The 144,179-nt window shown below is 42.5% G+C and overlaps 4 protein-coding genes and 1 pseudogene across 8 annotated transcripts; 4 read left to right on the top strand and 1 right to left on the bottom strand.

The window, feature by feature from the left end:
• Nucleotides 1-17,307: 17,307 nt before the first annotated feature.
• Nucleotides 17,308-27,638, bottom strand: ppm1db (protein phosphatase, Mg2+/Mn2+ dependent, 1Db). Of its 2 annotated transcripts, none has more exons than XM_029670697.2 (6): nucleotides 26,948-27,638; nucleotides 26,134-26,359; nucleotides 24,704-24,828; nucleotides 24,344-24,525; nucleotides 24,008-24,244; nucleotides 17,308-20,878 (listed from the first exon to the last, which is right to left on the bottom strand). In XM_029670697.2, the coding sequence occupies exons 1-6, from the start codon at nucleotides 27,465-27,467 to the stop codon at nucleotides 20,390-20,392; spliced, it is 1,779 nt and encodes a 592-aa protein (XP_029526557.1). In that variant the 5' UTR covers nucleotides 27,468-27,638; the 3' UTR covers nucleotides 17,308-20,389. The 2 variants fall into 2 exon arrangements, with proteins under 2 accessions (XP_029526557.1, XP_029526558.1); XM_029670698.2 differs by having other exon boundaries at nucleotides 17,308-20,875.
• Nucleotides 27,639-36,261: 8,623 nt separating this feature from the next.
• Nucleotides 36,262-51,346, top strand: LOC115135708 (amyloid protein-binding protein 2). The gene is made up of 13 exons (XM_029670696.2): nucleotides 36,262-36,662; nucleotides 44,920-45,008; nucleotides 45,194-45,345; nucleotides 45,419-45,542; nucleotides 45,656-45,824; nucleotides 45,923-46,012; nucleotides 48,861-48,928; nucleotides 49,021-49,126; nucleotides 49,210-49,334; nucleotides 49,708-49,793; nucleotides 50,041-50,231; nucleotides 50,507-50,672; nucleotides 50,788-51,346. Exons 1-13 carry the CDS (start codon nucleotides 36,525-36,527, stop codon nucleotides 51,042-51,044), a joined length of 1,761 nt encoding a protein of 586 aa, XP_029526556.1. The 5' UTR covers nucleotides 36,262-36,524; the 3' UTR covers nucleotides 51,045-51,346.
• A 5,759-nt stretch (nucleotides 51,347-57,105) lies between these two features.
• LOC115135707 (ubiquitin carboxyl-terminal hydrolase 32-like) lies at nucleotides 57,106-82,032 on the top strand. Of its 2 annotated transcripts, none has more exons than XM_029670693.2 (34): nucleotides 57,106-57,488; nucleotides 61,372-61,499; nucleotides 63,173-63,278; nucleotides 63,537-63,655; nucleotides 64,015-64,174; nucleotides 64,287-64,418; nucleotides 64,507-64,614; nucleotides 69,342-69,457; nucleotides 69,594-69,656; nucleotides 69,751-69,834; nucleotides 69,932-69,993; nucleotides 70,090-70,192; nucleotides 70,303-70,495; nucleotides 70,655-70,818; nucleotides 70,935-71,075; nucleotides 71,183-71,303; nucleotides 71,964-72,118; nucleotides 72,277-72,358; nucleotides 72,430-72,504; nucleotides 73,963-74,101; nucleotides 74,254-74,359; nucleotides 74,513-74,686; nucleotides 74,867-75,041; nucleotides 75,305-75,456; nucleotides 75,561-75,684; nucleotides 76,007-76,212; nucleotides 76,316-76,500; nucleotides 76,619-76,705; nucleotides 76,797-76,917; nucleotides 78,620-78,811; nucleotides 79,041-79,260; nucleotides 79,364-79,749; nucleotides 79,875-79,967; nucleotides 80,108-82,032. In XM_029670693.2, the coding sequence occupies exons 1-34, from the start codon at nucleotides 57,431-57,433 to the stop codon at nucleotides 80,279-80,281; spliced, it is 4,704 nt and encodes a 1,567-aa protein (XP_029526553.2). In that variant the 5' UTR covers nucleotides 57,106-57,430; the 3' UTR covers nucleotides 80,282-82,032. The 2 variants fall into 2 exon arrangements, with proteins under 2 accessions (XP_029526553.2, XP_029526552.2); XM_029670692.2 differs by having other exon boundaries at nucleotides 57,111-57,488; nucleotides 79,017-79,260.
• Nucleotides 82,033-82,597: 565 nt separating this feature from the next.
• LOC115136431 (fibroblast growth factor receptor homolog 1-like) lies at nucleotides 82,598-91,213 on the top strand. Of its 3 annotated transcripts, none has more exons than XM_029672009.2 (13): nucleotides 82,598-82,733; nucleotides 82,871-83,003; nucleotides 83,101-83,197; nucleotides 85,059-85,317; nucleotides 85,418-85,556; nucleotides 85,677-85,775; nucleotides 88,173-88,333; nucleotides 88,451-88,588; nucleotides 88,687-88,798; nucleotides 88,890-88,989; nucleotides 89,107-89,206; nucleotides 89,350-89,448; nucleotides 89,727-91,213. In XM_029672009.2, exons 1-12 carry the CDS (start codon nucleotides 82,683-82,685, stop codon nucleotides 89,416-89,418), a joined length of 1,458 nt encoding a protein of 485 aa, XP_029527869.1. In that variant the 5' UTR covers nucleotides 82,598-82,682; the 3' UTR covers nucleotides 89,419-89,448; nucleotides 89,727-91,213. The 3 variants fall into 3 exon arrangements, with proteins under 3 accessions (XP_029527869.1, XP_029527868.1, XP_029527870.1); XM_029672008.2 differs by having other exon boundaries at nucleotides 89,724-91,213; XM_029672010.2 differs by having other exon boundaries at nucleotides 82,626-82,733; nucleotides 82,864-83,003; nucleotides 89,724-91,213.
• A 1,589-nt stretch (nucleotides 91,214-92,802) lies between these two features.
• LOC115135706 (amyloid beta precursor protein binding family B member 1-like) lies at nucleotides 92,803-111,006 on the top strand (annotated as a pseudogene).
• The last annotated feature ends 33,173 nt before the right edge of the window (nucleotides 111,007-144,179 follow it).

Genomic DNA, 144,179 nt, shown 5'->3' with positions numbered 1-144,179 from the left:
CAAGGGGAAATAGACAATGCTAAGGTCTTTGACAACTCACCATATATGCAGATTCCCTCTAGAAGTGAGCACTACAATTTCATGTTTCTCTGTAATATAAACATGCCCTAATAAGGATGACAGAGCCTGTTAATATCTGGGCTCGTAGCAACAAACCCATCCAACAGCAAACAACAATATAATCAACAGTATAGTATACAGTACAATAGATTCATTAATTGTGCAGTACATTTCTGTATGACGGATAATTGCACCATGAGTTCTGCTGTATGTTAAGCCTTTAGGCATCAATAGGTTGCCTTGCCAATGTTGCAGAACATAGCTTTATTTCCCTACTGCAGCAGCTGGACCAGGTTACCCCAGCCTCTTCTCTCCTCCTCTGTTCGTGACAACATTCCTACAAACACTCAGCCTCACACCTACAGAGGCCTGTCCACCATGTCAAGCAGCACTCGGCCATCTTCTCACCCTTTACCAATCAGATCACTGTCTCAGCCGTGCGTTTACAAGCACCATCTCTGTGTGTGTGTGTGTGTGTGTGTGTGTGTGTGTGTGTGTGTGTGTGTGTGTCTGTGTGTGTGTGTGTCTGTGTGTGTCTGTGTGCATCTACCGGAAGACCAGACTCATCAGAGCATGTGGGAGCCAGTGGAGAGGAGAGGGCCACAGTGTGGTGCGCTGGGGGAGAGAAAACCCTCCCCTGACAGGAGTGAGGAGCTGGCTCGGTCTGCTCCTAATGGACACCCGGTCTAAGGGCTAACGGCTCAGAGTAGACACCGCTCCACTTAAGAAGCCCAGGCTGATGTGTGGGAGAGGCATACTTACCCTTAAGTGCACCAAAGAGCTGCCTCTAAGACAGAAAGCCTGGGGAGGAGAGGTGTGGATGAAATGAAATGTCTGTAGTACTACAGTCGGTCTGTGGTTGGTACAGTGTGTTCTTGTAAAAGCTTTTGTTTTTCCATTTTAAATGAATTGACTCCCAGCTCTGGTGTTCTGATTTCAGGGGGATCTCAAAGTGTTCTCTGTTGAAGGGCTTTAAAGAGACAGGGTGCCATGCCCTATATGCAACTCTATAAGAGTGAGTAGCGTTGGCTCCTACAGTCTTTGTCTGTCAACTAGGCACTGTAGCCTGTGTATTTTTTATTTATTTTACCAGGCAAGTCAGTTAAGAACACATTCTTATTTTCAATGACGGCCTGGGAACAGTGGGTTAACTGCCTGTTCAGGGGCAGAATGACAGATTTGTACTTTGTCAGCTCGGGTGTTTGAACTCGCAACCTTCCGGTTACTAGTCCAACCACTAGGCTACGCTGCCGCTATGGTAAATCACACCACAACTTTTTAACAACAAAGGTCCAAGGTACACTTTGAAAAGTTGATCCAAAAGTAACTAAACTCAAACATCTACAATTTGAGTTGACCAGGTGATAAATCTGTGGCCACATTGCAATTATGGCCCAAACGTCTTATAACAGGATCCCCCGCAAAGAACAGCAAAAGCACCACCAAAACACTAAAACACAGACGCTTATTCCGGATGAAAACAGATCCCTTTATTACGGATGGTAGGACAATATTGTCCTGTCGGGTATCCTGTCGTTCTCTTTGAAAGAGAATTAGCAGCAGCCAACGTCTGTGAGGTAATCCTATTACACAGGAGACAGGGGGCTCACTGCACTCAATCAGAGGGTCAGTCCTCTCCTCTGAAGACGCCGCCTCTGTGGGGACAAAGGGCTGAGGAACGGCGCTAAGAGGCCTGGGAGAAGGCATTGCTGAGGTGACCTGAATGGCTGATTCTCTAGGCTCCCTCCAATCTCTCCTTTCACAGCAGCAGAAGGCATTTGGTCCTGACAGAACCCAGGCCTGCACCTTGACAGAGCTGAGAGCCAAGCCTTAGGAATGTGCTTCCAACAAGTCTGTGAGTGCTGGCACTGCTGCCAGCGCTGAGGCTGAGCTGAGTATTTGAATGGCAGTGGTCCACCATGAGGTAGACAGAGCCAACACAGACATCCTCGGACCCGGCCTCCAAATCTACAGGGAAGCCAACAAGACTATTCCTGCTCTAATCTCTAACAGGGGCAAATGGCCACACTCTCAAAAATATATGTTATAAAAGGGGGGTGAGGTCACTACCAGGACATAACTGTCCATGTTGAAATATAACATTCATGATTCTGGATTCAGTTTTATTTTCACAAAGCATACATCACAGTCCATTTATGAAAATGTTTAAAAGGGACTGGCAAAAGGTGTGTGGGGTCTGGTGGTGTTTGCGTAAGGGGTATAACTCAGTTCTCCCGAGCAAAAAAAACTAAACAAACAACTCAGCTCATACCAACTTTTTACAACCAGAGGTCTGCGTTCCTGGGGTTATGAAGCTCCACCACTGGAGGAGAGAGAAAGGCTCTTACTCAATCAGCCATGTGTGAGCACAGCAAACGGTTCAAAAGCAACTGCCTTTAAAAGGCAACGCATCCCTTTGAAAACGTCCTATGTGACATCAATATGCGTCAGAAACAGTTATTCTACTGTCAAAATTGACTACAAAGTGTAAATAGGATCATTCTGGTCATAAAGTCAGTCTCGTCTGAAATGGAGTTTGGAACATATGTTTACATAAGTTGACCCGTAGCACATTTTCTTTACTTGAGAAATACTGCACCACAGAGGTTGGTGGGACCTTAATTGTGGAGGACAGAACTTGTGGTAATGGATGGAGCGGAATGATATCAAATACATGGTTTCCATGTGTTCGATTCCATTCCATTCGCTCAGTGTCAGCCATTGTTATGAGCTGTCCTTCCCTCAGCTGCCTCTGCTGTACTGCACCAAACACCTTAGTTAGATGTCAAATTGCGCAACTAAAACATCCTTGGCAAAAAACGTCAAAATGGTATTACAGATTTCGAGATTCATTCTGGGGATTGTGAGAAAGTGAAATAGGCTTCTGCGTCTTCAGTGTCTCATGGGGGACTAAACATAATTAACCAAATGGGGAATCAGTCAGGAAACACACCTCCAAGACTGAAATTTCATTTTTTCTAATGAGCAACAAAAAAAACTCTTTAAACAGCAAACTGTCAAAAGAGCTCCATGTTAGAGGTCATTTTCTTCAGAGTGTGACGTAGGTGGAGGGTATATATGTTGAGATTTATGGCAAGAGATGAATTTTTTACAGTTTCCAGTCCTCAGACCAAACGGAAGGACGAACCTCTCTGAAAGGAACATATTTAAAATCTTCTGTTGACTCACTGCCTGCCTTCATTCGGCATAGTGAAAGCTGACATGCGTGACCACACCTGGAGGAGATTGGCAGCCTGTGCTGCCTGCTGAGATGACTAAAGAGCATTTACAGTACAGTGTGTGTTTATCTGGAGCACTGGCAGCGAGTGCGTCCTCATGACAAGGTGATGACAGCCCTCGCCACATGGAGAGATGTAATCTCCACTGAACAGGACAGACGCACAGTCTGATTTAATACAAGGTGCAAACTAAGTGGACCGAACATGGGAACGGGCTACAAATTGCCACAATATCCCCTGACTCACCACTATAGAAGTATATAAAAACAGACTGTTTTCAAGCAGAAAGTAAAGAGAGATGTCTAAACACCAAATACAAATTCAAACCAAAATAGCACTAAAGTAAGGATTAGATCAGACCAGTAGAGGCTGCTGAGGGGAGGACGGCTCATAATAATGGCTGGAACGGCACAAATGGAAATGGCATCAAACACATGTAAACCTTGTGTTTGAGTTTTCACCACTGCACTAATTCCACTCCAGCCTTTACCAGGAGCCCATCCTCCGCAATTAAGGTGCCACCAACCTCCTGTGGATTAGACAGTAAACTACAGTATGTACAGTGGGGCAAAAAAGTACTTAGTCAGCCACCAATTGTGCAAGTTCTCCCACTTAAAAAGATGAGAGAGGCCTGTAATTTTCATCATAGGTACACTTCAACTATGACAGACAAAATTAGAAAGACCTTAAACAGTCACACTCCAAACTCCATTATGGCCAAGACCAAAGAGCTGTCAAAGGACACCAGAAACAAAATTGTAGACCTGCACCAGGCTGGGAAGACTGAATCTGCAATAGGTAAGCAGCTTGGTTTGAAGAAATCAACTGTGGGAGCAATTATTAGGAAATGGAAGACATACAAGATCACTGATAATCTCCCTCAATCTGGGGCTCCACGCAAGATCTCACCCCGTGGGGTCAAAATGATCATAAGAATGGTGAGCAAAAATCCCAGAACCACACGGGGGGACCTAGTGAATGACCTGCAGAGAGCTGGGACCAAAGTAACAAAGCCTACCATCAGTAACACACTACGCCGCCAGGGACTCAAATCCTGCAGTGCCAGATGTGTCCCCCTGCTTAAGCCAGTACATGTCAAGGCCCGTCTGAAGTTTGCTAGAGAGCATTTGGATGATGTAGAAGAAGATTGAGAGAATGTCATATGGTCAGATGATACCAAAATATAACTTTTGGGAAAAAAATCTACTCGTCGTGTTTGGAGGACAAAGAATGCTGAGTTGCATCCAAAGAACACCATACCTACTGTGAAGCATGGGGGTAGAAACATCATGCTTTGCGGCTGTTTTTCTGCAAAGGGACCAGGACGACTGGAAAGAATGAATGGGGCCATGTATCGTGAGACTTCGAATGAAAACCTCCTTCCATCAGCAAGGGCATTGAAGATGAAACGTGGCTAGGTCTTTCAGCATGACAATGATCCCAAACACACCGCCTGGGCAACGAAGGAGTGGCTTCGTAAAAAGCATTTCAAGGTCTTGGAGTGGCCTAGCCAGTCTCCAGATCTCAACCCCATAGAAAATCTTTGGAGGGAGTTGAAAGTCAGTGTTGCCCAGCAACAGCCCCAAAACATCACTGCTCTAGAGGAGATCTGCATGGAGGAATGGGCCAAAATACCAGCAACAGTGTGTGAAAACTTTGTGAAGACTTACAGAAAACGTTTGACCTCTGTCATTGCCAACAAAGGGTATATAACAAAGTATTGAGATGAACTTTTGTTATTGGCCAAATACTTATTTTCCACCATAATTTGCAAATAAATTCATTAAAAATCCTACAGTGTGATTTTCTGGATTTTTTTTCTTCCATTTTGTCTTTCATAGTTGAAGTGTACCTATGATGAAAATTACAGGCCTCTCTCAAATTTTTAAGTGGGAGAACGTGCACAATTGGTGGCTGACTAAATCCTTTTTTGCCCCACTGTAACCTGACAATGTTATAACTGCATGCATCATTGCATGGAACATTGGCCAACACACCTTATCTTCAAATGTAACATTCCAATCACCTCTTTACACAGGACTGTATAATGTTGGCCACATTGACTCATAAGATGATCCAGGTAAAAGCACATCTTCTAATAGTGCGATGAGGTGGAGGCCTGACATAAGACAGTAAAGCAGTGAGTGACGTGCTGTCCGTCACCCAGGCCCCGACTGAGCACCAGCAGTGAGTCAGTGACATGATGGGAGTGATTGATGATGAGAGAGCCAGGCAGCTCTCCGCCTTAGTCTGGCTCCAGACTGCTCATCAATACTACTGACTACTCTGATTATCACTAAACACTCTTAGGTGCAGTGATTAGAAAACACACTACAGTTAATCAATCCAGAGGTTAATGCTTCTCTGAATAATTGATGAGGGACAATTTACAAACAGTCAATGTAGTTAGAGGCTTTACAGACAGAGAGCCCTGCCAAGATGGTTAAAGTGCTAATCTACAGTGGGGCAAAAAAGTATTTAGTCAGCCACCAATTGTGCACGTTCTCCCACTTAAAAAGATGAGAGAGGCCTGTAATTTTCATCATAGGTACACTTCAACTATGACAGACAAAATGAGAAACAAAAATCCAGAAAATCACATTGTAGGATTTTAAATGAAATTATTTGCAAATTATGGTGGAAAATAAGTATTTGGTCACCTACAAACAAGCAAGATTTCTGGCTCTCACAGACCTGTAACCTCTTCTTTAAGAGGCTCCTCTGTCCTCCACTCGTTACCTGTATTAATGGCACCTGTTTGAACTTGTTATCAGTATAAAAGACACCTGTCCACAACCTCAAACAGTCACACTCCAAACTCCATTATGGCCAAGACCAAAGAGCTGTCAAAGGACACCAGAAACAAAATTGTAGACCTGCACCAGGCTGGGAAGACTGAATCTGCAATAGGTAAGCAGCTTGGTTTGAAGAAATCAACTGTGGGAGCAATTATTAGGAAATGGAAGACATACAAGACCACTGATAATCTCCCTCGATCTGGGGCTCCACGCAAGATCTCACCCCGTGGGGTCAAAGTGATCACAAGAACGGTGAGCAAAAATCCCAGAACCCACTGTATATAGTATACAGTAAGTTACATTGGTTGAAGCTGAAATCGGCACAAGGTGAACCAGTGCCCCTGTTCACCCCAGTGCATTTGTTGTTGTTTTGGTTTTGTTGATAAAAAAAACGGAGGAGCATCCAGCAACAATAAAACAAATGGTAGTACATACTCTGCTGTTCTATCGCGCGTGCAATTATGTCCGACGGAATAACAGTGTTGGTTGTTTGAAGTAACTTGTTTGTTGTTGTAATATTGTGACCAGTCATGGCAGTTTCACCATGTACAAATTCCAGCTTTAAAAGCAGCCACTACATAAAAGTACAGATTTCAAATCACTCTGAGTTGTCCGGTTAGAGCCTTGCTTGTCGGGCTCTTACAGCTGTTCAGAGTGATTGGAGGGGTCGTTCTAGCTGGCTCCCGGGCTGTCCTGATCCATGGCTGGGCCCACAGACTCACAGGAGAGGAGATGCGAGCGAGAGCGAGAGAGAGAGTGGGGGGGGCTGAGGCTCGCCTCGAGGGCATCGTTACAAATTAAGGCGCTGTGCTGCAGACGGGCAGTCTGCACGCTTAGTCCCTCTAACTTAGTTTTCTCCGTTCACCTCCATCTCGGCACAGCCCCTTTGATCTGGCCCACCATTAAGGCTAATGGCCCTTGTCTCGCTCAAGCTGTTGGGAGCTCATTAGGGGGCTTTGGAGTGGCAGGGGGATACAGACGTAACCTTAATAAATCATTGATAATGCTTGAGAGGCTGAGAGAAGACTGGAACCATATGGGAAGCAGAGTGATGCTGATTCATCAACACAGAAGAATAACGTATTGTATGGTAAGATATGTTACGTTTCAGGACACTGCTGGTCCTGGCCCTCCTGAAGAGATGGGTATTAAAGGTCAGGTAGTATGACATTTTACCCACATGGGTTTCAAGTGTAGGTTAAAGGCCTGCTGTACTCTGATAAGTGGATATCAATATATTCGGGAGATCTGTTGAGAAGGAGAAAGGAACCACGTCTCCATGGTGAAAAAGCAAAGTTGTGACCCCTAATCTGCACCCACAGATTGCCCCACACCCCCCCAGGTGTTGGTGAGTCATGTCTGAAGTCAGAGGCTGGCATGTGGGGTGAGCCGTCACAGGACCGCTGACAGGTTGAGCTGCATCCAGGGATGGCCCATCATCACAGACCCCCACCACCACCATACAGGTGTCACTGGACTCAGGGAGAAAGAGTAAGGGTAGAGATAGCTACACATCACACAGAGACAGTGAGCCTCTTGGATCAACCAGGTTCGAGCAAGGGAGACAATGTATTGCGTCAAGGGGACAATTTGCAACAGCCATTAAAATAAATGTCTCCATCTAAACCTATTAGGCCTGCGCGTCTTAAGTGGCAGCCACGTTAGCCAGTGGCTGGAAGATGGCTCCTGTGCTGATTAACTGACAGACATATTGACCCCTCTGACCCCGCTAAGCCCTGAGGGGGGAAACCACTGTCATGAGCAATCAATTTGACCATCCCACTGCAACAACTGAGCGTGGAGTTCTGCTGAGCTAATGGATCAAAGAAAACACACACACACAGTGTTGGTTAAGTCTTGAGGTTCCTCGGGGGTCTCCACCGAATTAGGTAAACCCGCTTTAGTTTTAGTGCCCCCCACTGCTGGAACAATCTGCAGATCTCATAAAAATGGGATGTTCTGGTGCCACTCAGGCAGTTTGAAGTGTTGATTGAGGACTGAGTAGCTAAGAAATGCAACTGTTGTTTATGATTGTTTTTTTTTGCGTATTTTTGTATATTTTAACATGTACTTACGGATGTGTAGTTTTAAAAGTGCATATTGTATCATGTGTTGTGTGCACAGGGCTCACCTGGAAATTAGACCCTTGTCTCAGTGTTCACTCTCTGATAAAATAAAGGTTACATTCTTTTACAATACACTATAGGCCAGCGTTTCCCAAACTAGGTTCCCAAAACCTGGGAACATCATGGGTGCACGTTTGTTTCTGCCCAAGCACTACACAGCTGATTTAAATAATCAACTAATCATCAAGTTTTGATTACTTGAATAAGCTGTGTAGAACAACGGCAAAAATGAAAATGCGCACTCCTTGGTGGCCCCAGGACTGTTTGGGAAACGCTGCTGTAGGATATATATATATATATATATATATATATATATACACTGAACAAAAATATGAATGCAACATGCAAAAGTGTTGGTCCCATGTTTCATGAGCTGAAATAAAAGCCTCCAGTATTTACGTTACAGTAGTTTATGTGTCGGGGGACTAGGGTCAGTCTGTTATATCTGGAGTATTTCTCCTGTCTTATCCAGTGTCCTGTGTGAATTTAAGTATGCTCTCTCTAATTCTCTCTTTCTTTATTTCTCTCTCTTGGAGGACCTGAGCCCTAGGACCATGCTTCAGGACTACCTGGCATGATGACTCCTTGCTGTCCCCAGTCCACCTGGCCGTGCTGCTGCTCCAGTTTCAACTGTTCTGCCTGCGGCTATGGAACCCTGACCTGTTCACCGGATGTGCTACCTGTCCCAGACCTGCTGTTTTCAACTCTCTAGAGACAGCAGGAGCGGTAGAGATACTCTGAATGATCGGCTATGAAAAGCCAACTGACATTTACTCCTGAGGTGTTGACTTGTTGCACCCTTGACAACTACTCTGATTATTATTATTTGACCATGCTGGTCATTTATGAACATTTGAACATCTTGGCCATGTTCTGTTATAATCTCCACCCGGCACAGCCAGAAGAGGACTGGCCACCCCTCATAGCCTGGTTCCTCTCTAGGTTTCTTCCTAGCTTTTGGCCTCTCTAAGGAGTTTTTCCTAGCCACCGTGCTTCTACACCTGCATTGCTTGCTGTTTGGGGTTTTAGGCTGGGTTTCTGTACAGCACTTTGATATATCAGCTGATGTAAGAAGGGCTATATAAATCATTTTGATTTGATTTGATTTGAAATCAAAGATCCCAGAAATGTTCCATATGCACAAAAAATGTATTTCTCTCAAATGTTGTGCACAAGTTTGTTTATATCCCTGTTAGTGAGCATTTCTCCTTTGCCAAGACCTCCACATGACAGGTGTGACATATCAAGAAGCTGATTAAACAGCATGATCATTACACAAGTGCACATTGTGCTGGGGACAATAAAAGGCCACTCTAAAATGTGCCGTTTTGTCACACAACACAATGATACAGACGCTTCAAGTTTTGAGTGAGCGTGCAACTGACATGTTGACTGCGGCAATTTCCACCAGGGCTGTTGCCAGATAATTGAATGTTCATTTCTCAACCATACCTCAACCTCCAATGTCGTTTGAGAGAATTTAGCAGTACGTCCAACCAGCCTCACAACCGCAGACCACTTGTAACCACTCCAGACCAGGACCTCCACATCTGGCTTCTTCACCTGCGGGAACGTCTGAGAACAGCCACCCGGACAGCTGTTGAAACTGAGGAGTATTTCTGTCTGTAATAAAGCCTTTTTGTGGGGGAAAACTCATCCTGATTGGCTGGCTAGGCCTGGCTCCCAAGTGGGTGGGGCTATGCCCTCCCAGGCCCACCCATGGCTGTGCACCTTCCCAGTCATGTGAAATCCATAAATGCTGGACTAATGCATTTATTTCAATTGACTGATTTCCTTATATGAACTGTAACTCATTAAAACCATTGAAATTGTTGCATGTTGCATAAATATTTTTGCTCAATAGAGTTAAACAACTGTTGGCTGTATGGTGTGTGTAGGACTATTTCTAATATGGCTACTAGAACCACAACAGTGTGGTGATTGGTGAATAAAAAGTCCAGTGAGAAAAGCTAATAATTTGGAATGCGGGAACCATCAATAGGCCCTTGTTATTAAAACAAGTTGGACCAAAGTGCTATCCGAAATGTAGTGATAATGAAAAAGCATGAATAGCAATGCAAATGTGGGTGTCGTCGAATGTGTCATTACCTTAACAACAAAACTTATCGCAAATGGCCTATCTGCATTTTTTTTCCAAGGAGCAGTCCTGTCCTGTCCTGCTTTTTAAAGCCAACCTATTAAGAAAGGTGTTGCAGACCTCACGAAAATGGAGTAATTCCTCTATAACCAAAGCTGTAGGGCTAACATAATGCCTGGGAAAATACTTAATTCGGTGGTATAGCCTTCTGCAAAATCCCAATTCCCGCTGCCTAGTCTATTTCCAAGTAAGTCGGCTAAATTAATGCGCAGGCATTATTGCATTCGTAATTAAAGAACTCCTAATGTTCTTAGACATTGCATTATTATAGCTTCTCAAATAGCCCTACAACAGAGATCGAGGCCCCTTGAGAGATAGACAGGCAGAAGTAAATAAAATACATCTCACACCCATAACTATAGCAGGCCTATTTACGGTTCACCCAGAACTAAAGTCTCGCGTAATTGGTCAGATGTATGTTTACATAGCCCCCACACTACAGGTAAAATGTCTTAAGGGACAGTTGACAATTAGGAAGATGCCACTTGTATTTTGCACAAGGGCCTTGAATCACATTTTTATAGATTCCCCCTCTTCTGATGAACAATTTCCCTTTACTGATGTAGCCTAATGTAATTTCTACATACTGGAAAACAAAAGCACGGTTTTAGATTGCAGTGATTATTATGAATAATGTCTGAATGTCAGACCCTGAGCAGGGTCTTCCAATCCTGTCTAATATCTGGTGTGATTGCATTATATTAATGTATCAACTATGGTGAATCTGATTGTCCTTTAACTGGATATCCCAGAGGACCAGCAGGAGACAGATCATTGAATTAAACTGGGGTGATGGCTGCAACATACACAGAGCCATTATAATCAGTTTAGCTGTGAGAGCCTCACAAGAGCATTGCCTTTGATAGCAAAGATCAGCGTGGTCTATTGTAATAAGGTCATGTCTGATTTGAACATGGTTTGAGGTTTACTCAAAGGCACATGCTATATCTAAGCTGACAAACATCCATACCCTTCAAATACCAAGTTGGTACTACTTCAATTTAGAGTCGACCAGCACATCTCGGAAAACCCTTAATAATCAGTGAACCACAAAGCCTATGCCCAGAGATATGTATGGCTATCCACATTAAAGGATTCATTTAAACAGTGATGAGTATTCATAAGCATTGATGGCAATAGTGCAAGTCCTCCACTCAGTTAGGAAAGTATTTCCATTGTGAGTGCCTTTGGCACGAATTCTAGGTAAATGGAACATCACACATGCTTTTTTCCTTTTTGTAGTTTCCTACTTTTTTTGGTAGATCTTATAATCTTTGCCCAAAGCTGAACAAATCAACGTCTAAACCCAACAGAGCCACATTGGCCCACAGCAAAAATCTGTTTCCCATCCATGTGTGAAGAACAAGTCTGCATCTTTTTAGGTGGTCAACAAAAACCATACTTTTGAAATGATTATACAATACATTGTGTGAGGACATTTGCAAGTTTATGAGCTGGTTTATGGAAAGGATTATTCCCTCTGGAGGCTCACAAATAGCAGGTTATTTTCCGAACTCTTGTGTTGAGATGCCATGGTCTCTGGTTATTCCAAGGCCTGCTCTGAAGACAAGGCTATGCTTGAGAGGGATAAAGTATCAGATGTGGGTTCCTTCAAAACAGTCATTTCTTATGCGGTTGTTTGAGGAGACACATACAGTATGACAATGTCATGTTGCTTTGGCTATGATGAGGGCTGGAATGGGTTGGGACTTTGTAGGAACCCTGCAGCTGAGACATCTAGGACAGAGAAGTACAGTGGAGGGCCCCCAACTGTGAGGTCTGAATGATGGATGTAGCTCATGGCCCTGACAACTGTGAGGTCTGAACGATGGATGTAGCTCATGGCCCTGACAACTGTGAGGTCTGAATGATGGATGTAGCTCATGGCCCTGACAACTGTGAGGTCTGAACGATGGATGTAGCTCATGGCCCTGACAACTGTGAGGTCTGAATGATGGATGTAGCTCATGGCCCTGACAACTGTGAGGTCTGAATGATGGATGTAGCTCATGGCACTGACAATTGTGAGGTCTTAATGATGGATGTAGCTTATGGCCCTGATAGCTGTGAGGTCTGAGTGATGGATGTAGCTCATGGCCCTAACAACTGTGAGGTCTGAATGATGGATGTAGCTCATGGCCCTGACAACTGTGAGGTCTGAATGATGGATGTAGCTCATGGCCCTGACAACTGTGAGGTCTGAATGATGGATGTAGCTCATGGCCCTGACAACTGTGAGGTCTGAATGATGGATGTAGCTCATGGCTCTGATTTCTGTGAGGTCTGAATGATGGATGTAGCTCATGGCCCTGACAACTGTGAGGTCTGAATGATGGATGTAGCTCATGGCCCTGATAACTGTGAGGTCTGAATGATGGATGTAGCTCATGACCCTGACAACTGTGCTCTGTTTTATGTGTTTGTTTCATATTAAATGTTATGCGGATCAAAGAATAAATGACAGACCTGTGCTGAAATTGGGGCAGGACTGTGTATCGTCACTACTTACTTGAAGTGGTTTTGTCTAGAGGGTGGTCTTGTCATTGCCAAGCTGTCACCGGGTTCCAGAGGACCTGTGAAGTGCACAGGAAAATTCTAAAGTCTAAACAAAGCGGGTATTCTGCTTTAAAGGCCTTTTGAAGTCTCTTGTCTATAGTGTCCCCTACTGAATTACTACAGGCGGCAGGAAGTAGGACTCAGTCACCACAACAGTGGTTCTGTGATTAGATTAGGCTCTGAAAAGTCATGCAAAAATATGGTACAAATAAATCTGTACCATCTTTTCCCTTTCCTGACAACTTACTAACTTGTCTTTCCTGACCACAAAATTATGCAAGGTTTTGGAATGAGAAGGGCAACATGCAAACCCACTGAGAAGAGACAGGGAACAGGCACAACACTGTTGAACTGGAGCCCTTAGTTTCCAGAGGATGGTGAGGAGAGGGAGACAGTAAAGAATGAGAAGAAGAAAATCCCCAATAGTTCCCAAATTGTTTGCAAAGAAAAAAAAGGCAGAACCCTATTTAGATGTAGTACACCATAAACATGCTGGCTAATCCTGGTCATTTAGACTGTCACTATTGCACAAATTGTGCTTTCAGTCATTCACAAACCAACACTGTAGATTTGACTCCTTTTGTGTTTCAGCCAACCAGCCTTGAAACATGCAGAAATATTAAGAAAAACATTAAGCTCACAGAGTTTCTGATCTGTTATATAAACTATGAGAATTGATGACATAGGCTATGGCTACTCTTCCTTTTGTGTGTGCTTGCACTGGCCTCCTTTAGGCGTTTGGAATAACACCATTACTGACACCTCACCTCTGTCTGAACATGTCATTCCCAGCAACACCTCCTCATCCCAACACGTTCTCAATTAGCCCAGCAAATCCTCCCACGTATTTCCCAGTGGAGACATACACCTCGCCAGTCAGAGATCCCTCGTAGTGAAGATGTTAATGTGCACACACACTCAGGGTAAATAGAGGCACACGCTGCAGCAGAGACGTGGGGGAGAAGTGTTTCCTTGCCATTAACGAGGGTGTCTGCTTAGTGGCTGTCATGAACATTTCACAATCACTCATGCCCTTAGATTGTGCAGCTTTCAACACTTTCCCAACGGGAAAAACATAAGCATGAAAAACATTTGGTTCAAAACCAGAGGAGGCTGGTGGGAGCAGCTATAGGAGGGCATGATCATTATAATGGCTGGAATGGAATAAACGGAAGGAAGTCAAATTCATTCCATTTATTCATATTCAATTCATATTCCATTACAAGCACCTTAACTTGTTTTTTCATGTCAAATGGTTCAAACCATTTTCAGCTCTGTGCTGGGTTTGCCCAAAGCATCGTAGCACTAAGATCATCATAATTCCTCTGACACTCCATGGATGAAAGATCATCATAATTCCTCTGACACTCCATGGAGGAAAGATCATCATAATTCCTCTGACACTCCATGGATGAAAGATCATCATAATTCCTCTGACACTCCATGGAGGAAAGATCATCATAATTCCTCTGACACTCCATGGATTAAAGATCATCATAAATCCTCTGACACTCCATGGATGAAAGATCATCATAATTCCTCTGACACTCTATGGATGAAAGATCATCATAATTCCTCTGACACTCCATGGATGAAAGATCATCATAATTCCTCTGACACTCCATGGAGGAAAGATCATCATAATTCCTCTGACACTCCATGGATGAAAGATCATCATAATTCCTCTGACACTCCATGGATGAAAGATCATCATAATTCCTCTGACACTCCATGGATGAAAGATAATCATAATTCCTCTGACACTCCATGGAGTGTATCAATGCATACACACAAACTATCTAGGTCAAATAGGGGAGAGGCGCTGTGCTGCGAGGTGTTGCTATATCTGTTTTTTTTAAACCAGGTTTGCTGTATATTTGAGCAATATGAGATGGAAAGAAGTTCCATACTATATGTTTTCTTGAATTTGTTCTGGATTTGGAGACCCCTGGTGGCATGTCTGATGGGATAAGTGTGTGTGTCAGAGCTGTGTGTAAGTTGACTATGCAAACCATTTGGGATTTTCAACACATTAATGTTTCTTATAAAAAGAAGAAGTGATGCAGTCAGTCTCTCCTCAACTCTCAGCTAAGAGAGACTGACATGCATAGTATTAATATTAGCCCTCTGATTACAATTAAGAGCAAAACGTGCCGCTCTGTTCTGGGCCAGCTGCAGCTTAACTAGGTCTTTCCTTGCAGCACTGGACCACACGACTGGACAATAATCAAGATTAGACAAAACTAGAGCCCGCAGAACTTGCTTTTTGGAGTGTGGTGTCAAAAAAGCAGAGCATCCCTTTATTACGGATAGACCTCTCCCCATCTTTGAAACCACTGAATCAATATGTTTTGACCATGACAGTTTACAATCTAAGGTAACACCAAGTAATTTAGTCTCCTCAGTTTGTTCAACAGCCACACCATTCATTACCATATTTAGCTGAGGTCTAGCACTTAAGGGATGATTTGTACCAAATACAATGCTCCTAGTTTAAGAGATGTTCAGGACCAGTTTATTACTGGCCACCGATTCCAGAACAGACTGCAACTCTTTGTTAAGGGTTTCAGTGACATCATTAGCTGTGGTTGCTGATGCGTATATCATCAGCATACATGGACACATATGCTTTGTTTAATGCCATTGGCAGTTCATTGGTAAAAATAGAAAATAGCAAAGGGCCTAGAGAGCTGCCCTGCGGTACACCACACTTTACATTAGAGCTGCTTCCATTAAATAAAACCCTTTGAGTTCTATTAGATAGATAGCTCTGAATCCACAATATGGCAGAGGTTGAAAAGCCATAGCATTTAAGTTTTTTCAACAACAGGTTATGGTCAATAATATCAAAGGCTGCACAGAAATCTAACAGTACAGCTCCCACAATCTTCTTATTATCAATTTCTTTCAACCAATCATCAGTCATTTGTGTCAGTGCAGTACATGTTGAGTGCCCTTCTCTATAAGCATGCTTAAAGTCTGTTAATTTGTTTTCAGTGAAATAGCATTGTATTTGGTCAAACACAATTTTTTCCAACAGTTTGCTAAGAGTTGGCAGCAAGCTTATAGGTTTGCTGTTAAAACCAGTAAAGGCCGCTTTACCACTCTTGGGTAGAGGAATTACTATGGCTTCCTTCTAGGCCTGAGGACAAATACTTGTTAGGAGTGGCTATGGAGTCAGCTACCATCCTCAGTAGCTTTCCATCTTAAGTTGTCAATTGCAGGAGGTTTGTCATTACTGATCGTTAACAATCATTTTTCCACCTCTCTCACACTAACTTTACATTGCTTTCTTTTCATTATTTTTTATTTTTTTATACATGAATACGATGGCTCACTGTGTGTCGTGGGCATTTCCTGCCTAAGTTTGCCCACTTTGCCAATGAAATAATCATTAAAATAATCGGCAACATCAAATGGTTTTGTGATGAATAAGCCAAACTGATTTGATGAAAGATGGAATTGAATTTAAAGTACTAGAAATACTTTTTCCATCATTCTTTTTATCATATATCTTGGCTCCATAATTAAGTTTCTTCTTCTTTTTGTTGAGTTTAGTCACATCATTTCTCAATTTGCAGTAAGTAAACCAGTCAGATGTACAGCCAGACTCCTTTTGCACCATCTCTTTTAACCATACAGTTGTTCAATTCCTCATCAATCCATGGAGCCCTAACAGTTCTGACAGTCATTTTCTTAACAGGTGCATGTTTATCAATAACTGGAAGAAGCAATTTCACAAATGCATCAAGCGCAGCGTCTGGATGCTCCTCATTAATCACATAAGACCAACAAATATTTTTAACATCATCCACATAAGAGTCACAGCAAAATATGTTGTATGATCTCTCATGCACCAGCTGATGGAACTTTGGTTTTCCTGGATATAGGCACTATATTGTGATCACTGCATCCAATGGGTACGGATATCGCTTTAGAACAAAGTCCCACAGTATTTGTAAAAATGTAATCGATACATGTGGATGTGACACTAGTGTGCAGTGCACCTCCCCTCGAACCTCAGCCATCCCTCTCCTAACCAGCCAATGAAGCAAATTCAGTCTTTGTTGGCATCTAGTGGAGAGATTATGACTGTGCAACACCCAAGAGCAAATCCACTTAACATGGTGGGGGTGATAGCTATTTTGAGGGCCCTGGCACTCTTCATGGATATCTGTATGTGTTTGATTGTTTTATAAGATGCTGATGGTTGTGGATTAGTAACATGTACTCATTCTAATGCCCGACTTGACTTACCTTGACGAATATACTTCATCTCACTCATTTTGGTTTTTCCAGGTTACACCAGTTGAGGGTGCTGTCTGTCATCTCTGACTGCTCTTTCTTTTAGCAACAAGAAAACACATCAATTCATTTGAAATGACAACGTATTTATTCAACACACTTATTTAGTCACATTCAAGGCAGGTATTGCAGTTTGACATCAAGACATACATTGATTATCACTGTAATGGATGTAAAGTGGAAATGTCTATGTAATCTATCTAGCAAATAATCATTTCTATTAATAAAGCCATCCCTTAATACACTTCACCACAAACAGAGCTGATCATGCCACATTCATGTAAAACCCAATGCCTGGTTTTGCATAATATACTGTACAAATAAAATCATATTTACAAAAGCACTTCAATGCTATGGAAGATATTTTTCTGTTTTCAAAATAACACATAATTGTATTAATCTATGCCTGTACAAGATCGACATTATTCTGCAGTGTCAATGGTACCACAATGGTTGGTGTAAGAACAATTATCTGTGCTGCAAATGTGCAATTATCCGATTTGTAAATCCAGTGAGCCATGGGTGCACTAAATATGGCATCATACACCATATATATACAAAAGTATGTGGACAGCCTTTCATAGTAGTGGATTCTGCTATTTCAGCCACACCCGTTGCAAACAGGTGTATAGAATCAAGTACACAGCCTTGCAATCTCTATAGACAAACATTGGCAGTAGAATGGCCTTACTGACGAGCTTCAACGTGGCACTGTCATAGGATGCCACCTTTCCAACAAGTCAGTTCATCACATTTCTGCCCTGCTAGAGCTGCCCCGTTCAACTGTAAGTAGCTGTTATTTTGAAGTGGAAACATAGAGGACAACAACAGCTCAGTCACAAAGTGATGGCCACACAAGCTCACAAAACGAGACCCCAGAGTACTGAAGCACGTAAAAATCATCTGTCCTCGGTTGCAACACTCACTACCGAGTTCCAAACTGCCTCTGGAAGCAACGTCAGCACAAGAACTGTTCGTCGGGTGATTCATGAAATGGGTTTCTATGGTCGAGCAGCCGCACACAAGGCTAAGATCACCATGCAAAATGCCAAGCGTCGGCTGGAGTGGTGTAAAGCTTGCTGCCGATGGACTCTGGAGCAGTGGAAATGCGTTTTCTGGAGTGATGAATCAAGCTTCACCATCTGGCAGATGAATCTAGGTTTGCGGATGCCAGGAGAATGCTACCTGTCCCAATGCATACTGCCAACTGTCAATTTGGTGGAGGAGCAATAATGGTCTGGGGCTGTCTCTCATGGTTCGGGCTAGGGCCCTTAGTGCCAATGAAAGGAAATCTTATCGCTACAGCATACAATGACATTCTAGACGATTCTGTGCTTCCAACTTTGTGGCAAAAGTTTGGGGAAGGCTCCTTCCTGTTTCAGCATGACAATGCCCCCGTGCACAAAGCGAGGTCCATACATAAATGGTTTGTCGAGATCGGTGTGGAACAACTTGACTGGCCTGCACAGAGCCCTGACCTCAACTGCACACCTTTGGGATGAAATGGAACACCAACTGCAAGCCAGGCCTAATCGCCTAACATCAGTGCCTGACCTCACTAATGCTCTTGTGGCTGAATGGAAGCAAGTCCCTGCACCAATGTTTCAACATCTAGTAGAAAGCCTTCCCAGAAGAGTGGAGGCTGTTATAGCAGCAAAGGGGGGGGGGACCAACTTCATATTAATGCCCATGATTTTGTAATGTGATGCTTGACAAGCAGGTGTCCACATACTTTTGGCCATGTAGTGTATTTCAGAGGTGTATTCCACTTGTCTGGTTATGAGAACTCAGCTTTGTAAACATAGCACTATTTGACTGATTGAAGTTTAAGGTCATTGTCAACAAACACATTTTAGCTGAGTCAAATATTTTAACTCCAAATATCTCATCATACAAGCAAGGCCAACTTCCCAACGGGGTGACATAATGAGCTGTCATTTGTTCATCGTTTTAAGATTTAATTCACACTTTTATGGATTCAGAAATCCAAGAGGGCATTAAACTGACACAACAATCATAACTTTCATGAGATCAAATCCACTATACTTTATGAATATGGGGTATTTGAACACTTGCAAAGTAAATCCCACAGCACTGAAACTACTTGACACCAGATTTACACTTGCAGTGGGTGCCCTCCAGTGGACAGCTGAAAGCAATACATGAGAACAATGATGCAAGGCCAACTATTCATGGGGAACCAGGGAAAGATTCAACTATTTCAAACAATCAACTATGGGGATATATAAAGTATTCACAGCAGGTAGCACATTCTGGATATTCTACATTTAACACATGTAGTTCTGAAAACACCATGGATCCCCCTCTCCCGATTCAAAACGCCATGGATCCCCCGATTCAAAACGCCATGGATCCCCCGATTCAAAACGCCATGGACCCACTCTCCCAATTCAAAACACCATGGATCCCCCGATTCAAAACGCCATGGATCCCCCTCTCCCAATTCAAAACACCATGGATCTCCCTCTCCCGATTCAAAACACCATGGATCCCCCTCTCCCGATTCAAAACACCATGGATCTCCCTCTCCCGATTCAAAACACTTATTTGGCATTCCTGACTGCTCTTTGTCTGTCTAGTGATAGAAACTAAGCACCTTGATCTCCGCATGTAAGTTAAAACAGGGTGTGGTGTTTATCACCAAATTCATTCAGGCTCTGTGGTTTAGTTCAAGATAGTCAATTCATTATGATTTTCAAAAATACACATATTGCTAAGTATGAATAATGTAGTTTGGAAAGTATTTAGTATAATATTTTTCTATTGGTACAGAATATGGGATATTTTATTGATTTATTATTATTATTATTTTAAACATAAAAAGGGGGTGGAAATATGACCAGCAATATACACTAGATAAAATATGTTTTCCATTAAAACAGTTAATAAACAAAAGATCATAAAAACACTTAAGATGTAAAGTAAGCATATACACAAACATCACATTTTTACAAAAATGTTTAGATGGTACCAGACTCCACTATAAAAGTATACTTAACCTATGAATGGAACAGTGGCATATTGTTGATACATGAGCACACAATGTTCAGATGCCCTTATGCATCTCTTTGCAGAATGATAAAGGTCATCATCCTAGTCAATCTGTCGTCCGTGGTAAGATGAGGTTCAGCACACACACAAGGCAGCCTTGCGTTTCTGTGGTAGGATTACGGGAACATTGGGGGAGCGTCTCTGTCCCTTTCCACCTCGCCTCAGAGGGGTTCGGTCACAGAGTCTGCGGCGAGACGTTCTAGGGGACAAGGGACTGCGTGGAGAACGGGCCAGGCTGCGGCGAGGCATCCTGGGAGACAAGAGACTGTGAGGGGACCGACCAAGGCTGTGGTGTGCTATGCTGGGGGAGAGGGGAGTGTGTGGAGGCCTACGAAGCCTCCTCAGCAGAGGGGTGGATGGTGCTGAGAACCCTGGAGTCCCTGTGCCTTCAATTGAACAAACGTTCAAGGTTCTGTCGGTTGGGGTCACTCTCTGTGAGTCCACCTCTGCCAGGGGCTCTGAAGGGGGACAGAGACCAGCCTCACACAGGCTATTCCTCCACTCCAGAGCTGGGAGGGGGAGAGGCTCACCCACAGAGGACACAGTGTTAACCTCTGGGTTCTGCTGGAACAGGGCAGATAAACAAAACAACGGTTAACATTCTATAATCCATCAGTCATGATATGAAGCAAATCAAGCACACCGAGTAGAATCCAGAAAAGGGAGGGTTATAGCAACACTAATGTAGTGCTGAGCGATTAAACAAAATGTTGGTTACTTAAAACAACTAACTGACTGACATTGGTTCAATTATTTTAACTCAATTTTGCTCCGTTTTTTTTCTGTGAGCTTAAATGCGCACATTGTGCGCCCGAACAGGGCGATGTAGTAGGGCGATGTAGTAGGGCGATGTAGTAGGGCGTTGTAGAAGACAATATTCTACATAGTTCACCGCGGTAATTAACTACAAATTACCATAATTCATTGCACACCTACTTGTCAGGTGTTTCTTTTATGCCTGTTAGGTTAGTGTGGGGCAGACACAGAGAGCGAGAGAAGAGACAGAATAATGTGCGATCGAGAGGGATTGAGTGCAGTTGCTTCGTGAGGCATCTCTAACCTGAAATGACAAATTATTGGTAGTTGGTATTCAGCAGTCATAAAAGTATGTCTCATTCAATTTGAAGAACTACTAAAATAGTAATTTTGTCAGACAGCATCTCTATAGAGATGAGATGACATGGAACTAAATAAAGTCATCAAATAAAACAAATGTAATATACACAACTGAAATATTTTAGTAAAGTGAATAAATGATGGTTAATAAGTGATACTCATTAATGGGCAGTCACTCCCATCATGGGATTTTTATTAAAGGGCTTATTCTGTGTTACAGCATTCAGCCCATATAACGCATAGTGCATTTAATGTTTGTTTTTTAATGATCTTGACTGAAAACCAACCCGGAACGACCTCAGAAAGAACTAATCTCTCAGCACTAGATAAATGAGAAAACAAGGTGGCTGCCTTCATGTGGAACGTAACTGCCAATGACAGACATCCTCCAGCTCTCCCGGAGTTCTGGTCAACATCATTTTGTTAGTTTAAATCAGAACGATAAGAGAATGCAGATATGCAATTAACCAAGATCCATCACCTAACCCTGACTCAGAGGTCTGGACTGGATCAAGATGAAAAACCATAGCCAGACCACAAGCTACCTTTTTAGCGGCTCTATGTCTAATCGTTGTTTTTTTCCCTCTTCAATTCTGCATTATCAGCATCGCAAGTACACTGCAGGGAAAACGGGAGAAGATCAAACAAGTCCCACCCCCTCACCCTGAATAAGCCCACGCTCCACTTAAGAGGGCCGTGAAAAGGCTGTGGCAGCAGAAACCTCTTTCTCAAAGCTAAGGATCCAGATCACATTCTGCGCATGTGTTATTGAACACATGTTTTTCCCTACGTAGCTGCTGCTCACACTCCCGTTCCTTCAGCTTCTCTCTTTCCTCACCCTCTTTTGAACCACGTTCTAGCCAGTCTCTGCCTCATTTCTGAACAGCTGAAATCAAATAAAAACCCTGCAGCGATTCGAACCAACATTCCAAAAGAGACATGGCCTACTATGAAGGCTACAACCTTCCCAGTCTGTTGTAACGGATATTGCAGTTGCACAAGCAGGACGCAGTCCCTACAAAAATCTGTGTTGTGTGTGTGTGTGATGTAGGCTATAGTTGCTGCCATAACGTAGACGCAGTTCCTGGGAGAACAAAAAATAACACTCCTACTTAGAACGTCTCTCTGCCTTCTGCTTAGCCAGTGTTCTCAATGATGAAGCATTCGATCTCTAATTAGACGAACAGTACGCGTCGGTGTCTTGCTTGTGTTCTATATGCTGCCTAGACAGCTTCGTGTAAGTCCTCACTTCAGTTTTGCATTGGGGCTAAACACAATCGGAGTTTTTCTCGCTTCTTTCTCGATGATCCTGCAAGAACCGCACGAGTAGGCTACCTAGCTGTTCCATCTCTGGGCAGCCAAGCCGGTCACTAGAGTCTGACAAGGGGCGAGTTCGTTTTGCGTCGACCGGTGCGCCAACATGTAAATAGTTCTGTATTGTCGTCTTAACTCCCCCTCTGAAAAAAAGAACACAACACCGTGATCATGCTTGATGGCCTAATCTTTTGCAATAGTTTAGATAGGTCGACCATGTCTTTTGAGTACAACATGAACTTTTGAAGGCGACACCAGACAAAGGCGTCCGTCGCTGATTTAGGAGGGGCAAGCGGCAGCGGAGCAGGCAGCTGAGTGAGCTCAGCGATGTGAAATAAATCTGTAAGGACAGGAAAGCGGTATGGGAGTGTGCAGCGTCAACAGAAAAAGTTTCAACAATGCACATGTGCAGAAATATCTGTATTCTCATCCGCAGCAAACCGGGTTCAAGAAAATCCAGAACCGCAGCCACTCGGTTTACAGAAAACGTCTGCCTGCTCTCTAGTTTCCCTCTCTTACTAACACACTAGACGGCTGCTTCTTTGAATGGGACAACAGTACACAAGTTGCACAGGTCTGTTAAAGTCAGAGTCCCTCTTAATATGGGAATACAGAAATCGGGGCCCACTCATCGTTAGCAGCTTTGTCTCCCTGTGGAAAAACAGCATCCATGAGGGTAGCTACACTCCAACTGCTTGGTGTGAACACAAGCAATGTAGCCTAGCAGAACATTTAACAGTTGAGGGTAGTGACACTCCTAAATGTTTAATTATTTTTTACAGTTCCCTACATCTGTATATATCTGAAATGTGACACCTTCAAATCTTTAAAATGTTTTTTTTTTAAATTTTTTTACAACAAATGTCAATGACGTGGCCTTCATTTGAACAATTATCAATCACACGCTTGTACACGTTCATTTACAATTCACTGAGTGGACAGTCACCTCACTCCCATTCTAGGTGTCGCCAATGCCCATGTTCTTCATCAAAACAGACCTCCCCATCCTCCTCCTCTGTCTGTCCCAAAAAACAAAAAAGTCGTCTTGGTGAAGGAGCGGTCAGATTCTACGAAGCAGCCGTAAACGACTGGAAAGACCCACTGACACTGGGGTTCCAGGTCGCACTAGCAATTCTGCGTTTAATCAAGGCTTCAAATACAATGTTCAATGAAATGCAAATAAAAACAAACACGGGTTACATTTAAGCCTGGTGGAAGTATTCAAATGTGATGGCGCTGTTCTAAGTTACCCTTGGTACGTACCATAATGGGGCCGTCGTAACGGCAGGGAGAGTTTGCGGTTGTAACGGGGGGGATCTTATCAAGGCCCTCTGCCATATTGACATAGAGCTCCTGTAGGTGCATGGTCATGGGTGGCTCATCAGGGTGCTGCACGGTTATCACTATGACCGTTGTGTTGTCTGCACGGAGCATGCGCTGGCGCCAGAACAGCAAGGCCGTGCATCCTAACCGTTTGGCACAGGACCATCCCTTAGGGCCCTAAGAGCAGACATAGTGACACCATCAACCTGTTAGAAGGGAATCGGCAGACAGCCAAGACGGTTTGGTCTGAATGGGAAACAAGAAGCTCTGGCTTACCACCATCTGATCGTGGCACTCACACATAGCGACAGCATCCTTAGCTGGCATCATGTTCCACAAGCCATCACTACCCAGGATGATGTAGCGGTGCTTCTTAGGGTCAATGGTCATTACAGTGACATCAGGCTCTGGAGAGACCACAAACTCCCCACTGTAGAAGTCATAGCTCCACAGGTCCCCTTTCAACAACAAACCACACACACACGCTTCATCACTAGGCAAATATCAAATGAAATGATTGGATGACAAGCTTACTGGAAATCATACTGTTTGCTTAAAGGCAGCAGCTATGGAGCGGTAAGGTATCTAGTGGAGGGCAGAGGAAACTTGTGTTTAGGCCAACAGTGTAGTGCTTACCCAAAGCTCTGGCCACAGCGAGAAAGGGAATCTGGTCTATGACGGTGCTCCTCCTGACAGGGCCATTGTGGGTCAGTCTGGGCCTCTTCCACACCACACGGTTCACCCCGGACTTCTTCACTACACTGAAAAAGGACACAAGCACAACAGGCACGGAGGATTTATTATGTGATCATATCCTGAACAAAAATATAAAAACGCAACAATTACAGTTCATAAGTTCATACAAGGAAATCAGTCAATTGAAATGATTTCATTAGGCCCTAATCTATGGATTTCACATGATTGGTCAGGGGTGCAGCAATGGGTGGGCCTTGGAGAGCATAGGCCCACCCACTTGGCAGCCAGGTCAACCCACAGAATTAGTTTTTCCCTACAAAATGGCTTTATTACAGACAGAAATACTCATCAGCATCCCCCACGATCCCTCAGGTGAAGAAGCCGGATGTGTCGGTTCTGGGCGGGTGTTGTTACACTTGGTCTGCGGTAACAGACTCATTGGTCGGTCGGCCGGCTACTTTTTCTACTTCATAAATTTAACTTGGCTTCTTTACATTTAAAAGGTTCAATTCCCTCGTCAGAAAAGTCTGTATAGCCTTCTCCCTCTAGAATGAACGATACAGTACATCTTCTAGTAATCTATTGATAGAACAGGCACCTGTCAGTCACAAAGTGAGTGATGACAGGATAACTGCTGGTTAACTGCTGGTAACCCAATTGTGCACCGCCCCATGGGTCTCCCGGTCGCGGACAGCTGCGACAGAACCTGGACTCTAATCAGGATCTCTAGTGACACTTCTAGCACTGCAATGCAGTGCCTTAGACCACTGCACCAGTCCGGAGGATGGTGGTGAGTGTTGCAACCGAGGAAAGACGATTTTTACGCACTTCAGCACTCGGTGGTCCCGTTTTGTGAGCTCATGTGGCCTACCACTTCGCTGCTGAGCCGTTGTTGCACCTAGACATTTCCACTTCACAATAACAACACAGTTGACCGGGGCAGCTCTAGCAGAGCAGAAATTTGACAATCTATATTGTTACTCAACAGAGAATCTGTGTTTACATGACAGAACACCACATTTGTTATGTTTTTTCCACAATAAAAGAAATTGAAAGAGTACACTATATTTAGTTATTGCCAAAAATAAATTACAATAAGAGTAGACTACATTACCTTTTCTGACGAGATTATTAATCTACCGCCTTCCCTCAAAGTCCCACACAGTGATTGACAGGTCCAAAACCCTACCAACTCTGACAAACATCCTGCCCCCTCCCTTACAACTCCACCCACAGTGATTCATTGACAGGCCAAACCGATAAAGGGATAGTTAACCCAAATAACAATCAAATTTGTCTGGCTACTCCATGTAGTTACGGAACACACTGGGCACTGACAAACTGAGACTGTCGTGTCCTCTCCAACTCACCTGCCCCCAAGTCTCTCAATGCGCTCCTTCTCTTTGGGAAGTTCAGGTTTGTGGTCCTGTGTGACTTCCAAGGCCCTGATGTTCTTTTCACCAGGCTCTTTCACCCCAACAACCACTGCCGAGTCCCCCACATGGGCTACGTACATCAGATCCCCCCGGATCAGCACTATACTGGCCGTTGTTCCTGCAGTACTGGGCTGGCCGGTCAGAGTCTTGGGCCACTCAGCTGTAGGATTAAGATGGGGAAAGCATTGGAGAACATTATTATGAACAAACAACTTGCAGCAACACAGATGAGTGGATGTGACAATTGGCATTCGGCCATCATATGAAAGAAGTCTATTCAGATTAGAGGAAATCGGGAGACCTTTGGATGACACATGTCAGAGGTTGAGACAAGAACACGCTTGTCATGAGAGAAACTCATCATTGCTTTTGGAACATAAGGTTGACATGCTTACCTTTTATGCTCTACTTGCAGAGCTAGGTATTCACAAACCCCCAAAATTGTTTTGTCTTCCCAAACCCCCGAGCAATAACGTTACATAGAAAAGACCTGCTCATAAAATTGCCAGTTAATAGCTAATATTAAAAGGGATGGATATCAGAACTGTAGCAGAGGGAACGAGGCGATCATATTTGATAGTAGCAGCAGCAAAAAGGCATTAGTTAGCTACAGACTGTACAGTAGCTAGCTAAACCATTTATTGTGGCGCCATAATTTCGCAACAATAACTTGAGCGTTGTTGGCTAGCTAGCAGGTAGATCGCGTCAGTCAGCGAAGATACAACCACGAGCTAACTAGTTCACTTACGTAGCTCTTTCCACATATCATGGTGGCAGGCAATGAACCCCTTTCGAATTGCTTCACAGACTTCTCCTTGATCTTCTGACCAAAACCCCCTTTGCTTTTTCAGAATACCCCACAGATTGTCTCGGGCAAAATGAGCAGCTTCTCGCCCTCCGTGACCGTCAAATACACCAAAAAACGCCACAGACTTCCGAACGACCGTGTGCACTGCTGGAACTTCTGCCTGGGAAATGTCACCATGCTTCTCACATGTTATGTTTTCTGTCCACATTGCACTAACAGGCACCGATTCTTGAACGTTTTCGGGGGAATTGCTTATTATGGTCTGCTCAGTATGACCATTCTCCTGTTTCTCTACTTTTGACTCCCCTTGTTGTTCTACCGAATTCAGACCACCCTCTGCTGGCTCTGGTTCAGGCGGTTCGTACTCCACTTTAAACTCAATAACATCCTCCATGTATCTCCTTCCCCCTTGCTCGGAGAATGCACTAACTCGGAAAATTAATGCGTCGTTCATGGCCATGAAAAATCCAAGCAAAGCTATACAATAAATACTTGTCCACCGGTTATGCTAAGCCGTGTTTGAAGCCAAAATGTGCAATGATATCTGGATCGAAAAACCCTTTTCCCAGTTCCTTCTTTGCTTCTGTTTATTTTTCGACGATAGGTCGTAAGGTATTTGAACCGCCTGTGTGAAAATAGCCACAATAGCGGAATTTGCAGTTTGCCTTAAAAAAATAAAAGTCCCCAATTGAAACATCCAAACAGGATACACAGAGGAATAATGCCATATTGGGACTAGATCATGTTTAACCAGGTTGGAATGTTTTCATATAGCTTAAAAATAAACACAATAACGAATTAATTTCACAATTAATAGTAAAGTTCAAATCCCACTGTGGATTTATTAGACTGCATTAATTGCTTTGGGGGAATACATATATGCACTGTACAGCCTTCCCTATGGAGTGCGCACCCATGAAGTGGGTTATCAGTTTACTCAGTGAGTCCAATTCTAAAGAGTTTACACAAATATTAGCATCATAGCTCTTATTGCAGAACTTTGACTGCGGAGAATCCCCTCCACAGTTGGTCTATTGTGAGTGTTGAACATTCATATTATCTTGTAAAGCCTTATCTATAGTGTGCACCCATGAAATGGGGTATCAGTCTACTCAATACACCCACATATTACAATTCCAAAGAGTTTAAACAAATATTAGCTTAATAGCTTTTATCGCAGGAATTTGAAACCACTGTGAAGTGAGCCACATTAGCTAACCGGTCAGCCTATAATAAATATTTAACATTCATATTACATTATTGTACAGCCTTGCATATAAAGTGTGCTCCGGGGGAGAACAACTTCTCCCTCTCTTTGAAGCCACAGAAGTTCAAGGCCGACCACGTTGTTAGCAGAAAACAGTATTATAGTGCATGGGAAAATGTCAACTTTTTTTAAAGACAATCATGGTACCAATAATTGCTTCTAATAAACCAGATGTATGTCCTTGAACAAATTATTGTAAAATTGCACACAGAATAAATTATACGGATAATTTGGTTGCTAATGGTAGCCTGCAGTACCCCAGTCGGCCTTCAATAAAATTACTCAATGAGAGGCTGCAACACTGAGCTAGCCTGCAATGTCATTTCCTGGAGTATTTCGTATTTATATTGAACACAAATTTAAACGCAACATCAACCATTTCAAAGATTTTACTGAGTTACAGTTCATATAAGGAAATCAGTCAATTTAAATAAATAAATGTAGCCCTAATCTAAGGATTTCACATGACTGGGCAAGGGTGCAGCGATTTTAGGCGCTGCATCTCAGTGCAAGAGGTGTCACAACAGTCCCGTGTTCTAATCCAGGCTGTATCACATCCGGCCGTGATTGGGAGTCCCAGGGGGCCGAGCACAATTGCCCCAGAGTCGTCCGGGGTAGGCCGTCATTGTTAATAAGAATTTGTTCTTAACTAACTTGCCTAGTTAAATAAGGGTCAAATAAAAAATAAAGAAATAAAAAAAACAGCTCTGGTGGACATTCCTGCAGTCAGCATGCCAGTTGCATGCTCCCTCAACTTGAGTCATCTGTTGCATTGTGTTGCGTGACAAAACTGCACATTTTAAAGTATCCTTTTATTGTCCCCAGCACAAGGTGCACCTGTGTAATGATCATGCTGTTTAATCAGCTTCTTGATATGCCACACCTGTCAGGTGAATGGATTATCTTGGCTAAGGAGAAATGCTCACTAACGGGGATGTATACAAATGTGTGCACAACATTTTAAAGAAATAAGCTTTTTGTGTGTACAAAACATTTCTGGGATTTTTTATTTCAACTCATGAAACATGGGACCAACGCTTTACATGTTGCGTTTATATTTTTTTTCAGTGTAGTATTTATTTGGATTCCCAATTAGCTACTGCCGAGGCAGCGACTACTCTTCCTGGGGTCCAAACAGGAAATAACAATAAAATACACAATATACATAAACCTACATTTACATACACATATTTAGCAGATATTATTGTGGGTGTAGCGAAATGCTTGTGTTCCTAGCTCCAATAATGCAGTAATATCTAACAATACACAAAATACAAATCTAAAATTAAAAGAATGAATTAAAAAATATATAAATATTACGACAAGCAATGTCGGAGTTCAGAGTATCATTTTTTTTTTTTATAAAACAGTACATTCAGAAAGTATTCAGACCCCTTTACTTTAACATTTTGTTACGTTACAGCCTTATTCTAAATCTACACACAATACCCCATAATGACAAAGCAAAATCAGATTTTTTGTTATTTTTTTCAATTTATAAAATTAAACTGAAATATTACATTTACATAAGTATTCAGACCCTTTACTCAGTACTTTGTTGAAGCACCTTTGGCAATGATTACAGGGTCGAGTATTCTTATATATGAAGCTACAAGCTTGGCACACTTGTATTTGGGGAGTTTCTCCCATTCTTCTCTGCAGATCCTCTCAAGCTCTGTCAGGCAGGATGGGGAGCGTCGCTGCACAACTACTTTCAGGTTCCAGAGATTTTAGATCGGGGGCTCTGGCTGGGCCACTCAGGGATATTCAGAGACTTGTCCTGAATCCACTCCTGCATTTCCTTGGCTGTGTGCTTAGGGTTGTTGTGCTGTTGGAAGATGAACCTTCACCCCAGTCAGAGGTTCTGAGCACTCTGGAGCAGGTTTTCATCAAGGATCTCTCTGTACTTTTCTCTGTTCATCTTTCCCTGGATCCTGACTAGTCTCCCTGTCCCTGCCACTGAAAAACATCCACACAGCATGATGCTGCCACCACCATGCTTCACCGTATGGATGTTGCCAGGTTTTCTCCAGACGTGACACTTGCCATTCAGGCCAAGTAGAAGTTGGCTTACCATGGGGACGGGCCATCAGAAATAGATTGGCTGGTAATGGACAAATATATCCCACCGCCAAAAAGTGCCTTGCTGCCCAGAGCAACCCCCCATCAGTTGACACCCTGGTTGCTTAATTAGAAAATCACCAGTTTACGGTACAGATGTTGCGAATCAGTAGGCCAGAGCCCAGTAGACCTGAATTCAAGGCCGACCTAACGTATGGTAGAAAGGGAGACGCCTATTTGAACCCTGCTTCAAGACGGCCTCCTATTACTGAAGCCAGATCATCCCTGAGGCGGCGGCCGCTAGTTAGCGTGGACCAGAGAAGGTATTACACCTGTGGCCTGGAGCTACCTGGGAAATGACTAGTCCCTGCCTCAGAGAAGACCACCAGAAGGTGCGAGTACATCACAACCTGCTGGGCCCATGAAGCCACTGCAGGCCCACAGAACCCCATCAAAATAGGCAGTCAGGATACGGCCGCCTTGTTGGACACAGGTAGTATGGTCACTTTCATCAAGCCTCTACTTCAGTGGAAGTTCATTAGTATCACAGAAAACAATAATGGTCCAAGCCAGCTGCCTTGCAGTATGCCACACTAGAATTTGCATCAGAGAGGCTTCCATTAAAGAAAACCCTCTGTGTTCTATTGGATAGATAACGGTCCATCCATTAAAAGGCAGAGGATATTAATCCATAACACCTAAGTTTTCAGCAATATGTTATGATCAATGATATCAAAGGCTGCACTGAAGTCTAACAAAACAGCTCCCACAATCTTCTTATCAATTTCTTTCAGCCATTTGTGTCACCACTGAGCATGTTGCGTTCCTTTCCCTACAGGCATGTTGAAAGTCTGTTAATTTGTTAACTGTAAAATAACATTGTATTTGGTCAAACATAACGTTTTCCAAAGCTTTGCTAAGAACCGGTTTTAGGCTGACTGGTCTGCTGTTTGAACCATTGCTATAACCGTAGCTATTTTTTGGCCGAGGACTGACCTTTGCCTCCCTCCAGGCCTGTGGGCACACTCTGCGTTCTAGGCTTAGATTGAAGATGTGCCAAATAGGAGTCGCAATGTACTCCACTACCAACCTCAGTAATTTACCATCGAGGTGGTTTGTCCTTATTTACAGATAGCAATACTTTTTTCAACTCTTCCACACTTTGAAGAATTCAAAGCTGCAGTGCTTATCTTTCGTTATTTGGTCCGTTATGCGTGATTATGAAGGCTCTGCATTTGATTTTTGTATGTAGTGTCTAAATGTGCTAATCTTGTCAACAAATTAGTTATTAAAGTAGTTTGCAATATCAAAGGGTTTTGTTATGAATGAGCCATCAGCCTCAATGAAGGATGGAGCTGAGTTGGCTTTTCTGCCTAAAATGTAATTTTAGGGACTCCAGAGCGTTTTACTATTATTCTTTATATCATGTATCTTTGTTCCATAGTATAGTTAGTCACTTGATTTGTCAATTTACTGTATGTTTGCCAATCTGCTGTGTTCCCAGACTTATTTTCCATTCCCTAGCCTCATCCCTCTCAGCCATACAGTTTTAACAGTCAGTTTCTTTATGGCTGTCAGTAACCGGAAGAAGCAATGTCATAAATGCTTTAAAGATGTGAAAAATATTTGTTGGTCTGATGTGTGTAATGAGGAGCATCCTGACGCTGCACTTAACATAGGAATCATTGCAAAACCTATTGTATGACCGCTTATACACTATTTTAGGTGCAGTCTTAGTAACTTGGGTTTCCTAGACATGGCTATTATATTATGTTGGGGTGGCAGGGTAGACTAGTGGTTAGAGCGGTGGACTAGCAACCGCAAGGTTGCAAGTTCAAACCCCTGAGCTGACACGGTACACATCTGTCCTTCTGCCCCTGAACAGGCCTAGGCCGTCATTGAAAATAAGAATTTGTTCTTAACTGACTTGCTAGTCAGTTACTAGTCTAGTCTAACTGACTTAGTCAAATAAATAAATATGTTCACTACATCCGATGGGTGTGGATACTGCTTAAGAGTGGATTTCTGCAGCATTAATAAAGATGTGGTCAATACAAGTTGATGTTCTGTTTGTAAATACAGGTTGATTGATAACTTGAACCAGGTTACAGTTTGAAGCTTTTTCTTGAGTGGACAGCTTGATGGAAGCCAGTCAATATTTACGGCACTGAGAAATATAGCTCTCTGTTGATATCACATACATTATCAAGCATTTCACACATATTATCCAGATACTGACTGTTAGCACTTGGTGGTCTAAAGCAACTTCCCACATATTATCCAGATACTGACTGTTAGCACTTGGTGGTCTAAAGCAACTTCCCACAATAATAGGCTTTAGGTGAGGTAGGTGAACCTGTATCCATATTACTTCAACAGCATTTGACATAAGATCCTCTATATGCTTTACAGGAATATTACTCTGAATATAAACAGCGATACATCCTCCATTGGCATTTCTGTCTCTTCTGTAGATGTTATAACCATATATTGATACCACTGTATCATCAAAGGAATTATTTAAGTGAGTTTCAGAGAGTAGCTCAAACTGAGCATGTTATGCCTCCATGACACGCCATCTTAACCGACAGTCAGCATATTACACGTATTGAACATTCATATTACACTGTACAACCTTACCTATAGAGTGTGCACCCATGAACTGGGGTATCAGCCTACTCAGTGACACCCACAGACTAAAATTCTGAAGAGTTTACACAAATATTACCGTGGTAGGTCTTATTGCAGGTCTTTGACTGTGGCAAATCCATAGTTAGTCTGTTATGCGTAATTGAGCATTCATAACGAATTATTGTCAAATTAGATCATTATATTGTATTTATTTTTAAGTTTTGTAATAACATTCCAACCATGTTTAGAAATATCTAGTCCAAATATGGCATTATTCCACTATATGTATCCTTCTGCATGTTTCAATTGGGGACTTTTATTTTGAAGGCAAACTTCAAATTCCACTATTGTGGTTAATCGTTATTGTGGCTAGCTTCACAAAGGTCCAATGAACGTTCCGACGTCAGATTTCTACACCTATCAATCCAGCCGCTTTTACTGCCTGGTAACAATTTTGCAGTGGGTGCACTTGGTTTGAGCTTTGCGGCGCGCCGGTTGTTTCGCAATTTCTCCACATGCTATTTCGCTTTTACAAGGTTTGTGGATTTGGGGACATATTATGCACATTTGTCCAGTCTTGGCCACAAGAGCTTGTGGTGCTTTCAAAGTTGCTATTATTCAGCCTCTTAGTGGTCTCAGATCAGTTTCAACAATGCCTGCTTGTCAAGGGACAACAATATAAAAATGTATTTTGTGTGCTGCAGATCTGTTAAGTTTATGTTCCAGGGACACACATATTTTATTTTAAAAAATTAAAAAAGGAATGACGTCCATAGGACAACGATGAATACTGATGATTCATTTTTATTTATTTTTATATTATGCTGTGAGTATGTGATTGATTGGTGACTGATTAACAGAACAAGTATTTTGGATGCATTTAGAAAACACCACACACATTCCACTTCCATCTTCTCGCATCGCCAGATCAGAGTTTGCGATCTCTTTGGCAAGATAGCATACAGCTGACGTTCCAGTAGTCTACCTAGCAGCCTGACTGACCCACGTGACTACACAGCAATGCTGGTTTTATGCCGCCTTCACGCACTTGTCGGAAGCTCTGAAGTGTCCGATTGCTAACTGGTTGAACGCGGCACGTGTATAACTACAACAAGTTAGCAAATTGGACATTTCAGAGTTTTCAAGTTCCGACTAGAATAAGGTCTACCCGGGTCTATCGACAGAATCCTGTGACGGAATCATCATCTGCGCAGCAGTGAGGGGATTCGATTAATGCCCAGGGCGAACCGGGTTAGCGTTGACTGCATCCGGTTGGGATACTTGCTGCCTCCCTTGCGCGAGGCGATGTCGGCTCAAAACAAAAGTGAAGTAGGTTAAGCACGCATAATGAGTAACGAGTAGGATTCTGTTTTCACATGCAAAAGTGATTGCTTTTCATAAAATAAAATAAAAAGTATATCTGCCTTCCCAATGAAAACTAGTTTGAAAATAAGATAATATATTTTTTGGAAACGAGATGTTTGTTTCTGAATGATGCATCAGTTAGTTACTTTAAGGAGCAGTTCTCTCTGTGGGTCCAACCCCAAGATGTTCTGGAAAACAGTTAAAGACCTGGAGAATAAACCCTCCTCACAGCTGCCCATGTCCCTTAATGTTGATGATGTGGTTGTTACTGACAAGAAGCACATGGCTGAGCTCTTTAATCACCATCATGATGACAGGATTCCAACATTTCCTCATCTCCCACCCCTTCTAATGCGACTATCCCAGATGCGTCTTCCTCTTTTTCCCATGACCTGACCTAGTTTGCTAACTACCTCTCTCAAAGAGCGCAATGAATAAAGTCAGAACATCTGCTGTCTCAGCCACTGCCTGTCACCAAGGGAGTACCCCAAGGCTTGATCCTAGGCCCCACATTCTTCTAAATTTACATCACCAACATAGCTCAGGCAGTAGGAAGCTCTCTCATCCATTTATATGCAGATGATACAGTCTTATACTCAGCTGGCACCTCCCCAAATGCTGTGTTAAATATTCTACAACAAGGCTTTCTTAGTGTCCAACAAGCTTTCTCTACCCTTAACCTTGTTATGAACACATCCAAAACAAAGGTCATGTGGTTTGGTAAGAAGAATGCCCCTCTCTAAACAGGTGTGATTACTACCTTTGAGGGTTTAGAGCTTGAGGTAGTCACCTCAAACAAGTACTTGGGAGTATGGCAAGATGGTACACTGTCCTTCTCAGCACATATCAAACCTGCAGGCTAAAGTTAAATCTAGACTTGGTTTCCTCTATCGTAATCACTCCTCTTAACACTCCAGCTGCCAAACTAACCCTGATTCAAATGACCATCCTAACCGTTTTAGACATCATTTATAGATCGACAGGTAAGGGTGCTCTCGAGCGGCTAGATGTTCTTTACCATTCGGCCATCAGATTTGCCACCAATGCTCCTTATAGGACACATCACTGCACTCTATAATCCTATGTAAACTGGTCTGTATCTCTGTACACCCGTCACAAGACCCACTGGTTGATGCTTATTTATAAAACCCTCTTAGGTCTCAATCCCCCCTATCTGAGTTATCTACTGCAGCCCTCATCCTCCACATACAACACCTGTTCAGCCAGTCACATTCTGTTAAAGGTCCCCAAAGCACACACATCTCTGGGTCGCTCATCTTTTCAGTTCACTGCAGCTAGCTACTGGAACGAGCTGCAACAAACACTCAAACTGGACAGTTTTATCTCAATGTCTTCATTCAAAGACTCAATCATGGACACTCTTACTGACAGTTGTCCTGCTTTGCGTGATGTATTGTTGTCTCTACCTTCTTGCCCTTTGTGTTGTTGACTGTGCCCAATAATGTTTGTAACATGTTTTATGCTGCTACCATGTTGTGTTGCTACCATGTTGTTGTCATGTGTTGCTGCCTTGCTATGTTGTTGTCTTTTAGGTCTCTCTTTATGTAGTGTTGTGTTATCTCTCTTGTCGTGATGTGTGTTTTGTCCTATATTTATATTTTATTTATATTTTATTTTTAATCCCAGCCCTAGTCCCTGCAGGAGGCCTTTTGCCTTTTGGTAGGCTGTCATTGGGCGTAATTGTAAATAAGAATTTGTTCTTTACCTGACTTGCCTAGTTAAATAAAGGTGAAATAAAAAAATAAAAAAATGAAATCATGCTGCCTTTGAAAACGACCCAGCGGCGTTGACTTTCGCTCCTCCCGTTCACTTCAGGTATGAACGGGCGTCACGGGCCATGCTCCCTGTCTGTTTAGCCCGGTGCGGGTTCAATTAATCAAACTCCCTCAGGAACGAAGCGAAGTACATTTGACTCCGGCGAATCAGACCCCGAGTGTGAAAAACAGGGTGGGGGCAGAGATAGACCTTCGGGCAGACTGCACTGGTTCAGTGCGTATCCTAGGAACATGGCCGATGGTTAATGCTGCTGATTAACCAGATGAGACAGTCAAAACTGTTTTGTTACATGAGAAGGTACAAGAAAAGGAGTTTAAACTTGGCAAGGTGGTTAGCTAGCTACCGACCGTCGATCGAGCAGAGGGGGTGTTATTGGCTGGAGAAAAGGAAAACAACATGGCGGCCTTGGAGCTCGAATGGATCCCAGAGACACTGTACAACACTGCTATATCAGCAGTGGTGGACAATTACAGTCGATCGCGAAGAGATATTCGTTCCCTCCCTGAAAATATTCAATTTGATGTGTATTACAAGGTAAGTTCTTAGTCTAGTTTGCTCACTAACGTTATACAATGTGATGTTCCCGAGTTGATTCGTTTTAGCTAGCCAATTAACGTTACAGCTAACGTTGCAAACTCTTTGCAAAGCAAATCAGCTGATTAACTTGCTTGCTAGCTATCCTGCTTAAAAGGTTAACAACAATATATTCCGTTTAGCAGACACTTTTTATCCAGAGCGACTTGCAGTCATGCGTGTATACATTTTTACATGTGGGTGGTCCCAGGAATCGAACCCACTATTCTGGTGTTGCAAACACCAAAGCTGGGGAACGATGGTATCTTAAGGGGGAGGAGAAAAAAACATTTTTTTTTAAAATTAAGGCTTCGTCATAATGTAAGTGTTTATTATTCATTTATTTATTATGGTAAGCTGGGGGGGGGGGGGGTGAAAATGTATTTAAAAAAAAAAATTAAGTAAGGGGAAGAGAGGACTCGAAGGTCTCCAGGTCGAATCCTGCCTCAGCCAGAAATAACATTTCTAAACAACCACCAAAAGTGTTCATTTTTTACTCTCACATTGGTCAATATAGCAGTTAATGTTACGATTATGGTACCATAATTGTTATATGTGTTTTAATGAGGTTGGTTTATTATGTACTGTACTCCCGCAACCTTGTTTATGCAATTAGTATCTTAAATGATCAGTTATCTGTTGCAGTGTCTTGTGGACTGCATATTACCTGATGGGTTTATAAATACATCACATCTATGAACATTTACTCAGAGCCACGTATGTTAGTTATTTAAAGTGAATAATGATTGACCTACAATCAAAAGTCATTCAAATAATTGGTTGAAACATGTTTATTAATGTGAAATGTCACACACACACAGCCCCTAGGGATCCAAAGTAATGAGTGGGTATGGCACTGCCTGATTCTGAGTGAATGACACAATCGGAACCAAACATATGACAACATCCATGCAAACAGAGGGGGAAAAAACTCAAAGTTCTAGGGCTCGATTTAATCAGATTAGTGTTGGTCAACACCAGCATAGCGGTTGTTTTGGCGGTATCGGAGGTGAAACTGTGTTAGAGCTGTCAAATTCACAAGCAGAACCTTGTTACCTTATCACCTTGAATGCAACAAAACCACCCAACTTTATATTCAACAAATCCCATGCAGCCGCGTTAGAAACACTGAAATACATTATGTTCTATTGTAGGCTATAGGCCCTACTCCTGACTAGACTGATAGGCTTTAAGTCCCCCCATCCAAATTAACTTCAAAATGATGCAATGAAGCAGGCTATGGGTGAAGCAGGCCAGGTTCTGGTGGCAGCAGACTGGGCTGTGGGTGAAGCAGGCCAGGGTCTGGTGGCAGCAGACTGGGCTATGGGTGAAGCAGGCCAGGTACTGGTGGCAGCAGACTGGGCTATGGGTGAAGCAGGCCAGGTACTGGTGGCAGCAGACTGGGCTGTGGGTGAAGCAGGCCAGGTACTGGTGGCAGCAGACTGGGCTGTGGGTGAAGCAGGCCAGGTACTGGTGGCAGCAGACTGGGCTATGGGTGAAGCAGGCCAGGTTCTGGTGGCAGCAGACTGGGCTATGGGTGAAGCAGGCCAGGTACTGGTGGCAGCAGACTGGGCTGTGGGGTGGCAGCAGACTGGGCTGGGGTGAAGCAGGCCAGGTTCTGGTGGCAGCAGACTGGGCTGTGGGTGAAGCAGGCCAGGTTCTGGTGGCAGCAGACTGGGCTGTGGGTGAAGCAGGCCAGGTTCTGGTGGCAGCAGACTGGGCTGTGGGTGAAGCAGGCCAGGTTCTGGTGGCAGCAGACTGGGCTGTGGGTGAAGCAGGCCAGGTACTGGTGGCACCAGACTGGGCTGTGGGTGAAGCAGGCCAGGTACTGGTGGCAGCAGACGTGGCGCTGGAGGAAGCAGGTTGGACTGTAGTGGGAGCATCCTGGGTGGGGCTAGGAGCAGAGAAATCATCAGCAGTGGTGATGAAGTCATCCAGAAGACTACCAACTGTGGGGTACATTGCATAGTTCTCAAAATCAGTCTCCTCCAAGTCAGGGGGGTCCATGTCCTTCCCAGTCTGCCTGAGCAGGTAGTCTACACCAATCAGCTCTCCTGAAAATGAAATAAAAAAGCAAAACGAGACAGAAATGTAATATTACTCACAATATCTTCATCATATCAATACACTGACGCGCAGTTTTGTTTCTGCAATGTTTTAATGTATATCATGATATTGGTTAAGAAATTGCAGTTTGGTATGTATGTCTTAGAGGCTATACCAGAGGAGAGCACTTAAGGCGTCGGCATGCTTCAGTTTGGCTGGCGGCTAGCCTAACCGACCAAGTATTCTTGCATACTCCCTTAAAAGACCTTCGCTTGAAAAAGTGGTATGAGTCGTCTCTTGTTGAATGACAGACTACTGAAGAATCCCAAAAGTTGACCTCGGCTACCAACTTCGGCACGCCTCAAGACAAATAGTGTGCTCGACCAACCTTAAAAATGGAGAGATGTCACAATGTTGTCATAATATATGCACAATCTATTCAAAAGCATGAGGGCGCCTTTACAGAGGCTATAGCAGAGCGCTCAGTTCCCTGAGAGACAGCAGAGGCAGTGGTGGTCTTCACGCAGGCTGTAGCAGAGGGAGTCGGGGAGAAGGGCGAGGTGGTCTTCACAGAGGCCCATAACAGGGCTGGGGAGAAAGGCGAGATGGTCTTCAGAGGCCCGTAGCAGGGCTGGGGAGAAGGGGCGAGGTGGTCTTCACAGAGGTCCGTAAGCAGGGCTGGGGAGAAGGGCGAGGTGGTCTTCACAGAGGTCCGTAAGCAGGGCTGGGGAGAAGGGCGAGGTGGTCTTCACAGAGGTCCGTAAGCAGGGCTGGGGAGAAGGGCGAGGTGGTCTTCACAGAGGTCCGTAAGCAGGGCTGGGGAGAAGGGCGAGGTGGTCTTCACAGAGGCCCGTAGGGCTGGGGAGAAGGCTGGGGAGGCCCGTAAGGGGCTGGGGAGGTGGTCTTCACAGAGGTCCGTAAGCAGGGCTGGGGAGAAGGGCGAGATGGTCTTCAGAGGCCGTAAGCAGGGCTGGGGAGAAAGGCGAGGTGGTCTTCACAGAGCCCCGTAGCAGGGCTTGGTGAGAAAGAGGAAAATGTATAAGATTTATTATGAAAATGATTTGAACGTAAACCGTATTAAAAACAAATATGTAATCAAACAAGCTCTTGACAGGTTAAGCTATAGCTGGCACGCTACACTAAAAATGATCACCGACCATACCGATCACTTATCGCATGCATTTGGCTGATATCGTTCATTACGTTAGTTAGCGTATACTAGAGAAATGTAAAGTTTGAAATTATATAAGTTTGCCAATACCAATTTGGTATTGGGACATTTTGTCTTTATCGCCCAGCTCAAGAATAAGCTACACTGAGTGGACAAAACATTAAGAACACCTTCTTAATATTGAGTTGCACCACCTTTTGCCCTCAGAACAGCCTCAATTTATCAGGGCATGGACTACAAGGTGTTAAGTGTTCCACAGGGATGCTGGCCCGTGTTTCTCATGATCTTTTCAAATTGGCAGGATGTCAAGAATGGTGGGCCATTCTTGATACACACGGGACACTGTTGAGCGTGAAAACCCAGCAGCGTTTTAGTTCTTGACAAACTCAAACTGGTGCGCCTCACACCTACTTCCATACCCTGTTCAAAAGGTACTTCAATCTTTTGTCTGCTCATTCACCCTCTGAGTGGCACACATACACAATCCCTCTCAATGCTTAAAAATCCTTATGTAACCGGTCTCCTCCCCTTCATCTACACTGATTGAATTGGATTTAATAGGTGACATCAATAAGGGATCAGAGCTTTCACCTGGTCAGTTTGTCATGGAAACAGCAGGTGTTCTTAATGTTTTGTACACTCAAGTGTATATCATTTTTACACCAACAGACATCCTAGGCACGTCATGCTGAAATGATAAAGGAAGTAAAGAAGGAAAAAAATGTATATGAATACTGACAATACGGTCATGTGAGATTTAAAACATGACAATAGTTTTTCTCCATGTTTTGATGAATGTTAGTTCTAGGTGTTAGTTCTAAAAGGATCACGGTGCATGATGTAGTAAGTAAAAGGCCACTCGGAGACAGCGGTTTGGGGCACTTGCAGACGTTGTCTATGGGTGGGGACACTCAGAGGCTGTAGACAACTTGGCCAGGCTACAGACATCTAGTGTCAGTTAAAAAAATTAATATATATATATATATATATATATATTAGTTACAAACGTATTTAGCAGATGTTATTGCTAGTGTAGCAAAATGCTTGTACTTCTAGTTCTGACTGCAGCAATATCTAACAAGTAATATCTAACAATTTCACAACATATACCCAATACACACACATCTACGTAAAGGAATGGAATAAGAATATACAAATATATAGACCAGCAATGTCAGAGTAGCATAGACCTAAGATACAGTAGAATAGAATACAGTATATACATATGAGATGAGTAATGCAAAATATGTAAACATTATTTAAGTGGCATTATTAAAGTGGCCAATGATTTCAAGTCTGTATGTAGGCAGCAGTCTCTCTGTGCTAGTGATGGCTATTTAACAGACTGATGGCCTTGAGAGAGAAGCTGTTTTTCAGTCTTTGTCCCTGCTTTGATGCACCTGTACTGACCCCGCCTTCTGGATGATAGCAGGGTGAACAGGCAGTGGCTCGGGTGGTTGTTGTCCTTAATGATCTTTTGGGCTTTCCTGTGAAATTGGGTGCTTTTCTTTTCTTGAACTGCAAAAGAGCGAGAGAAACCGAATGGACACAATGATCAAAGAAGGAAACCAAGTCACCTGTCAAAAGGATTATCTGAATCAATGTTCTGTCATGGCAGCAGAGCCATAGTAATTGTGAAAAAATATGACAAAAAATTAAATATTTACCATTGACAACAAGTTCAATGCGGTCCTCAATGGAGGAGTCTGAACAGCAGATACAGACGCTGGGGGTGCTGTAGGTGTTGGCCCAGCAGGTTCATTGGAGAGACCTGCTTAAAATATAGACGGGACATTACTAGATAGAGTATGGTACCTCATTTGAATTAATCAGGAAAGTGAATACATGTTTTAGCCGGTAAGCTTTATTAATCCCCCCCCCCCTGGGCTGCTGTTGACTACAGCACTCTCAAGCAGCTCACCCCACAACCCATCCCCCACACAACGGAAACCGTGAGTCCAAGGGGTGATGAACTCTGGCTCTCTCTGAAACTTTGATTGACCTGTTGTGATTGGTTGATAAGATCACAGCTTGGTACTTTGACACTGTCCATACTCTCTTTGTTACAATATGCAATGACAATTTAATGTCCAAATATTAGAATAAAGTTGCTGTTCATTAGTATTAAAGGCTTACATTTAATGACCGGTATTTCTAGTACTGTATATACAAAAGTATGTCAACACCCCTTCAAATGAGTGGATTTGGCTATTTCAGCCATACCCATCACTGGCGGGTGTATAAAATCAAACACCCAGCCATGCAATCTCCATAGACAAACATTGACAGTAGAATGGCCTTACTGAAGACGTTGGAAAGGTGGCATCCTATGACGTTGCCACAAGTCAGTTCATCACATTTCTGCCCTGCTAGAGCTGCCCCGGTCAACTGTAAGTGCTGTTATTGTGAAATGGAAATGTCTAGCAGCATCAACGGCTCAGCAGGAAAGTGGTAGGCCACACAAGCTCACAGAACGGGACCGCTGAAGTGCGTAGCACATAAAAATAGTCTGTCCTCGTTTGCAGCACTCACTACCGAGTTCCAAACTGCCTCTGGATGCACCGTCAGCACAATAACTGTTTGTCGGGATCTGCATGAAATTGGTTTCTGTGGCCAAGAAGCCGCACACAAGCTTAAGATCACCATGCGCAATGCCAAGTGTCTGCTGGAGTGGTGTAAAGCTAGACGACATTGGATTCTGGAGCAGACGAAACACATTTTCTGGAGTGATGAATCACGCTTCACCATCCGGCAGTCTGACTGACTAATCTGGGTTTGGCAGATGCCAGGCGAACACTACCTGCCCCAATGCATAGTGCCAACTGTAAAGTTTGGTGAAGGAGGAATAATGGTCTGGGGTTGTTTTTCATGGTTTGGTCTAGGACCCTTAGTTCCAGTGAAGGGAAATCTTAACGCTACAGAATTCAGTGACATTCTAGACGAGTCTGTGCTTCCAACTTTGGCAACAGTTTGGGGAAGGCCCTTACAGGTTTCAGCATGCACCCGTGCACAAAGCGACGTCTTTACAGAAATGGTTTGTCGATCGGTGTGGAAGAACTTGACTGGCATGCGCAGAGCCCTGACCTCAACCCCATCAAGCACCTTTGGGAAGAATTGGAACTCCAATTGTGAGCCAGGCCTTATTGCCCAATATCAGCCGCCAGCCTCACTAATGCTCTTGTGGCTGATGGAATCAAGTCCCCAACATGTAGTGGAAAGCCTTCTCAGAAGAGTGGAGGCTGTTATAGCAGCAAAGAGGGGACCTGTTTGACGAGTAGGTGTCCACATACTTTTGGTCATGTAGTGTAAAACGGTATGTTTTCTAGATGAACACACAGTTCAAATGTCACAGGCCTATGCATGTTTTGCTATTTAACTCTTGTCATAATACATACCTTCTTAAAGAGGTCATACCACTTCTACCTCAGAGCTGGCCTGTTGCCTGCATCGGGAAGGCCAAACCCCGGTGGTGGCAAACGTCTGTAAGCAAGACATTCACTTATAGGGCTTATGGGTCTTTTTAGGCATCTGAAACCAACAGGATGAATGTATCACACTACCACAAGAACAATTAGCAAGACATAGCAAACCTAATGTGAACTATGCTAATGCAGTCAGCCTAAAATAATACACTGTGTTATTGGAAAACAAGTCCGTATTCAAGCAAGTAGGCTCATCATTGCAAATTTGTAAGCTAGGCTATATCATGGACTGACTGATTTTTAATTAATCAACCATTACATGTATGTGTAAGTTACATTCGCTAAAGCTGTTTATAACTAGAAGTTTGTCCCCTGGATATCAAAGCATAATCTAACTTAGCTGGCATAATACTGTAAGCTGTTTTTATAGATGGCTAGCTAGCCAACAAACGTAGCTAGCTGAAAATAATTCACCCAAATGGGCAATAACCTTGTTAACATTAGCAGATTGCCTGAGATTTTGGCTCTCACCAACTTTGACAGTTCTCTTACCCATGAAAACAAATGTTAGAGCTAATGTAATGTTACCGTACTGTTACCATGATAGCTAGCTAGCTTACCAGGCAGCTAAGCTAACCACTTTCCACAGGGTGATGAAAGTGCACCGTGATCTTGATGCTCCTTTGCGATAAATATTGAGGGTCTTATTCTGGTGACATGACGATACTTGACTGCTGTTTTGACAAATAAAAAATATTCTCGCTCTTATCCTAGTGCCTACCTGCACTGTACCCACACAGCCTACCTGCACTGTACCCACACAGCCTACCTGCACTGTACCCACACAGCCTACCTGCACTGTACCCACACAGCATACCTGCACTGTACCCACACAGCATACCTGCACTGTACCCACACAGCATACCTGCACTGTACCCACACAGCATACCTGCACTGTACCCACACAGTCTACCTGCACTGTACTCACACAGCCTACCTGCACTGTACTCACACAGCCTACCTGCACTGTACTCACACAGCATACCTGCACTGTACCCACACAGCCTACCTGCACTGTACTCACACAGCATACCTGCACTGTACCCACACAGCCTACCTGCACTGTACTCACACAGCCTACCTGCACTGTACTCACACAGCCTACCTTCGCTGTACTCACACAGCCTACCTGCACTGTACCCACACAGCCTACCTGCACTGTACCCACACAGCCTACCTGCACTGTACCCACACAGCCTACCTGCACTGTACCCACACAGTCTGTACCCACACGCACTGTATCTGCGAGTTGTTGGCTAGAGCACACGTGCCAAGACCAGAGTAGACACGTTTGCTATTTAACGCAACTTTATAAGACAACTATCGGTTGAGTTGAAAATGTAAGTGTACACAAAAATGTGTTTCCATATTTCGCAAAAGCCACTGGTGTGAAAATGCGCACATTTTCTTTATGCAGATTTTAGAATATTCGCATGAAAATCTGTGACCAGTTGGATGGAATCCTAGCTTCTGACACTCCTGTCCCTTTTTTGCTAACTTTGTCTTCATGTTTCTCCAGCTGTACCAGCAGGGTCGGCTCTGCCAGCTGGGAGGGGAGTTCTGTGAGCTGGAGGTGTTTGCCAAAGTTCTAAGGGCATCTGACAAAAGGTACTTTGTGTGTGTATATATATATTTCATATTCTGTATGGTAATCTGACTTCATGATCATGTGAAGCAAAAGGGACATGATGATCCTTGAGAGATCCTTGAATGTCATTGTCACGCATTTTGACCGGTTCTCATGTATGATTGTATCACGTCGTCATGCCCGGTCTTTGTGTATGTGCCTGCAGACACCTCCTGCACCATTGCTTCCAGGCCCTGATGGATCATGGGGTGAAAGTGGCTTCTGTCCTGGCCAACTCCTTCAGCCGCCGCTGCTCCTACATTGCAGAGTCTGATGCCCATGTGAAAGAGAAGGCCATTCAGTTTGGCTTTGTTTTAGGTAGGCGCCCGCACCCATCAACTTTCTTTACCATTTTGTGTCTGATTGTACTAATGTTGACCCTGTCCTGTAGGTGGCTTTCTGTCTGATGCAGGCTGGTATGGTGATGCAGAGAAGGTGTTTCTGTCGTGTCTGCAACTGTGCACACTGCATGACGAGGTGCTTCACTGGTACCGTGCTGTGGAGTGCTGTGTCAGGTCAGTGGGTCACAGAGCGTTAGTATATTCGGGTCCAATTCTAGTTCTATGGCTGGTTACTCTTAGTCTGTATTTTTCCACAAAAGCTTACCAAATTCACTAATTTCTCTTAGGTTGCTTCATGTCCGGAATGGCAACTGCAAGTACCATCTTGGTGAAGAGACTGTCAAGTTGGCCCAGTTGTATATGGACAAATTGGCCAAACATGGTCATCAGGCCAACAAAGCTGCGCTCTATGGAGAGCTGTGTGCGCTGCTCTTTGCTAAGAGCCACTATGATGAGGTATGTTGCCTGGTAAAGATATATCAATTGGTTCTGTTAGATTCTTTTGGTGTTCTGGTTTATCATGTTGATCTCATCACTGATATTGTCTTTTGCAGGCCTACAGGTGGTGCATAGAGGCAATGAAAGAAATCACAGTGGGTTTGCCTGTTAAAGTTGTGGTAGATGTCCTGAGACAGGCCTCCAAGGTACGAGTATTCCCTTTTCCTGTGTTATAGACATGTCTATGAATGTATTAATAAATACTTTTTGAGATGTCCCCATACTATTGTCACATGAGTCACTGCAGTACTCTGTTAGTCCTAGATACTGCTTCGGACTGTAGTTAGTAGGGATGTAACGATTCACCGATACACATTGGTCCCAGATACAAGTGCTTTGGTCTGAGGACCCCAAACCGAACCAAATGTAGCATACATTGGTCAGAAAATCGATTCAAACGTTACAAATCGCTTTCACATTTGTTTTTTATGTTGGTTCACTAACATTTATTACATGAATTCTACCTTCTGAAAATACAGTGCTTTCAGAAAGTATTCAGACCCCTTGACTTCTTCCAAATGTTGTTGTTACAGCCTGATTTAAAAATTGATTTAAGTTCACACACAAAAATTCACTGGTCTACACACACAATACCCCATAAAGTCAAAGTGGAATTATGTTTATTTATTTTACAAATTAATTAAAAATTAAAAGCTGAAATGTCTTTAGTAAATAAATATTCAATCCCTTGTTATGGTAACCTCATCTCTGTACCCCACACATACAATTATATGTAAGGCCCCTCATTCGACCTCGGAATTTCAACCACAAAGACCAGGGAGCTTTGCCTCGCAAAGAAGGGTACCTATAGGTAGAAATGTAAAAAAAATGTATAAAATAAAAATCAGACATTGAGTGTCCCTTTTGAGCATGGTCAAGTTTTTCATTATACTTTGGATGGTGTATCAATACACCCAGTCACTACAAAGATACAGGCATCCTTCTTAACTCAGTTGACGGAGAGGAAGGAAACACTCAGGGATTTCACCATGAGGCCAATGGTGACTTTTTTAATGGTTGTGATAGGAGAAATTGAGGATGAATCAACAACATTGTAGTTACTCCACAATACTAACCTAAATGAAAGCGTAAAAAGGAAGCCTGTACAGAATAAAAATATTCCAAAACATGCCTCCAGTTTGCAACAAGGTACTAAAGTAATACTGCAACTGTTGCAAATTTGTCCTTAATACAAAGTATGTTTGTGGCTAATACCACACATTGCTAATTACCACTCTCCATATTTTCAAGCATAGTGGTGGCTGCATCATGTTATGGGTATGTTTGTCATCGTTAAATACTCAGGAGTTTTTCAGGATAAATAAACGACTGGAGCTAAGCACAGGCAAAATCCTAGAGGAAATCCTGGTTCAATCTGCTTTCCACCAGACACAGGGAGGTTAAAACACCTTTCAGCAGGACAATGACCTTAAACACAAGGCCAAATCAACTCAAGTTACTTATCAAGAAGAAAGTGAATTTTGTGGCCATGTTATAGTTTTGATTTAAATCTACTTGAAAATGGTTGTCTAGCAATGATCAACAACAAATTTGATGGTGCTTGAGGAATTTTGAAGAAAATAATGGACAAATGTTGCACAATCCATGTGTGGAACGCTCTTAGAGACTTACCCAGAAAGACTCGCAGGTGTAATCACTGATAAAGGTGCTTCTACAAAGTATCAACTCGAGGGCATGAATACTTATGTAAATGAGATTTATGTGTTTCATTTCAAATTTGCAACAGTTTCTAAAAACTTTTCACTTTATCGAACACCTTCAGTATTCAAATGCTAAAATGGCATGCGTGATCTTAAGCTTTATTCGTTGAGTGCATTCTGAAAGTATTCGGACCCCTTCACTTTTTCCACATTTTGTTACATTACAGCCTTATTCTAAAATGGATAACATTCATTATTTTCCTCATCAATCTACACACAGTACCCCATAATGACAAGGCAAAAACAGGTTTTAAGTCTTTTTTTAAATTTTATTATAATTTTTTTTTTTAAACACCTCATTTACTTAAGTATTCCCCATAATAACAAAGCAAATACATCTTTCTAGAAATGTTAGCAGATTTATAAAATTAAAAAAATTTTTTTTTTTTTTTTTTTTAAGTATTTGCGTAGGTATTCAGACCCTTTGCTATGAGACTCGAAATTGAGCTCCGGTGCATCCTGTTTCCATGGATCATCCTTGAGATGTTTCTACAACTTGATTGGAGTCCACCTGTGGTAAATTAAATTGATTGGACATGATTTGGAAAGGCACACACCTGTCTATTGTCCGTAGGATTCCGAGACAGGATTGTGTCGAGGCACAGACCTGAGGAAGGATACCAAAACATTTATGCAGCATTGAAGGTCCCCAAGAACACAGTGGCCTCCATCCTTCTTAAATGGAAGAAGTTTAGAGCCACCAAGACTCTTCCTAGAGCTGGCCGCCCGGCCAAACTGAGCAACCGGGGGAGAAAGGGCCTTGGTCAGGAAGGTGACCAAGAACCCAATGGTCAAAGCTCCAGAGTTCCTCTGTGGAGATGGGAGATCCTTCCAGAAGGACAACCATCTCTGAAGCACTCCACCAATCAGGCCTTTATGGTAGTGGCCAGACGGAAGCCACTCCTCAGTAAAAAGGCATATGACAGCCCGCTTGGAGTTTGCCAAAATGCACCTAAAGGACTCTGACCATGAGAAACAAGATTCTCTGGTTTGAGGAAACCAAGATTGAACTCTTTGGCCTGAATGTCAAGCATCACCTCTGGAGGAAACCAGGCATGAATGTTTATGCAACAAATGTTAGTGTATCGCATCTATTCAGTTTCTAATTAAACCAAATCTTACCGAATCATTTCAAACTAAAAGGTATGGTTCCTGTATCGTATCAGAGCCCATGTACTGTATCTCGATACGTAGTGAATCATCTGGGAAAGATGCACATCCCTAGTGGTTTGATCTTGGTGTGGTTTCATGCCTTTTGTGTTTGGACCAACAGGCCTGTGTGGTAAAGAGGGAGTTCAGTAAGGCAGAGCAGCTGATAAAGCATGCTGTTTTCCTGGCACGGTAAGTTAGATTCACCACACTTTTTTGTTTGTGTGTTGTACTCCTTGTCTCTGTCTCCTTCAGTAATGTCTGTTTCCTTCTTGTTTCTGCAGTGAGCATTTTGGACACAAGCATCCCAAATATTCAGACACTCTCCTTGATTATGGGTTTTATTTGCTGAATGTGGATAACATCTGCCAATCAGTTGCAATATACCAGGTGGGTGAGTCCGTCTGAGATGTCGATTGACAGCAGAGAGGGTGTATCAGATGTGTGATATTGAAACTGTGTTAATATTCCAGACGGCTTTAGATATCCGGCAGTCGGTTTTCGGGGGAAAGAATATCCATGTGGCCACAGCACACGAGGACCTGGCATACTCCTCCTATGTCCATCTGTACAGCTCTGGCAAATTTGACAACGCGCTGTGAGTAATCAACCAGGGGTACTTGGCCTATCCACAGGGGGTATTTGAAGACTCATGAGACCATAGCTTTACTGGTAAAATGGACATGAGGGGTTACTTCTAGTGAACTCCAGGCAGAGCAAAATTCAGTTGGTACAGTAACTGAGAAAGGTTGGGAACCACTGCTGTAAGGTACTTGTTGTCCATTTGATGTTATGTATGTACTTTTAGTCTCTCTTGTATTTGGACGTTCATGCAGGCCAATTGCAGTGTCCCTCCCAAAAGTGATGTTCCTGCCTTTATTTTGTTTCCTAGGAAATGTTTGTGCTTTAGCTACTGTGTCACGGAGTTAAATCTGTTTCTCTGCTGTGCCCCCTGGGTATGTTGTGTACAGATTCCACGCAGAGAGGGCCATAGACATCATCACTCACATTCTCCCAGAGGATCATCTGCTGCTGGCCTCCTCCAAAAGAGTCAAAGGTAAAACGGCTTTCACAACCATCTGTTTACTCCTGTCCCACGTTGTCCGTGATGGGCACGATGATGTCTGTGATTCTCAACTGCTGCCGAGTCAATTACTGAAGAGGAGTTGTTTTATTTTGGAGGAGAGGTCCGTGTTAGTTGGATTAGATCAGTTGATCCGTTTTCATCTTTCATTTCCTGACTAACTTGAGGTGTACGTCTGACTCTCTGTACCTCTTCTGACTGTGCTGTGCTGCTCACTCAGCTCTGATCCTGGAGGAGATCGCTATTGACTGCCACAACAAGGAAACAGAGGAGAGGCTGCTCCAGGATGCCCATGACCTCCACCTCTCCTCCCTCCAGCTGGCCAAGAAAGCCTTCGGGGAGTTTAATGTTCAGACAGCGAAACACTATGGCAACCTGGGCCGCCTCTACCAATCCATGAGGAAGTTCAAGGTCAGAATTAGATCATCCCTCCCTTCCAACCCCTGAGACAAGTGTCTGTAGAAAGCATGCAGAAGGTGACCTGTGACACACTTTCATCATAAACTGCCATCCAAATGTTCTCCACGGTGTTTACGGACCCTGTGACACACTTTTGGAGCAGGAATCTGCTCTCCAAGTAGGTTAAAATGTCACAGAGGCTCTGGGATTTAATGATCGCTGAAAAGATGTATACAGACCCCAAGGCTATGATTGACTGAGAGGTCTCATCTGTTTTTGTTTTTCAGGAGGCAGAGGAGATGCACATCAAGGCCATCCAGATCAAGGAGCAGCTTCTGGGTCAGGAGGACTATGAGGTGGCTCTGTCTGTGGGCCACCTGGCCTCTCTCTACAACTACGACATGAACCAGTATGAAGATGCTGAGAGGCTCTACCTGCGCTCCATCGCTATCGGTCAGTCACTAGTTTAGATGGGGTCTATTTTACCTTTGTACTCTTCTTTTGTAATCTATTCTTCCTCATTGTCCTATTCGATATTCCTACCAGTATGTGTGCTTTTCCCCTGCAGGTAAGAAGCTGTTTGGCGAGGGCTACAGTGGACTGGAATACGACTACAGGGGCCTAATTAAACTGTACAACTCTTTGGGGAACTATGAGAAAGTCTTTGAGTACCACAATATTTTATCCAATTGGAATCGGCTGAGGGACCGGCAGTTTGCTGTAGCTGATGCCCTGGAGGATGTCAACACCAGCCCCCAGGCCACAGAGGAGGTGGTGCAGTCCTTCCTACTGTCACAGAACCATGGGGCCGGCCCACCTGCTTAGGCTTCCTACACAGACACATGCACACACATGCCCACACGCAGATAGAAACGCTAAGGTGTTCACAGCTCGCTTAAATCTATTGAACACACCCTCTCCACATCAAGTTACACGGTTGGCCTTGCAATGGGCCACCTGGCTTTAGGGAAATGCACTATGGCCTGTGGAATGCATCTGATCCAGTCTTTTTATCGTTCTCCTGTGATCAACCCTGCAAATAACATTTGATGGGAGGAATCACTTGCTATACACTTTGCATTACCTAACACCGCTTTCATCTCCGTCAGTCTTCTGTTTTGAGACCGGGGGGAAACAATGAGAACATAGTGTTTTATAGAATAGTACATGGGGTTTTTTCTGCTTCATTCTTGGTCAGAGCTTGCCCTTTATTGACCATTGATGTCCCCTGTAAGCATGGATTCAGCACCACTTGGCTTTTTGCTTTGGTCAATTATAAAAAGCCAGAGTGACTTTTTCTGGGTGCAATCCTTCTGTTATTGTGCTAATGTCATGAGGGAGTTTACAACCCATTTCATCCATGGACCAAATCTTCGATTCTATTTATTTTTGGAACATCTGTTTCTGCCTCACTCTAAAGATGTTGTTGGTGCAGTCCTTCATGCATGCGTTTTAAAGGTTGTCTGTGATTTGATGAATTTGAAATGCACCAGCATGTGTATTGAATTGGACCACAATTGTGCTCCACAATTGTTGGACCACTGACTTATGGAATATTTGAAAGTGTACGTTAGAGTACCTTTGTGGAATTAAAATGCCAAGTATTTATAAGGAATTTCATGAAGCTAAACCAAACACAAGTCAGCTAAAACTTGCTATTGAGAACTCCCTCCCTGTCGGACTAAGACCCTCAAAACACACCGTTAACAATAGAATGGGTCTCGTGTTTTCATTTTAGAATGAAGATAGTAAAGTTAGTAGTGCTAGTGAACGGTTACCTAGTGCAACATTAAGTAATGATGTACCCCATTTTGTATGGACTAGGTAAATAGAAATGATTGCCTTGCTTTTAAACATGCACGTCTGTCTCATGGCTGTTAATTTGACATGTGCTGTTATAGTCCAACTGAAGTCCAAGCCTTAGCCTTAAAGGACGATCAGCCCAAGGTGCTCTTGCTCTGGTTATTAGCATGCTTCCTTTCCATATGCCGACAGAGACGGGAAGGTCACATGTTTGACCTGACATGCACTACATGGCCAAAATTATGTGGACATCGCTTCAAATAAGTGGATTTGGCTATTTCAGCTACACCCATGCTGATAGGTGTATAAAAATCAAGGACACAGCCATGCAATCTCGAAGGCCAAACATTGGCAGTAGAATGGCCCATTTTGAAAAGCTCAGTGACTTTCAACGTGGCACCATCGTAGGATGCCACCTTTCCAACAAGTCAGTTTGTCAAATGTCTGCCCTGCTATAGCTGCTATGGTCAACTGTAAGTGCTGTTATTGTGAAGTGGAAACGTCTAGGGGCAACAACGGCTCAGCCGCGAAGTGGTTGGCCACACAAGCTCACAGAACAGGAGTGTAGGGTGTAGTGCATAAAAATCATCTCCTTGGTTGCAACGCTCTCTACCGAGTTCCAAACTGCCTCTGGAAGCAACGTCCGCACAAGAGCTGGTCGTCGGGAGATTCGTCAAATTAAGCTTCATGAAATGGGTTTCCAGCTGCATACAAGCCTAAGATCACCATGCGCAAATGCCAAGCGTTGGCTGGCGTGATGTAAAGCTCGCCGCCATTGGACTCTGGAGCAGTGGAAACGAGTTCTCTGGATTGATGAATCATGCTTCAGCATCTGGCAGTCCGACGGACTAATCTGTGTTTGGTGGATGCCAGGAGAACACTACCTGCCCCCAATGAATAGTGCCAACTGTAAAGTTTGGTGGAGGAGGAATAATGAACTGGGGCTCTTTTTTGTGGTTCGGGCCAGGCCCCTTAGTTCAAGTGAAGGGAAATCTTAACGCTACAGAATACAATGACATTCTAGATGATAATGTGCTTCCAACTTTGTGGCAACAGTTTGGGAAAGCCCTTTCCAGTTTCAGCATGCCCCCGTGCACAAAGCAAGGTATTTATCGGCGTGGAAGAACTTGACTGGCCTGCGCAGAGCCCTGACCTCAACCCCATCAAACACCTTTGGGATGAATTGGAACGCCAACTGCCAGCCAGGCCTAATCGCCCAACATCATTGCCCGACCTCACTAATGCTCTTGTGGCTCAATGGAAGAAAGTCCCCGCAGCAATATTCCAACATCTAGTGGAAAGCCTTCCCAGAAGAGTGGAGGCTGTGATAGCAGCAAAGGGGAGACCATATTAATGCCCATGAATTTGGAACGAGATGTCCGAACAGATGTCTACATACTTTTGGCCATGTATTGTCTCTTCAAGCTAAGACTGATCATGTTGTCCTCAAATCAAGGACACCCAGTCCTTCTGAGGGAAGACCGCCAGCACTGTTTGTCAGCCAGCTTGACTCAACAGCTTTGTTGTGAAAAGTATTGCACCATGGGTGATGAATTAGGATGAACCGAGTTCAAGCTTAGAGACGGAAGGTGACAGGGAAGGCCGTTCTGAGGCAGATCAAGGGACAAGACATCTTAAAATCTGAACAGGTGAAGCAAATGGACATTCTCACATTTCAACCCTTTTATCCCCAAGTGCTTTGCCTGTGTACATCTGAAAATAAAAACCATTTTAGATTTAAGAAATTGAATGTTCAAAAAAGTTTTCCACCTCCTTGTAAACTGGGGTGACTGGTATATGGTTGTGTTTATGTCCCTGGTTTTGTTTACAAGGCTTTAATTGTTTCTGGTGAATGTTACTGTTTGGGTCTGAATATCTGATGGTATTTGTGATTGCTGCACACATGAATTTGGGGCTGAGCCCCCCCTGTCCTTTACGTCTGTCAGTGTCAGCAAGACTGCTAAAAGATTCATTGAAGACGTCTCTCTGGAACAAGGCATAGCATCTCAATCAGGAGTTTCATCTTTGTATGTTATAGGTGGAACATCTATTGAGAGTTGAACACTTCTAGACACGTTTTCCACTGAAACTGGAGCAAATGCAGCCCATGTAGCTTTTTTTATTTAGTTTTTACTACGTGCTGTCTATATCCTCACATGCATTGCAAGGCGCCAGCCTTTTGTAAAGCACATTTATTTCCACACTAACATTTTAACTGTTGCTCACTCTGAAACTCCCATGTAAATAGAAAATGGTCTAATTCTAGAAGTATAACTATGGGCAAGTTTCACAGACCTACATTAAGCCCACTCTTGGACTAAATTGTACTTTTGACTATGACTACTGTTATGGCTAAACTTCATTTTAAAGGTTTTGCATCAGAAACTACCCCGTATTTCATCCATAGTTAGTTAAACAATGTTCTTGAAATTTTAAGGTCTTTATTATCGAAAGGTAATTTGGCCAAATCCTGGAGTCATTTAATCTTGGTCTGTGAAACTGGCCCTAAATGTGTGTTTTAAAAGAGGAGGTTACACACACACACATTTTGAGTTTAGGTATGACTCTGAGAGAAGTATTTGCAGAACTAGATTGCAGATATTCCATACATGCTGTATCAGAGTTTTTAAAGAACTGTGGTGTGCATTCATCTTTTGAGATATTGTATTTATTGTATACTGCGTGAAGTACTGCCTGCTGCATAGTTGTGGATACAGTCCTCTAGTAAGAGTGGCTTTAGTGGTTGTTCATCATGACATCCATGGCTACCCAGAAAGGTAAGAGGAAATTGGAGGAATGTGTGTACTGAGAACATGTAAATCATTTTCATTTCATGTACTGCCTTCTGCAGTACCCCTAAATTTGAACAGATGGCAACAGTGACAGGCAGATGGCAACAGGTCAGCCCATTATTCTGTCATAGGATGGGGTCTTTAAATGAAATTGCACAAACAATATGAAATGAAAGGACTTTTAGTAATCTCCTTTTGTTTCATATCAACACTACTGTGTTTTTGTACATTTTTTCATTAACATTTTACAAAGCTCTGAAAAGATGAAGGAATATTGAGATGTCTATGAATTGAAAAGATACAAGTAAACGTCGACATCATCATTAGTGACACAGTGCGCTTTTTTATGGATAGATGAACGTTATTTGGCTTGTGTAACGCAATGCACCACCATTAAATGATATTAAACTTGTTTGTACATTATGAATCTGTGTCGGTTATTCTTTTGCAATAACACAAACTTACTAAAGTCAGTAAGTCTTGATTATCTAAACTTGCTGAAATATTTCAAGGGCTTTGATGAACTGCATCCAGTTGCAGCCCCGTAGTAGCCTGTAACTAAACCAATACTATCGCCATCTACTGGCCGTGGTTAATCCTTACCACATACATGTGAACTCCTTTTTTTCGGTCCTTGCTGTCCGGGATCCTTGGGACGTCCCCACCCCATTTAAATTGAACGGTAAAATAGTAATTTCCCTTCATAATCATCCTTTCCTAGCTTAATTTCCTACTTTATTAGCATCCTTTCATCTTTTCCTAATTCAGGGAAGGAAAATATGTCCCTTTCCTTCTTACCTCGCTCCCTTCTTCCTTTCCTAACTACTAGCCGTGGCACAAATAAAATGAGCCAGATGTTAAATCGGATTTATAGATCTGAAGTATCCTGCTGGAGATTCCACTCACCGCCAAATATGGTGATGAGAGGAAGCCTAGTGGTCGGCAGTGAGAGAAGATGGAACTAGAAGGATTTTGTCCGACTTTCTGCTCATTTTCTCATCGATGAAACATTTGATTTCAAAACAGTTTTCTGTTCCCAAAACGAACATTTGTTGCCAACAGAGTTGACTACGTTTTGTACACCTTACAATATGCAAAAGTAAAATAATAATTTTATATATATAAACAAATAAAAAAGGATGTTGTTCAGAATCAGTGCAAGGGCGAATTGAGTTATTGCACATGCGCACTTCACAGAGTAGGCGCTCCCTTAATGGAAATATAAAAATACATGCTAGATTTGGAACTGCCCAGGCCTGTAAGAACGAGCCAATAGGCTCTCGCCAGCTGCTCGTCCTGCCAACTATGAAATAAGGAAAGGAAAGGGTTCTAGGAAATAAAATGAGGAAATTAAAGGAAAGAGAAAAGGAAGCAAGGAAAGGGAGCTAGGAAAGGAGGAAAGGAGCTAGGAAAATAAAGGAGATAAAGACAGGGAGATTGGGAAGGGAGCGAGGAAATGGGAGTAGGGGAGAATCGGAAGCCAGGAAAGAAGGAAAGGAAGCTAGGAAAAGAAAGGAGATAGGGAAGGAGGAGGGGAAAGGAGTTAGGGAAAGAAAGGAATCTAGGAAAGAAGCTAGGAAAGGGGGAAAAGAAGGGTGCTAGGAAAGGACAGGAGAGTGGAAAGGACAAAAAAAGGGAGCAAGGAAAAGGAATCTAGGAAAGAAAATGATGGAAGAAAGGGAAGAAGGAAAAGGAACAAGGAAAGGGAGCTAGGAAAGGTGGAAATGAGCTAGGAAATGAGATAAGGAAAGGGAACTAGGGATGGAGTTGAGGAAGCTAGGAAAGGAGGAAAGGAAGCTCGGAAAGAAAAGGATGCTAGGAAAGGAGGAAAAGAAAGAGAACCAGGAAAGGAAATGGAGCGAGAAAAGGAGAAAAGGAAAGGAAGTTAGGACAAGGGAGCTAGGAAAGGAAAAAATGAACTAGGAAAGGTAAGGAGATAAGGAAAGAGAGATTTGGAAGGAGGAGAGGAAGCTAGGATTGGAGAGGAAAGGAAAGGAATTTCAAGAAAGAAAAGGAGGCGTTTACATGTATGTGGTTGAGATTAACTATGACCAGTAGAGAGGAAAGGAAAGGAAGAAGAAAATGAAATTAGGAAAGGAATATAAGAAATTAGGAAATGCAAGGGAGCGAGGAAAGGAATCTAGGAAAGAAAAGTTCACATCTATGTGGTAGGGATTAACCACGGACAATAGATGGGTATTGGTTTAGTGACAAGCTAGTTTTATGGTGTTTTCAAGACAAATAGGAACTCGAAAATAACCGAGGTCAAATCATGAAGTCGGTGATCTTCAGGTTGGAAAGTCGAAGCTTTAGAAATATCGTTTTTTCCCCGAGTTTCTAGCGGTCTTGAAAGCACTGATTTAGTTATCCGAGGTCCCAGTTGTTTTGAACGCGGCAATAGTCACTGCCTTCTGCGGGGCTGCAGCTGGATACTATTGGCCTTGACAGGTGATCACGTGACTTTTAATCGAAGAGGCATCGGCAAAGCTTCGGTATACGCAAGGCTCCCTAGACATTAGATAGTTTTGACCGCAGTGTACAAGCTAGTTAAATGAACAAAGCAGTTGCTAGCTGCCTTTTATATTTGTAAGGCTGCTGCTATGAAATGAGGAAAACATGGGAGCCAAAGAGTCAAGGATAGGTTTCCTTTCGTATGACGAGGCTATCAACAGAGGTAAACATAATTGACCATTTGCTAACCTTGGCTAGCTAGCTGTCAACATTAGCCAGCTAGCTAATGAATCTAACGCTAACTTCGTTTATGCTAGCTCTGTTGGATGAGTAATACGTTTCTAACGTTACTAGGCAGGCAATTAACTAGCTAACGTTAGTGGACTAAGGTTTAATTCAAATGGGTAGCTAGTACTGCTAGCTTCAGGCTAGCATTAACGGTAATAAGACGCAGTACTGCGGTTAGTTTACATACTATTCTTTTTTTTACCCTAAAGATGTACGTTAAAGTACTGCCCTCGGGATCAGGATAGGCTGATGACATAGGTATTGGGGAGAGGCCAACGACCGGAAAATAAGGCCTAGAGCTACTGGTAGCTAGCTGTGTACAGTAACTGTCAGTGTCCTGTCATCTAGAAGTGCATGAATGACACCACCAAGTAGCAGCTGCACTGAGAGGCTAACGCTAGCTGTTTGTTGACATTGTCAATTTCACCCGTTTTCTCCCCAATTTCGTGGTATCCAATTGGTTACAGTCTTGTCCCATCCCTGCAACTCCCGTACGGACTCGAGAGGCGAAGGTCGAGAGCCCTGCGTCCTCCGAAACGCAACCCAGCTTAACCGTTGGTACTGGGCCAATTGGGTCTCCCGGTCGCGGCCGGTCACCGCAGAGCCTCGACTCGAACCCAGAATCTCTAGTGGCACAGCTAGCACTGCGATACATTGTCAATTTAATAACGTTTCTTTGCATACGTTTACTGGCAAGAGTCATATTCAACGGGTGTTGGGCGTTAATCATTAAGTCTGTTATTCTGCGCTCCGGCACACTCGGACAAAAGTGTTTTTAAATTGGAGTATTTGTATTTATTAGGGATCCCCGACTCTTCCTGGGGTCCAAGGCACTTACATTACATATAAAACAGTACATCATATAACATAGTTGCATTTTGTATTGTAGATATATAGTGGTGTATAATACCACCATGCAACAATATTACAATGTACGTGTGTGTAGAGTGCAAAGATAGCCAGAGTGAATTTATCAACAAAGCCTGTGTCTTTCTGGTGCTCTAAGTTTGCAATTTATCATATTCATGGTATGTTATGATATTCAGGCCTAGCCTAACGCTGGAACAGCAACTGTGCAATCAGGGAACAGCAACTGTGCAATCAGGGAACAGCAACTGTGCAATCAGGGACCTGTAAGGCCATCTTATAATTGTTTTTATTTGTATTTAACTAGTCAGTTAAGAAATAATAATTATTTACAATGATGGCCTACCCCTGCCAAATCCTACCCCGGACGACACTGGATCAATTGTGCGCCGCCCTATGGGACTTCCAATCAGTTTTAAGTAAGAATAGGCATTGGTCTGAAGATGAAAAAGAAAAAAAATTCACATGAGCACCACAATGTCTATTCCACCCATGCTCTACCAAGTTTTCCAGCACACCGCTTTGACCTACTACAATCGCTATGTTGGTATTGTGCTTCAAATTACGTATGAGTAGACAGGTTGCTTAGAATTCAAACCTTCTCAAACAGCCTAATTGGAACTCTTAGAGGAGGTGCTTCCACAATAATGTGACTTGTACCGCATACAAGGTACAGTATTGGATTCTTCACACACCACAGTATGACATTATCCCATTACGCTACTTTTTTATACTTTTAAAAATTAAATGAATGCAAGCTTTGCTTTTATACTTACAATACCATCAGGCTTGATTGAGCTGTTTTTTCTTGTAGTACTGTGGTGCCTGCCTTTTATTTCCTTAAACCTTTATTTTAGCAAAACATGTAATCATAATAATATCCTTTTTTTGGTCAGTAGTTGCCCATCATAACAGAAAGTGGTGGTGTGTTGGACACAGTAGCTCAGATAGAGCCTGTTTGCATTCCTGATTTCTGTAACTGCTGGCTTACCTGTGTAATATTGAATTAAGCTCAGAATCACTTGTGTTTCAAACATGGTTCTGTTTTATCAATTGCTGTGCCGATCAATGGAAAGTTCATTACCTCTGTCAAAATAATATGTAGCTTCAAGTTATGTACTTCTTTTTGCAATAAATAATTTGACGCATCAACCATACGCATTTATAATAGGCCTATATCTGCCTGTATGACCTCCCTACAACGCCTGGGCATGCTCCTGATGAGGTGGCGGATGGTCTCCTGAGGGATCTCCTCCCAGACCTGGACTAAAGCATCCACCATCTCCTGGACAGTCTGTGGTGCAACGTGGCGTTGGTGGATGAAGCAAGACATGATGTCCCAGATGTGCTCATTTGGATTCAGGTCTGGGGAACGGGCGGGCCAGTCCATAGCATCAATGCCTTCCTCTTGCAGGAACTGCTGACACACTTCAGCCACATGAGGTCTAGCATTGTCTTGCATTAGGAGGAACCCAGGGCCAACCGCACCAGCATATGGTCTCACAAGGGGTCTGAGGATCTCATCTCGGTACCTAATCAGGCAGTCAGGCTATCTCTAGCGAGCTCATGGATGGCTGTGCGGCCCCCCCCAAAGAAATGCCACCCCACACCATGACTGACTCACCGCCAAACCGGTCATGCTGGAGGATGTTGCAGGCAGCAGAACGTTCTCCACGGCGTCTCCATACTGTCACGTCTGTCACATGTGCTCAGTGTGAACCTGCTTTCATCTGTGAAGAGCACAGGGCGCCAGTGGCGAATTTGCCAATCATGGTGTTCTCTGGCAAATGCCAAACGTCCTGCACGGTGTTGGGCTGTAAGCACAACCCCCACCTGTGGACGTCGGGCCCTCATACCACCCTCATGGAGTCTGTTTCTGACCGTTTGAGCAGTCACATGCACATTTGTGGCCTGCTGGAGGTCATTTTGCAGGGCTCTGGCAGTGCTCCTCCTGCTCCTCCTTGCACAAAGGCGGAGGTAGCGATCCTGCTGCTGGCTTGTTACCCTCCTACGGCCTCCTCCACGTCTCCTGATGTACTGGCCTGTCTCCTGGTAGCGCCTCCATGCTCTGGACACTACGCTGACAGACACAGCAAATCTTCTTGCCACTGCTCGCATTGATGTGCCATCCTGGATGAGCTGCACTCCCTGAGCCACTTGTGTGGGTTGTAGACTCCGTCTCATGCTACCACTAGAGTGAAAGCACCGCCAGCATTCAAAAGTGACCAAAACATCAGCCAGGAAGCATAGGAACTGAGAAGTGGTCTGTGGTCACCACCTGCAGAACCACTCCTTTATTGGGGGTGTCTTGCTAATTGCCTATAATGTCCACCTGTTGTCTATTCCATTTGCACAACAGCATGTGAAAATTGTCAATCAGTGTTGCTTCCTAAGTGGACAGTTTGATTTCACAGAAGTGTGATTGACTTGGAGTTACATTGTGTTGTTTAAGTGTTCCCTTTATTCTTTTGAGCAGTGTATGATGAACAAAGAGTAGCAGAAGTGTAAAAAGTGGGGTTGGCGGGTGGTGGGACACAATGCAGATAGCCCGGTTAGCCAATGTGCATGAGCACTGATTGGTTGGGCCAATTTAGGTAGTATGTACATGAATGTATAGTTAAAGTGACTATGCATATAAGAAAAACAGAGATTAGCAGCAGCGTAAAAGAGGGGTTTGGGGGGTGGCACACAATGCAAATAGTCCGAACAACCATTTGTTTACCTGTTCAAAAGTCTTTGTTTTAGGCCCTGATATTAGTTATGATGGTAGCTATTGTAATACAATTTAACAGCCATGGTGGTTGTGGGTTTGAGGTAAAGGAGTTAAGCAGATAGCCTTTGCTTGTATTGGTGACCATGGTTTGATGCTCTGCCATAACCATAGTCCGTGTTTCATTTACAGAAAAGCGATTATATTTTCGAAACACTTACGGTTTCTCTATTCCTCCCAGTCACTGATGTGGAGCTCCAGCGTCTGAAGGATGCCTTCCGCAGGACCAGTGGCCTGTCCTGTTATATGAGCCAGCAGTGCTTCCTCAGGGAGGTGCTGGGAGATGTCGTACCACCCAGGGTTGCTGAGGTGAGCCTATTTCTACACCTGCATTGCTTGCTGTTTGGGATTTTAGGCTGGGTTTCTGTACAGCACTTTGATATATCAGCTGATGTAAGAAGGGCTATAGAAATACATTTGATTTGATATTTAAACCGATAGAGGGCCCCAGTCTGATGGGAGGGATTGTAGCCTATTGTGCCCTTCCGATGTTAGTTCACATTAGCAGCAAACGGGCTTGACTCTTCCTAACAGCTTTTGGAATGTGGTCCTGCAAGTCAGAGCATTCATAATTTCACTTATGCTTGACAGTGAAATTATGTCGAGCATAACTTTTGCCCTCAGAACAGCTTCCTTTCGTCGGGGCATGGACTCTACAAGGTGTCAAGCGTTCCACAGGGATGCTGGCCCATGTTGTCTCCAATGCTTCCCACAGGTGTCAAGTTGGCTGGATGTCCTTTGGGTGGTGGACCGTTCTTGATACACACGGGAAACTGTTGACCAGGAAAAACCCAGCATCGTTGCAGTTCTTGAAACAAACCGGTGCGCCTGGCACCTACTTACATACCCCCTTCAAAGGCACTTAAATCAGGCTCTGAATGGCACACCTACACAATCCATGTCTCAATTGTCTTAAGGCTTAAAAATCCTTTAACCTATATCCTCCCCTTCATCTGTACTGATTTAAGTGGATTTAATGTGACATCAATAAGGGATCATAGTTTTCACCTGGATTCACCTTGTCAGTCTGTTATGGAAAGAGCAGGTGTTCTTAATGTTTTGTACACTCAGTGTATATCTAATCAGTCGTCAAATGTTGGTTACCCAAGTGACTAACAGAGATTTTTTTTATGTAAATACAATATGTTATAGAAGGGTCCGGACATTTTTTGTTGTTGCAGTTTCCCTTGTTTTTGAAAAACTTACCCCAACCAGTAATTCAATTCCAAATCCTCATTGTGTAGTATGGGGGCTCAAAAAACATGAACAAATGCTCCAGACACACCTACATCCTTTTAAAAACTGAGACGCTCTCAGTATAGTGACACAGGTCTTTTAGATGTTGTATACATGGAAATGGTCATTCCGAACTTTATCCACATCGTTTTATTCCATTTTGTGCACATCGAGCTATTTCCCCTATCTAACATTATCCGTGGAGCCTACTGTTAGGATAGACGGTGAGGTATTGCTCGAGTCACAACAACATTGAATATAACATTGCGGATAAAGTTCTGAATGACTCTTTCACGTGTACAACATCTAAAGACCTGCATCACTATACTGAGAGCTTTCCCGTTTCTAAAAGGACATATTTGGGTGTTTTTGAAGCCTTTGTTCATGTTTTTTCTGAACCCCTGTACTGCACCACAAGGATGAGGACGTGAATCGCTGGTTGGAGTAAGTTTCTCAAACAAGGGAAGCCACAAAAAAAGTGTCTGTACCCTTCTATAACATGCCATTTACATTTAAAAAATTGCAATTTGGTTGTGAAAAAGCTACATTCTCCTTTTTGAAAGCTCTAATTAATCTTCACCTTTTGCATTTGCATGGGGATTTTTTTTTCTTCTTCTTTTTAAAGATTTCTACGACAGTGCTCACTCTACAAAAAACAAACTGTCAAAGAAAGTAGGTCAGGACTGGGCATGAATGAGTTGACATGTTTACCTGAACTCAACCCAGCTCCCTTCCCCTTTGTCTAGGTGATATACAGCTCATTCGGCGGGACCCCTAAAGGCCTGCACTTCAACAACCTCATTGTTGGGCTGGTTCTCTTGACTAGAGGACGTGATGAGGAAAAAGCTAAATGTGAGTATTGTAAGACAGACTTATGAAACCACTAGAGATGTTTGTGTTGACCATGTAATTTCAAGAATAATCAGAATAATATAAATAATTTAATAGGATCTCTGTTAGAATAATATTTAAACAAATGGACCATCTTCACACTTAGTGTGGTATGTCATTTATTTTCTTAAAAATATCTTCTGTGATTCATCCCCTTGTAAATATCACATGTGACTGAGTTGCATAACAAGCTAACCTTCTTTTGTGGCTCTCCTTCAGACATTTTTAGTCTGTTTGCCAGCGATTCGGGCAATCATGCAACGCGAGAGGACATGGAAAGCATGCTGCAGACCGTGGATGGAGAGATCCCACTTTCTCTCAGGAAGTGTTTCTCAGAGGTCCGCTCGTATGCCTTAGTTGATTGAATATGTATTTTACTGTTTTAAACACAACTTTTGACAGCCATGTTTTCACATATGACCTCCAGGGTGGGTGCAAATCTATTATTACCATTCAAGTGGCCCGTTATTTATTAGGCTACCTTTTTGTTCTATTACCAGGTCTATTTTTATCTGCAACATCTGTTCACTACAATAATGCCACATCCTAATCTACCCTCATGCCTTATCTAATTGTAAACTGCTGACAGGACTTAGCACACCTAGGCTTTCTTATCTGTTTAACCAAGTGCACAGGGCTGCTAATGCTACTTAACACAGAAAGATAATTTGCACCTTTTTGTTATTTTCTTTACCAGGGTGAGAAGGTAAATTATGAGAAATTTAAGAGCTGGCTCCTGCAGAACAAGGATGCTTTCACCTTCTCCCGCTGGCTCCTGTCCAGTGGGGTGTGTGTCACTCTGACAGACGATAGTGACACACCCACCTTCTACCAGACCTTGGCTGGAGTAACACACTGTGAGTGACGCTCATCCTGATCCTTTGGGAGATATACTAAACAATAGCCTAGGCTAAGGGTCCGATATGATCACTAGTCTTGTCATACCGCTTATTGATTTTTCTCTTGCAGTAGAGGAATCAGATATCATTGACCTGGAGAAGAGATACTGGCTGCTGAAAGCTCAATCTCGGACCGGCCGATTTGACCTGGAAACCTTTGTCCCGTTAGTTTCTCCCCCTATTCATGCATCCCTAAGTGAAGGTAAGAGAAAACAGGATTGATTTATTGGATACTTATTTTGAAGGCAATCGTTACTACTTCCATCTTCAACATTCCTCTTTGTGTCCAGGTTTGTTTCATGCCTTTGATGAAAACAGGGACAATCACATAGATTTCAAGGAAATCTCGTGTGGCCTATCTGCTTGCTGCAGAGGGCCTTTGGCAGAGAGACAGAAGTGTAAGTGGATACACAAGCATTAAGCCTTGCTGTCATTTCTTCATTACTTTAGCTATGTTTCTATTAACTATTCCAGTGTTTTTTTACAGTTAGAAAATAAATATGAGAATTGCTACAGTACGTTTCTATTAAATTATCTTGTGTCGATTCAAAACAGCTGGACGTAGTGACGTCACACCTAGGGCTGTTATGGTGATGTGACTGGGTACACCGGTAGTCACGAGTCATGACCGCAGTCAAATTCAATGTGACCGTTTGTCACGTAATTAGGCTTCTCCAGACTCTGATGCTGCCGATGGTCATTAGTAGCCTACTAAACTTGCTAACTGCCTGGTACTCAGCACTCTATTGTTCCTGTAATCACTCACGCAAATGTAATCGAAAATCTAATCAAATCCAATTTGATTTGTCACATACACATGGTTAGCAGATGTTAATGCAAGTGTAGCGAAATGCTTGTGCTTCTAGTTCCGACCATGCAGTAATATCTAACAAGTAATCTAACCTAACAATTTCACAACAACTACCTTATACACACACACAAGTGTAAAGGAATGAATAAGAATATGTACATAACAATATATGAATGAGTGATGGCCGAACGGCATTGGCAAGATGCAGTAGATGGTATAGAGTACAGTATATACATATGAGATGAGTAATGTAGGGTATGTAAACATTATATAAGCGGCATTGTTTAAAGTGGCTAGTGATAAATTTATTACAGCAATTTTTCCATTATTAAAGTGGCTAGAGTTGAGTCAGTATGTTGGCAGCAGCCACTCAATGTAAGTGATGGCTGTTTAATCAAACACTTCATGAGTGCCTATGAGCTCATGTTGGGCAACATTTCTATAGGCTATGCAATTGTGTGAGAAAACAGAGGATCCCATCAGATTTCCATTGGCTAGACCTACTATATTTATTTCTCAACTATTAAGCGCATTGCTTCGCTACGACAGGAGTAGAGCCTACCTACTGGCATGAAAATTAACCAATGAAAAAGCGTCCTCCATTCGCAACTTAAGTACATAATAATTTTTTACCCCCATGCCCCTATTCTGAGACAGGTGAATGATAATGGTCCATTCTAAATCATAATTATTATCACACATATGTAAAGACAACATTAAATAAAGAATAGTTTGATAGGCCAATATTAAATAAAGAATAGTTTGATAGGCCAATATCGTCACCCATCACTTGTGAATGATGCCCAGCTTGTGCAAGAAACAGTGCATACCTTTTTTTTGCGTCTTTTTCAAATCATAGTCACACACCTCATGTATGCTAACCTATAGGCCTATATGTTTTGACAAGGTTTGTATCACAAAGGCCAAATAACTTATTTTAAAATTAACCACATTAATCTGCCTTATAACTGGTGTTGAGCCTAACTGGCATACAGTGCATTCGGAATGTATTCCGACCCCCTGACATTTTCAACATTTTATTTCGTTACAGCCTTATTCTAAAATTGATTAAATTGTATTTTATTCTCATCAATCTACACACAATACTTCATAATGACAAAGCAAAAAATTGTTTTTTAGAAAATATGACATTTACATAAGTATTCAGACCCTTTGCTCAGTACTTTGTTGAAACACATTTGGGAGCGATTACAGCCTCTAGTCTCCTTGGATATTACGCTATATGCTTGGCACATGCATTTGGGGAGTTTCTCCCATTCTTCTCTGCAGATCCTCTCAAGCTCTGTCAGGTTGGCTGGGGAGTGTCGCTGCACAGCTATATTCAGGTCTTTCTAGAGATGTTCGATTGGATTCAAGTCCGGGCTCTGGCTGCAGAGATGGTTATCCATCTGGATGGTTCTCCCATCTCCACAGAGGAACTCTGGAGCTCTGTCAGAGTGACCATCGGGTTCTTGGTCCTGACCAAGGCCCTTCTCCCCCGATTGCTCAGTTTGGCTGAGCGGCCAGCTCTAGGCACACAAGTCTTGGTTCTTCCATTTAAGAATGATGGAGGCTACTGTGTTCTTGGGGGACCTTCAATGCTGAAAAAAAAAATATTGTACCATTCTCCAGATCTGTGCCTTGACACAATCCTGTCGCGGAGCTCTACTGACAATTCCATTGACCTCATGGAATGTTTTTTTTTTCTTAGAAATGCACTGTCAACTGTGGGACCTTATATAGACAGGTGTGTGCCTTTCCAAATCATGTCCAATCAATTGAATTTACCACAGGTGGACTCCAATCAAGTTGTAGAAACATCTCAAGGATGATCAATGGAAACAGAATGCACCGGAGCTCTATTTCGAGTCTCATAGCAAAGGGTCTGAATACTTATGTAAATAATGTATTTCTGTTTATTTTTAATACATTTGCAACAATTTCTAAAAACCTGTTTTCGCTTTGTCATTATGGAGTATTGTGTGTAGATTGCTGAGGAAAAATAATATTGAATCAGTTTTAGAATGAGGCTGTAGCGTAACAAAATGTAGAAAAAGTCAAGGGGTCTGAATACTTTCCAAATGCTTGTGAGATTGAAGTTTGGGCAAGATCATTTTCACCATAAAATGCCCCTTTATAATAAAGCATTACATGTATAATTTGCCATCACTTGTTTACTCGCTAATTGATTGCATATTCTTATAGTCTACTGCGGGTGTGCGGAGCGCCGTGCTTATGTGAAGGAATAGCCTAATAGTTGATCAACATTTTAAGCTAAACGGTCAGCCTCATTGCTTTTAAAAGGTTTTTTGATACTAGTAGTTGTATTTAATTTGGGCAGCTGTCTGATCCCACTACTGTCGCAGAGATATGTTTGGAATATGTATTTATTGAATGAAGGACAAGTTGACCAATATAATAGGTCAACTTTTGTACTTTGGGGGATAGTAGATTGACATAGGCTTGTGCTTTTGCTATCCGTTAGGGCTACTCATCTTATTGGCTGATGAAAAGTAGTGAACAGTTCTAACATCTTCAATATGCGACTTGGAATTTGAAGGATGCTCGCAGTTGCGTCCCAGATGTGCCTGTCTTCATTCATTTGTAGCCTACTTCTTAGGTAAAATGCCTGTCAGAAGGACTCGATCACGTGAATGGCATTGGCTACATCTGAGAGTACCATGTGACTGAGAGGTGCTTCGAAGCACGGCAGTCGGCAGAAGGGAATTATAATTAGCCTATTATATTCAGCCCAAGGGCACAATGGCTGTACAATGTTTGGAATTTTTTAGGGGGCATCACGGCCACACAAGGGAGACGCCGCCGGGACATTCGAGGCCTGGAGAGAATATTATCAAGTGCTTGTCAAATTGTGAACGAGAGACTGAAGTGTGTGCTGCGTACTTTTTTCAAATCATCATTAGTCCCATCATGAAGCCTTAGAATGTATTAAACATCAAAACATATAGCCCAACGTTTGTATCATAACTAAAGTTGCATAAAAAACTCTAAATTAAGCATGTAGGAGGACCAGTTTCTTAGTTAACTGCTCAACACAGAATAGCCACATGCACTTCCTATGAAATATCCTTTATTTTATTAAGCGATGTTCAATTGTATTCTTCATACTGTAAAATATATATATATTTTTAAATGATGCCATGGAATTCTAAGCAAATATTTTCTGCTAAATGAACTAGTGTTGCTTATTTCAAGAGAAATAAAGCGATTAAACATCACAACAAGAGCTTGAACCGATCTCCAGATATGATGCTCTATCAGAGTATAGGATACAAAGTTACTTTCTTTATGAAAGACAAAACAATTGTTCAAAATAATCATGTTTTTCAATTAGAATTTTTTTTAAATCACATTTGCAGATCAGGGCCTAACATAAGGACAACTCAAAGTATATGCTATTCTGTTCTTCTGAAATGGACTATGATGGTGGAGGCTATATTAAATGGATTTATTAGACTTTTTAAAATGTAGATGTGCATCAGTGTCTTGTTGGTTATGCTTGGAAGCCAGGACATGCTAAACGCGTATATGCTAATTAATGGTCAATTACCGTGAGACAGGCAGTTATCTGCTTGACAATCACCAGCTGACAAAATTTCATGACTGCCACAGCCCTAGTCACACCTAAAATAAAAACTTTGTTTCTCAAAAAACTACAGTGTTGAATAAAAATGAAGTGTTTCCATTACCCATTTAGGAAAATTGCGCATTAATAAATAGTTGTCTGCCTGCCTGTATGCCCTCCCACCTGTCCGTATGTCTCAGGTAGCCTGCGAAAGCGAGCATGGATGAATATTTGCCATATTGTAATAATTCTCACGTGACAACACATCGCCACGGTCCGTAACATGGTGAAACTTGCACTCCTGTAGATCTGAAATAATTCAGCCAACCAAAAAAGCAAGGCGAAGGAATTCAGGCATTATTGAAAGTCAGGACAATCCTTGTCCTGCAATGGAACATCATTCTTATAGATGTTGCAAGCAGTAGGCATTAGAATTAATTGTGGAGTGGCGTTTTATAGTTGTGTTATTAAATTATGTGCCCCGCATACCTTAAATTATTCAGCAATCGTAATTTATTCTAAAAACACAGTTTTCATCATTTGTCGCAAATAAAATGTTACAAAATCGAACTGCTAAAAATGTTGAAAATTTCTCATTGGTCAGTTCCATTACACATGGCGCAAGGATTTTGTTTACGACATTGCTTTTGTCGAATAAGCCTGGGTCAATGGAAACCTGCCTATTAACTGTTTCAATGTGGGACTTTCCCCTTGTTTCTTCTCCCCAGTCTGTTTCAAAGTGTTTGATGTTGACCATGATGGGCTTCTGTCTCGGGAGGAAATCACAGAAATGGTTGGGGCATTACTGGAGGTGTGGAAAGACAATCGCACAGACCCTCTACCTGTAAGTAACATTTGGCCATACTGGACATATGATGGACATAATGTAGAAAATGATAACTGTTGTAGTGTTTGTAGTTAGTTTGTTTGTTTTATCCTGTCCCTTAACGCTTAACCATACGCTGCCTCTGTCCCCTTAGGAAACGCACAGTAATGTCCATGCCATTGTGGAAGACATCCTGAAGGAGCATGATACCACTAAGGTATTACCTTATTGCCTGCATTGCTTTGAATTTTGACACATTTCTTCAATTTTGTCAGATGTTGAAACTGGAATTTTGTTGTTTTGTTCTTAAGAAAGGGCATTTGACCCTGGAGGATTACCAAATATGGAGTGTGATGAGTGCACTTGCCAATGAGTTCCTCAACCTGTTATTTCAGGTAAGAGCCAGCCACTGTTTCTACTTTGGTCATCATTATGTGCTGTGTGTGCTTTTCTGCTGGATCACCAGTCTTCTGCTCTCCTGTTGGTCCCTAGGTGTGCCATATTGTCCTGGGGCTGCGGCCTGCCTCGTGTGAAGAGGAGGGAAAGATAATCAGGTGTGTGTCTGTCACCATGTCATTGTCCTCTCCTGCTGTCATACACATGTCCCTCATCAATCTACCACTCACAAACTCATTGACTTGTGTCTGCAGGGGCTGGTTGGAGAGAGAGAGCAGACATGGCCTCCAGCCAGGAGACTACTGGTTCCTCATAGCAGTGCTGTGGTGGCAGCAGTGGAGAGACTACGTCAAATATGTAAGCAAGGCTTTTTAGCTGCTTGACACCATGATCATCTGTTTCTCATAATGTGCCCACTCTACAATATATCATTTCTTTGCTGTTGTGGTTGTTGGCGCCTCGTCCAGGACAACACGCACATCGTGGTGGAACAGCCGTCAGTGTTTGGCACAGGGAGGAGTGGTGTAGGGGCCCAGACGCAGGCCAGGGCAGAGCAGGGCCCAGAGGGGGGGAGCATTGCCAGCTCCCACAGCTCCCCAGAGGAAAAGTTCTCAGACAACATCTCCAGTGCATCAGAGGCCTCTGAGACAACCAGTGGCAGTGAGTGGCTAAGAATTCTCAGCATTGCATTTATCAAAACAGTTGGATACTTGTATAGCTTAAGGAAATATTCCACTTAGTTGTTAACTATTGCATACCTGAGAGTGAGTCTTCCATTGAATGTCACTGAAAACAATTAAAACAATTTGCTCTCTTTAGGCCTTCTACCCCTGGGCTCGACTGCTACGGATATTTGCTTTGCCCGGCAGCATGAGACCCCAGATGCAGACAACCAGTGCTTCCTGGGGGCTGATGTGAACATGGCGGTTCTAAGGCCTGGGGCCATCGACAACCAGCCTCTGGTTATGTCAGAGCCCTTAAAGGTAAAGGTAGACACCACCACCACAAACAACACTGTGGAAGTATGTTCATATTCCTCAAACTGACATTGCCATATTGTTTCAGTTTTAAACCTGCCCCTCTTGAACTGTTCCCCCAGGCTCCCACATTGACCATGGAGGGGGGCCTACTGAGGCGCTCCCCATCCCTGATTCTAAGCAGGGACTTTGAGGTTGTGCCAGAGCCAGTGTGGAGGGCGCTCTACCACTGGTACGGAGCCAACCTGAGTCTACCCAGGCCGGTATGTACAGTTTAACTTGTGGATTTTCCAGTTACCGTTATTAATCCTGATATTGTGTTAACCTCATATTCCCGTCCCCTCTCCTCTTCTCCTGTGGGCATTCCCAGGTGATCAGAAACACCAAGACAGACTGTGCTGAGCTAGAGCTGTTCCCCCGCCACCTGCTCTTCCTGAGGCAGCAGCAGCCCCCCGCCCGCACCCCCCAGAACAACGTCTGGGTCAATATGGGTAAGAGCTTCCCCTGCATGTGTCTCTAGCACCTCTCCAAAGGAGAGACAAGAGTAGCACAATGGCCTAGTGACTTTCTGCTCCAAGAGTGTGGCAGGGTCAGTGCCACACTGTGAGTCTATTTTTACATCCGTGTTGTAATCTGATTATCTGACAGTCAGACCTTTTTGTCTGAAGCGTGTCTGATTAGATCATACTCTACATTCAACTAATTTCAAAAAGTTGTACTATTTTTACACTTCTGTAATTCTAGAATAGTTTGTCTTGTTGAATAATAGTTCCCACGTGTGCAGCTTGTGAGATCAGCTATCTATTCTCTCTCCACACAACCAATAAATCTTCTTCTTTTTTACGTGGACGTCACAAGACTGGTGGCAGCACGGGGTCACATTAATCTCAGTCATGTGAGATCACTTCTGTGTGGGGAAGTGGGTGCTCACTATGCATACACCCTTTTTTTTCTGTGACACTCAGGGCAATATCCTAAGATGTGCACGATCCACTGACGTCAATTCATGATCTGCGCGGATCTCAAGTTGGGCCTCAATGATTGGCAGAGCCTTTGGCAACAGCAAAATATTCTGGAAATGAGCTACCACAAGCGTTTACAGTTTTCCATCTATGAACAGTAATCAATGGTGTCTCCCGGTCCATCCCCAGGTAATGTCCCCTCTCCTAGTGCCCCCTTAAAACGTGTGCTGGTCTACACGGGCTGTTTCAGTAGGATGGGCACCATCAAAGACATCCATGAGTACCTGGCCCAGAGACTCCGCATCAAGGAGGAAGACATGCGCCTGTGGCTCTTTAACAATGAGGTGGGTGGGGACTCAGAAGGTTGACCCATCATCATCAACATACACTACACACGCACAGTAAACACCTAAGCTCTGATACACACGCAAATGCACTCCACATTTTATTTGTATTTTTACAGTTCATTCTCAAATACCTTTCAAAACAATGTATTCCACAGAATTATCTGACCCTTCTTGATGATGAAGACCATTCCCTGGAGGGGTTGAAGATCCCAGATGAACAGTACATGGTTATAGAAGGTATGTATCTGTGTTAAATAGCTTCATCATGTATTGTCAGGATGAGTAGATGGTTTCTTTGTGTTCATTAGTAAGGAGCAAGGACATGAGCTGGCCTGAGGAGATGTCCTTCATTGCTAACAACAACAGGATGAACAGACACAATGGTAAGACCATTACTGCATACAGCTACACCAATAGTACTACTATTGTGTAATCCTTATTGGTTCAGTCCACCTCAAAAAGCACAAGAAAGATGATTTTGACCCCCACCATCTCAATTTCTGTAGTTGGAAAAGGATAAGATTAGCATTCCTGAAACATTATTTTGTTGAAATATAATTTGATCTCTGAGAAATTAAGCTAATTGATTGCACCCAACTTGGCCATTTTTTATTTATAGTATTCATATACCGAACATCTGATTTTGGACCATAATTCTTCCTAACGATGAGTAAGACATGAGGAATTCAATACAATGGTCAACAGCCACCCACAAGCAACATAGGGATAGCCCTCAGAGAACTGCCATTTGTTGGACTATTCAAAGAGAATTGGGTTGAAGCATTAGGTTGCTAAGAGAAGGACAAACTGAATTGCTTTCATGGAGGACTGGCTTAACGATTTATTTTCACCACGAGCAAAAGCTATTGATTTTCTACCCAAAATTGCAAAGAACATTTTGTGATCCATTTAATAAACACAAGAGAATAGAAAATTTGATAAAAGCGTGTGGCCATAGCAGGAACTGCAGCATCTAGTGGGAATAACCTGGTACTTTCACACTAATTTATGGTAAATAATGCAAGCAACTTCAATGGCTAATTTCTCTAAACTGGAGGGGACATCGCCAGATTCACAGGGAATACATTACGTAGGATGAAGAATCAATACTCCAAGCCTTAGCTCCATACTGATACTGTATATACTGGTTGTTGTGGTGGTGTGTGTGGGGGAGTCCGTGGGTGGCTTTTGTGCTTTTTGTCTTTCAATGGTCGGAAGAAGTTTGGTCCAAATTGGATGTTGGGTACTATATTAATTGAATATAATATGTATATCCTTTACATTTTAAAATGGCCAATTTAGGTGCAATCAATTTCTCAGAGATCAAATTATATGTCAACAAAATAATGTTGCAGGAATGCTTAGCTCCCGAGTGTTGCAGCGGGCTTAGGCACTGCATCTCAGTGCTAGAGGCGTCACTACAGACCCTGGTTCGATTCCAGGCTGTATCACAACCGGCCGTGATTTGGAGTCCTATAGGGCGGCGCACAATTGGACCAGCGTCGTCCGGGTTTGGCCGGGGTAGGCCGTCATAGTAAATATGAATTTGTTCTTAACTGACTTGCCTAGTTAAATAAAAATAAAAATCTGTTTCTAACTTTACAAACAATTTCAGAATAATCTGTGATGGTGGGTGTCATGGCTTGCTGAATTGACATGGAATGACTCTATTAAGAATTTAACACTAACTGAGCTGATAAGTACTTTGATATATTATAGATAAGCCTGTCAGACAATACTCGTTTTGCTTTCACGCAACATTAAAGGAGTCGTACTGACTGTTGTAGAAGCCTTTGATGGTTAAATAGCCGCCTCAGACTGTTGCCTCCTCCTGTTCACAGTCCTTACTGAGAAAGGTGCGACTGGACTGAGCAACCTTGGCAACACGTGCTTCATGAACTCCAGTATCCAGTGTGTGAGCAACACCAAGCCTCTCACAGACTACTTCACCTCAGGAAACCACCTCTATGAGCTCAACAGGTATACGTGTGCATTATCTTAGATTTACAAGAATGCATTCTTATTATAAAATAATGCTTGTTATATACTTTGAGCAAAACTTTGGTTAAATAAACCCACAGCAAGCAGAGATGAGTGTGCAAGATTATTTGTACTGTTTCTCTTCATAACAGGACCAATCCCATTGGGATGCGTGGTCACATGGCCAAATGCTATGGCGATCTGGTACAAGAGTTGTGGAGCGGAACACAAAAGAACTTGGCCCCTCTGAAACTCAGAGTACGTCCACAAACAAGCCTTCAACTGACACCCCCCCCCCAATAACGCTAGAGTCTACCAACCTAAAAAGTATAGTCTTTCAACCTAAAAAACAAGAGTCAAACGGTTGTCTTCTCCCTTCTGTCCTTGTCTCTCCCCTGTCTCTTCCGTCAGTGGACGATAGCGAAGTACGCCCCGCGGTTCAATGGCTTCCAGCAGCAGGACTCCCAGGAGCTGCTGGCCTTCCTGCTGGATGGCCTTCACGAGGACCTGAACCGCGTTCACGAGAAACCCTACGTAGAGCTGAAGGACAGCGACGGGCGGCCAGACTGGGAGGTGGCTTCTGAGGTCAGAGTTCAGACACTTTTCCTCTTTTCATAGTGGAGCAATCCAGAAACCAGACCCTGGGTGAATTACCTGTAACTGTTGAGTGTAAATGTTGATTTGTGGGTGTAATATTAGCTTTCTGTGCCATCTTGAACTGCTAGAAGTTGTCTGGTGTGAGGATGTGGTGTTGTGTTCCCCCAGGCGTGGGAGAATCACTTGAGGAGGAACCGCTCCATTGTGGTGGATCTGTTCCATGGACAGCTCAGGTCACAGGTCAAGTGCAAGACCTGTGGCCATGTCAGTGCACGCTTCGACCCCTTCAACTTCCTCTCTCTCCCCCTACCCATGGATAACTCCATGCACTTGGAGATCATAGGTGAGCCTTATAATGCAGTGTATACAGTACTACAGTTCAACATCCAGAAAATATTTCACGAAACATCAAAGATTACCATCATATTGGAGATATTTGTCTCAGGATGTCTGTCGCCTGTCCACCCTTTCCTGTGCTCGCCTCAGAGCTTTACAGTAACAGTGTGGTTTTGAATAGAAAGCTCCTTTGTTCCTGTTGTCTTGTGAGAGAAAGTATATTGGATCCTGTGCCTCTGCAACACTTTTGTCTTTGTTTCCTCTGTCCAGTCATTAAGCTGGATGGGTCATGCCCAGTGCGGTATGGGCTCCGGCTCAATGCGGATGAGAAGTACACAGGCCTGAAGAGACTCCTGAGTGAACTCTGCTGCCTTAACCCTGAGCAGATCCTCCTGGCTGAAGTCCATGCCTCTAACATCAAGGTAGAGCTATCACCAGCCATCATCTGTCCTCATCACTGTCCATCCAACCATCACTCTGTTCATATGCACATAGACTAGTGAAAGTCTGTCTACCCAATTTTTAGAATTTCCCACTGGACAACCAGAAAGTGCGTCGGGCGGTGAGCGGCTTTCTGTGTGCGTTTGAGATCCCGGTGTCAGGCGTATCCACATCTGTGGTGTCCTCCCCCACGCAAGCAGATGGTGATGGTATACTGATTTGTTCAGTTTGTTCTTCTCTTTTCAAAGGCACTTTTTTGAAAAGTTATTCAATCAAAGCCTTTGTCATATAAGGCTCTTTTTAAAAGCAATCAGTGCGAAGTGATGAAAATGCATAGTAGCAACCAAGAACATTTTAGAATTTCAAGAAATGCACAGGTTTTAGATAACTGATGAAAAGGTAGCTACTTTGAAACTGAACAATATAACAAAGCTAAATGACCATCACAGTAGCTGTCAACACTGCTGTTATGTCTTATTTAAGTCTTCACTGACAACTTGACAAGCTGTTTGTTCTTCATGTCATCTCCAGAAGCTCCAGCTCTAGCAAATGGGAATGCTGCCAAGGTAACTGAGATTAACTCTCTGAAACTAGGAATGATCCCCAAGGGCATGCCCAGCACTGTAGTGCCCTGTGTCACAGAGGGCAGCCATGCCAATGGTCTCCCCAACGGCCACGTGATGCCCCCTCTGGACAGCACCTTTGCTGGGTACATCATCGCCATCCATAGGAAGATGGTGAGAACTGCAGGATGGGCTAAAAATGGAGACAAGATTATTGCATCAAGATTAGTCAGTCTATATAATGCTTACTTCTAAACTGTTTTTGTTTGTTTTGTAGATGCGGGCAGAGTTATACTTCCTGTCCAGTCAGAAAAACCGACCCAGTCTGTTTGGGATGCCATTGATCGTGCCGTGTACAGTCCACACCAGGACCAGGGACCTGTATGACGCTGTTTGGACCCAGGTGTCCCGCTTGGCCAGTCCCTTACCCCCTCAGGAGGCCAGCAACCACGCCCAGGACTGGTCAGTCTCTCCAGACCACTCTGTGTGTTCTGTCAGGTGGCTTTGCAGTGCTCAGTCTTATCCTAATGGCACAGGTGTGTGATACTGTGCTGCGTGTTTTTGTTTGTTGTGAACACAGTGATGACAGCATGGGCTACCAGTATCCCTTCACCCTGCGCGTGGTGCAGAGAGATGGCAACTCCTGCGCCTGGTGTCCGTGGTACAGGTAATAATCTGCCCTCACAGTACAACATATCACAATACGGTTGAAGATGGAGAAGGTGTTAATTGATACCCTCTGTTGGTGTCGCCCACAGGTTCTGCAGAGGCTGCACAGTGGAGTGTAACGATGACAGGGCTGCTGTGGGGAATGCCTTCATGGCTGTGGACTGGGACCCCACTGCTCTACACCTCCGTTACCAGACCTCTCAGGAGAGGGTAAGAGAGACATGAGGTTGGGGATAAACACAGCAGTGGGACCCTAGAGGTCATATCAATATATTTATTCTAGGGATGTAATGATTATTTAAATAAAAATGTTTACCTTTATTTAACTTGTCAAGTCAGTTAAAAACAAATTATTATTTTCAATGTCGGCCTACAGGGGAACAGTGGGTTAACTGCCTTGTTCAGGGGCAGAATGACAGATTTTTACCTTGTCACCTCGGGGATTCGATCTTGCAACCTTCCAGTTACTAGTCCAACTCTAACCACTAGGCTACCTGATTCACCAATATGCATCGGTCCCCGGTCCAAGTGTTTAAGATATGAGTGCATCGGTCCGCAGGACCACAAACTGATCCAATGTAGCATGCATCGGTCAGAAAATCTATTCAAATGTTACAAATCGCAGGTCAAATAACATTTTCTTTTTCTTACCTTCTGAAAATACCTAATCTTTTGTGACAACCGATGCGTCCTCTCTCCTTCAGTATTGAACTAAGCATGTAACTGTGTTAAGTCATTGATCTACAAGTCATTTTGCATGCAGAACAACCCCAGGCAATAACAGTAGGCTACTCAAACTGCACACTGTACCCAGCTTCACTCGTAGACCAACAAGAGGAAGACCTATTCCTGATCTGGCACATCTGTGCGTCACCTTCAGCATTTATATGTTTGTAAAATGGCTTGTGCAATATTAGGCTTTATTAGTTGAGCGACAACCAATGTAATTTGATAGGTTATTCTTATCAAATGCGCTGTTGAAAATGAGTTTTTCCTGGAGTAAAAGTAGCCTAAGCTACTGCCAGGGAGACTACGATCATCTGGCTATAGGTAGGCTAGATGCTGATCGGGACATTAGATTTTATTTCAGTTGTTCAGGTTCACCATCAGCAGTAGTTTTGGTAGTTTTGCTTGAAACAATCGGTATGTATTGGGGAGTCCCATATGGTGGTGTACAATTGGCCCAGCGTCGTCCAGGTTTGGCCGGGGTAGGCCGTCATTGTAAATAAGAATTTGTTCTTAACTGGCTTGCCTAGTTAAATAAAGGTTGAATAAAAATAATTGTATTGTAATTTTTAGATATTCAGGGTAAAGTTGATTAATTTCATAACGAGGACGGCAATCACTTTTGCTACCCGCATGGTCGAAGTGGGAGAAGAGAAGTTCACTCCGAGTCTGTCAACTTCCAAACAGTCTATTCGATTATGAGACAGAGGTGAAATCCAAAATTGTGCTATAAATTAATTGGTTATGTCATAGAAAATGTAAGATCAATATTGATACATTACTAGCTCTAACATTTTTTTATTTTTTATTTTATTTTTTTAAAGTATTTTATTTTTGCATTTTCCAATTAAGAACATTCAGAACAAAAGTGAAAAGATATTAGACAACGATAGCTCTAACACTTTTAATGTGCAAAAATGTATATATACACACAGACACAGACAGATGTCAGCTCAGAGAGGCCCATCAGCAGCAGATTTTACTGAATGTGTTTATGCAACCAATGTTAATGTGTCGCATCGATTCGTTCCTCTAATCAAACCGAATCGTTTCAAACTAAAACGTAACGTTTCTGTATTGGGAGATCATGCATCGAATCGTCCTGAAAAGGAAAGTTGCACATGCCTAATTTATTCCATATCTAATGGAACAACGACATTGACTAAGTAATGAGTGTGTCCTATAGATCGTGGAGGAGCACCCCAGTGTGGAACAGAGTCGCAGGGCCCAGGCAGAGCCCATCAGTCTGGACAGTTGTCTGCAGGCCTTTACCAGTGAGGAAGAGCTGGGAGAGGATGAGCTCTACTACTGCTCCAAGTGCAAGACCCACCGCCTGGCCACCAAGAAACTGGACCTGTGGAGGCTGCCGCCCATCCTGGTCAGATATACAGCTCATTCCCTCTGCATTAACTCCCCAGTCCTCTCCCTATTAATCTTAGTGTCTATAGGCAACAGTTGAAACCTATGCAAAGAGAAAGAAAGAAACACCCAGTCCAACAGTTTGAATGCCTTGTCTGAATTGCAAGACTGCACAGGACATCACCCACTCTAAAACGCTTTTATTCTGCCCATTTGAATGACAGATTATTCATTTAAAACGTTTCCAGTTTATGAATGGGCGGTGGATCAAATCCCAGAAGATTGTGAGGTTTCCCAGGGAGACATTTGATCCCAGTGCTTTCCTGACTCCGAGAGATGCAGACCAAAGCCAACAGAGCTGGAGGGACGGGCTAGGGGAGGAGCTACACGACACAGAGGGAGGAGTACCAAAATCTGGGGGTGGAGACACTGTCTGTAACCCCACCCCAACTCTCAACAATGGGAAAGGTTTGTAAAGAGTCTTGACTGGGGTTTCAGATGTAGCTGTCACATCCCACTTATTCCTTTAGACAGGCTGGTGTTCATCTATGAATGTATGTTCTATTTTCAGAGTCTCTGTGCTCAGGGAGGATGGCCAGTACTCCCCTCAGCAGAGATGTCAGCCCCAACTGCAGCCCACAGAGTGAGGGCAGGAGGCAGGGCCGTGGACGGGTGTTGCCCCTGGAAAGCAGGTACCAGCTATCCCTCAGTAAAGAGAGTCTGGACAGTGGCAGGGAGAGCCCCATGGAGCTCGAGGCCAGCGGGATGGGGAGCAGGGGAGAGGGCCTCAGCGACTCTACCTCTGGAGAGGACACGGCTAGGGACTGTGACAACACAACGTCTGTGTCTGAGCTGGAGAGCAATGGCTACACCGAGGACAGCATAGATCTGGAGGCCTCCCAGGACCAAAGAGACAAAATCTGCATAGACCCCATGTACAACTTGTATGCAATTTCAGTAAGTATTAAATATGAGTTTTTCTCTAAGAATATTGCTCTTATAACCTGAAGACACAGGAGTGCAAAGTGACTATCTACCACCTGAAATATCCTCTTAACCACCAATCACTTTTGTGTCTGCAGTGCCATTCAGGGATCCTCGGAGGAGGCCACTATGTGACATATGCCAAAAACCCAAATGAAAAGTGGTACTGTTACAACGACAGTAGCTGTAAGGTAAGTGAAGTCATGAGTTTGAAATGCTGTGTTTGGAATACAATCTCTGGTATGTGATGCATTGTCCATTTGTCATCTATAACGCAGCGATTTGAAGTTCACAAGTATAAACCAAGCTGCACTGTGTTTTCTGTGTTCAGGAGTTGAGGTCAGAGGAGATTGATGCAGACTCTGCCTATATCCTGTTCTACGAGCAGCAGGGAGTGGATTATTCTCTGTTCATGCCCAAAACTGACGGCAAAAAGATGGCCGACACAACTAGCATGGACGAGGACTTTGAGTCTGATTATAAGAAGTACTGTGTTCTTCAGTAATTAACTGTTGATGTGTCAATGTGCTGCTGGTTCATCGACATGCTTGTGCTAGAAAACCACCTTACTATTTGAATCTGAAATCTCTCAGGTTGAGATGAGCTGAACCTTAGAAATCATCCCTGGTGGTTAGAAGTGGACCACAAACCATTTTTACACCACCTCTTCTAAGTGGATAGACATTTTTTTCAAGCAATGGTACTCAAGTTATTTTGCGCTAGCGATGTCAAACAAAAGGAAGGGCTGTGTATTGGTTTGTTTCAGCATCAACACCTTGTCGGAGGGTGACCATGCTTAGGCCCATGGTGCTGGTCCTAGGCCAGATGTGACAAGTGTGTGTGTGTTTGTTTGTTTGTAAACCAATGCCAGTGGCAATATGTGTAGACACTAGACACATTTGATTGGTATTCTCTGTAGTTAAAGATGTTATAATACAATTGATCTAGTGAAATGTAACTGAACCCCCCCCCCCCCCCTCATTGAAATCTACAAAAAATGATTGCAGTAGTAGCAAGTGTTCACTACCTCATCATACCCTGCTTTGGACAGTAGTCAAATCCATAGTCACAATTCTAAAATGTCTCTTTAGAAAATACCCTTTTTTGTCTTCTTCAAATGTAAAGGAGTCAGACTCCAGACCGATAGGCCTGGATTAAATTCAGTGTTGCTGAACTACATTCATGTATTTGCATTGCAATGTATCTCTGTCTTTGGTGTTAATCACGCCAGGTCTGCTAAGAACAAAGCCTCAGAACCCCTTACCTATCTGAGACAATCTTCCTGTAGTGTCTGCTTGTCCCAATCTGTATGCAGGTCCATTCCAACAACATATCAGTCTGTGCCATGACAACATTGTGATGTTATCACATCAACAGTTGACTTTCATTATAGTAGCTACCAGTAGGCCATGACATACTTTATTATTGTGCCCAAGTTAACACAATTATTTATGCAAGTCATGAGATCACAACTTCAAAGAGCATAAGTTGTGGCTAATGTTGCATCTTTCTGAATGCCATAGGTATGATGTATTTGATTTAGGCAGAGGGACATTTCTTAGTTTTGAGTCGTTGCACCTTACCGTTATGCGACAAGTGAATAGATAGCTTTTCCCCTACGCGCCTCGGAAAACATGTATTTATTGTAGCTATTGTAGCTATATTGACATGCACTATGTGAAACATTGTCACAAGGAGTTCAATTCATAATCATATGAAGACACAAAAATCTAACTGTTTAGGCCCTGAGCTATATCTGTTACAATCCACAGCTCTCATTTCTGCTCTGTCTTTAAAGGCTTGTTGAGGTGTATGCTTTTATTTGGTTAATCAATTACTGATTATAACATCTGGACAGAAACCTACCCACTCTACCTGACGTATGATGGTAGTACGGTAAGCAGTCTGATGTCTTTGATTTTTTAAAACATTTTTAACCTTAGCTAACTGCTGCAGTGGTGATTTTCAGTATTGTCCCTCTGAAAACCTTGATACAGCGATTACTACTGAATGTTTTTTTTTTTTTTGTCTATTTAGTTGTAATGTTTTCTTTTGATTTATTCTTAATTTAATGTACTTTTTCTAAAATGTTTATAGTCTAAATTTACTTTGCACTGACCCTTGTGGAAAAATGAACATGTACTGTACATAAATACTTTTGGAAAAAGGATGTATTGGAATATGAACTGCAAAGATCTGTCTTGTATATGGAGTGATTAGTTTATCTAACTATTAAAGCAGGCAGCCAATAAAATACACAGCTTTTGTGTCCTTTTTTCATGTACAGTCTTATTAGGATGGTTAACATGAGCAATTGGATGGAATGTACATTTCTATATTGGTCATAACTTAATAACAATGTCCAGCAGCCTAGGTAAAGCTAGACAACATATTCTCAGGGCCACATACTTTCGATAAGCCGACAGCTCAAATAACTGTCGGGAGAAATACATTTTAGTACTATTTCTGAAAACATAGGAAACCACAAAGAGGCCTCCCTTACAACCTAGAACTGTGTGTGGGCTTTGTCAATCTATGTTCAAACCTTTTTACTGTTGGTGAAAGTAAGCTTTGCTCATCAGAACACAGCATGAAAATGCCTCCCACCCATAGCACTATCTGACACACACTTCCCTTGATAACCGTTAATCATATTGGGGTCCAATATGGTCATGGTTTATTTGAAATGATTAGTGGCCAGTTGAAAAATGTTAACCAGCTGCCGTTGTCACCCAGAAACTCATACGAGTACATGAATATAATAATTTATCCAGCGAGACATAGTGATACTGATGACAAAGCAGCTCCTTCCTGTGAGTGAGGGACGACAGGAAGCCACATAACAAAGTGAGGTGAAGAACGAACAGAAGTGGTCTTCTCAGTGGTTGCAATAGAAAATATTTCACATGAATTTGGACAGAAGTTGCTTGAATATCTTACCAGCTTGGGCACTGTGGGTGAGGTGTACTCTTTCTCCATACAATTTAAATGTGTATAACTCTGGGGGGAAAAGTCATAGCTCTTTGTCTACTTTAGAACCCTTTCAATGTAATTTGTTTCATACCATTTCATATTTTTGCTCTTGAGTCCTCAGATGAAGGCAACATACACACTCAACAGAGAAATGTCATATTGGAATGCAACAAGTAATCACACAGAAACTTCCCTCATCAGGAACTCAAATATAACAAATGATCTTGGTTATAAATTCTCAAATCCTATAGTAGGTGAGTCGTGTAATCATATGTAATGTGAGATGGAAAGCTTACTGTTGTTGACAGTTTCTCAAGCTCTGATGTAACTGGTGAATGTGTATTTTCTCAGGAGGTGGCAGATTAAACGGGATGTTCTACATTCTGATCAGTATTTCTGGGTTTACTGTCACCATTGTCATTTTAATGGCAATTCTGTGGACGAGGAAGTAAGCTTACACCACTTGTAAAGATATCAAACATTTGTACCTTTCCTAAATGCAGTATCGGTAGTAGATGTGACTGTTCCATACTGGATGCAACCTTACTACACCAAATACAGTTGATAACATACAGTACCAGTAAAACGTTTGGACACCTACTCATTCCAGGGTTTTTCTTAATTTTTTATTATTTTCTACATTGTAGAATAATAGTGAAGACATCAAAACTATGAAATTACACATATGGAATCATGTAACCAAAAAGGTGTTAAACAAGTCAATCAATATTTTGTATTTTAGATTCTTCAAAGTAGCCACCCTTTGCCTTGATGACAGCTTTGCACACTCTTGGCATTCTCTTAACCAGCATCACCTGGAATGCTTTTCCAACAGTCTTGGAGTTCCCACATATGCTGAGCACTTGTTGACTGCTTTTCCTTCACTGTGGTCCAACTCATCCCAAACCAACTCAATTGGGTTGAGGTTGAGTGATTGTGGGGGTCCGGTCATCTGATGCAACACTTTATCACTCTCCTTCTTGAAATGTTCCTAATTGACTGACCTTCATGTCTTAAAGTAATGATGGACTGTTGTTTCTCTTTGCTTATTTGAGCTGTTCTTGCCATAATATGGACTTGGTATTTTACCAAATAGGGCTATCTTCTGTATACCACCCCTACCTTGTCACAACACAACTGATTGGCTCAAACACATTAAAAAGGAAAGAAATTCCACAAATGAACTTTTAACAAAGCACACCTGTTAATTGAAATGCATTCCATGTGACTACCTCATGAACCTGGTTGAGAGAATGCCAAGAGTGTGCAAAGCTGTCATCAAGGTAAAGGGTGGCTACTTTGAAGAATCTCAAATATAAAATATATTTTGATTTGTTTAACCTAAATATATTTTCGCCTAAAATGACATACCCAACTATAACTGCCTGTAGCTCAGGCCCTGAAGCAAGGATATGCATATTCTTGGTACCATTTGAAAATAAACACTTTGAAGTTTGTGGAAATGTGAAAGGAATGTAGGAGAATATAACATAATAGATCTGGTAAAAGATAATACAAAGACAAAAATAGTTATTTTGTATTTTTTTGTACCATCATCTTTGAAATGCAAGAGAAAGGTCATAATGTATTATTCCAGCCCAGGTGCAATTAGGTTTTGTCCACCAGATAGCAGCAGTGTATGTGCAAAGTTTTAGACTGATCCAATTAACCATTCTATATCTGTTTGAAATGTTGAATCAAGACTGCCAAAATGTGCCCAATTTGTTTATTAACAACTTTTCATGTTCACAATTGTGCACTCTCCTCCAACAATAGCATGGTATTCTTTCACAGTAATAGCTACTGTATATTGGACAGTGCATTTAGATTAACAAGAATTTAAGTTTCCTGCCCATATCAGATATGTCTATCTATGTCCTGGGAAATTGTCTTGTTACTTACACCCACCTTGTGGGGTGGCAGGGTAGCCTAGTGGTTAGAGCGTTGGACTAGTAACCGGAAGGTTGCGAGTTCAAACCCCCGAGCTGACAAGGTACAAATCTGTTCCCAGGCCGTTGAAAATAAGAATTGAACTGACTTGCCTGGTTAAATAAAGGTACAATTAAAAAATTAAAAAATAAGCGCATTAGCCTACATTGGACACAACATCAATCCCGAAAAAGTAAACTTTTTTGGTTACTATATGATTCCATGTGTTATTTCATAGTTTTGTGGTCTTCACTATTATTCTACAATGTAGAAAATAGTAAAAATAAAGAAAAACCCTGGAACGAGTAGTGTATAACTGACTGGTAGTGTATTATACTACTAGTGTATAAACCTACTAACATGCTTCATATCCTTTCCAGGTATCACACTTTGATTCACACCATTCGAGACCTGCAGGGTGTTGAGGGTCTATCGGGCAGAGCTCTTCCATCTAACCCCCCATCTAGAAGTCCCCTAACCTTGAGGAAGTGTTTGGGGCATGAGACAAGAAGCCATCCCACACGAGAGCTTGTCTCTGTCACTCTGGGACAGGAGTCACAGGACACCAACTTAACCACTCCCCTTGAAAGGCAGACAACCAAGTCTGCTTCTTGGTCTCTCTGGAGACCATGGCAAACTGTAAACTTACTGTGTAGAAAAAGCAACGGTGTCAAAAAAAACATTCTCATATTTGAATTTAGCTGTGAAATGGTGTAACAGTGTGGACTTAATTTCCCAGGTTTCCTGCTTCAACACGTCTGGGCTAGGTCTACAGCATATCATCAAAGCAGGGAGGGAAGGGGTGTACTACAAGGCTAAGGTGACACGTGGCACCTGCAAGGGCCACTTCATTGTCACCTGCAAGATTATCAAAGAGGGTTAGGACACATCCATCAAGCTCACTAACACATTCATCATCAATCAAAGAGACAATGCACTTTAATCATTACAATAATATCAATCACAGAGTAATGCCCTCCAACCCTCACCATCTGTAGGGGCTACTCACAGGAGAGTAGCCAGAGAGGTGAGCATCATGAGGAAGCTGGGTATCCACAAGAACGTGCTGCAGCTGCTAGACTGGAACATCACACAGGGTAAGAGTCACATACTACACTCAGCAAAAATATAAATGTATAAAGTGTTGGTCCCATGTTTCATGAGCTGAAATAAAAGAGACTAGACATCTTCCGTACGCACAAAAAAAACGTATTTCTCTCAAATGCTGGACACAAATTAGATTACATCCCTGTTAGTGAGCATTTCTACTTTGCCGAGATAATCCATCCACCTGACAGGTGTAGCATATCAAGAAGCTGATTTAAAAAGCATGATCATTACACAGGTGCAACTTGTGCTGGGGACAATAAATGGCCACTCTAAAATGTGCAGTTTTGTCACACAACACAATGCCACAGATGTCTCAAGTTTTGAGGGAGCGTGCAATTGGCATGCTGACTGCAGAAATATCCACCAGAGCTGTTGCCAGAGAATGTAATGTACATTTTTCTACCTTAAGCCGCCTCCAACGTTGTTTTTGAGAATTTGGCATTATGTACAACTGACCTAAAAACCGCAGACCACTTGAATGGCATTGTGTGGGTCAGCGGTTTGCTGATATTAACAGTGTGAACAGAGTTACCCATGGTGGTGGTGGTGTTATTGTATGGGCAGGAATAAGCTATGGACAATGAACACAATTGCATTTTATCAATGGCAATTTGAATGCACAGAAATACAATGATGAGATCTGAAACTTTTGTGAGGCCCATTTTTTTAAAGGTGTCTTGTGACCAACAGATGCATATCTGTGTTCCCAGTCATGTGACATCCATATAACGTACAGTGGCTTGCGAAAGTATTCACCCCCTTAGCATTTTTCCTATTTTGTTGCCTTACAACCTGGAATTGTAAAATTTGTATCATTTGATTTAGACAACATGGCTTCCACTTTGAAACAAACAAAAACTTAGACAATAAAAACTGAACTTGAGTGTGCATAACTATTCCCCCCTCTACTTTGTAGAGCCACCTTTTACAGAAATTACAGCTGCAAGTCTCTTGGGGTATGTCTATATGCTTGGCACATCTATCCACTGGGAGTTTTGCCCATTCTTCAAGGCAAAACTGACCCAGCTTGTTCAAGTTGGATGGGTTCCGCTGGTGTACAGCAATCTTTAAGTCATACCACAGATTCTCAATTGGATTGAGGTCTGGGCTTTGACTAGGCCATTCCAAGACATGTAAATGTTTCCCCTTTAAAACACCTGTAGTGTTGCTTTAGCAGTATGCTTTGGGTCACTGTCCTGCTGGAATGTGAACCTCCGTCCCAGTCTCAAATCTCTGGAAGACTGAAACAGGTTGCCCTCAAGAATTTCCCTGTATTTAACACCATCCATCATTCCTTCAATTCTGACCAGTTTCCCAGTCCCTGCCGATGAAAAACATCCCCACAGCATGAAGCTGCCACCACCATGCTTCACTGTGGGGATGGTGTTCTCGGGGTGATAAGTTTGCGGCAGACAGCGGTTTCCTTGATGGCCAAAAAGCTCAATTTTAGTCTCATCTGAACAGAGTACCTTCTTCCATATGTTTGGGGAGTCTCCCACATGCCTTTTGGCGAACACCAAACGTGTTTGCTTATTTTTGTCTTTAAGCAATGGCTTTTTTTCTGGCCACTCTTCCATAAAGCCCAGCTTTGTGGAGTGTACGGCTTAAAGTGGCCCTATGGACAGATTCTACAATCTTTGCAGCTCCTTCAGGGTTACCTTTGGTCTATTTGTTTCCTCTCTGATTAATGCCCTCCTTGCCTGGTCCGTGAGTGTTGGTGGGTGGCAGGTTTGTTGTGGTGCCATATTCTTTCAATTTTTTATAATGGATTTAATGGTGCTCCATGGGATGCTCAAAGTTTAGATTTTTTTTTATAACTCAACCCTGATCTATACTTCTCCATAACTTTGGCGAGCTCCTTGGTCTTCATGGTGCCGCTTGCTTAGTGGTGCCCCATGCTTAGTGGTGTTGCAGACTCTGGGGCCTTTCAGAACAGGTGTATATATACTGAGATCATGTGACAGATCGTGTAACACTTAGATTGCACACAGGTGGACTTTATTTAACTAATTATGTGACTTCTGAAGGTAATTGGTTACACCAGATCTTATTTAGGGGCTTCACTTTTTTTTTAAAACAAGTCATTCTTTTCCTTTCACCAATTTGGACTATTTTGTGTAGTTCCATTACATGAAATACAAATAAAAAACATTTAAATTACAGGTTGTAAAGCAACAAAATAGTAAAAACGCCAAGGGGGATGAATGAATACTTTTGCAAGGCACCATATGAACTGCAACTCAGTAAAATCTTAGAAATGGTTGCATGTTGCATTTATATTTTTGTTCAGTATCGTTTATTTAGCATTGATTGTTTCTGCATCTTGTCCCATGGCAAAAAGTGGAAAGGTGGTTTTGTGTGTGTTTTATTTCCCTTTACTCCAGCTCCTTACATGCTGATCCTAGAGTCGGTGAGCAGTGGGACACTGCGCAGTTTCCTTCAAGCGAATCAAGACCAACTGAGCAGGGACAGTCAACTGCAACATTTCTTCACCACAGCAGCATATCACATTGCCCATGCCATGAGACACCTGTGCTCTAAAATGGTACATTCAAATCATTCTAAAAATCCATCAATGTCATATATTCAATATTTTTCCTGTGGTCACCACACATACATATTTGACCCCATCAGTTCTGTTCCACAATTGTTCATACTCCAGGTGGTGCACTGTGACCTAGCCCTGAGGAACATTATGGTGAACCATTTTCCCAGAGAGGTGAAGCTGGCAGAGTTTGGACTGGCCCAAGACCTGACTCACAAAAGGAGCCATCGCAGCAGCTGCAAAGTGGACCACATGGTGAGGAGGACTGTACTGAAGTCACCCAGACATTGTGACGAGAGCATAAAGCTATCTCTAACTTCTAACTTGGCTGTTCTTTGTGCTTCGCTTCACAGCAAAGTGTGCCCCTGCGTTGGTATCCCCCAGAGTACTTCAGAAACAACTACTACAGCTTCAAATGGGATGTCTGGGCCTTTGGCATTGTGCTGTGGGAGATGCAAACATTTGGTAAAATGGAAAGAGCACCTGAGATTAACTGAATGAAATCTATTCACTAATGTTTTAATAATGAGTCATTAATGATTCATCTTAATCTTAGGGACCTTACCATATCCTAACCTGGAGGCTCCAGAGTTGGTGGTGCGCTATGTTTGCTCTGGACAAAGGAACTCTGTCCCAGAGACATGTAGGCCAGAGATGTGAGAAATGGTCCCCTTTCTGGTTCATTTTTACATGTAATATTTCCAGGAATATCAACTGCTCTTGTCTATTTGCATGATACTGGTGTGCTAGTAAATTGACCCCTTTACTTCTAGACTGCAGACGATTAGGGACTGTTGGCTGGAGCCAAACACCCAAAGGCCCTCCTTCAACGACATAGTCAGAGACCTCGAGAACATCCTGGAGGATGATGAAGTACGTGTGGCTTCTTCCGTTAGCATTCCTTCTGCATCTCATATCCTTCTCTGTGGATTCAAATGATTTAAGAGGCTATCTGGGCATGCAACATTTGATCTTTTCATGCAGTTCCTTGTGTTTGTATATTGTCTGCACTGCAGGATTACATCAAAGTGGACAACGGAGTCCCAATGGCCAATATTGAATTTGGCGACCAAGGTCAAATCTAGCCCACTCTCCTTCACGGGGACTAAATATGTGTAAGTTACTTGAAGTAGCATAACATGTTTGGATGTGCATGTCTGCAAAATCATTTTTTTCCTTTACTTAGGATAGTAGGCAGTGGTGTAAAGTACTGAAGTAAAAATACCTTAAGTGCTACTTAAGTAGTTTTTTTGGGTATCTGTACTTTACTATTTATATTTTTGACAACTTTTACTTTAATTCCACAACATTCCTAAAGGAAATAATGTAATTTTTACTCCTTACATTTTCCCTGTAACCCAAAAGTATTCATTACATGTTTAATGCTTAGCAGGACAGGAAAATGGTCTAATTCACGCACTTATCAAGAGAACATCCCTGGTCATCCCTACTGCCTCTGATCTGGCAGACTGTTGGAGTGTGCCCATGGCTATCCGCAAATTTTAAAAACAAGACAATTGTGTTGTCTGGTTTGCTTAATTATAAGACATTTTAAATTATTTATACTTTTACTTTTGATACTTAAGTATATTTTAGCAACTACATTTACTTTTGATACTTAAGTAGATTTAAAACCAAATAGTTTTAGACTTTTACTCAAGTAGTATTTTACTGGGTGACTTTCACATTTACTTGAGTCATTTTCTTTTAAGGTATCTTTACTTTTATTCAAGTATGAAAACTGGGTACTTTTTCCACCACTGGTATGACATACTGTAGGTCTACTACAATGAAACGATATAGAATAATGCTTCCTAAAAGGCCTACAGATCCCCTCAGGTACAAACTAGTGCACAGGATTTGGTTCCAATGCAACATTTTCATTGTGTGTGTTAGAAAAGTTGTACATGTCATTAAATAGGCTACAATTGTTAGTGATTTTGACTTTCTTTAAATCAATTTATATGTAGCATAGCCCAGGACTCAGGGTTTTGTCCAGGGGTTCATGCAAGAATTCGGGTTAGGCCTACTAAGATTTATGGATTTGAAATAAAGGGGAGTAGCTAGTTAGCCAGCTAAGTTCTTGAAAAAAGACACCACAAACACTGCTTGACAGTCTAGAGACCCAGTCCCATGCCCATCTTTGGCTGCAGTGGGTAGTAACGCTCTACAAGTAACATGTACTTAAAGCTGCAATACGTACCTTTTTGGGGTAACCCAACAAAAAATCACATAGAAATGTGAGTTATAGATCTGTCATTCTATTTGAGAGCAAGTCTAAGAATGATATGTCTAAGAAGTGGTAGATCTGTTCTTTGTGAGCTATTTCTATGCTCCCCATTTTTTACTTTAGTTTTTGTGTCTTTTATTTTTGGTTTTGTCCACCAGTTTCAAACAGTTGAAAATACAATATTTTTGGTTATGGAAAAAATATTTCACAGCGATTCAGATGGTACAATGATTCTCTAAACTAAACTTGTTTGTTTTGTCACATAAAATTCAATTAGGCAAACTATTATAATTTTAGCAACCAGTAAATGGCAGAGCGATTTCTGCATAGTGCATCTTTAAGCACATTTTCCGGTTACAAAAAAATATTTTGAAATTGCAGTAAAAGTGCAGCAACAGCAGTCGACTGTGGTATTTTGGACGCAGTAATTTCAGAATAACTGCAGAGTACTGCAGTTGAACTGCTGTTAAACTGCACTGAGACTGCAATCTTTTTAAGTAAGGGTCACTAGTCACTAGTACTTTTCTAGTTACTCTCTGTGGGCTGTACTTGAAGTAGCATGTTCCCGGGAGGGACATTATGTTCACTGTCAACAACTGGTGCTGGTTATAGTGCTGGCAGGGTGAAATAATAAATGAATGTCAAATCAATTACTCTAAGTTGTTCTTTCTGTTTGCGTTTACAGTTTACCATATGGTATAACCTACTAACCAATCTAAATTTGTTAGTAGGCAATTCTGCCACTCTATAACCAGTTATTATGCTGTTATTAGCACTGCTGTAAGATTTGCTAAACATTTGTTGCCCTTTTTTTGTTAGTCTTACTGCACGATTTCTTGTTTTTGTCATTTTTAAGCTTCTGCATTGCCCTCTGCAGCATACTACAATTCCTAGGGTGCATTTAGTCTCCCATGATGCAATGCTCCGCCTAGTTAGCCCGCAGTTAGTTTAGCTAGCTGGCTATCAAGCCCAGATTAAGTTTAGTCTAAATACAGTATGTCATAAGCAACAACACATCTGACCCGCTGATCCTCAACACTGGGGCCCCTCAGGGGTGCATGCTTAGTTCCCTCCTGTACTCCCTGTTCACCCACAACTGCGTGCCAAGCACAACTCCAACACCATTAAGTTTGCTGACGACACAACAGTGGTAGGCCTGATCACCGACAATGATGAGACAGCCTATAGGGAGGAGGTCAGAGACCTGGCTGTGTGGTGCCAGGACAACATCTCTCTCAATGTGAGTAAGACAAAGGAGCTGATCGTGGACTACAGGAAATGGAGGGCTGAACAGGCCCCCATTAACATCGACGGGACTGAAGTGGAGCGGGTCGAGAGTTTCAAGTTCCTTGGTGTCCACTTCACCAACAAGCTATCATTGTCCAAACACCCCAAGACAGTTGTGAAGAGGGCACGACAACACCTTTTCCCCCCTCAGGAGACTGAAAAGATTTGGCATGGGTCCCCAGATCCTCAAAAAGTTCTACAGCTGCACCATCAAGAGCATCACCACCTGGTATGGCAACTGCTCGGCATTGCACCGTAAGGCACTATAGAGGGTAGTGCCTACGTTCCACTGGGGTAAAACTTCCTGCCATCCAGGACCTCTATACCAGGCAGTGTCAGAGGAAGCCCAAAAAAATGGTCAAAGACTTCAGTCACCCAGTTTACAGATATTATTAGACAAAGACAGCCTGAGCAACAAATTGCAGGGAGTTCCATTATAATCACAACTACAGACAGGTTATGATAAATCGCTGAAAATGACTGTCCACAATTTAAAGTCACTTCATGGATCCTTTTCAAAAACGTCACAGAGAAGCAATTTCCGGTTTTCCTCATCACTAAACAGTTAATAGACATGACATAATAAAATGACACTAAAACTGTGATGGGCATCACTAAATGCTTCATAATAACCAACCAAATGTTAAAAGGGGCTGACTTGTCCTTTAAGTAGTTTTCTGACTAGATAATTATTTACGCTTACGAGTAGTTTCTTAAGGGGGCTACTTTTACTTGAGTAAATTACAATCTAAATAACAGATTTTCAGTACTATTCCCACCCCTGATCTTGTCTGACTATCATTACTTATAGAGGACGAAGCCCATACACACTGTTATAAGATCAGCTTTAAAATGTTTTCCATAACAGAAAAGGTTTAAATGTAGGAGGGTAACGCTGATCCTAGGTCTGCAGCTGCGTCGACGGATCATTTCGAATCTACGGAATGACGTTCATGAGTGACGTAGTTTGCTGCTTTTGCGGTTCACAAAATTGGTTTCGTTCCACGTCGTCTTCAATGTCGCAAACCATTACATTTAGCTATTTACCACTGAAATAAAGGTATGGAAAATACAATTTAGGGTAAGTTACCATGTCGCTGGCACCCAAGACAAGGGTGTGTTTATAACTGGAGAATGATAGTGCTACGTGAGTCACAACTAACGTACTAGCGAATGTTACTGTAACTAGCTAGCAAACAGCTTGCTAGTAACTCGAGCTAACTAGCTAATGTGATGCATTTGACGGCTTCTAGGCTATTATACAAAATATAATTATATAGCTAGCTAATATGTGTGCCATACGTGGTTTAATAACTATTGATAGCATTTTTTCTTCAATTTTGGCAGCTTTAGCTAGCTAGCTAAGAAACAAATATTCCAAACATTGTTCGTTATGTAGGGCAAACTAGCTCGCAAGATGACATGTCCTCTGTCCCTCTTTTTTGTGCATAGTAGCATCTAACTTGCTTACAGGCATGCAACGAACTAGACATGCAGTGGGCCTTTACGAGCTAACGTCAGCTAGCTTAACATGTAACGTTAGTGTGGGCTTTTACCTAACTTTAGCTATTCTATAGTTTGTATTGCTTGCACAGCCTTGGAGTCCAACTGGGAGGAGCTGAAATCACTGCATGCCAAGCTTTGCTAGTAGTTAACGGGTTGCAATCATATTCATGCTACATTTTAGAAATCAGATGAAACTCAGATCTAAACTTAGATCTATTTAATGCAGACCATTTAAACACTGATACATTAACTCTGTCTCCACACAGTTGTGTATGCTGTTGTAGACAAACACCCGTGTTAATCTTTATACCTGATTTTCTGTTTCCCCCACGTCCAAACAGTGGCTCTAAGCTCCCTGCCATGTCTTTGGAGAAGACCTCCGACCTGGCCAATGAGAACACATGCTTGCCATCCTCGCTGACCCTTGACCTCCGCTACCCACATAGTGTTCAGTTTGATTCTGACCTGAGCAAGAAGGCCAAAGGCACCACCACCTCCTCCACCAAGAAGCGCCACAACTATGCCACATCCACACCTTTGGACTTGCTGAATGGCACCATGGGTAGCAATTGCATCGATGAGGAAGAGTCCAGTCAACAGAGAGAGGAGGAGAGGGTCCGGAACCAGGAGAACGAGCAGGGACAGCACTGCACTGGGACCAATGCCAAGTGGCTCAAGGAGGGTCAGAATCAACTTCGCAAAGTGGCAGAGAGGCAGCAGGACCAGAATATAAATTCTGACCAGGATTTGAATCACAACGAAAGCCCAGATGGAAACCCCAACCATAACTCTTTAGTGATGGACCAGCAGGAAGAAGACAGTCACCAGAACCCGTCTTCTAAGACCCTGAGGTCCCTCTGCTCGGACCTGAATGAGCCTCTGCTGATCGACACCTCAGAGACCCCTCATGGGAAGGAGGAAGAAGAGAAAGAGGACGGGGATGAGGAAGAGTCTCCACTACTTCCAACAGGTGGAGAGAGGGACACAGACTCGTCTGAGGCGCAGAGTAGCAGTGAGTCTCAGAGATATGACAGTGGAGAAGTGAAGGACACATGCCTGCTGTTTCAGGGCAGAAACGCAGCACCCAGTGATGAGGACTCCAGTTGCATGTCACTGTCTCAGGGCAGCACAGCCAACAGCACGCCAGACAGTGACCCAGGTAAGAGGGGAAACAAAATGTCTTAACAATGGATGGGCTTTGAATGTAGGTTTGTGTGTAAGATTCACACTTTGTTTTTGTCACAAACAGGAAGTGGGACACATTCCAATTGTGTTCTGGGTTATCTTATATTTATCTCACCGTTCTTCCTTGTTGTATAGAGTCTTACTGGGACCGCAGTGCGTTTGAGACGGACACAGACCTGCCTGCAGGGTGGATGCGGGTCAGAGACGAGTCGGGTACCTACTACTGGCACATCCCAACAGGCACCACACAGTGGGAGCCCCCCTCTCCCCTAGAGGAGGGAGAAGCCCCAGAAAGACCCTCCAGTACCTCTCCTGCCATCACACCCAACGTGGAGCCAACGGTGAGAGCTAGAGGATAGTGATGGAGTCTGTGTTGAGGACATTGTTCTTGCCATTTGATAGAAGAATACATTGTTCCACATACTGTATCAGGACTGTGAATGAAAAATTGTCTGAGCAAGTGGATTGTACGTGCATTGACCCATCTGCCGGTACTCAATGCCTGCCCTTGCCGCACATTCATTGTATTTCCATTAAGCACCCACTGCTAGTGCGAACTGATTTAGTTTTCTAATTGGTCCTTGTCTCTTTTTTTGTATTTTCAGTTGATGTGGAATAGTCTCACCCAGTCCCGCCCCAACAGATTTAATGACGAGGAGTTCTGGAAGGTAAGGGCCAACTACTTGAAACAAGCCCAACATCAATTCCGTTTGAAAACCTTTACATTAACATTGAACATTGAGATGTTCAATGTTTAGGTATCAACTGCTTACTATTTACTATATCAAATGTAGAAATATGATTGTTGATTTTGACTTCTTACTGTTGTTTTACATTCAGGAGGAAGATGCCATGGCGAATCAGACCCTAAAGGATTTTGAAGGAGCCACATTGCGTTATGCCTCTATCAACCTCAAGTGAGTTCCCCCCCCCCCCCCACACACACACACCATGTATGGTGTCTGTTATCATTAGATGCTCCTGACTTGTGTAGATGACAACTAACTGATTCTGATTCCTGAGACCTGAGTCTGATTCCTTTCACCTCCTAGCTGCTCACAATCTGAAGAAAAGAAAAGATGAACTCGCTCATCAATGACCCGGAGGCTAAGGTATGTACTCTCACTTGGACACATGGACATAACCATCATTCCACTCCAATCTCACACATATTTTTCTCTCTGTCAACATTCAACCTAAGTTCAGTCGCTCTTTCTCTGTCCTCATGTCTTTGTGTGGCTTTATTAATAAATGCATCAACAACATCGTCCCCAAAGTCACTGTACGAACATACAATGTATTCAGACCCCTTGACTTTTTCCACATTTTGTTACGTTACAGCCTTATTAAATGTATGTATTAATGTATTAAATAAAATAAAAATCCTAATCAATCTACACACTACCCCATAATAACAAAGCAAATACAGGTTTCTAGAAATGTTAGTGAATTTATTTTAAAAAATACTAATTATTTTACTTATACTTATTTACGTAAGTATTCAGACCCTTTGCTATGAAACTCGAAATTGAGCTCCGGTGCATCCTGTTTCCATTGATCATCCTTGATGTTTCTACAACTTTATTGGTGTCAACTGTGGCAAATTCAATTGATTGGACATTATTTGGAAAGGCACAAACCTGTCCATATAAGATCCCACAGTTGACAGTGCATGTCAGAGCAAAAACTAAGCCATGAGGTTGAAGGATTTGTCCGTTGAGTGCCGAGACAGGATTGTGTTGAGGCACAGATCTGGGGAAGGGTACCAAAACATTTTGTCAGCATTGAAAGTCCCCAAGAACACAGTGGCCTCCATCATTCTTAAATGGAAGACGTTTGGAAGCACCAAGACTCTTCCTAGAGCTATCAGCCCGGCCAAACTGAGCAATCGGGGGAGGAAAGGGCCTTGTTCAGGGAGGTGACCAAGAACCCGATGGTCAGAGCTCCAGAGTTCCTCTGTGGAGATGGGAGAACCTTCCAGAAGGACAACCATCTCTGCAGCACTCCACCAATCAGGCCTTTATGGTAGTGCCAGACAACAGCCACTCCTAAGTAAAAGGACTCTCAGACAATCTGGTCTGATGAAACTAAGATTGAACTCTTTGGCCTGAGTGTCAAGTGTCATGTCTGGAGGAAACCTGGCACCATCCCTACGGTGAATCATGGTGGTAGCAATATCATGCTGTGGGTATGTTTTTTAGCAGCAAGGACTACGATCCTGACTAGTCTCCTAGGAAAGATGAACGGAGCAATGTACAGAGCGATCCTTGATGAAAACCTGCTCCAGAGCACTCAGGACCTCTGACTGGGGCAAAGGTTCACCTTCCAACGTGACAACTACCCTAAGCACACAGCCAAGACCACGCAGGAGTGGCTTTGGAACGAGTTTCTGAATGTCCTTTAGTTGCCCATCCAGAGCCCGGACTTGAACCTGATCGAACATCTCTGGAGAGACCTGAAAATAGCTGTGCAGCGATGCTCCCCATCCAACCTGACAGAGCTTGAGAGTATCTGCAGAGAAGAATGGGAGAAACTCCTCGAATACAGGTGTGCCAAGCTTGTAGCGTCATACCCAAGAAGACTTGAGGCTGTAATTGCTGCCAAGGTGCTTCAACAAAGTACTGAGTAAAAGGTCTGAATACTTATGTAAATGTCATATTTCAGTTATTTTTTATAAATGTGCAAACATTTCTAAAAAAAATCAGATTTTTCTTTGTCATAATGGGGTATTGTGTGTAGATTTAGAATAAGGCTGTAACGTAACAAAATGTTAAAGTAAAGGGGTCTGAATTCTTTCCAAATTCACCTTATCCCAACCAGAAGCCATGGATTACAGGCAACATCCGCACTGAGCTAAAGGCTAGAACTTCCGCTTTCAAGGAGCTGGACACTAATCGGGACACTTAAAAGAAATCCCAATACGCCCGCTGATGAGCCATCAAACAGGAAAAGCATCAATACAGGGCAAAGAATGAATCCTACTACGCCGGCTTTGACGCTTGTCAGATGTGGCAGGGCTTGCAAACTAACACAAATTAAAATGGGAAACCCAGCCATGAGCTGCCCAGTGACGTGACCCTACCAGGAGAGCTACATGCCTTCTATTCTCGCTTCAAGGCAAGCCACACTGAACCATGCATGAGAGCACCAGCTGTTCCGGGTTGACTGTGTGATCTCATTCTTCAAAGCCGATGTGAGTAAGACCTTTAAACAGGTCAACATTCACAAGGCCGCAGGGCCAGACGGATTACCAGGATGCGTACTCCGAGCATGCACTGACCAGCTGGCAAGTGTCTTCACTGACATTTTCAATCTCTCCCTGAACCAGTCTGTAATACCTACATGTTTCAAGCAGAGCACCATAGTCCCTGTGCCAAAGAATGCCAAGGTAACTTGTCTCAATGACTATCGCCCCGTAGCACTCATATCTAGCCATGAAATGTTTTGAAAGGCTGGTCATGACTCGCATCAACACCTTCACCCCAGACACCCTGAACCCACTCCAATTTGCAAACCGCCCCAACAGGGCCACAGATTACATAATCGCTATTGCACTCCACACTGTCCTCTCCCAGCTGGACAAGAGGAACACCTATGTGAGAATGCTGTTCATTGACTATTGCTTAGCGTTAAACACCTTTATTTAACCAGGCAAGTCAGTTAAGAACAAATTCTTATTTTCAATGATGGCCTAGGAACAGTGGGTTAACTGCCTGTTCAGGGGCAGAACGACAGATTTGTACCTTGTCAGCTCGGGGGGTTTGAACTTGCAACCTTCCGGTTACTAGTCCATCGCTCTAACCTCTAACCACTGGGCCAAGCTTCCTGCCATCCAGGACATCTATACCAGGCGGTGTCAGAGGAAGGCCTTAAAAATGCTCAGACTCCAGCCACCCAAGTCATAGACTGTTCTCTCAGCTACCTCAACGCAAGCGGTACCAATGCACCAATTCTGGAACCAACAGGACCCTGAACAGCTTCTACCTACAAGCCATAAGACTGCTACATAGTTAGTGCAAAAAGGGTCAATGCAGGTAGTCAAATTGCTTCCTGGACTAACTCTTTTGACTCATGCACACACACTGGACTCTACTCACACATACCTACACTGACACTCCTACATACACTCACACATAACACATACACACAGGCATACTGTCAGGAAAAACACACAATCCTCACAGAAGCTGCTACTACTTCTGTTTATTATGTCATGTTGCCTAGTCACTTTACCCTTACCTATATGTACATATCTCAAATACCTCGTAGCCCTGCACATCGACTCTGTACTGGTACCCTGTGTATGTAGCCAAGTTATCGTTACACATTGTTTTTATTTTTTCATTGTTGGTACGCATTTCACTGTTATTCTTCACCTGTTTGCGAAGCATGTGACAAATAAAAATGGATTTGAATAGGTTTTTGCAGTCCGGTCTCTTGGCTGGGTGGAGATATCAGAGGAGGAGATGGCACCAGGGAAGAGCAGTGTGGCTGTCAACAACTGCATCAGACAGCTCTCCTACCACAAACACAACCTGCACGACACGGCTGGGATCTGGGGAGAGGTCAGATAATGACTTGTGTATGGGAATATAACCTCGTAATGTTGGTAGAACAATGTTTAGAGAAATGTTGTGTAATGTTTCCACACAGGGAAAAGACATGCTCCTTGTTCTGGAGAATGAGATCTTGAACCTGATAGATCCGTTGGGCCAGACCTTGCTGCACACCCAGCCTATCGTCAGCATCCGAGTGTGGGGAGTGGGCCGGGACAACGGCAGGCCAGTCCCCTGCTACTCTAACTATTCTTTTTTATTTTATTAATATAATCTACATTTCAGATTTTGCCAGTTTGCTATAGGAAATGTTTCTTATTTTAGTTTTATTTGCCTGGCTTTTAACTGAATCTCGAGTTGCCTTTTGTGAATCCTGCTTTGTTTTCTGTTTAATTGATTTGGTGTTTTCTCTCTAACCTGCTGCACTTGGGCACACAGGGAGAGGTAGTGTATTGTTGTATCCACCATCTTCCGTCACATAGGTTGTGGTTGTCATAGTTACAACATTGGCTTGTCAGTTGTTGATTCCACACCCCCATCCCATAATGCTTGATGTTTCTCACTCACACCCATGACTTTCGATCAGTTTCTCTGAAAGTAGCACCTATACACTGTACAAAACATTAAGAACGCCTTCCTAATATTGCCCCCCCTTTACCCTCAGAATAGCCTCAATTCGTGGGGGCATGGACTCTACAAGGTGTTGAAAGCGTTCCACAGGGATGCTGGCCCATGTTGACTCCAATGCTTCCCACAGTTGTGTCAAGTTGGCTGGTTGTTCTTTGAGTGGTGGGCCATTCTTGAATAACACAGGAAACTTGCGCGTGAGCCCCAGCAGCATTGCAGTTCTTGACACATCGGTGTGTCTGGCACATACTAACATATCCCGTTCAAAGGCACTTTAAAACTTTGGTCTTGCCCATTCACCCTCTGAATGGCACATACACAATCCATATCTCAAGGCTTTAAAAATCCTTCTTTAACCTGTCTCTTCCCCTTCATCTACACTGACTGAAGTGGATTGAACAAGTGAAATCAGTAAGCGATCATAGCATTCACCTGGTCAGTCTGTCATGGAAAGAGCAGGTGTTCTTAATGTTTGTACACTCAGTGAAGACTAGCCATCAATAATAGTCAGACTACGTTAAGTGTTCTCTGTCACATTTGTTCATTGTATTTTTGGTTGATAGTTCTCTTGAGTAGAGACTGAACAATATTGGTCAAAGATCCTTATCAGTATTGACTGATTTCAGCATTGTCCGTTTCATCAGCCTCATTTGTCATGATCAGCCTTTATAACAGACTCTTTCTCTGGTGATACCTCTTCTTTTTTTGTGTGTGTTTGTGCTAACTTTAGGGACTTTGCCTACGTGGCGAGAGACAAACTGACTCATGTTCTGAAGTGCCATGTGTTCAGGTGTGACACACCTGCTAAGAACATTGCCACGAGCATGCATGACATCTGCTCTAAGGTAAGCCCATCTGCTATGGTGCATTGCACCAAACTCTGGTCTCCAAATGTAACATTTTTCACATGACTGAAACTGTGGTTCAGGGGTGGATGTTTGTCCTCGTTTTTTCAAATGTTGAATTTAAGGTTAAACTGTGTCTTTCCTTATCTGTAGATAATGGCCCAGAGGAAGTCATCCAAATCCTCTCTGAACAGACTGAACACAGACCCCTCTAAACTGGCAGACATTCCTTTCCAGGGTAAAACACTAGCACTTTTACTGTATGACTATTAGGGATGTAATGGTACAGTGAGCCCACGGTTCGGTATGTATCACGGTTTGTGGGCCACGGTACGGTTTCAGTGTCTTTCTATTTAAGAAAAGTGTGTGCTTGTATGACACTCATACAGAGGATGAGTACATAGTGAGGTAGCTTCCAGTACATAGTGAGGTAGCTTCCAGTACATAGTGAGGTAGCTTCCAGTACATAGTGAGGTAGCTTCCAGTACATAGTGAACCGTCACAGTGAGGTAGCTTCCAGTACATAGTGGAGGTAGCTTCGAGTTGCTCTGGAGGTCCAACTATCAGTGGAGAGAGCTAGATGGGGTATCTATGTCAATTTGTTTTCTATTTCTCTCTGTGATGTTTCATCGAGTTTGGGAATTACTTTGCTGCTGAAATGTGTGCAGGAGACATTGTAACGCAGTTACATTTTTTCCATCAGGTGACAAAGTACTGAGTTAGTAACCATCGAATAGGGCTGCAAATCTTTGGCTATGAGTACTCCCACTGCTTTCGTTATTTCTTTGTTTTTCTGAATTTGTTGCAAATTGTTGTTAAAGGCAGCAGCGAGAGATTGTGGTGTTTTCGTTAACGGGTGGACTCTCCTTACTCCATCTGCAAGGGATACGGCCGGGTTATGGCCATGTAAATGACACCATGTTAGAAGTGTTTCCACTCGAGTCGCCGAGTGGCAAAGCAATGCTTGCAGACTACTTTGTTTACGGTCTTCTTACCCTCGTCGTCGTATTGAACGCTGAATCCAAAATGTTCCCACACAGCAGATTTGAAAGACGGCGGTGCTTCTTCAAATTTGCTTCTCTCTGTCTCGTTGGATTCACGCCATTGTCACGTTGGACCTGAGAGAATATTTCTTTTTAGTTTCCCCTCTTTTTATGGGGCCCCGTTAGGGAGGTTTCCTACTGAGATGTCATTGCAAATCGTCCATTGGTTGTTTGAGGGAGTTGCGGTCACTGCGGTTGCCACATTTTGAGACATTGCTGTGGAGTAAAGTTTGTCAGCCCCAGGAGCCCCCTAATGGCCACAAGCTGAGCGTTTGCTTCTGTGGATTTGAATGTACAACGTGCGTGTAGTCTGCAGCGCAATAAGCACGTTTTGGAAATGATAGGAAAATGACAGGCATACCATAATTCCACGGTTCACGTGTGCGTATTGAATCGTAGGGGGCATACCGAACGGTTCGATAACATTCGTCATCCCTAATGACTATATACTATGTATAATCTGAAACCAAATGCATCTATGGTCCTTTGTATGGTTTAAGCATGAGGTCTTCTGTCTCTCTCACTCTGCTCTATTCTCCCTACAGAATTTCCTGCACCAAAGAATGAGCTAGTCCAGCGCTTCCAGGTATGTTACCTAGGTAACGTGCCTGTGGCCAAACCCGTAGGTAAGGAACGCTTTGGTAAGGAATGCTTTTTCTTCTCTTTCCTAGCTGTTTGTTGGTGTATCTTGTGGTGTTTTGAACAATGTTTCAGGGAAACTTCTCGGTCACTGCCTGTATTTAACATTCCACTTGTCCTTCTGTATGTTGGTACTGTGTTTAAATGAATGCTAACTTTCTACTAAGTTTGTTTTCACTCAATGAATGAATACACATTTACTTAATTGAATGTCTCAAATTATTGCACGTATTCTACTAATTTATCCTACAGATTGTAATACTGATTTCTTACTGTGTGAAGTCTCAACTTCAATGAGCTATCCTCTTGTTATGGATATTGAGCTTTTAACTCTCTTGGTTTTCAGTGAATTATGAACGAACACATTTCTAGTAATTCCTTCCTTCCATTTTCCTAATATTCTCAGGTATTGAGTGTACCCAGAGAGATATACACAGTGCATTTGGAAAGTATTCAGACCCCTTGACATTTTCCATGTTTTGTTACGTTACAGCCTTATTCAAAAATGTATTATGTTTTTTCCCCCTCAATAATCTACACAGAGTACCCCATACGAGAAGGCAAACACAGGTTTTTAGAAATGTTAGCAAATGTATATATAAAAAAAAGTGATTACATTTACATAAGTATTCAGACCCTTTACTCAGTACTTTGTTTAATCACCTTTGGCAGCGATTACAGCCTTGAGTCTTATTGGGTATAACGCTACAAGCTTGGCACACCTGTGTTTGGGGAGTTTCTTCCATTCTTCTCAGCAGATCCTCTCAAGCTCTGTCAGTTTGGATGGGGAGCGTCGCTGCACAGCTATCAGTTCAAGTACGGGCTCTGGCTGGGCCACTCAAGGACTTACAGATACTTGTCCAGAAGCCACTCCTGTGTTGTCTTGGCTGTGTTCTTTGGGTCCTTGTCCTGTTGGAAGGTGAACCTTCGTCCCAGTCTGAGGTTCTGATTGCTTTGGAGCAGGTTTATATCAAGGATCTCTCTGTACTTTGCTCCGTTCATCTTTCCCTCGATCCTGACGAGTCTCTCAGTCCCTGCCGCTGAAAAACATCCCCACAGCATGATGCTGCCCTAGCCATGCTTAACCGTAAGGATGGTGCCAGGTTTCCTCCAGACGTGAAGTTTGGTATTCAAGCAAAAGAGTTCAATCTTGGTTTCATCAGACCAGATAATCTTGTTTCTCCTGGTCTGATAGCCCTTTAGGTGTCTTTTGGCTAAATCTAAGCTGGCTGTCATGTGCCTTTTACTGAGGAGTGGCTTCCTGGGGCGGCAGTGGTTAGCGTTGGGCCAGTAACCGAAAGGTTGCTCGATCGAATCGCCGACCTGACGAGGTAAAAATCTGTCGTTCTGCCTCTGAGCAAGGCAGTTAACCCACTGTTCCCGGGCGCCAAAGACGTGGATTCCAATTAAAACAGCCCCCCACACCTCTCTGCTTGAGGGGTTGGGTTAAATGCGGAATACACATTTCAGTTGAAGGCATTCAGTTGTACAATGGACTAGGTATCCCCTTTCCCGTCTGGACACTACCATAAAGGCCTGATTGGTGAAATGCACCAGAGATGGTTGTCCTTCTGGAAGGTTCTCCCATCTCCACAGAGGAACTCTGGAGCTTTGACCATCGGGTTCTTGGTCACCTCCCTGACCAAGGCCCTTTCCTCCCCCGATTGCTCAGTTTGGCCGTGCGGCCAGCTCTAGGAAGATTCTTGGTGGTTCCAAACTTCTTCCATTTAAGAATGATGGAGGCCACTGTGTTCACGGGGACCTTCAATGCTGCAAAACATTTTTGGTGCCCATTCTCAGATCTGTGTCTCGATACAATCCTGTTCGGAGCTTTATGGACAAATCCTTCGACCTCATGTCTTGGTTTTTGCTCTGACATGCACTGCCAACTGTGTGACTTTATATAGACCGATGTGTGCCTTTCCAAATCATGTCCAATCAATTGAATTTACCACAGGTGGACTCCCAAGTTGTAGAAACATCTCAAGGATGATCAATGAAAACAGGATCCACCTGAAATCAATTTTGAGTCTCATATCGAAGGGTCTGAATACTTATGTAAATAAGGTATTTCTGTTTTTTATTTATTTTTATATATTTGCACAAACATCTAAACCTGTTTTTGCTTTGTCATTATTGGGTATTGTGTGTAGATTGATGAGGATTCAATCCATTTTAGAAAAAGGCTCTAATGTAACAAAATGTTGAAAAGGGGAATGGGTCTGGATACTTTCCGAATGCACTGTAGATGTAGCTGCTAGCTAACCTAGGTGGTTGTTATTCCTATTCAGGTATGGAGCTAGTTAATGTTGCCCTCGACACAGCAATGAATTCCAAAGTCAAGGAAGAGTGGACGTCAGTTACTGTGAACGTGGCCTCAGCCACACTTACTATAATCACAGCTGAGGTGAGTACACATATAGATGTTCGCACTCAAATGTACACACAATCTCAAAAAATATATATTTTTTGTCTTTCCAATTTGAAGGTCTGCGGTTGTTTAAGTTTCTGTGGGAATATAACCCAAGGCGTTCTGTTGTTTCTTGCAGACAGAGGAGGTTCTGTCAGAGTGCCGGGTGCGGTTCCTGTCCTTCATGGGCGTGGGGAAGGACGTCCACACCTTTGCCTTCATCATGGCCGAGGGCCCCGGGGACTTCATCTGCCACATGTTCTGGTGTGAGCCCAACGCAGCCAGCCTCAGTGAGGCCGTGCAGGCCGCCTGCATGGTGAGTGCAATGTTTCCATCAGCCAGTAATTGCTGGATTTTGTCCGATACAAATTAATTGTCCGGCAGAAAATATCCTATTAAATCAATATCCTCTATAAATCTCACATGCTGTTCATGGCGCTTGGTTCAGGCTTTCAATCCCATCATCTCTCTACTCTGCCTGTCTGTTTTGAGCTCACACTCTCGCTAGCAAACTTTCCACATTGTATCAACTGGGCTCTGCCCGCAAAGATTCAAGAGCCATTGAGTTTGTGACAGCTGTGTGCAGACAGGAGAGAAGTGTACCGCTATTTTATGTTTTGCTAGATATCCCTATAAGATGGATGGGACGTCTTTCGGATGGGACGTTAAACGGGTGTCCTGACTCTCTGCGGTTATTCAAGATCCCATGGCACTTATCGTAAGAGTAGGGGTGTTAACCCTGGTGCCCTGGCTAAATTCCCAATCTGGCCATCAAACCATCACGGTCACCTAATAATCCCCAGTTTACAATTGCCTCGTTCATTCCCCTCCTCTCCCCTGTAACTATTCCCCAGGTCGTTGCTGCAAATGCAAATGTGTTCTCAGTCAACTTACCTGGTAAAATAACGAATTAAAAAAAGAACGTTGCCCCCTATAAGAAAATGTACGGAAATGTCATAAGTCCAGAATGGAGGACAATTTAGATAAAGTCATTTTGCTTCCCTCCTCTACCTCTAATCTAATGCCTGGTTGTGTAGTTAGCTTAAAAATGCCCAAAACAATGCAAATCAAGCTAGCTAGTTGGCTAACTAGCTACTGTACCAAGGATGGAGACACAGATGAGTGGAAAATTAGATTGACACTGAAACAGAGAATATTTACAAGCCAGGTGGACAGAAACGTGCATTGTGCAAGTAGCCAACGTCGACTTGGTTGGCTATCATTCCTCCTTGCATGATTATTGTAGTCTCGTCCATGTGATGTCAGTGAATTGGCAATGTATAGTCCTGAAAAAGCATTACCCAACAAATGACTGCATTCAGATGGGTTCTTATTTGATATGGCAACTTTTTCACTGGTTGAGTGGTTCTTCTCGATATGAGGAGTTTGCCAGGATTGGACTGTTTTACGAAGAGAAAATAGTAAACATACACAGCCTTGTTGCACCATATAGTTTGAATTCCAAGTTTATATTTCGAATGAGATTTGGTGCTAATTTTGTGTGCCTGTTGACAGCTGCGCTACCAGAAGTGTCTGGACGCCAGGCCGCCCAGTACCAGCTCCTGCCTGCCAGGCCCGCCGGCTGACTCTGTGGCACGCCGTGTGGGCTCAAGTGTCAAGAAGGGAGTTCAGAGCCTGCTGGGCAGCTTCAAGAGGTCTGGGTCCCAGACGCCCTAAGAGGTGCCAACTAACCCACTACACAACACTCTACCCCCAGGCCAAGCCCACCATGATAGCCATGGCTCTCCTCACTCCTCCACTGCCTCTCTATCACCCCCATTCTGAGGTGTTATGGTAGAACCTGCTTCCCTTCTCATGGGCACTGTGGGCTGCCTGTTGGGTTGGGGTAACAGTAAACCTAGCGCTGCCCACAGCTCCTCCATGCGTTACACTTCCTTCACTTCACCTTTGGTTGGACAAGTAGGCCATCTTTTCACTTGTTTGTTTAATCTGTGATTTATTAAAGGTCCAATGCAGAAGTTATCTCAATATCAAATCATTTCTGGGTAAAAATATAGTACTTTACTGTGATTTGTTTTCAGGTAAAATGGTCAAAAATAAACAAAAACAGCTTCTTAGCAAAGAGCAGTTTCTCAAGAATTTAGCTAGGACTGTCAGGGAGTGGTCTGAGGGGGGAAAATGTATTTTTATTGGAAGAGATGTTTGGAACTCTTTCTTATTGGTCTGTTAAGAGGAAACTTGGTCTAGTTTACAAAGTACCAACACTAATTATGCTTAGGAAAACAGTTCTGTTCTGTAACATTGTCTCTGCTATTTGTTTTGCAGAACAAATATAGTATATTATTTGTGAAAATAGAAATGGAAGATGTGCAATTGAATTGTGAATGTGGTTGAGCTCATGCCATGTGCTTGTGGCACTATCATGTTGGTTTTCATTTCAAAATGGATATCGACTTGAAAGAAATTAGAAACAGTGCCATGAGAAGTCTACATAAAATGGTGAATGAGTATTGAGCTGGAAGCACTAAAACATGCTAGCTAGCTAATATAATATTTGGCAAATAAATATTTTGGATATATATAGTTTCTATAGTACATTTGTTGTGATGCCGTTTTGTTTTAAGTCCCCTCTTCCTTCTGGGGGAGCTGGTAAACCAGCAAGTGCAACATTTTATTTGTATGTGTATTGCAAATTGCAGTAAAATGTCTGTAGTTCAACTCCTCAAATCTAAAATGGAGATGGCATACTTTTAGCGCATGACTCAAGTTTTAGTGAAACCTCTCATGTCTCAAAGAAAGCTTAGGCTATCTGTTACTGCACTCCAAGTGGACAGTATGTTGGAGGAGGATGGAAGCTTTCTATTGTGTGGAAATGGATCTGAAGTTGATTTTGTCATCCTTTTTTTGTGATCAGATGTTGTATGTTAGTCTGTTTAACCACGTTCTTTTTTTATCTGTTTAACATTTTTTTTTTTTACACGTTTCAAGTGTTATAATTGTTTTCCTTTACTCCATTGTGTATGTCTAAACTTGTTTTAATTTAGTTACATCTGAGCAGTGACAGCTATTTATAGCTACCCCCTTGTCCTTTCAAACTGTTTATAAGATCTGACCACTTTTATGCCTCCTAATTAATTGGGTCTAAGGGATGAGACACTACTGTCATTGTGATAGACATGTCACTGAACTTGACAGTGTCTGTCAGTAACTCACAAGTCATTTAACTCCCACTTCCTTTTTTTATTTCAGTTTTTAAACTCCTGACTGCCCTCTGCTGGGCTTTAGAATAGTTATTTTTCATTAGCAGTGTGTCTGACGACACAACAGGAGAGCTAACAAGCCTGATGCATTTTGTTGTGCAAAGATTGTATATACGAAAGTGTTTTGTCTATGAAATATTCAGGCTGAATTGTGTGTGGAAGTTTCCTCCTTAGCGTGCAGTATGTGTAAATCATATGAACACTTCGCTGCATATAAACACCTTTAAAATACACTATCCCATAGTTGACTGACGAGAGCATAGTCTTCCCTTTTTGTTTTTGAATGCAGTTGGTTAAAAATACTTTCTTTTTTAAATTAAATTATTATATTTTTCTAAGTGTGTGTGTGTGTGTGTGTGTGTAACATATCTGTGAGATGGAGATGCCTTTTTACCCTCAGTTCCTACCACTATGTGGTCACTGTTGCAGCAGTGTTTCCAAATCTGTATCACCATACTATTTATCCCCCTCCTTCACTTTATTGTGCCACATTTCTCCAGCTCTCATCTGTTTTGGACAGCAATTTGACCAGACAAGAAGCCATAGGTTAGGCTTTGGCCTGGCTTTAGTTGCTCGCTCACTCTTAAGTACTGACTAATAAAAACATAGACACGTATATGTACAATGTAGTTTTTTTTAGTATGACATTGTTTTTGTTGTAACTGAAATTGTGCGATTTTCGTCACGCCTATAATTTTTACTCCTTACTCTACACACTAAGTACTCTACACTACTTACTGTAAATGTCAGACATTGGTTGCCTTGTACAAACAGAGCTTCCTGCTGTTAGTATATCATTTATTTTTAATTCACACTGTAATATTGGACCATGCTTTGAGGACTCAAAAATACTATCAAGAATTTGTGCATGTTGTTGCTGTACATTTCACGTGTCAAATGTTTTCCCTTCCATTTCAATAGTGACTGTCACTACACATGTCCCTAATCCACTTATTGCTCACCTGTTTCTTTTGTTTTGCTGAGAAATCAGTTATAACCCATTTATATATTCAGTGTAGATGTTAACCAGTGGGTGCACTTTGCATGGCTGTTATATAAGAACTGACCCTAGCTTCTCAGAACAGGGGAGCACAGAGGGTCCTCAGTGTGTTTTCAGCTCTGTAAGGACAAATATAGGCCACGATGGGAAGTCTGAGTACTGGTATACGTTAGCCCTACTAACAAAAACCCCATCGGATTGTCAATGTAGATTCCTTGTTGTAATGCTCAAGATATTTAGGTTGCTTTGGTGATGTTCAAGGTTAAATATTTGTCTTATTAAGGATTAATCATTGCAATAAAAATGAGTAATACATGCTTTTCTTTAACTTATGTAAATCCTTCAATAATTTATCTTGTGTTGAAGATGAGAAACCGACTTTGATCCAAATGTACCGCAACACTAATATGATAGGGCTGTGATCATGTCCTCTGTCATAGGCCATGGAAAATATCTAGGTTCAGTGTTTAACAAACGTGATCTTTTATATGTCTGCTTTTTTGTTTTTCAGATGTGTTCAGTGTGTTGTCAACCTTTCGATGTGAGGTATTTATTAAGCCTTATTAAGGAAACCTTACAATGAAGTGATACCTTTTTGTTCACACTCCTGTTTGTCAGCCATGTGTATTTTTTAGCTTCTGTTTTCTTTCATATCCACTGGTGACTGTAATGCAAAAAAAGTGGTAATTTACATATCTGAAGAATGTAAATGAGGTATGTATATACAGTACCAATTAAAAGTTTGTACACCTACTCATTCAAGCATTCTTTATTTTTACTATTTTCTACATTGTAGAATATTAGTGAAGACACACTATGAAATAACACATGGAATCATGTAGTAACCAAAAGAGTCTTAAATTAATCAAAATATATTTAGGCTTTTTTGAAGTAGCCATGCTTTTCCTTGAAAGTTTGCACATGCTTGGGATTCTCTCAACCAGCTTCACCTGGAATGCTTTTCCAACAGTCTTGAAGGAGTTCCCACATATGCTGAGCACTTGTTGGCTGCTTTTCCTTCACTCTGCGGTCCAACTCATCCCAAACCATCTCAATTTGGTTGATATCAGGGGATTGTGGAGGCCAGGTCATCTGATGTAGCACTCCATCACTCTCCTTGGTAAAATAGCCCTTACACCGCCTGGAGGTGTGTGTTGGGTCATTTTTAGTGGGACTAACAAATGATAATCCCACTAAGCGCCTACCGGATGGGATGGCATATCGCTGCGGTAACCATGCTGGTTAAGTGTGCCTTGAATTCTAAGTAAATCACAGTGTCACCGTTTCTTGGCCCATGACAAGTCTCTTCATCTTATCGGTGTCCTTTAGTAGTGGTTTCTTTGCAGCAATTTGACCATGAAGGCCCGATTCATGCCGTCTCCTCTGAACAGTTGATGTTGAGATGTCTGTTACTTGAACTTTGTGAAATGCAGCCCATTTATTTGGCTGGTAACTAACATATCCTCTGCAGCAGAGGTAATTCTGGATCTTCCTTTCCTGTTGCGGTCTTCATGGGAGCCAGTCTCGTCATAGCCCTTGATGGTTTTTGTGACTGCACTTGAAATGTTCAATGTTCTTGAAGTTTTCCAGATTGACTGACCTTCATGTCTTAAAGTAATGTTGGACTGTAGTTTCTCTTTGCTTATTTTAGCTGTTCTTGCCAAAATATGGACTTGGTCTTTTACCAAATAGGGCTGTCTTTTGTATACCACCCCTACCTTGTCACAACACAACTGATTGGCACAAACACATTAAGACAGAAATAATTTGTGGAGTTTAACTTTTAACAAGGCACACCTTGTTAAATTGAATTGCATTCCATGTGACTACCTCATGAAGTTGATTCAGAGAGTGCCAAAGCTGTCATCAGGACAAAGGGTGGCAATTTGAAGAAACTCAAATATAAAATATATTTAGATTTTTTTAACACTTTTTTGGTTACTACATGATTCCATATGTGTTATCATAGTTTTGATGTCTTCTATTACTCTACAATGTGGAACATAGTAAAAATAAAGAAAAATCCTAGAATGAGTAGGTGTGTCCAAACCTTTGACTGGTACTGTATACATATACATGTATGTTAATATTGTGTCACAGGACAAAATAAAAAGTGGAACTGTATTGTTTTGTGGGCCATTGTGGTGTTTGCTGAATAACACTGTGAGTAGCTACTTACACATCACCTCATATTCACGATGCAGTCCAGGAATGGTTTAAAAACGAATGATTGCAGAGTTAATGCATACACACACAGTTCACCAAGAGTTACTTGGATATATTTAGTGCCACTGTTCAAAAGACTGAACAGTATTGAGAATAATTGTCATGCCCTTGGTTAGCTCAGTTTACAGCTGAATTGAAGACTTTACTAACATGAATATTTATGAGGCTGTGTCAATAAAACAAAGCCAACACCATCTACAATTATTTCAATGTTTTATTCCCCCTTTCCACTTTGCCTGCTGTTAATATCCTAAATGAGTTACACACACACACACACACCCAGCCAGGGGTAAATATATTCACATGTAAATATACTGTGTTCCAGTTGACACAGTCGGTGGATTACCAGTTCCATATTCTCCCGTCCCTGTATTTGCTTTCATCCTGTTTCTCTAATCGTCACAGACGTTGGGTTCCCCAGCAGTGCTTCTGTTGATTTTCAGTATGCCGCCTCCTTTCTTGGTCCAAACTACGCTGTTGTCTCACAAAGCTTTGTTTGTCATCATAGAGTATTACTTTAGATGCAGCTGATAGGCCTACAGCTCCCCTGTTTGAAATGAAGAAGACAAAAAATCTGCCTGTATTCACAGGGTGCTAATCATGATTTAATGTAATTCAGCTTTTTAAGACTCATCACATCATTCATTATTTCCATCATTTTCTCCTATATTTGGAGGTTTGTTTAAACAATGAATGAGCCCACTGGGCACACTACGTCATTTCAACGTGGAGAATTTGGTAATATTTGGTAGATACGTTGATCAATGAGATTCCAACCTATTTTCACCCGCTCAAAAAGAGAGCCAAAAGTCTGTTAAATTCCTAATGTGTTATCGCTATGCTTTCAACCATCGAAAAGCACAACCAAATTCCAATGGAAAATCAATGTCTGATTTTTGGTTTAGTTGTCACCTAAATGTTTTAGCACTGCGCTTTCAACCATTTAAAAACACATCAAAGTTCAAATGGGAATACGATGTCAGATATATTGTTCTGTGCAGATTATTTGAGCAATTGTGAAGATTTCCACAGACCTGGGACCCTGAACACAGTTTCTATGATTACATAAGAGGACGCATTGTTACAGTAGCCTCAAAATGTGGCCATGGATGTGTTACTCATTTTAAGGTTGAATAAATGCTCTCACATTCGTTTGTAAAATAGCCTTACCGTCCCGGTTTTTGCTAACGTATGCTAATGTGAGTAGAATGACGTTGTACACGATAGCCAACTTTCCGGAACATACAGTTGTGGCCAAAAGTTTTGAGAATGACACAAATATTAATTTCCACATTGTTTGCTGCGTCAGTGTCTTTAGATATTTTTGTCAGATGTTACTATGGAATACTGCAGTATAATTACAAGCATTTCATAAGTGTCAAAGGCTTTTATTGACAATTACATGAAGTTGATGCAAACAGTCAATTAACTTCTGGGCCACATCCTGACTGATGGCAGCTCATTCTTGCATAATCAATGCTTGGAGTTTGTCAGAATTTGTGGGGTTTTGTTTGCCTCTTGAGGTTTGACCAGAAGTTCTCAATGGGATTAGGTTCTGAGGAGTTTTCTGACCCAAAATATTGATGTTTTGTTCCCCGAGCCACTTAGTTATCACGTTTGCCTTATGGCAAGGTGCTCCATCGTGCTGGAAAAGGCATTGTTAGTCACCAAACTGTTCCTGGATGGTTGGGAGAAGTTGCTCTCAGAGGATGTGTTGGTACCATTCTTTATTCATTCTTTCTGCAATCCGTGCCTCTACACCTGCGTTGCTTGCTGTTTGGGGTTTTAGGCTGGGTTTCTGTACAGCACTTTGAGATATCAGCTGATGTACGAAGGGCTATATAAATACATTTGATTTGATATTCATGGCTGTGTTCTTAGGCAAAATTGTGAGTGAGCCCACTCCCTTGGCTGAGAAGCAACCCCACACATGAATGGTCTCAGGATGCTTTACTGTTGGCATGACACAGGACTGATGCTAGCGCTCACCTTCTCTTCTCCAGACAAGCTTTTTTCCGGATGCCCCAAAAAATCGGAAAGGGGATTCATCAGAGAAAATGACTTTACCCCAGTCCTCAGCAGTCCAATCCCTGTACCTTTTGCAGAATATCAGTCTGTCCCTGATGTTTTTCCTGGAGAGAAGTGGCTTCTTTGCTGCCCTTCTTGACACCAGGCCATGCTCCAAAAGTCTTTGCCTCACTGTGCGTGCAGATGCACTCACACCTGCCTGCTGCCATTCCTGAGCAAGCTCTGTACTGGTGGTGCCCCGATCCCGCAGCTGAATCAACTTTAGGAGACGGTCCTGGCACTTGCTGGACTTTCTTGGGCGCCCTGAAGCCTTCTTCACAACAATTGAACCGCTCTCCTTGAAGTTCTTGATGATCCGATAAATGGTTGATTTGGCTGCAATCTTACTGGCAGCAATATCCCTGCCTGTGAAGCCCATTTTGTGCAAAGCAATGATGACGGCACCTCTTTCCTTGCAGGTAACCATGATTGACAGAGGAAGAGCAATGATTCCAAGCACCACCCTCCTTTTGAAGCTTCCAGTCTGTTATTCGAACTCATTCAGCATGACAGAGTGATCTCCAGCCTTGTCCCATCAACACTCACACCTGTGTTAACGAGAGAATTACTGACATGTCAGCTGGTCCTTTTGTGGCAGGGCTGAAATGCAGTGGAAATGTTTTTGGGGGATTCAGTTCATTTGCATGGCAAAGAGGGACTTTGCAATTAATTGACTGATCACTCTTCATAACATTCTGGAGTTCTGGAATATATGCAAATTGCCATCATACAAACTGAGGCAGCAGACTTTGTGAAAAGTAATATTTTTGTCATTCTCAAAACGTTTGGCCACGACTGTATACATGTCTTATATGGGCAGAAAGCTTAAATTCGTGTTAATCGAACTGCAGTGTACAATTAACAGTAGCTATTACAGTGACAAAATGCCATGCTATTGTTTGAGGTAAGTGCACAACAACAAACTTTAATCACGTCAACTGGTTTGATACATTCACTTCTGAAGGTCAGTAATGGAATTACATTCAGTAATCTTGCTCTGATTTGTCATCCTGAGGGTCCCAGAAATAAAATGTAGCATAGTTTTGTTTGATAAAATCAATTTTTATGTTAAAATGTAGGACCTGGGGTCTACAGTTTGACCCCACTGCTGTCTCTGGCTCCACACCCACCCCGCCCGGCCCGGCCATCTAGATGTGTGAAAGTTAGTGTATATTCATGTATGACATTCCTGGGATTGTGTAAACTTTTTCATTTTTGTATGTTCTCTAGTTATGTACTTCGGCACATTTGTGAAAACTCCTGGCAGACTTGATCCAAAATATTGTGCTGTAATGTAATTCTTCACTGGATCAGTCTGAAACTTTGCACACACAGTGCTGCCATCTGGTGGCCAAAATCAAATCACACCTAGACTCCTGTCTGAAAGTATGGCCTTTCTCTTGCATTTCAAAGATGATGTAACAAAAATAAATTAAAATGCATGTTTTTTTGTTTGTATGATCTTTTACCAGATCTAATGCGTTATATTCTCCTACATTAATTTCACATTTCCACAAACTTTAAAGTGTTTCCTTTTAAATGGTATCAAGAATATGCATATCCTTGCTTCAGGTCCTGAGCTACAGGCAGTTAGATTTGGGTATGTTATTTTAGGCGAAAATTGAAAAAAAAAGGTATGAGCCTTAAGAGGTTTTTAAAGGGAAACTCTGCCACTTTTCAACCTCATAATTATTCTCTTCAGCACCAAACCAATGTCTACATATGTGAAAATGGTGCATGTCTATGTTTTGTATAAAACGTAATGTTAAGTTCTACCCATGACATAAAAAGTTATACATAAAAACATTTTAAAAACAGTCATTTTCAAACACTAACCACGTTTCCATCCACATTTTTTATGCAAGTAAAATATACCGTATTTTTTTTTTTATCACAACAGCTGTGATTGAAATGTGTATTTTTTGTATAATTTTTTAAAACGTGGACTTATAATATGTTCGTTCTATGTGGTGGATTTTTTTTTGTTTCTGTAAAATGAATTATGCGGGAAATGAAGGTCTAAATGCCTTAATGCGCAAATATTGATATAACAGCCATTATATCGAAGTAAGCCTGGAGTCAAGCTACGACCGGGGAAACCATGCAGTTTAATTAGGCTACAGATGAAATAAGTAATGACAAACTTCGCAGGGTGGTGAAAGTGCGCGGCGCTCTTGATGCTCCTTTCCAATAAATATTGAGGGTCTTATTCTGGTGACATGATGATCAATGCTTGACTGACGTTTGACAATTAAAAACATTATCACTCTAATCCATTATAATCTCATCATGTAGACTAGCTACCCCCACAGTATCTGCGAGCTGTTGGCTAGTGCTCATATGCCAAGACCAGAGTAGGTACATTTTGTTTTCAATTTTTTATTTAACCTTTAACTAGGCAAGTCAGTTAATTATTTACAATGACAGCCTACCCCGGTCAAACCTGGAGTACGCTGAGCCTAGTGTGCGCCGCCCTATGCAGCAGTTTTTGTGACGAAACTATTGGTGGAATTGAAAACGCGATGGAAACACATTGAACTTTAGATTTTTATTCAGATCATGAATACTTACGCGATACGTCATCACTCACTGATTTTTATATGTATATTTTATATCAGCTGATGAGGATTTATTGTCAAAACTGGAGGATGCTGCCTGTCTATGAGAGCCAGGGGGAACAGAAGCCCATCATACAGCCAAGAGGAGAAATTGAGTACACATGAGGTGCAACCTTCATACCACTGAATCATTTCTCAACTGGATCAGATATGGACATTTTGTTCACACCTGGATAAGGAACAAGTTCCATTTCTGTTGCCTTTGTCACAGAATGAATGTTCCCTAAAATACTGTGTTGCGGTGAAATTGTAAGGCAGTAATTCAAATCACTATGGCCTATCAAAGACGTTTGTTTTTGACCCTCCACTATGCAGTTACACTCTCCTTGTATTGTCTCTGGTTCAGATGTTTATGCCCATTAGACTTAAATGACCTCTTCTGTGACGATTAAAGATTCAATGGGGCTTCATTAATCACATTTTAGCTGCTGGCAATTAGAGCCTTCTGCCACACAGACAGGCAGAGGCTGGAGTCCCATGTGGTCAGCTGAACACTATACTTTTACCCTGTGATGTCACAGAAAAGCATTATTTACCACAGATCATAGACTGGTTTGGTGCTGGAGATAATGAATATGGCCATTTACTGTCTTACAAAAGTAATAATGAATTAGGTTTGGTTGACAACCCAACCGAATATCAACATTTAAAGGAGATGTATCTACTGCTTGGATAAAAATAAATGCAAATGATCGTCACATACACCATATAGATGCAGTGAAATGTGTTTTGTTCCACAGGGACAGCCATAGCAGTACGGCGCCCCTGTAACAAATTAGGTTTATGTGCCTTGCTCAAGGTCATATCGACAGAATTTTCACCTTGTCGGCTTGGGTATTTAAACCAGCGACCTTTCTGTTACCGTCTCAATGCTCTAATCGCTGAGCCACTGGCTAAATCCTATTTTATTGTTTAAACTTTTATTTTTGGTTCAGATGGAGACGTGAATCCAAAAAATGTGATCTTGAATTGTTTCAACATTTGAAGGAGACGTTTCTGCTGCTTGGATAGCTCCAATGTATTTTCCACAAAGATTCCAAGTCACAATACGTTGACAAATTACATTGAAACAACGTTGATTTAACTAGTTTGTTCCCAGTGGGAGAAGTCTTTTGGAGGATAGCTTTGTGTCTCCAAGGTGATGTGGTGTTTGTAAAGTGTCCCTACTGTACAGATGTTTCCCTCCCTATAGGTTAGAGTACAGGACAAACCACTTTCCTTGACAGCAAACTAAGTTTTGAGGCCAATGTGGATGCTATCTGTGCAAAGAGAAATCAGTGCTTGTTCTTCCTGAGAAAACTGCAATTTCAGGGTGAATAAGACGCTGATGACCATCTTCTGCAGATCATTCATCGAATCGCGAAGAGAGCACGACAAAACCTCAGTCATAGACTGTTCTCTCTGCAACCACACGGCAAGCGGTACCGGAGCTCCAAATCTAGGTCCAAGAGACTTCTAAACAGCTTCTACCCCCAAGCCACAAGACTCCTGAACAGCTAATCAAATGGCTACCCAGACTATTTGCATTGCCCCCCCCCCTCCAATTGCTCTTTACTTATTTGTTATTCTTATCCCTTACTTTTTTATGGATTTTCTTTAAACTGCATTGTTGGTTAAGAGCTTGTAAGTCAGCATTTCACTGTAAGGTCCAGACCTGTTGTGTTCGGCGCATGTGTCAAATACGATTTGATTTGATTTTATCCATTTTAACATTCAATATGATCTGCTGGTTTGGTTACAACAGGCTTGGTAACATCGTGAAACTAAGTAGCAGGATCATTGGTACGAACATAACTGACCATTCTGATGTACTAGTACTGTAGTACTGCACTGTTAGGTATTGACTGACTGTTCATGCATGCTTTACGGGTCTACTACCTGTGTACATATTGCTGTATATATAGTTTTTGTGTATATTTATTGCCATGGGTCCATTGTGTTTCAAATCAAATCAAATTTTATTTCTACTAAGTGCTGCAAAATGAATTGCCCCCAGTGATAATAAAGACTCCTCTTCTGAATGAAAAGGACGATAGTCAGGACCCACATTCACAAAGTACTGCCTCTCTATTCAAACTGCACCACATGTCAGCACAAATGAGTCATTAGACGTTTTAGAAATGTTACTCAGAGGTAAAATTACATGCAATTAAAACAGTTGGATTGTCTTGTAATTATTCCACGAGGGTTTATAACAGGCATGCGTGAAATATGTTATCAAGCGAGGCTAGATTGATATTCACCAAATTAACGTTATTCATGTATGCTAATTTAATTGTGTGGATTAGCTCGAAATGTTAATTATGCAAATGAGTTCATTAAATATATTGGTTCAGGGAATGGGATGCTCTCTGACCCTTTCAAGTATCTTCCAGTCCAATAAAATACTCATTATGCTACCTATTTTTCAAATTCACTATTCCACAATTCATTTTCATTTTCAAAATATGTTTTTTCTTCTATTCATCTCCAAATGCACCTAAAAGGAAATGCAAGCGGTTTATGCCGCTGTTGAGCAGTGCTCATGCTGATATTATTCATCTAGGGGGGTTTCTAAACAGGAAATGCACATGTTTCTGTCAGAGCACAGCAGGGAAGCATCCCAGTAAGGCTTGGTAATCCTTTAAATAGGATGTGCTCTCACAGAGACTGACTGTCAGCACAATGAAAACACAGCCTTACTACATCTCTAAATGAATGACGAGTCACAAATTGGCGCTTCTTTGCGCTTGTATTTTCACTTTAGCTGCCACTTGCCTCAAAGCCCATGTAGTCATTCATTCACCCAGGCTGCCAGAATCACCACGGTGACAGAATGCATGAATAATCATTTCCCCATTTCACCTCAGCCATTAAGAGGATGAGAGTTGCCAGATACTTCTAATATCTTTATGCAAAGCATCTGTCTGTTGCTTAAAGGGGCAATCTGCAGTTGCTACATTCTTTTTTGGACTACATTTATAATATGTACCCATTTCATTCTTGAAGAATATATCTTATAAATACCGCATGAGCTTAGTTTAACTGTTGTACACTATCACAACTTAGAATATAAGCGTGTTTTACTCCAGTGTTTGGGAACAATGTGATGTAAACAAACACTGGATAGCCTCAAAACATGGTTAAAACTATAATCATGGATGGTCAACCCTTGCATCCATAGCTCTGTCTAAAAATTAAAGAGTGGTTACATTTCTTCATCCCCATCCCGAAACAGTGGCAGGGAGTACACTTTGTTATTTTTTCAACTAAAAATGTCCCTTGGCAAGCTCTTTGTTCCAAGACAATATATTTCCTCCTCCATTTTCTAACCTGTCCTCATTCGTCCAGCAGATACCTTAAATAAAGATTAGATGAAAAAATAAAAAAAACTTTCAAAAGCCGTTGATTACACTGGTGAGCCCTGCCATGGCTGTGGGAATGATGAAGCTGGTGTGTGAATGGTTCTTTTTGTCCTGGGGTTAATGGTGACGTGAGAGAGATGGGGAAAGGGGCAGGTGAAGCAGGACCTAGCCAGCACAGATCACTGGCTTCAGAGGGTGTCTGCTGGCCTGCTAGGCCTTCCATGGGCAGTAATCACTGGGAATGACGAGATGACATGTCCAAGGTGTTCCATAACACCAGAGAAATGGCTAACTCGCCATTACCTCCTTTCTCCATCATATCTCAGTTTTACTCAGCTCCCGCTTATTTTCTCTAAGTTATTTCTGCCTTGTGTTTTCTCTGTAGATTTGAAGCCTTGGAGTAATGGACGATATACGGAGAATGTAGTGTGTGTGTGTGTGTACTGTAAATGTTGTTTGTCCTTTTGTTGTTGTGTGGCCTGCCTGCGTATGTGTGGTTCTGGCAGCAGTGAGATATGGCCCTCAGCTCTCTGCTGTGAAGCAGTCACTCCTGGAGGACGCCTCTAATTGCTTATAAATGTGTGAGTTTAATAAAATGTTGAGAATCAGCTAATGATGATTTATGGTCAAAACTGGAGGATGCTGCCTGCCTATGAGAGCCAGGGGGAACAGAGGCCCATCATACAGCCAAGAGGAGGAATCGAGTACACATGAGGTGCAACCTTCATACCACTGAATCATTTCTCAACTGGATCCGATACGGACGTTTTGTTCACACCTAGATAAGGAACAAGTTCCATTTCTGTTGCCTTTGTCACCAAATGAACGCATATATACTAAGGAATCACGTTTCCTAAAATACTGTGTTGAGGTGAAATTGTAAGGCAGTAATTCAAATCACTATGGAATATCAAAGACGTGTAACATTTTGACCCTCTACTATGCAGTCATACTCTCTTTGTATTACATGTGGTTCAGATTTTTATGCTCATAGACTCATTAGACTTAAATGATCTCTTCTGTGATGATTAAAGATTCAATGGGGCTTCATTAATCACCTTGTAGCCGCTGGCAATTAGAGCTTTCTGCCACACACACAAACAGACACAGACACACACAGACTGGAGTCCCATGCGGGCAACTGCACACTATAGAGGTGGAGAGATGGAGAGAGAAAATAAAAATGTACGACAACTGATGAATTATATAGCTTTGCCTGTTAAGAGTATTGTAGGCGCCCCATATCTCCCCTGCACAGCATCATCAGCCATTCTGATTCAGGACCAAACTATCCACATGAGTGATGGTTCTGTTCAAATACTGTAGAATTGGATGTGTTGGAGTTTACCTGTGCCCTCACCTTTAACCCTTTCAGCACTCAATCCCATGCATATGTTGCCAGTTCCTCAGTTGATAAGAGAGCTAATTAATTTCAGTTTTTGCTGGCATAAAATATTCAACATTTTATGTCCTTTTGGACAAGAGACGATTTGGTCTGTGTGATCCGAGTTCTACATGTAGCAATACCAAAGACGGCTTTAAACTCTCATGAAATACTCCTTTACGTGCTTAACAATGTTACGTTGCTCTGTAATTTTAACATGATCTCCTCTCATTCCCAGAAGACATCGAAAAGGACGAACAAGAAGATGGAGAAGGCAGGAACCACCTGGAATGAAGTCAAGAAAACTGCCCAGCACAGATTTAGCTGGAGATCGTTGAGGCCCTTTGATCCACTAGGAGCTGAAAGGAATACAGTATGTCAAGTCCTCTCATTCCCTTAGTAACGTGCCCATCTACTCATTCATGTAGATACTTCATACCTATCCATGAACCTGTGAAATCATTTTCATGGCAGCCAGATTCTGTAACTTCAAATCCAATGTGAGTGGATGCTAAACTAAGGAGATATGACTCTCTACTGTGAACGTATACTCCCCAGGGTGTTGCGTGGGTAGGCTACTCCTCGGGGTTGGCGAGGGTTAGCAGCTATTTATGAACACTACCATCCCCAGTTGAGTCTGTGAAATGATACTTTCGGGAGAAAAAAAATGACAGATTAGGAAAGATTAAAAATAGTTTATGGTTTAAATACCGTAGTGGGCTCTAGTTCCATGTTATTTGAGAAGCAACAGTCTTTGCCGTATTGAAAGGCCTGTCAAAATGGATGCTGAGAGTTCCACTTGAATGAGCTTGAGTATGAGCAGGCTCTGGGAGTGGCATTGGTCGTCCCCTTATGACTAAATGACCTGAGCTCATCGACCGAGCTTAAAAGCCTGAACGTGGAGTGTCATGGTAATCTATTTCACCATGTTGTTTACGTGTGTAAACCCCTCTCAATTGTACTCATACTAAGCACATGCCCGCACACACAGTCACACACAGCCACACACAGTCAACACAGTCACACACAGCCACACACAGTCACACTTGCACCCACACACATTCATCAAACACCAGAAGAGGGCAATCATGAGCCTTATCTCGCTTCTCTCCTCCTTTGTCAGTCCAGACTGTCTGGACGTACCTGATCCTGAAAGACTATTTTACAAATGGATTGATTTTTGCTTGAGACCCACTAAAGGAAGAACAGTGTATGTTTTACAGGGCTCAGTTCCTATGTATGTAATGCATTATCCTCACCATAGATGTTGGCTCTCTATATGGTGTGTCAGAGGCAAATGCCAGATCACTGTCTCTCTCACACTTAATCAATAAATCTATCTTGATTAGTCAACTGTCTACCTCAGGGAGGTGGAGGTCTATTTGCTATCGCAATGGCATTAGTGAACATGATCTCTCTGCTCACGTGCTTTTCTACTGTCTTGTTGTTTTGAACACAGTCGGGACATGGTGCAGCTGAGCTCCAGTATGTGGCCCAACCCAGACTTGAACGGTGAGAGGAGAGGGGGACCCCGCTGGAGGGGACTGGGGCAGTGTGTGAACACACTAATCCCTGTAGCGGATGTGGGGACACACAGGGCCTGTGCAGCCAGCTGGTCCAGCAGATGTTGAGAGTAGAGGGAGGCTGGTGTCATCCACACATGTGCACAGGGGCGTCAGTCAGTGTGCTTTGGTGCATGTTTATTTCTGTGCAAATGCAGTCTTTGTGAGCATTCCATGTGACCTATGTTGATGGGTAATATCTATGCATGGCAAGAGAAGCCCTATGTTCCCTCAGCCCTATGTTCCCTCAGCCCTATACTCCCTCAGCCCTATGTTCCCTCAGCCCTATGTTCCCTCAGCCCTATATTCCCTCAGCCCTATACTCCCTCAGCCCTGCTATGCTCCCTCATCCCCACACATGTCCACACATGTCCACACATGTCCACACACACACACACACACACACACACACACACACACACACACACACACACACACACACACACACACACACACACACACACACACACACACACACACACACACACACACACACACACACACACACACACACACTCCATAGCTTCACTCGCCACACCAGAACAAACAGTCCCAAGAAGACTCATTATGTACTCCTACCCTCTCCTTTAAGGTGGAGTATTAGTTAATTCAGTCATTTAAAATGTTTATTTTGATATCTTTCATACATTGCCCAAAAACCTTAAAAATAGCCTACATATGCTCTAGGGCCTCTTTCCACTAGATTGGCAGCTCAATACTTCAGACTTTCTGAAGTGTTGGGTCAATAATGTTTTTACACAGTTTTAAGCATCGATTGCTGCCTGCCAGAGATTTAATTGTCTCTGTGAGTATGCGTTGGGTGAGATGAATAGTACGTTGGGCTATTGAACAAGGGGAAAAAGTCAGCCCATCACAATGCAGAATCAATGGCAAATGGAGTAATTTGTAATTGATCTCATTGACTAATTGGTTGTGCTCCAATTACACTGATGATGTTTCACGGTTGTGTGAACGTGGGATTCTGTATAGGGTGGGGTCTCTGGGAATAACTAATGATCTCTGGGCTGATAGTGTTTTCTTTTCACAGCATGTGGGAGCTTTGTGGCCACTCAATAGAAAACATAAATCATCCATGTTAAAACTATGTATCATTTGTATTGTGGAAAATAAGTTAGTCAAATGAGGCTGGTATGATTTCTTACAGTTGGCCCAATGCACCAACTCCTGTGGTGATATTGACATAATAAGCAGGTGGAGTCAGTGTTGAATAATGCTTCACTGTAGTCTCTATGTAAGCCCCAAAGCCTCTCTCCCATCTCTCCTCCACTATAGCCCCCACTGGGCTCACAGTCCTTCCCCTCCCCCAGCTTCTCCTCCAATCACACGCTCCGCAGCCCAGCGCAGGACTGTGGGGGTGCGTAGAGGGGAGAGGAGAAGATTTATGGTTGAAATTAAATATGGAGACACACATCACAAGAGCAGAGGTGAGGGAGATTAGCAGTGTGGAGAACTGTGGAGGTGTAGGACTGCCATACCTCATGAATCCTAATACTGGCTCACTTATGAATCATTGGTCTAAAGGGGAGAGGAATTACAATTCTGGATGAATGATTTAAAAAAATCTCTACTTCAACCTGTTAGAGAAGTGCACCAAACCTGCCAGGAGGGTTTATGAAGTTTAGAAATTAGGAAGTTATGGGTTGAACTGTAGGAGTGAACTTTTAAAAGGATATTGCAACATAAAAGCATAGCAAATTACATTGATACCATTTTGTGTTTGTGTTTTCATAACGAAGTCTGTTGTTGAAGTTGACAGAAGGGGCTGTGCACCGGAAATCACACATCTCTTTGTCATCAAGCAGACAGGTCACGCTCATCAGAGCTAAACCTGGGCGATTCATCTCCTCTCTCTGATCATTGCTATTCTATTCTACTATCATTACCTCTCATCTCCATCATCTGTCTCATCTGCCATATGCAAATGCTGCCAGATATTTACTGCTTGGTTTCCCAAAAACCATTGATGAATGGTTCACCCAAACAAAGGCATTCCCGCAGAAAGGGAACAACATTTAAGGAGACAAAAAGGAGAAGACATCTGAGTGTCAATCCTTTATCCTTTCAGATGGCTCCGTGTGCCCTGCAGCCTGACTGAAGCTAGATATTCAACAGGCCAGGTGTGGGGGAATGAAGCCAACGTTTGTTTATGTTTGTTTATATCTCCAGACGGCCAGACGTTTTGTCTGGCTGTCATGCCTTCAGCCGTATAATCCCAGGATGTTATCGGTGCTTGGTGCTAACGAGGCCGTCTGTCTGTTCTGTCTGGCTCCCCACAGGTAAAGGTCAGGCCCAGAGCAGAGACCTGTCCTTTCTTTCACTACACCCACACATAGCTCTCTGCTCCAACCAACCACGGGCCTCCCAAACACTGTGTAGCACCCCGAACAGACACTGCAGCATTCGAATCTACTCCTGCTGATTGACACTATTCATTTCTGTATTGTTGCTGTTGATTGTCAATCAGCTGCATCATATTTTCCTATTCACTCTCTTTTACCCTCTGTCATCACAACATCCTTGTGAAGCAGAACCATGATAAATGACAGAGGAGAATAGGAGGGGATAAGAGATGGCTGCTCAGAGCGTATCAACCATTTGACGGGTGTTTTGTTGGGGCGTTCACGAGGGATGCTTCCTCACTCCTCGAGGGGGTAAATTAAGAGCCAGTCTCTATGCATGAGTAAGTATGAGTTTGTCTTCCCAGTGGCCCACTCTGCTGTGGAGGACTGTGCCTGCCTGCATGAGGGACTGCCAGTGGAACGATGGGGAGGGTCTGCTTACAGTAGCTCACATGCCACCCAAGAGAGGGAGGGTTGTGCCAGGCAACCACGTTGATTGACAGTTACTAGCTTGTGGTGATCTACCCTGACACTGCATCAGTAAAGGGAGGGCCTGTGCTAAAGACAGCTTGAAATAGAGGATGTAATATTAGAAAGTGATGTCAGAGCCTTGTGAATGATCTCTAACACAAAGGAGCTTGTGCAGTGGTTATATACACCCAAAGCTACCAAAGTGCATGTGCGTGTTCATTTGTGTGCGCAGTGTGTCTTCCCACCCGTGTGTATGATCTGTCCGTAAGGCAGCTCCTTCATGCCACTGCACTATCCAGCACAGAAGCGGACAGGCATGCAGGTCAATAACATGGTTCAATAATGCAGGGAGAGCAGTTCTAACACACGTTGGAGACAGAATGTTTAGTACCTCCAAAACATTGGGCCTTTCTCTGAAATCCCCAGTGGCTGAATGAAAAGTGAGATTCAAAGCAGAACCTGTGAAGAATGTGACATAGCTCATATTGTCACAGAGGAGATGCGGCACGGCACAGAGCAGAGGCAGGTTAGACGCCTGTGTTAGCTGTCTGTCATTCTCTGTCTCATGTCAAGGAGGAACTCACAGAGGACTATTCGATAGCTGAGCCTCAACAAATTGCCTAGTGAATAATGTATCTATCAATATCACTAATCCATGCTAAAGAAACTTAGTGGAAAGTGAATATGTTATATTATCTAAGGATTTATTGGCAACAGGATTGCTTGGTGGTAATGTATTTCTTATTTAGCACATATTTACATTATCCAGAGGAACAGGGAGGGATAGGTATATTATAGCTGCATTTGATAGGGTCAGGTAAAGTAGGTTGACTGCACAATCCCACTGTAGCTGAATGATTTGGTAGGGTTCTTAGGACCAGTGGTGGAAAAAGTATCCAATTGTCATACTTGAGTAAAAGTAAAGAACCTTTAACAGAAAATGACTCAAGTAAAAGTGAAAGTCACCCGATAAAATACAAAAATACTAGTCTAAAAGTATTTGGTTTTGAATATACTTAAGTATCAAAAGTGAATGTAGTTGCTCAAATATATTTAAGTATCAAAAGTGAATGTAATTGTTTAAATATTTTTAAGTATCTAAAGTGAATGTAATGGCTCAAATATATTTAACTATCAAAAGTGAATGTAATTGTTTAAATATTTTTAAGTATCTAAAGTGAATGTAATTGCTCAAATATATTTAACTATCAAAAGTGAATGTAATTGTTTAAATATTTTTAAGTATCTAAAGTGAATGTAATTGCTCAAATATATTTAACTATCAAAAGTGAATGTAATTGCTAAAATATACTTAAGTATCTAAAGTGAATGTAATTGCTAAAATATATTTAATTATCTAAAGTGAATGTAATTGCTAAAATATATTTAATTATCTGAAGTGAATGTAATTGCTCAAATATATTTAAGTATCAAAAATAATAATAAAACCTGATGGCACAATTTATTTCTTAACATTTATGGATAGTGAGGGGCACACTCGGACATCATTTACAAATCAAGCATTTGTGGCAGTAAGCATAACCAGGGATGTTCTCTTGATAAATGTGTGAATTGGACCATTTTACTGTCCTGCCAAGCATTCAAAATGTAATGAGTATTTTTGGGAAAATGTATGGAGTAAAAAGTACATTATTTTCTTTAGGAATGTAGTGCACTAAAAATAGTCAAAAATAAAATAGTAACGTAAAGATACCCAAAAAACTACTTAAGTAGTACTTTAATAAAGTAGTTTTACTTAAGTACATTAAACCACCCCCTAAGTATTGTATTTTTGGTACATAACGCTGTACAGTATATGCAGTGAATGTCCTAAAGAGGGTTTTTTGGCTCAGTTAAAAGTCATGTTAGGTGTGAAGGATTCACCTGCAGATCTGTCTGAGGTAAAGACCCTATTCTGTAATGGAGTGTGTACTTCATTTTTATCTCATGCTCAGCTAAATCCTCAGTGTTGAGCAGAGCAGTATAATCATAAAGCGTTGGAGCTTAGAGGACTCGCTGAACACTTAATTCTCCAGCTACTGGTCGGGCCTTTCATTAAGTACTGGATATCCTGTAATTTATCCTCTCTCAATAGCCAAGGTAACTCTCAAAAACTTGCTTTAGATGCCAACAAACCCTAAGTCAACAAGTCTACCCAGCATAGCTGTTTGAAACAGACACACACACTCCTTTACTTATGTACAGTATTTGTACAGTGATGCAAAATAAAATGTTTAATTTGTCCCTTTCCTCCAACATTTAGGATTTGAGATCAAATAGTTTTACCATTCAGAAAAAAACACTTTATATATCTAGTCCCCCCATTTGAAGATGTCACAAGTATTTGAACACATTCCACTTATAGTGTATTAAAGTAGACAAAAGTTTAGTATCAAATCAAATGTATTTATATAGCCCTTCGTACATCAGCTGATATCTCAAAGTGCTGTACAGAAACCCAGCCTAAAACCCCAAACAGCAAGCAATGCAGGTGTAGAAGCAGGACACATTATTCACCATTCACTTCCTATTGGACATTATTTGGTCCCATATTCCTAGCGCACAATGACTACATCAAGGTGTGACTCGAAACTTGTTGGATGCATTTGCAGCTTGTTCAGGTTGATTTGGATGATGTTTTGTCCAATAGGAAGTGAATGGTGAATAATGTGTGGTGTCATTTTGGAATCCGTTGTAATTGTAAGTAAGAATATTTGTGAACACTTCTACATGAATGTGGATGCTACCGTGATTATGAATAACCATTCATGAATTGTGATTTATGATGAGTGAGAAAGTTGCAGAGTGACAAATTTCATACCCCTCCAAAAAGGTTTGCGTGCTTTCTTGTAGCCTTTGAAACATTCATTGTTATTCATGATTCATTCGTGATTTTTTCTTAATTGTGGAATTATCAGGATTGATTTAGAAGTGTTCTGAGATATCTTATTACTCACTTAGAAAGACAATTACTATAGTCATCATTCTGTTCCTATTGGGCAAAACAAAACTAAAACCCAACCAAAACAAAATGCAAATGCATCCAATGAGTTTGTTGAGTCACAAGCTTGATGTAGTCATTGTGCCTAGCGCTTAGCGAACTGAATGATGAATATGGAACCAAATACTAAACTTTTGACTACTTTGGTACACTACAAGTGAAATATGTACAAAAAATTGTCAACTTCAAATGGGGGCACTAGATATATAATGTGCTTTCATTTCTAAAAGGGAAATCCGATATGCATGACAAAATACCCTCAAATAAAAGTCACTTCATATGAAACATTTGATCTCAAATCCAAAATCCTGGAGTATAGAGACACATTTAAAAATGTTGCGTCACTGTCGGTAAAGGTAAAGCTCTGCCTTATCTCAGCTCACTGGTTACCATACAACACCCTCCCGTAGCACGAGCTCCAGCAGGTATCTCAACTCACTGGTTACCATACAACACCCACCCATAGCATGCGCTCCAGCAGGTATCTCAGCTCACTGGTTACCATACAACACCCACCCATAGCACGCGCTCCAGCAGGTATCTCAGCTCACTGGTTACCATACAACACCCACCCGTAGCACGCGCTCCAGCAGGTATCTCAGCTCACTGGTTACCATACAACACCCACCCGTAGCACCCGCTCCAGCAGGTATCTCAGCTCACTGGTTACCATACAACACCCACCCGTAGCACGCGCTCCAGCAGGTATCTCAGCTCACTGGTTACCATACAACACCCACCCGTAGCACCCGCTCCAGCAGGTATCTCAGCTCACTGGTTACCATACAACACCCACCCGTAGCACGCGCTCCAGCAGGTATCTCAGCTCACTGGTTACCATACAACACCCACCCGTAGCACGCGCTCCAGCAGGTATCTCAGCTCACTGGTTACCATACAACACCCACCTGTAGCACGCGCTCCAGCAGGTATCTCAGCTCACTGGTTACCATACAACACCCACCCGTAGCACGCGCTCCAGCAGGTATCTGGTCATCCCCAAAGCCAACACCTCTTTTTATTTATTTATTTATTTCACCTTTATTTAACCAGGTAGGCCAGTTGAGAACAAGTTCTCATTTACAACTGCGACCTGGCCAAGATAAAGCAAAGCAGTGTGACACAGACAACAACACATGGAATAACATGGAATAAACAATAAACAAGCCAATAACACAATAAATAAGTCAATGACATAGTAGAAAAAAGAAAGTCTATACTGTATATAGTGTGTGCAAAAGGCATGAGGAGGTAGGCAATAAATAGGCCATAGTAGTGAATAATTACTATTTAGCAGATTAACACTGGAGTGAAAAATGAGCAGATGATGATGTGCAAGTAGAGATACTGGTGTGCAAAAGAGCAAAAAAGTAAATAAAAACAGTATGGGGATGAGGTAGGTAGATTGGTTGGGCTATTTACAGATGGACTATGTACAGCTGCAGCGATCGGTTAGCTGCTCAGATAGCTGATGTTTAAAGTTGGTGAGGGAAATATAAGTCTCCAGCTTAATTGGTTCCAGTCACTGGCAGCAAAGAACTGGAAGGAAAGGCGGCCAAAGAGGTGTTGGCTTTGTGGATGATCAGTGAGATAAACCTGCTGGAACGTGTGCTACCAGTGGGTGTTGTTATCGTGGCCAGTGAGCTGAGATAAGGCGGAGCTTTACCTAGCATAGACTTATAGATGCCCTGGAGCCAGTGGGTCTGGCGACGAATATGTAGCGAGGGCCAGCTGACTAGAGCATACAGGTCCAGTGGTGGGTGGTATAAGGTGATTTGGTAACAAAACAGATGGCACGTGATATATTGCATCCAGTTTGCTGAGTAGAGTATTGGAAGCTATTTTGTAGATGACATCGCCGAAGTCGAGGATCGGTAGGATAGTCAGTTTTACTAGGGTAAGTCTGGCGGTGCGTGAGTGAAGGAGGCTTTGTTGCAGAATAGGAAGCCGATTCTAGATTTGATTTTGGATTGGAGATGTTTAACATGAGTCTGGAAGGAGAGTTTACAGTCTAGCCAGACACCTAGGTATTTATAGTTGTCCACATATTCTAGGTCAGAACCGTCCAGGGTGGTGATGCTAGTCGGGCGGGCGGGTGCTGGCAGCGAACGGTTGAAAAGCATGCATTTGGTTTTACTAGCGTTTAAGAGCAGTTGGAGGCCACGGAAGGAGTGTTGTATGGCATTGAAGCTCGTTTGGAGGTTAGTTAGCACAGTGTCCAAGGAAGGGCCAGAAGTTTACAGAATGGTGTCGTCTGCGTGGAGGTGGATCAGGGAATCACCCGCAGCAAGAGCGGCATCATTGATATATACAGAGAAAAGAGTCAGCCCGAGAATTGAACCCTGTGGTACCCCCATAGAGACTGCCAGAGGTCCGGACAACAGGCCCTCCGATTTAACACACTGAACTCTGTCTGCAAAGTAGTTGGTGAACCAGGCGAGGCAGTCATTAGAGAAACCAAGGCTATTGAGTCTGCCGATAAGAATACAGTGATTGACAGAGTCGAAAGCCTTGGCCAGGTCGATGAAGACGGCTGCACAGTACTGTCTTTTATCAATGGCGGGTATGATATCGTTTAGTACCTTGAGCGTGGCTGAGGTGTACCCGTGACCGGCTCGGAAACCGGATTGCACAGCGGAGAAGGTACGGTGGGATTCGAAATTGTCAGTGATCTGTTTATTAACTTGGCTTTCGAAGACTTTAGAGAGGCAGGGCAGGATAGATATAGGTCTATAGCAGTTTGGGTCTAGAGTGTCACTCCCTTTGAAGAGGGGAATGACCGTGGTAGCTTTCCAATCTTTAGGGATCTCGGACGTTACGAAAGAGAGGTTGAACAGGCTGGTAATAGGGGTTGCAACAATGGCGGCGGATAGTTTAAGAAAGAGAGGGTCCAGATTGTCTAGCCCAGCTGATTTGTATGGGGCCAGATTTTGCAATTATTTCAGAACATCTGCTATCTGGATTTGGGCGAAGGAGAAAGCTGGGGAGGCTCGGGCGAGTAGCTGCGTGGGGGGGGCCGGGGTTGGAGTAGCCAGGAGGAAGGCATGGCCAGCCGTAGAGAAATGCTTATTAAAATGTTCGATTATCATGGATTTATCGGTGGTGACCGTGTTACCTAGCCTCAGTGCAGTGGGCAGCTCCTTTGGCCGCCTTTCCTTCCAGTGACTGGAACGAAATGCAAAAATTGCTGAAGTTGGCGATTTATATCTCCCTCACTAACTTTAAGCATCAGCTATCTGAGCAGCTTACCAATCGCTCTAGCGGTACACAGCCATCTGTAGATAGCCCATCCAACTACCTACCTATTCCCCATATTGTTTTTATTAACTTATTTTTGCTCTTTTGCACACCAGAATTTCTACTTGCACATCATCATCTGCACACCTATCACTCCAGTGTTAGTTTCTAAATTGTAATTACTTCGCTACTATGGCCTATTTATTGCCTTACCTCCTTACTCCATTTGCCTACACTGTATATAGATTTTTCTATTGTGTTATTGACTGTACTTTTGTTTATCCCACGTGTAACTCTGTGTTGTTGTTTTATGTCGCACTGCTTTGCTTTATCTTGGCAAGGACGCAGTTGTAAATGAGAACTTGTTCTCAACTGGCCTACCTGGTTCAATAAAGGTGAAATAAAAAATAAACTGTCCAAATACATAAGTAGGGGAGTGTACCTTACTTTATAGTTAAGTTCACATACAGTACAGGCACTCATAAACTAAGCAATCTGTTTGTGTTGAAACAAAGTTGAATCATCTTTGCTTAGAAAGAAGAGCTCAGATACAGATGACTTTGATGATAGTGCAGTTGTGAGGTCATCAGGAAGTGCATGGTCAGGCTTGGCTGATGAATCTCCACGGTCATTATTTTGGAATGCAGCGCCTCACAACAGGGGTTGACAATTTCTGAAGCCCATGCAGTGAGCCATTGACAGTCTGCATCCATACAGGGTGGTCCTGAGTTGTGCTGAGTTAGGTCTGGAATCTCTGAACTAATCTAATAGAAACGGTAAATAGTGTTAGCCAAAAGACAGTTTCTGCTGACATCGCAAGTCAGGTCTTTTAACTTCTACTTTGACCTTGTTGAAGGATTCACGTGTTTGACGGGTGCATGTCTGTCTCTGTGTGTGTGTCAGGGTTGGGCTCAATCAAGAATTGTATTGAGAATCCCTCAAATTCCAATTCAATTCTTGAATTTGAATTGAATTTGAATTTAAGTAGTGAACAGGATACAGAATTGCAATTTGAATAAAAGGAAATAGAACTGAATTCAGTAAAATTCAAATGCCTATACAAAAATACAGTCGGGTCTGACACCCTTGATGAAGATGAGCAAAAATTACTATGTAAAATAATTCAAATACTGAGCTATATTGTATGCTAAAAATAATTGGGAAATTATTTTATACAAATACAATTCCTCAGAGAAAGAAATTTTGTTTAACAAGTAATACTTTTTTTCTCAAAAAGGTAGGGATCCAAATTATTGACAGCCTGTTTTCAATACCTGTCAATACCTCACCTTGTGAGGATAAAGGCACTGAATCTTTTTCTATAATGTTTTATGAGATTGGAGAACACATTTGGAGGGATCTTAGACCATTCCTCCATACATAATCTTTCCAGATCCTTGAAATCCTTCGTCTGTGTTTATGGACTGCCCTCTTCAATTCAAACCAAAGGTTTTCAATGGGTTTCATGTCCGAAGATTGAGATGGCCACTGCAAAATGTTGATTTTATGGCCAATTAACCATTACTTTGTGGATTGTGATGTGTGCTTGGGGTTATTGTCTTGCTGGAAGATCCACTTGCGGCCAAGTTTCAGCCTACTGGCAGAGGCAACCAGGTTTTTGGCAAAAAAATGTCCTTTTACTGGGCAAAGTTCATGATGCCGTTGACCTTAACAAGGGCCCCAGGACCAGTGGAAGCATTCAGTATGGAGGAATGGTCTAAGATCCCTCTCAGTGTGTCTCATAAAACCTTTTAGAAATAGGTTCAGTGCCGTTATCATTGCAATGTGAAGTATTGAAAGGTATTGAAAACAGCGGTGTCAATAATTTTGACCCCTACCTTTTTGAGAAAAAAAGTATTACTTGTTAAACAAAATCTCTTTCACTGAGAAATTGTACAGTATCAGTATAAAATAATAGAATTTTCGCTCATCTTTATCAAGGGTGTCAATAATTTCGGAACCCACATCTTGTACATAAAACATGAGACATGTCGTTATATACATGCATATAAAATATTGTTGAAACAACTGATTTTCAGGACAAACTTAAAATGAATTCGGGGGGGGGGTTACGACGACAAACCCACACAGACATGGACACAGAGAGTAATAGCTAATTGAGTGTGTGCAGTGATACCGTTATTGAGCGGGAGGATGGCTTTGCAGATAGCTTGATAGTAAGAATTGGAGTGTATGTGGCCTGATGGGATGTGACACTTTGCTGAATGGGAGGATGTGAAGGTCAGTGTCTGGGATGAATAACTCCTCATCCCACACGGGAACAGCACCTAGAGCTCTACCAGTGCCACCTGCCATGGAGGCTGTAACAGAGATTTCAAATCAAAATGCTTACACAGATTGGCAGATGTTAAAGCAGGTGCAGCGAAATGCTTATAGTTCCATTTATTTTTTATCTTTATTTTACTAGGCAAGTCAGTTAAGAACAAATTCTTATTTTCAATGATGGCCTAGGAACAGTGGGTTAACTGCCTGTTCAGGGGCAGAACAACAGATTTTGTACCTTGTCAGCTCGGGGATTTGAACTTGCAACCTTTCGTTTACTAGTCCAATGCTCTAACCACTAGGCTACCCTGCCGCCCCATCAGTGCAGTAAATGTCTAACAGTACAATAATACAATTAAAATAATCCCCCCTCACAAAAAAAGAAGGAAAAAGAAAATAAGAAATATTACAACGAGAAATGTCAGAGTCCGGAATATAAATATAGGATCTCGTTAGCAATAAACATTATTAAAGTGGTCAGTGTTCAATGAGTCTATAGACACTGAGTATACAAAACATGAAGCTCTTTCCATGACATAGACTGACCAGGTGAAAGCTTTGTGCCCTTACTGATGTCATTTGTTAAATCCACTTCAATCAGTGTAGAAGAAGGGGAGGAGACAGGTTAAAGAATGATATTTAAGCCTGGAGACAATTGAGACATGGATTGAGTATGTGTGCCATTCAGAGGGTATGTGTATGTGTATGGTAGTAGGTGCCAGGCACACCGGTTTGTTTCAAGAAATGCAACCCTGTTGGGTTTTTCACTCTCAACAGTTTCCTGTGTGTATCAAGAATGGTCCACCACCCAAAGGACATCCAGCCAACTTGACACAACTGTGGGAAGCATTGGAGTCAACATGGGCCAGCATCCCTGCGGAACACTTTTGACACCTTGTAGAGTCCATGCCCCAACAAATTGAGGCTGTTCTGAGGGCAAAAAGGGAGGGGGAGGTGTGCCAATTAATATTAGGAAGGTGTTCTTAATGTTTGGTATACTCAGTGTACAGTACATAGGCAGCAGTCTCTAATGGGTAGGGTAGTGTCCCGGGCTGTACCCGACTAGTGACAGTGTGTCATGGCTGTTGAAGGATGAGGATGAGGACCAAGGTGCAGCGTGGTGAGCGTACATTTTACTTTATTTAAGACAAAACAATAAACAATACAAAACAAACTGTGAAGCTTAAAGCTATGTGCCATCAAACAAAGTTAACTTCCCACAAACGCAGGTGGGAACAAGGGTACCTAAGTATGGTTCCCAATCAGAGACAACGATAGACAGCTGTCCCTGATTGACAACCATACCCAGCCAAAACATAGAAATAGAAAATCATAGAAACACAAAACATAGAATGCCCACCCCAACTCACGCCCTGACCAAACCAAAATAGACACATAAAAAGGATCTCTAAAGTCAGGGCGTGACACAGTGTTTAAGATGCAGGGCAGGGTACTAGCCGGAGGCAGGCTAGTGATGACTGTTCAACAGTCTGATGGCCTGGAGATAGAAGCTGTTTCTCAGTCTCTCTGTCCCGGCTTTGATGCACTTGTACTGTCTCTGTCAGTGAGATGGTAGCAGGGTGAACAGGCCGTGGTTCGGGTGGCTAAGGTCTTTGATGATATTCTTGGGCTTTCTGTGACACCGGGTACTGTAGATGAATTGGAGAGCCCTGTTGCTAGCGGTGGGGTTGCCATACCAGGTGGTGATACAGCCTGAAAGGAAGCTCTTGATGGTGCATCTGTAGAAGTTTGTGAGGGTCTTAGGGGCCAAGTCAAATTTATCTCATGAGGTTGAAGAGGCGCTGTTGTTTCTTCTTCACAATGGTGTCGGTGTGGAGGGACCATTTCAGGTCCTCAGTGATCCTCAGTGACACTCTCAATTGCAACCCTGTCGATGTGGATGGGGGTGTGAAGTCTCTGCTGTTTCCTGTAGTCCATGATCAGCTCCTTCGTTTTGTTGACAGAGGTTATTTACCTCACACCACTCCGCCAGGGCTCTGTTGTGGAAATTCTTACCTAGGGACACTCGAAGTCAATCTTAAATTAATCATTGTTTATTATCAGCACGCTGGAGAGGTTCCAACAAACTTGATGCACCATAGTCTGTCAGGAGCTCTACTGGGGCAGTCCCAACTATGCCTATACAACGTAGTTTACAGAGATGTTACATAGGCATAGTTCATAATCATATGTTCATAGTTCATAGTCATAGTTGGTTCCGGCATGTGTTTGGCACCATCTTAACTTAAATAACATATTCTGGCCGTTCTGCCAAATAGTCTATAGAAGGAGGTCATGACGTCCCCCCCTCATATCTTTACCAGGCACAGACGGGAACCAAGGATTGTTAACGACACCAAAGACAAGATGGACAAAGTAACATTTTCTTTAGAGCTCTCACATCCTCCCTGTAGTCCAAACAAAGGATCCAGGTCAGGGAAGTCAAATTTCTGGTTTTAAATTATAATATTTTGTACTGTTTACCCCTTTTTCATGATATCCAATTGGTAATTACAGTCTTGTCGCATCGCTGCAACTCCCGTACAGACTCGGGAGAAGCGAAGGTTGAGAGTCATGTGTCCTCTGAAACACAACCCTGCCAAGCTGCACTGCTCGCTTAACCCAGAAGCCAGCTGCACCAATGTGTTGGAGGAAACACTATACAACTGGCGACTGTGTCAGCATGCATGCACCTGGCCCGCCACACGAGTCGCTAGAGCGCGATGGGACAAGGACATCCCAGCCAGCCAAACCCTCCCCTAGTCCGAACGACACTGGGCCAACTGTGCGTTGCCTCATGGGTCTTCCAGTCACGTGCGGCTGTGACACAGCCCGGGATCGAACCTGGATCTGTAGTGACGCCTCAAGCACTGCGATGCGGTGCCTTAGACTGCTGCGCCACTGGGGAGGCCCCTTAAAAACAATTCTAATAAATATAACTGTTGTACAATGGCTGAAGATACTCCAAACATTTTTGAATAGTTTAAATCCATCAGATATTGACTGAATTATATTCAGGTTTTAATTTTTTTCTTAGAATGCCCTCATATACATAGTTTCTAATGGTATCAGCTATGTTTAAAAAAATATTTTATATTAAAATAAAGACAATTATATGTGCCTCATTTGCAAATGAACTGGGGTTATTTGCATATATGAATAGATTAACATAATGGGGTGCGAACAGGGCTGAAACCATCAAAACGTGCTATGTAGAGGCCTCCCTGCACTCCAGTGGCGGTCAGTGCCGTTTAAGATTAGGAGGACGATTTTTTAATTTTTTAAGAGCATGGTCAAATTTCTATTCCAGCATATTGGTTGACTATCATTCATATCCCATCCACCTAGCTCAATGTAACATCAATAGGTTTATGCTTCTATTGTACATGATACTCAAATTTTCCCTATACCCATCATGGGTATGAAAGTTTACAACGTAGGTGCACAGGTCAAGAAAATGTTTTGAATAATCAAGGTGACAGATAGTGACACATTCAATACTGCCTTGTACACTCTTGCCTGCATCTAGCTGATCTAGGGTGGAATCATTCGTCCAAACAGTTGCAGGTGAGATTGGACAAATTCAGGTATGTTTATCCCCACTTCGTTCCGTTTGCTTCCGTTTAAGAAACGTTTTTCAACAGAATCGGCGGAATGAATACACCCCTGATCACCCGCAAACAGTTAGCTTTCATAGCAGCCACATACAAACAGCATGATCACTTTGCTCTTTGTATAATTCCTTCTCACATCTACACACTCTCCTTCTCTCACCTTTTCCCTTCACTTGTGGACAGCTGTCTAAGACCAGGCAAAAAGAAACGTTCTAAACCAAACCTTCATACTATAACTGCTAACCGCTACACACAGCCTACATTGTTGTTACCATATTAGGTAACACCATAGTCTACACATAGTTACTAGAAGTAATGCGTTAGTAAACCCGCTATAATCATGCAGTACAGTGTACAGCAAAGCTTACCTTGACTTGGAAGAGTTCCAGTGTTGGATTGCCTTAGCCAGCTAGATAACATAGCATCACTCTTTGTTTGAGTCTGGTGTTTGAGTAGGCTAAACTAGCTAGCTGCATTCACTGGCTAAGTAAGTGAAAGCCAAAAAAATGCATTGAAATATAACCATCTCTCTCTCTCTCTCTTGCTATTACTTCATTTTGAAGAAATACTGTACATTTGTTCAAAACTGTTAAACTATTGTCTTTGTCTCTCTTTGAGTCAACTACTCACCACATTTTATGCACTGCAGTGCTAGCTAGTTGTAGCTCACGCTTTCAGTACTAGATTAATTATCTGATCCTTTGATTGGGTGCACAACATGTCAGTTCATGCTGAAAGAGCTCTGATAGGGTGGAGGACGTCCTCCGGAAGTTGTCATAATTACTATGTAAGTATAAAATTGTATAAAATTGTTACTTTTTTCAATTCCACAAAAAGGTTATCTTTCTTCTCTTTCTTGTTATGTAAGTGTCGAGACGATGCGTTAAATCCCTGATGAAGCTTCTTACAGATCCAACGGAAAGTCAATGTATTCCACTGAGCCCATATCAGCCATTACCATGGTGTATCTGACAGGTCATTACAAACATTTTCACAGTTGTAACGTTAACGGAATAAATGAATGGCACAAGCAAGAGTATGACAGAGTCGCATCATAAAATGAAAGCAATCAATCCAGCGAGATTTAAGTGACAAGTGGATTTTGCACCCCTCAAACACAGGACATAAATAGCTGAAAAAAATCGATCCTAAGGTGGGCGGGGCATGCACGTTGCTAATTTACTGAGCAACTTCAGCTTCGCCTGCATGGTGGAGTTAGAGACAGTCACTTCCTGCTCCTCAGCGTTTATGCCTACTGTAAAAACAGGCCGCAACACAAAATCAAATACAATTTTATTTGTCACATGCTTTGTAAACAACAGGTGTGGACTAACAGTGAAATGCTTACTTACGGGCCCTTCCCAACAATGCAGAGAGAAAGAAAATAGAGAAATAATGGAAAAGTAAAACATGTCATAATAAAAGTATTAACCTCTATGGGATCAGTATCCCCCCATGGGACGGTTGAGCTAATGTGTGCTATTGTGATTAGCATGAGGTTGTAAATAACAAGAACATGTCCCAGGACATAGACATATCTGATATGGGCAAAAAGCTTACATTTTTGTTAATCTAACTGCACTGTCCAATTTACAGTAGCATTACAGTGAAATTATACCATACTGTTGTTTGAGGAGAGTGCACAGTTATGAACTTGAAAATGTATTAATAAACCGATTAGGCACATTTGGGCAGACTTGACACAACATTTTGAATAGAAATGCAATGGTTCATTGGATCAGTCTAAAACGTTGCATATACACTGCTGTCATCTAGTGGCCAGAATCTAAATTGCGCTTAAGCTGGAATAATACATTGTGGCCTTTCTCTTGCATTTCAAAGATAATGAAAACTAAAACACATGTTATTTTCTTTGTTTTTATATTTTTTTACAGATCTAATGTTTTATATTATCCTACATTAATTTCACATTTCCACAAACTTCAAAGTGTTTCCTTTCAAATGGTATCAAGAATGTGCATATCCTTGCTTCAGGTCCTGAGCTACTTGCAGTTCGATTTGGGTATGCCATTTTAGGCTAAAATTGAAAAAAGGGTCCGATCCTTAGATACACAATGAGTAATGTTAACTTGGCTATATACAAGGGGTATCAGTACTGAGTCGATGTGCAGGGGTACGAGGTAATTGAGGTAGATATGTACATATACATGTAGCTAGGAATAAAGTGACGGATAGTAAACAGTAGCAGCAGCGTATGTGATAAGTCCAAAAGTTAGTACAAACAGGGTCAATGCAGATAGTCCGGGTAGCTATTTGGTTAACAATTGAGCTACCTATTTAGGAGTCTTATGTCTTGGGGGTAGAAGCTGTTCAGGGTCCTGTTTGTTCCAGACTTGGTGCATCGGTACCGTTTGACGTGCGGTAGCAGAGAGAACAGTTTTTGACTTGTTTTGAGTCTTTGACCATTTTTAGTACCTTCCTCTGACACCGCCTGGTATAGAGGTCCTGGATGGCAGGGAGTTCAGCCCCATTTTTTGAGGATCTGAGGGCCCATGCCAAATCTTTTCACACGTAGAACTGAGGAGAGGAAACATACTGATTATCAAGGACTGTAGTAATTGGCTGCTATGTTGGAATAGTTGACCTTTTTAGCCATTGTATCACAGTAACTCTGCTCAGGGTTGTAGTGAGAGATGGATCCAAAAGTTCATCTCATGTTATTTTGCCAGTGGCTGCCAAATGTGGATCTCTGAGAAACATAGAAAATGCACGGGTCTTGATTTCTCCTTCACCTGCAGAAAGGATACAATATAGCGCCCCTGCTGAGACTGGCTCACTGTAGGTTTACTTTTCCTTTGACCTATCATGGAAAGGCAGATAGAGTTTTTCAGTTAGTTTCTGAACTATCCAGGGAGAAAAGCCAAACAACAATCTTTATCTCACTTTTTGACTCTCTTCCTTGACTGTGAGGATCATGAGGATTCTCTCAGAGAGCCTGTGAATTGTGTGGCCCTGACACTCAGAGAGGTAGAGGTAACGGTTTCTGTTTGGCCCTGGTCAATGTAGTTGAAGGAGTGGATTTGAGACTAATTCCTTGGGGAGAGCGTGCTAGTTGTCTCTGTCATATATAACACTTCTGTGTCACGCAAACTAACACTGTGGGGATGAGAATCAATTGAGGTGGGAAGGTTGGTACAAATCCTATTCCTTTGTAAAGTCTCCCCTTTGGTAACCTCTATGTTCAGCATGGAATGCTCCTGTCCAGTGTATACTCTCAGTCTACCTGATCAAGTGAAAGACGTCTGCTCTAAGGAGGGAGTCCTCTGTATGAAATGGAGCTAGATAGGTCACCCTGAGTAAGGGCATCTGCTAGGCTAATAAATAGAGTGGGGTAATGCAATTATAAATGGCTGTGTTGGCTGACTTTCAAGTCTGTAAAAAGTACTGCCTTGTACCACTAACATTGATCAGGTGCTCTCCCTGTCACATCTTTTTAATGTTACATAACGCTCTGAGACAGGGCTCAGCTCTATAAGTCGAGCTTTAGAGGCTATTTTCTTTCTTCTTTATCTTTATCCAAGGCAATCGTAATCAATATCGACCTTTATAGATAATATATTTGAGATACACATCCTTATAAGGGAAATACAGTCATTTTTGGGACAGTGAAGGATTTTTTATTCTTTGAGCTGTGTACTCCAGCACTTTGGATTTGAAATGATACAATGAAATGAGGTTAAAGTGAAGACTGCCAGCTTTCATTTGAGGGTATTTTTTACTGTTTCTAAACACTCCTACATTAATGTGGAGTGTACCATGATTATGGATAGTCCTGAATGAATCGTGAATAATGATGAGTGAGGAAGTTACAGATGCACAATTATCATATCCCCAGAAATGCTAACCTCCCCTGTTATTGTAATGGTGAGAGGTTAGCATGTCTTGGAGGTATGATATTTGTGCGTCTGTAACTTTCTAACTCATCATTATTCAGGATTCATTCAGGACTATCCGTAACCATGGTAGCATCCACATGAATATAAAGTGTTTAGAAACATATTCTATTCTTATTTACAATAAAAGTGACTCCAAAATGACACAATACATTATTTACCATTCATTTCTATTGGGAACAAAATCATCGGAAACACAACCAAAACAAACAGTAAATGCATTCAACAAGTTTGTAGAGTCTTAAGCTTGGTGTAGTCATTGCGTGCTAGGAATATGGGACCAAATACAAACTTTTGGAGTATAGAACCAAAATAAGAGAAAATGCTTCTCTGTCACAATAATTACAGCAGGCACTGTGTTGTCTTCTCTTGATTCAAGGAACCCAATTGATGTTAGTTATTGGAGTAGGCCTCAAGCATCAAAATTAGCTTCCTCATAAAAATGTGATTAAAGCAAAAGTGCGTCTGCTCCACTCCAATAAGCTGAATCATATTAATCTACTTCAGAGAAAACATTGAAGCCTTTCAAGGGGGGATAATTATTATCACAAACTTCAAAATGTATGTTTTTTTTATTCACGTTTTCCTTCTGATTAATTGATGACATTAGCTATCAGACATGAAAGTAGACTTCAACTTTGCAATTGAACATCATAGTTTGCTGCAGAATGAAAGCCTCTTGGATTTATTTTGGGTGAAGGATAAGACTGAATATCTTATTGTGTCAATTAATTTCACTCACATTTACCACAATCCACCAAGTGGAACCACGGCTGTAATCTCTGCCACAATCCACCAAGTGGATTGTGGCAAAAGTGTCAAAATGTAAGTAATTTCAAGATAATTAGAATCTTGATAATGGCTTGATAAGTAACTGTCACAACTATCACTGAAGGTGGCTCCCCTTCCCGTCCGGGTGGCGCTCGGCAGTCGTCGTCACCGGTCTACTGGCTGCCACCGATCCCTTTTCCCCTTTTCGTTTTGTTTGGTCTAAATGGTTTCACCTGTTCCTTGTTTGGGGGTTTGGGTTGGGTTATTTAAGTTCAGTTGGCCCGCCTGTGTGTGTGCGGGCTTGTTTGCTGTTTTTGGTTCAGGAGTGTCCTTTTCATTTATGTCTGCTTACAGCGTGTGTACCGGTGTTGTACATTTGGGAGTGTTTCACGCCTGTGTTCGGAGTTACCCTCTTTTTGTTCGCTGTTGTTGGTCCGGAATAAATGGTTTTCCGAATCCTCTGCTCTCTGCGCCTGACTCCACATCCATCACTCTTCTAAGCCTGACAGAAACACTTTAGCAGAACAACAAGAAGAAATATGGCATATTTAATATTGACACAACGATGGCCTCATTTCCACAGAATTGGGAAGATAATAACAGACCTCAGACTTGAGGAAAGCCTGTGTGTGTCTGTGTGTATCTGTGCACACACGCTGTATGTGTGTGTCTTCCTTTATTGTTGTTTTAGGCCTATGTATATATACCGTTCGTACAGTGCATTCAGAATGTATTCAGACCCCTTGACTTTTCCTACATTATGTTACATTACAGCCTTATTCTAAAATGTATTAAATAGTTTATCCGCCCTCATCAATCCACACACAATACCCCATAATGACAAAGCAAAAACAGGTTTTTTGAAATGTAAAAAAACTGAAATATCACATTCACATAGGTTTTCAGACCTTTTACTTAAAACTTTGTTGAAGCACCTTTGGCAGAGATTACAGCCTTGAATCTTCTTGGGTATTTTAGGTTGGATGAGGAGCGTCACTGCACAGTTGTGTTCAGGTCTCTCCAGAGATGTTAGATCGGGTTCAAGTCCGGGCTCTGGCTGGGGCACTCAAGGACATTCAGAGACTTGTCCTGAAGCCACTCCTGCATTGTCTTGGCTGTGAGCTTAGGGTCATTGTCCTATTGGAAGATGAACCTTCACCCCAATCTGAGGTCCTGAGCACTCCTCAGCAGGTTTTCATCAAGTATCTCTCTGTACTTTTCTCCGTTCATCTTTGCCTCGATCCTGACTCGTCTCCCAGTCCCTGCTGCCACCACCATCCCATAGTATGATGCTGCCACCACCATGCTTCACTGTAGGGAAGGTGTCAGGTTTCCTCTAGACATGACACTTGGCATTCAGGCCAAAGAGTTCCATCTTGCTTTCATCAGACCAGAGAATATAGTTTCTCATGGTCTGAGAGTCTTTAGTTGCCTTTTGGCAAACTCCAAGCCGGCTGTCATGTGCCTTTTACTGAGGAGTGGATTTTGTGTGGTCACTACCATAAAGGCCTGATTGGTGGAGTGCTGCAGAGATGGTTATCCTTCTGGAAGGTTCTCACTGTCACGCCCTGATCTGTTTCACCTGTCCATGTGATTGTCTCCACCCCCTCCAGGTGTCGATTATTTTCCCTGGTGTATTTATCTCTGTGTGTCCTGTCTCTCTGTGCCAGTTCGTCTTGTATGTTTCCAAGTCAACCAGCGGTTTTCCCGTTCTCCTGCTTTTTGCGTTCTCCTTTTTCTAGTCCTGCCTGTTTCTGGACTTTGCACCCGCCTGCCTGACCATTCTGCCTGCCTTGACCACAAGCCTCTCTGCCACTCTGTACCTCCTGGACTCTGATCTGGTTTTGACCTTTTTGCCTGTCCACGACTATTCTCTTGCCTACCCCTTTGGATTAATAAACATAGTAAGACTCCAACCACCTGCCTCCTGTGTCTGCATTTGGGTCTCGCCTTATGCCTTGACACTCACATCTTCACAGAGAAACTCTGGACCTCTGTTAGAGTGACCATTGGGTTCTTGGTCACCTCCCTGACCAAGGCCTTTCTCCCCGATTGCTCAGTTTGGCTGGGCGGCCAGTTCTAGGAAGAGTCTTGGTGGTTCCAAACTTCCATTTAAGAATGATGGAGACCACTGTGTTCTTGGGGACTTTCGATGCTGCAGAAATAGTTTGGTACCCTTCCCCAGATCTGTGCCTCGACACAATATTGTCTCGGAGCTATACGGACAATTCCTTCAACCCTTATGGCTTAGTTGTCACGACTTCCACCGAAGTCGGCTCTCTCTTTGTTCGGGCAGCGTTCGGCTGTCGACGTCACCGGCCTTCTAGCCATCGCCGCTCCATTTTTAATTGTTCCATTTGTTTTGTCTTGTTCCCCTCACACCTGGTTTACATTCCCTAATCACATTATGTATATATATATTCCTCTGTTCCCCCGAAGTCCTTG

The sequence above is a fragment of the Oncorhynchus nerka genome, linkage group LG10 (assembly GCF_034236695.1).
Source record: "Oncorhynchus nerka isolate Pitt River linkage group LG10, Oner_Uvic_2.0, whole genome shotgun sequence".
Classification (NCBI taxonomy): domain Eukaryota; kingdom Metazoa; phylum Chordata; class Actinopteri; order Salmoniformes; family Salmonidae; genus Oncorhynchus; species Oncorhynchus nerka.
This window is presented reverse-complemented; position numbering and strand designations above follow the sequence as displayed.

Bases quoted from the DNA above. Each gene is read 5' to 3' on its own strand.
- LOC115135707 (XM_029670692.2), top strand. From the start codon at position 57,431: ATGGGAGCCAAAGAGTCAAGGATAGGTTTCCTTTCGTATGACGAGGCT. The intron at 57,489-61,371 runs GTAAACATAATT...TATTCCTCCCAG, and splicing joins TGACGAGGCTATCAACAGAG to TCACTGATGTGGAGCTCCAG. The intron at 76,706-76,796 runs GTAATAATCTGC...TGTCGCCCACAG, and splicing joins GCCTGGTGTCCGTGGTACAG to GTTCTGCAGAGGCTGCACAG.
- LOC115136431 (XM_029672009.2), top strand. From the start codon at position 82,683: ATGAATTTGGACAGAAGTTGCTTGAATATCTTACCAGCTTGGGCACTG. The intron at 82,734-82,870 runs GTGAGGTGTACT...TTGAGTCCTCAG, and splicing joins TACCAGCTTGGGCACTGTGG to ATGAAGGCAACATACACACT. The intron at 83,004-83,100 runs GTGAGTCGTGTA...GTATTTTCTCAG, and splicing joins ATTCTCAAATCCTATAGTAG to GAGGTGGCAGATTAAACGGG.
- ppm1db (XM_029670697.2), bottom strand. From the start codon at position 27,467: ATGGCCATGAACGACGCATTAATTTTCCGAGTTAGTGCATTCTCCGAG. The intron at 24,526-24,703 runs GTAAGCACTACA...TGTTGTTGAAAG, and splicing joins CGCTGTGGCCAGAGCTTTGG to GGGACCTGTGGAGCTATGAC. The intron at 24,245-24,343 runs GTAAGCCAGAGC...GTCTGCTCTTAG, and splicing joins AGTGCCACGATCAGATGGTG to GGCCCTAAGGGATGGTCCTG.
- LOC115135708 (XM_029670696.2), top strand. From the start codon at position 36,525: ATGGCGGCCTTGGAGCTCGAATGGATCCCAGAGACACTGTACAACACT. The intron at 45,543-45,655 runs GTCAGTGGGTCA...AATTTCTCTTAG, and splicing joins GCTGTGGAGTGCTGTGTCAG to GTTGCTTCATGTCCGGAATG. The intron at 46,013-48,860 runs GTACGAGTATTC...TTGGACCAACAG, and splicing joins TCCTGAGACAGGCCTCCAAG to GCCTGTGTGGTAAAGAGGGA.